The 144179-nt window shown below is 46.9% G+C and overlaps 2 protein-coding genes across 8 annotated transcripts; one reads left to right on the forward strand and one right to left on the reverse strand.

Annotated features, from left to right (window-relative positions):
- Window positions 1–17686: 17686 nt before the first annotated feature.
- Window positions 17687–95182, reverse strand: COL6A3 (collagen type VI alpha 3 chain). Of its 7 annotated transcripts, XM_047721466.1 has the most exons (44): window positions 94938–95182; window positions 81793–81913; window positions 79686–80303; window positions 74067–74669; window positions 69740–70324; window positions 67426–68025; window positions 65332–65904; window positions 63151–63759; window positions 60898–61503; window positions 58715–59329; window positions 57220–57819; window positions 56234–56571; window positions 54978–55056; window positions 54425–54570; window positions 52918–53010; window positions 52396–52449; window positions 51556–51627; window positions 50818–50844; window positions 50665–50709; window positions 50498–50551; window positions 49868–49930; window positions 49180–49245; window positions 48739–48792; window positions 46474–46509; window positions 45821–45883; window positions 44789–44851; window positions 43432–43494; window positions 42486–42548; window positions 40958–41008; window positions 40728–40763; window positions 40218–40280; window positions 39496–39558; window positions 38297–38329; window positions 38177–38213; window positions 38062–38073; window positions 37472–37965; window positions 35872–35968; window positions 34278–34976; window positions 32809–32914; window positions 30360–30757; window positions 29063–29326; window positions 27920–28015; window positions 19285–19449; window positions 17687–18495 (listed from the first exon to the last, which is right to left on the reverse strand). In XM_047721466.1, exons 2-44 carry the CDS (start codon window positions 81881–81883, stop codon window positions 18455–18457), a joined length of 9534 nt encoding a protein of 3177 aa, XP_047577422.1. In that variant the 5' UTR covers window positions 81884–81913; window positions 94938–95182; the 3' UTR covers window positions 17687–18454. The 7 variants fall into 7 exon arrangements, with proteins under 7 accessions (XP_047577422.1, XP_047577423.1, XP_047577424.1 ...); XM_047721467.1 differs by lacking the exon at window positions 67426–68025 and having other exon boundaries at window positions 94938–95179; XM_047721468.1 differs by lacking the exon at window positions 79686–80303 and having other exon boundaries at window positions 94938–95178.
- Window positions 95183–117481: 22299 nt separating this feature from the next.
- Window positions 117482–117751, forward strand: LOC125095168 (40S ribosomal protein S28). Its single transcript, XM_047721217.1, has one exon. The coding sequence runs from the start codon at window positions 117511–117513 to the stop codon at window positions 117718–117720; it is 210 nt and encodes a 69-aa protein (XP_047577173.1). The 5' UTR covers window positions 117482–117510; the 3' UTR covers window positions 117721–117751.
- Window positions 117752–144179: the final 26428 nt, after the last annotated feature.

Consider the following 144179-nt stretch of genomic DNA (forward strand, 5'->3'; position numbering starts at 1 on the left):
AAATCAAGGAAACACATCGACAATAATACCATAATAGTAGGGGATTTTAACACTCCCCTCACTGAAATGGACAGATCATCCAAGCAAAAGATCAACAAGGAAATCAAGGCCTTAAATGAAACACTGGACCAGATGGACATCTCAGATATATTCAGAACATTTCATCCCAAAGCAACAGAATACACTTTCTTCTCTAGTGCACATGGAACATTCTCCAGAATAGATCACATTCTTGGTCCTAAATCAAGTCTCAACCGGTATCAAAAGATTGGGATCATTCCCTGCATATTTTCAGACCACAATGCTCTAAAGCTAGAACTCAATCACAAGAGGAAATTTGGAAAGAACCCAAATACATGGAGACTAAACAGCATCCTTCTAAAGAATGAATGGGTCAACCAGGAAATTAAAGAAGAATTGAAAAAATTTATGGAAACAAATGATAATGAAAACACAACGGATCAGAATCTGTGGGACACAGCAAAGGCAGTCCTGAGAGGAAAATATATAGCGGTACAAGCCTTTCTCAAGAAACAAGAAAGGTCTCAGGTACACAACCTAACCCTACACCTAAAGGAGCTGGAGAAAGAACAAGAAAGAAACCCTAAACCCAGCAGGAGAAGAGAAATCATAAAGATCAGAGCAGAAATCAATGAAATAGAAACCAAAAAAACAATAGAACAAATCAACGAAACTAGGAGCTGGTTCTTTGAAAGAATTAATAAGATTGATAAACCCCTGGCCAGACTTATCAAAAAGAAAAGAGAACGGACCCAAATAAATAAAATCATGAATGAAAGAGGAGAGATCACAACGAACACCAAAGAAATGCAGACAATTATAAGAACATACTATGAGCAACTCTACGCCAACAAATTTGACAATCTGGAAGAAATGGATGCATTCCTAGAGACATATAAACTACCACAACTGAACCAGGAAGAAATAGAAAGCCTGAACAGACCCATAACCAGTAAGGAGATTGAAACAGTCATCAAAAATCTCCAAACAAACAAAAGCCCAGGGCCAGACGGCTTCCCGGGGGAATTCTACCAAACATTTAAAGAAGAACTAATTCCTATTCTCCTGAAACTGTTCCAAAAAAGAGAAATAGAAGGAAAACTTCCAAACTCATTTTATGAGGCCAGCATCACCTTAATCCCAAAACCAGACAAGGATCCCAACAAAAAAGAGAACTACAGACCAATATCCTTGATGAACACAGATGCAAAAATTCTCGCCAAAATACTAGCCAATAGGATTCAACAGTACATTAAAAGGATTATTCACCACAACCAAGTGGGATTTATTCCAGGGCTGCAAAGTTGGTTCAACATCCGCAAATCAATCAATGTGATACAACACATTAATAAAAGAAAGAACAAGAACCATATGATACTCTCCATAGATGCTGAAAAAGCATTTGACAAAGTACAGCATCCCTTCCTGATCAAAACTCTTCAAAGTGTAGGGATAGAGGGTACATACCTCAATATTATCAAAGCCATCTATGAAAAACCCACCACAAATATCATTCTCAAGGGAGAAAAACTGAAAGCTTTTCCGCTAAGGTCAGGAACACCGCAGGGATGCCCGTTATCACCACTGCTATTCAACATAGTACTAGAAGTCCTAGCCTCAGCAATCAGACAACAAAAGGAAATTAAAGGCATCCAAATCGGCAAAGAAGAAGTCAAACTATCACTCTTTGCAGATGATATGATACTATATGTGGAAAACCCAAAAGACTCCACTCCAAAACTGCTAGAACTTGTACAGGAATTCAGTAAAGTGTCAGGATATAAAATCAATGCACAGAAATCAGTTGCACTTCTCTACACCAACAACAAGACAGAAGAAAGAGTAATTAAGGAGTCCATCCCATTTACAATTGCACCCAAAACTATAAGATACCTAGGAATAAACCTAACCAAAGAGAATAAGAATCTATACTCAGAAACTATAAAGTACTCATGAAAGAAATTGAGGAAGACACAAAGAAATGGAAAAATGTTCCATGCTCCTGGATTGGAAGAATAAATATTGTGAAAATGTCTATGCTACCTAAAGCAATCTACACATTTAATGCAATCCCTATCAAAGTACCATCCATTTTTTTCAAAGAAATGGAACAAATAATCCTAAAATTTATATGGAACCAGAAAAGACCTCGAATAGCCAAAGGAATATTGAAAAAGAAAACCAAAGTTGGTGGCATCACAATTCCGGACTTCAAGCTCTATTCCAAAGCTGTCATCATCAAGACAGCATGGTACTGGCACAAAAACAGACACATAGATCAATGGAACAGAATAGAGAGCCCAGAAATGGACCCTCAACTCTATGGTCAACTCATCTTCGACAAAGCAGGCAAGAATGTCCAATGGAAAAAAGACAGCCTCTTCAATAAATGGTGTTGGGAAAATTGGACAGCCACATGCAGAAAAATGAAATTGGATCATTTCCTTACACCACACACGAAAATAGACTCAAAATGGATGTAGGATCTCAATGTGAGAAAGGAATCCATCAAAATCCTCGAGGAGAACACAGGCAGCAACCTCTTCGACCTCAGCCGCAGCAACATCTTCCTAGGAACATCACCAAAGGCAAGGGAAGCAAGGGCAAAAATGAACTATTGGGATTTTATCAAGATCAAAAGCTTTTGCACAGCAAAGGAAACAGTGAACAAAACCAAAAGACAACTGACAGAATGGGAGAAGATATTTGCAAATGACATATCAGATAAAGGGCTAGTGTCCAAAATCTATAAAGAACTTAGCAAACTCAACACCCAAAGAACAAATAATCCAATCAAGAAATGGGCAGAGGACATGAACAGACATTTCTGCAAAGAAGACATCCAGATGGCCAACAGACACATGAAAAAGTGCTCCATATCACTCGGCATCAGGGAAATACAAATCAAAACCACCATGAGATATCACCTCACACCAGTCAGAATGGCTAAAATTAACAAGTCAGGAAATGACAGATGCTGGCGAGGATGCGGAGAAAGGGGAACCCTCCTACACTGTTGGTGGGAATGCAAGCTGGTGCAACCCCTCTGGAAAACAGCATGGAGGTTCCTCAAAATGTTGAAAATAGAACTACCCTATGACCCTGCAATTGCACTGCTGGGTATTTACCCTAAAGATACAAACGTAGTGATCCGAAGGGGCACGTGCACCCGAATGTTTATAGCAGCAATGTCTACAATAGCCAAACTATGGAAAGAACCTAGATGTCCATCTACAGACGAATGGATAAAGAAGATGTGGTATATATACACAATGGAATACTATGCAGCCATCAAAAGAAATGAAATCTTGCCATTTGCGACGACGTGGATGGAACTAGAGGGTATCATGCTTAGCGAAATAAGTCAATCGGAGAAAGACAACTATCATATGATCTCCCTGATATGAGGGAGAGGAGATGCAACATGGGGGCTTGAGGGGGTAGGAGAAGATTAAATGAAACAAGATGGGATTGGGAGGGAGACAAACCATAAGTGACTCTTAATCTCACAAAACAAACTGAGGGTTGATGGGAGGAGGGGGTTGGGAGAGGGGGGTGGGGTTATGGATATTGGGAAGGGTATGTACTATGGTGAGTAGTGTAGTAGTAGTAGTAGTAGTATGCTGTGAAGTGTGTAAACCTGGCGATTCGCAGACCTGTACCCCTGGGGATAAAAATATATGTTTATAAACCTGTAAAAAAAAAAAAAAGAAAAGAAAAGAAAAAAGAAAGGATGAATACCCATGTTTTGTAGCAACATGGACGGGACTGGAAGAGATTATGCTGAGTGTAATAAGTCAAGCAGAGAGAGTCAATTATCATATGGTTTCACTTATTTGTGGAGCATAACAAATAGCATGGAGGACAAGGGGAGATGGAGAGGAGAAGGGAGTTGAGGGAAATTGGAAGGGGAGGTGAACCATGAGAGACTATGGACTCTGAAAAACGATCTGAGAATTTTGAAGGGGTGGGGGGTGGGAGGTTGGGGGCACCAGGTGGTGGGTAATGTAGAGGGCACGGATTGCATGGAGCACTGGGTGTGGTGCAAAAATAATGAATACTGTTATGCTGAAAAAATTAAAAATTAAAAAAAAAGAAATGTGCAATTAGTGAAAGTCATTCAATAAGTGAAGAAAGATTTAAAACAAAATAAGTAAGCCCAAAGAAAAATAGCACAGCGAGCAAGATGGCCTCTCAGACTGCATTGAATCCAAAAGCCAGTTTGCATCCACTTAGCAGCTGTGTGACCCAGGGTGATTACAAAATCTGAGATTTGTCACCCTGTCTACAAAATGGAGAGCTTGCACCTTTGTGGGGAGAATGTGATGTGCTGGGTGCCAGGCACGGAGCACAGTCTCTGGCCTGAAAAATCCTTTACATCTATACTGTTAGACTTTTTACAATGGTTTAGAATGAATTCTGTTGGTTTAAATTGTTAACCTCTGATGATTTTAAAATGAAAATAATGCCACATTCTCATATATTGAAAGGGCAAAGATTTAATAAAATCAACATCTTTCCTATCAGACAGATGGAATATTTCAAAGCCCATTAGTAGGAGTAGAAATCGGTGTCACTTTTCGTGTGGGCAGTTTGGTGATGCGCACCAGGACACAAGAATGAGAACAGACCTGACCATATATTCCCTTTCTTATTTATTCTGCAGGAACAAAAAGCTGTGTTAAGATCTATGCATGAGGTTACTTACCACCGCATTATTTTTAATAGTGAAAAAGTCGAAACAATGTGGGTATTTGAAAAACGAGCTGCTGTAATCATGGGTCGTGCACAGGCATGAAAGATCACAAGTGTATGAAAATTATACTGCAGAACCATGATCTGTAACAGGAAACAACATGGCGATCTGTTCAGCATGCAGCAATTAATGTTTTTTCCCCTTGACATTCTGTCCTCATTCACCCTTCACTTGCAAAAGCATCTCCCCCGTCTCCTGCTTCCCATCTCCCATTCCCTGTGAACCCCAGCGAAGGTTCTACCCCGGGGTCTTTTCTTACCTGCCCAGCTCCCTAGCTCCTGCCTGGTTCCTTTTGCTCTCTGCATGTCCCTCTGAACAAGAGCATTGGGATTCCAGGCTTCAACGGTACAGAGATTCTCCTCAATCTGTCATCCGACTGACTGCCCTCCTCGGCTACACTTGTGGAGCTAACTGCTTACTTATTAACATACACACCAGAAGACCCTCAAAATCAGGATTGCTCACTTTCCTGACCGGTCCCTAACTCATCGCATGTTCCCTGTCTCAAGGAATGGCTTTACCTCGAACCGCATTCTGCAACGTCTGGAAACTGCCAGGGGCTCACCCCCATCCTTGCCAGCCCCATCGAGCCAGCCACTAGTCCTCTTGCTCTGACCCTGCGTCTCCTCCACCCCTCCCTGGTGCACAGCCCTATGAGGGTCTTTGTCCTCTCTAACTAGACCACTAACAGCCTCCTTTCCTGCCTCCCTGAAGCCAAGCAGTTTGTGAGGACAGCAAATGGGGAGTAGACTGTCCTGCTACAATGAAATGTAATCGTGCCACTTGCGCACTCAAATTTTTAATTGATGTCCTTCTGAAGCCTGCAAGCAGTGCCCGGAGCCCAGGTGCACACGGAGCAGAATCACCTCGTCCTTCATGGCCACATGGAGCTGCCAGCCCCACTGTCACGTCTCCTTGGTGCCCCCTGGGATGACTCAGAGGCTCTTCTCTCTTCTCTAGTTTCCCCTGCATTGGAACAAATACCACCTGTGTTCACTCATTGGTGCAGCTGCCTCTGAAATGCTATTTAAGAGAAAGTCGGAGATTTTCTATCTTCTTGTCCCACTGACTTTCCCCGGGGCCTGGCTCTCAGGGGCTCGGGGTCTTGGGCATGCCTCTATTCCAGCTCCGCCCAGAGCACAGCCGACCTGTATGCACCTCTGCCTCCTTGACTTGATGGGACAGATAAAGTCTTGTTGTACCCAGCACTGTCAATGCATGCCGAGTCCAGCAAGCAACCCTCACAGAGGACACCCACTGAGAGCCAACACGCACTGAACTAGGGAATTAAAACTCACATGGACCCCACCAGCATACTCTCACATGACTGTCCCTAGATCTGCTTAGATTCTATAAATACCAGATGTGAGGGTGACCAAAGTAAGCCAAACCCCAAGGCCAGGTCGAGAAAGGAGATCTGGTCTGTGGTTTCATTTCCAGAAACTTCTTCCTCTGAGAACTCAGTTTATGAAAAGGGCTTCAGTATTTGGCTCACGCTGCACATGGCCTTCCCCTTCCTCGTGGCCCTGAACGCCCACACATCTAGGACACACTCTATTTATTCTTTATGAAGGCAGCGTGGCCGAACCCTCAGAGAACTTTAGCAACTGCCTGAGTCGGGCACAGGGCGAAGACCTCCCGGCTTTACCCTGTGTTCCGTCCTTCCGTTGGGGTCACATGAGGGGACCTGGAGGTCAAGGGGACTCCATTTCCAGGCCAAAGCTGCAAAGTTTTGCACAATCCATATAAAACAGACCAGATGCAGCGAATATTGAATTTTAACTCAGTGTCTCCAAACCCGAGATTGCAAACTGGTGGCCCAAGGCCCAGCCTCGCCTGGAGGACATTTCTCTGTCAGCAGTGAGCGCAAGTCATCAAACCTGAGTGCCTGTAGACAGACATATCCCCACACCGGCCTCCGGTCCTGGCAGTCTCTCCTCTGGCCTTACTTGTCTGCGAACCTGCCGAGGCGGAGGGCTGCAACCATCTGTGACCACACTGAAAGCAAGCGAGTGAGCTCCAGACCCTGGGGCTGAGCCCAGGGGTGGTCTCTGAGATGGGTCACCGTGGCTGCTGGCTGCAAATTCATTTCTTCAGCCTGTTCTTCTCTGTCCACCTGGAAACTCTTTCATGAGAAAGGTGGGGTCCTCAGGCAGGGCCCAGGTGCCAAGAAGGTGTCACTGTCTGCACAGTCAGGGTGGTTACAAGACACGGGGGTCTGAGGAGCTCCGTGCTAGTGCAGCTCCTCCCTGAAAATCAAAAATTACTTTGGGGTCGGATTGAGAAGCGACTCCTACTTCTGTATTTTCATGCCGATGGATGGGGGCTGGGGCGGGTAGTGAAGCTATTTTTAGCTCCTCCCTGCCACGCTGGCAGACGCTCTCCTGCTGATGGCAGGCAATGGGTTCCATGTGTGCAATCGGGAATGCGGCGCCTGAAATGCTTCCAGAGGCTGACTGTGTTTCCTTAAAAGGCCTGAGAAAGCCACATCGTATGGCTAAGGGGACAGGAGCCCAGACTCCGCATGGAAGATCCATTTACATCCTAGGGAGCTCTCTGGGGACAATCAGCAAACCAATGAGGACCTGCACACAAGCGTCCTTTAAGGGAAAATAGGTTTTATCTTGAAACTCAAACCCAGACGAGGTTTGGAGCCCGTAGATGTGTTACATTCTGATGGTCGGTGGAAAGACCATCCCTGTGTGATTCATCTGTGGCAGAGACTTCAGAGACACTCACATAAATCCCCTTCAGACGTTTACTTTACGAATCAAAGCTGTTTGGCCTGTTGGTTAGAGCTTGATGCTAAACAGACCTGGTCCTCAGCTCACGCCTTTCCCAGGGCAATCCACAGAAGGAAACAGTTTTCTGAATATATTCTAAGAAGAATAGAATAGAATAGAACAGAATAGAATAGAATAGCATTAGGATATTTCTAACTTTGGGCCTTGATGCTGACTAGTGTATAATATGCCTAAGTTTTTGTTTCTGGAAGTGGTTAATATTTGGTTTTGATATCCTGAGGTTGTGTCTTATCCTGAGTAGCTCTCATTCCCTTGATGAGATAGGAAATTCAACAAACTCTTTATTGCATATAAATAAAGCCAAGCCCTCTATTATCCCACTAACTACAGAAAAATGAAGATCAAAAAATGTCTGAAGTCCTTTGCACTAAACTAATACCCAACCATTATACTGTTTTCCAAAACCTTGTCATAGGTCCCAAGCATTAAGTCTGGCCCAGAAGTCAGTGAAGGCAACCAGGAAGTTGGGTGGGCGGGAGAGATTAGGCGCAAGCTGGGGCCCTGGCACAGACCACCGACATCCATATCAAGGCATGCTGCCAAAGTGCACCTCGCTGAGGGGGCTGGGTTAACAGTCGTGGGTTTTCCGGGACCCAGGTGAGGGAACCACGATCAACTAAATGTTAGGAAGTCCCGTTAACGCCAGTGCTTCCCTTCAACCAAAGCCACAAAGCTTTGTCTTTGCTGTTCTGTGTTCTGTTTGGAAATTTTTGAAAGAATTCATGAGAAAAGAGTAAATCTTATGCCGCTGGATGAACTACATAGTGTCTTAAATGGCATGTACCATCGCGTGCCATGGACACACACACAAATCCACCCAGTGATGGGTATGCTCATGGATCCAATTGACCCACATCCTCCTTACCAGAGTCCCACTGACCCTCAGGGTCCCAGGCCTGAAGGGAGTGGGGGGCTTCTTGGCCCCCCAGTCATCCTGCCAGTGACTGGCTTGGGAAAGGGGAGTACCCTGGGGGCATCTGCTGGGGGCTGTGGGGAGACACTGCCTCACTCCTGAGAGAGCCACAGAAAGACCGGAACTGCTTTTCCCTTAAATGGTGCCATGACTCAATAAGAGCATCTTGGTAGCAGCCTGGAGCATAGAGCCCCACCCGAAGATAGCAGACCATGATGAAACGACAGTATTCTCCAGCCACCTGACTGACCGCTTCCACAGCCCAGGCTTCAGATTTCCTGTGCAGCTGAGGTAAAAAAAAAATGTCCCTAAGATCCAAGCCAGTGGGTGAGAACCTCTACAGCACACGTCAGCATCCACACAGGTCTTCTCTAGACCTCCATGGCCTGGTCTCAGCAGGATTCAACACAGTTGAGCGCTCCGTGTCCTTGAAATAGTTTGCTTTCGTGCTTCCCATGACCCCTTTCCCTCCTGGGTGCCTTCCTCTTGCTCCAGATGCTCCTCATCAGCCTCCTGGGCTGGGTCTGTTCCATCTGTTCAGCCCCAGCTGTCCATGCGCCAAGAGGCCTCTCCTGACCCCACTCCCTTCCTCACCTACACTCGCAGACCAGGCCGTCTCTCTGGACTCACGGCTTAAAAGACGTTCTGTTCCCAAGCCAGGCCCTGCCTGGACTTTAGCTACCTCTCTGCTACCACCTCCAGAAAGGTCAAGGGGCATCCCAAATTAAATGCACCTGGCAGAGTTGTTGATGACCCCACTTTTGAAAATAAGCCAATGGCACACCATCTCAGTGAAAGGCATCAAAGACTATCTGGCTTCTCTTCTTACCATGTGTTTAAGTCTTCACCATGTCTTATGGGCCCTACCCCCCAAGTAAGTCCAAACCTGTCCTCCCTTCTCCATGTCCATGACCAACCTGACTCAAGTCTCCATTTTCTCTAACCAGGGCTTCAGTTCCTATAACTGCTTCCTCCCATGTGGGTTGTGGCCTCACCAGCCACCCTCGTGCTTCTCCAAAGCACCAGACTCCATGTACCAGACTCAGAAGAGCCTTTGACCCACCTCTTCTCTCAACCTAAAATCCTCTCCCAGGTCCTCCCAAGGCTGGCTCCCTCCTGCCCTTTTGGGTTTAAGCTCATAAACCAACTCCTAGAAAGGCTTGCCCTCACCACACACCCCCCAAAGACCAACACTGACCCTCTCTGTCCCCGCTGAAGCCTCCTTGTGTATTGCATGGCCTGACATCCACTGTCCATCCCCCTCGCCACGTGAGCTCAGTGAGGGAGAGTATGTGTTCCTCATCTGTATCTGGATGCCTCCTGTAGCACTGGCACATGACAGGTGCTCAGCAAATGCTTGTTGAGTAAGCAACAGATGATGGCATGTGAGCCAGTCCAGGCTCTGGGCTGCCACGGCCAGAAAGTCACTCTGCTTAACACAGAGAGAAAATTACTTTATTAGAAGGATATTGAGTGGCTAACAGCAACAATGGGAGGACTAGAAAATCATTTCCAAAAACAGACAGGAACCAGGTTGCTGAGCAGTGGTAGTCACAGCCAAAATTCACACCACCAGCCCTACGACTCTCTTTAGAACCCCCAGACCGCTGGACACTGAGTAGTCCTTTACCAAAACAGTTTGCCACCCCACCTGGTGGAGGGCTGGGCATACAAGGACTTCTGGGAAGAACTCAGAGGATCAGCTCCATCATTGCTCCCACAAGAGTAATCAGGAGTGGAGTGTCTCCTGCCGTTCTTTCTGACAGCCCTCTCTCATCAACTCAATTTTATGTCTCCACTTAAGCTCCTGTGGGTTCATGTCCAAATGGGCTGGTGGCCAGGGCCATCTACACCATCCTCCTGAGCCCACCCGTGAATTCCCCCGCAGTCACGGTAGACGGTTCCAGGTGTGCTGATGGCTCTCCACCTCAGGAGCCACGTCTCCCTATTTCTGAGCCTGAGGACTTTCTCAAAAATGCCAGACACCTCACACCCCCAAGGCAGCCCCAACCAAAAAACATGAGAGTCAAGAGAAAAGCCTCCATCCTCCTCTTCCTCATCACATACTCCCCAGTGAGGTGAACCCTGGTAGTCCACAGCCACCCTAAGAGTTGTCTGCTCAAAACTAACATACTTCTCTTGACTATTCTGGGTTTTTCTTCTCAATTCCGTCACCTGTGCTTTCTACATACTTTTCCAAACCAGCTACCTGCATCCCAGCAGTTAGGGTCCACTCTCAGATGCACCCAAACTAGGCCTGGTTCACAAGTGACCAGGAGCTCCCTGAGCCAGAATGCACCTATCAAACACAACTGCTCTAATATGAGTCTTTAAAAATTGAAGTATCCTTGGGGCACCTGGGTGGCTCAGGGGGTTAAAGCCTCTGCTTCGGCTCAGGTCATGGTCCCAGTGTCCTGGGATCGAGCCCCACATTGGGCTCTCTGCTCTGCAGGGAGCCTGCTTCCACCTCTCTCTCTATCTATCTGCCTCTCTGCCTACTTGTGATCTCTGTCTGTCAAATAAATAAATAAAATCTTTTTAAAAAAATTGAAGTATCCTTTCTCGAGTAGACCGACTCCAGCATTTTTTTTTTTTTTTGTAGCGTGCTAACCATGTCTGTTTCTAACATCTCCTGGAAAAGTAACACCAATCCTGGGACTTCAGCATTCCTCTTGAATTCAAACATGCTTGGCGAGATCCCTCTGCAGATGCCCAAGCCCCTTCCACGAGATGACATTTTACAACAGTGGCCTGAAGGTTTTCACAGACACCTCTGACTTAAGGCAGAAAAATAATATCTACTTTCCAGGTCAAGTGTTACTTGGAAGGTGTCCCCATTATGCACAGAGGCCGTTTCCCAGTCCCCACCACCAAATGTCTCTGGGCTCCAACAACTGGACTTTAAAATGCTTCTCCTTTGGTTTTTCTCTCTGTGGCCATTTTATGCTGACCATGCAGGTTCCAGAATCAGGAACAAGGTGGAAAGACATCCCTGCACTGGGTCCACGCTGGGCCTCCAAACCTCCAAAGGACTGTCCAACTCTAGAGTTATGATTCCAAAGAAACAGGAAGACCCCCCTGGGAATCCATCTGATGGTGCCTAGAATAGTCCACCACTTGCACTTCAGCCCAGAAGAAGGTGGGAGGCACAGTTGACATCAAAGCTCAGCCCAGCATACTGAGGTTGGAGAAGGAGCAGGCCCCTGGGCAACAGTCCCTAGCTTCTCTGGAAGCCGCACCCCAGTGGGTGGGCCCAGAGAACCTGGCTCCTGAGCACCAACCAGGTCCAGCTGGAAATCTGACAACATGGAGAATTTGACCAGGAAATCCGATCCATTCCCTAAAAATGAATCACCATGGGGGAAGAAACTTAAAATTTACCTTCTGGATTTATGATATTGGCTTCCTACAAAAAGTCTTCCGCTTATTGTGATTGATTGGTTGGTTGATTGATTGATTTTTAGTTCTATAGAAAGTTGTGGGTGAAGATACAGATACAGTGAAAAGAAGCACCATATGTACCCCAATGATCATAGCAGCAATGGCCACAATCACCAAACTGTGGAAAGAGCCAAGATGCCCTTCAACAGACAAATGGATAAAGAAGATATGGTCCATATATACAATGGAATATTACTCAGCCATCAGAAAGGATGAATACCCAACTTTCACATCAACATAGACAAGACTGAAGGAGATTATGCTAAGTGAAATAAGTCAAGCAGAGAAAGACAATTATCATATGGCTTCACTTACTTGTGGAGCATAAGGAATACCTTGGAGGACATTGGGAGAAGGAAAGGAAAAGTGAATTGGGGGAAATCAGAGGGGGAGATGAAGCATGAGAGACTGTGGACTCTGAGAAACAAACTGAGGGTTTTGGAGAGAGGGGGGTGGGAGGTTAGGTGATCCCGATGAAGGGTATTAAGGAAGGCATGTATTGCATGGAGCACTGGGTATGGTGCATAAACAATGAATCTTGGAACACTGAAAAAATAAAATATAATTTAAACAAAAAAGAAAAAAATGTTTGGGTGAGGAGGGAGTGGAAGGCACTTAATCACAAATCCAGCAAAGATGACGAAGAATGGACTGAAATTTGCTAATAGTTGGGTCCAACCAGATGTCCCTGTGACCTGGCCACAGAGGCTCAAGCAGGCCATCCTCTACTCAGGCCCTGAACTTGAGCCAAACGTCGAACTTCTCTGACTCCTTCCCTGAGCAGAGCAGCTCTGGATACCAAGAAAGAAATGAGAATGGTTGTAATAAAAGGAAAAAGGAAGAATGGAGAGAGACTCTCTGTCCATGGAGAGAAACACTAGGTCTTGGGTAGGATGCTGGGTAGAATGTGCTTTGTGCCAGAGAAGATGGAACCCAGTTGAAACCCAGCTCCCAGGGGAACAGTCCAAAGCCCCTGGGGAATGACAGTGAGGGTCCCTCAAGAACCCACACGTCCTTGGGAAGTCTGGAGCGCTTCTGGGTCGATGACTTGCTCAGATACAGCCTCCATTAGATTGTTACCAGGATGAACTAAACCACTCCGACCCACTGTTTTGTCATCTGGGTAGATGCCAGTTAGGCCAGTGACCGCTACCTAGCAGCACTGCCTGGGGTAGGTGTGTGAAGCACCTAATACTTCATCTGATCACACAACCGCTACTGGATAGATGTGAATTCGGTTTAAGTTCACACTAGCTGCAAGGACACGCCACACCCTCAGGGCATCACCCCGAGAGAGGTCTAGGTCTTGCTCACAAAATCCAAAACAAGTGTGCAAGCCACATCCACAAGGGCGGGCTGGAAGTTCTTTGAGGCTACCCCAGAAAGGATGGCATGGACATTCAGGCCAGGGGCGCACCAGGATTCAGGGAAGAACACAGGGTCTGCGGTATGGTCTGGCAATGGACGGGTCTTGAAAAGAAGTCTACAGCTGTCAGGGGGTCTGGGTTCCTGCTACTCAGACCACACTTTGCTGAACGCAAAGTCGGGACAGATGATCTAAAGCAGGGATTTTAGTTCCTCTGTGTGTATACATGTGAAAAACGAAACATGACAATTCTATCAATTCTTGCATATTTTAGATCAAAATGTACCCAGAGCCCACACTTCATCTCCTCTACTGTTTCTTGGTCTTGGCCACTGTCATTCGCCTCTCATTGTCACCTGAGTTTATGCCACAGTGTCGTCACTGGTACCCCCATCTCACTGCTCTGATGTCCATGCCAAGCAGCCAGGGGACCCTTTAAAATTCATGGCAGGTCCCTTGAGCACACTGAGCAATGGCTCTCATGTGTCCAAGTGAAAGCCAGCAGGCTTGTGGGGCCCCCAGTACACCCCCAGCCCTCCGCTCATTCTCTGGGCTCTCTTCCCACCCTTGAGGTGCACTCTGTGCTTTAGGGTCCTCTCTGCCCAGAACCTTCCTCAGTTAGCCACCTGGCCACCAACCTCATCATCCCCAAGTGTTTTTTCCACAGTGGAGTCCCCCGCCAGACCCCTATGGTCACCCTGCTGGGATTTGGTGGCCGCCCCTGCCTCCATCCAGGCCAGCTCCCAGAGCAGCCTGGCACTGGCTTCTTGTCACGTTTCCCACTCTTGTCCCTCTCCCACCTTGAGACTGTGAGCTCCTCGGGGACACATACAATGTGCTCAGTATTGACCAAATGAATGAACATAAAACCAAGGATCTCTGTTGAACAAAACAGAATTACATAGAAATGGGATCTTTGTGTTACAGTTGGAAATCTGGGGTTCTGGGGTAGCTAAGCCCATTGTGGCTTCTCAACTTTTTTGTAATTAACGGGATAAAAAGCAACTTAAACATTAAGGTCTAAAAAAAAAAAATTAGGGTCTAGGTATAGGGGAAGGCACTGCAGCTGGCCAGGAGATTTTTGTTGTATTTGCTTTTAATATATTTTCTCTTTCTTAAAAAGAAAATGTTTGTGTGTGTGTCTGTACATATATGCAATTATCATATTAAATATGCAGATTTGTATCCTTTTTAATATTCTGTGATAAACCACAACCGATTAATGGCATGGGTCATTTATCAACATTATGACGTATTTACTGACTACTTATCTTTTTTTGTTGTGGACAAGGTAAGCTGAATTTAAGCATCCCCTTCTTGTTGGCCATTTTCATGATCTCAAATTGATTTTTGTCATCACATATAAAGCCACACGGAATACTTTTGAACAAGAATCTTTGTGCCTCCCTGACTGTATACTTGGTGAAGTCGTGGAAACTCGCATGCATGGCCAGATGGGATCACAGAAATGCTGCCCATCGTGAGTGGGGGGAGGATAATATGGGGGCATTCATTTGTCAAAACTCATCAAACACCACACATAAATGGATGCATTTTTTGTTGCATGCAAACCTGAGGTTTTTTTAAATGTGATGGGGTGAATAGGTGTCCTGTGAACAAGGCCAGAAGCATGACACCCACCATTCCCCAGCTTTTGGGCTTTTGTTTTCCCATCCCAAGTGCCCACACCAAGGAGAGGGCCAGAACTGCTGTGGACATGGAGGATTACAAGAGACTGGGTGAGGTAGGAGGAGGGGGAGACTTGAGGCAACTGCTGGGGGTGAGGACCTCTGGAGCAGAGGCAGCTTGTCCAAGGGCATTTGTATGAAATAAACCGCAGAATATGCAAGAAACTTCTCTCCAGACCCCTCAAAGTGTCTTCAGTGAAATGTCCATTTGTCACTAAGGAACTTCACAGGCCCTGGGGTGCCTTGGGTGTGAGTCTTCCTTCTAGATGCCCCCTGAGGAGAAGGGTGAAGTGCAATGTTTAGCCCAGCACACTCTTATTGCATTCCTACTAGAGGCTGATGTTGCCTGCCTGGCAGATCCTACCTTCTCAGAGTGGATCTTCAAGGGCCCAGCTCAGAGCACACTGCCCTGAGGACTCTACGGTCACTACTCAGGCAGAAGAGGACCATGGCACCTGTTATGGTGGCCTTTAGAGGGCAAAGCAGTGCTTGCTTCTTTTACCTCCCATGGGGAAAGGAAGGGACTCACTTCCTAGGGTGGCAGAAGGGGCAGGAAGTGTGGCAGGAAGGGGCAGGAAACTAGGACCTCCAGTTTCCCCCCAAGAACGAATATGTTTCTCCAGAGAGCCAGCCTGGGGACCTGCTGCAGAGATATCCCAAGGCAAGGCAAGGCAGCAGCAGAGAGCCAGCCTGGCCCAGGAAGCCCAGAGGGTGCTGCACACAGAACTCCACAGGCCCGGAGGATGAGGAGGAATGGGGAAGAGAAAAAGCCATGGACATCTCCACTCCAACTCCACTCAACACCATGAGTCTAGCTGGGGTTCACAGCAAAAGACTATCTGGTATTTAAGTTTTAAAATGAAGGGGACCCAGCCGTAAAACCCATTAGCGATGGTTCATATGACCAAAAGTGACTAGAAAGTGATAGGATTCAGCTGAAAGCCCTTGCAGGTGCTAGCTGCATAGTGACCAAGTGGGGAGCAGGTTATCAGAAATTATAACACAATCTTATGAGCTCAATGGTGGTGTACCTCCACACCCCCCCCCAAAAAAAGGATAAGTCAAAAGTCCTAATCCCCCAGTACATCAGGATATTTGGAAATAAGGTCATCACAGATAGATAAGGTGAGGTCACACTGCAGTAGTCCCCTAATCCCATATGACTAATGTCATTATGAGGAGAGAGCTGTATGTAGACAGGGTCAGAATCAGGGGGATGCAGGTACAAACCAAGGGGTCACCAGAAAGCAAAGAAGCGAGAAAGGATTTCCTACAGATTTCAGGGGTAGCATGGCCTGGCCAACTCCTCAATTTTGGATGTCCAACCTCCAGAACTATGAGAAGATAAAGCTCTGGAAAGGGGGTCTTTCCTTTGGAGCTAGGGAACTTTGGAGCAGCCGTCCCTGAGAAAGTCCCAGAATGCACATTTCCCACCCAGGTTGACTATCCATCCATTTAAAGAGAATTCATGACCATCTCTGAGCTCTTTTCAAGTCCCCTAGGTTGGCCTTAATCCGAAAAAGGGATCCTTAAAGATGAGAAGGGGTCAGCATGATTTAGAGAAGGGTTGGCTTGGCATGTCATTCACCCAGAAGAAGGGTAGAGAGAGGAACCCTATGGGGCTTCTGTGCAGGATGTGAGCAAAGGTGCCCTGCTGGTGAGAGTGTCTTAGGAGTTCCCGAAGATTTTTAGTTCCCCTGAAGCTGCCCTGATGTTCAGCCAGCCTCTCTCAGTCCCAAAGAAGGCAAGGAAACTCACATCCCTAATGTCCTCTGAAGTCCCGAGTCCTCCCTCAAATTTCTGCAAATTCCCAGCAGAGGTTTCCTCTGTCCACCCCATCCTTCTACTTCTCTGTCTTTTCCCCAACTTGATAGGGGCACAGAGCTCAGTGCGTCTACCAGTTTCTAGGCAGATGGGGCCACACTGAGTACATTTTGAGGATTTAGGAAGTTCAACTAAAGATCTGGGTGGAAGTCACAGGGAGTGGATCACAGGGAGCTCTGCATACCCTCTGACCTCCTCTTCTTCCTCTCTGTAGATTAACAGACAGATTCCTCCCCCATCTGACATAAAGCAGTTCCACCCACATCCAAGTTCCCCACAGCTTTGACTGGAGCATTGGTCAGAGCACATGTGATTTATCAAACTAATTCAGTTTCTTTCCTAAGTGGGCTTCAGGTTCTACCTAAATACATATTTATTTGTTTCTTGTGTTACTTCTGAAGACAGGAGAAAAAGGTCTTTAAGGAAAAACAAAACAAAACAAAAAGACTTTATGCTTTGTCTTTGAGACTCCAGAAGAAGGTTAGGGTGTCCTGGCCAACTGTGCCCCATCTCTCAGCCCCTCTGGGGTGGGAACCAACCCAACCCTTGGAAACAGTCACTTTAAAGAGGATGCGGGTAAGGAGGTCAAGACTCTGGGTCCAACCAGAAGGCAGAGCACAGGATAAAAGCCTCCTGGATCTGAAGATCATGAAGATTCCAGAAAGGGTCCTAAGCAGGGAAGGCACCACAGGGCCACTGAGAGCTGCCATGCTGGTGGGCTGAGCCATGGTCTCCCTGCACCCCATGATAGAGCAGCCTTGTCCCTCCCCTAGAAACAAAAGGGTGGTGGTGGGCTGGGCCGCACTCCTCCAGCCTGGGGTCCTCATGACAGCAGGTGCTATGGAAATACAACAGCCAGTAACACCAAACCCATGACACTTTCAATATACTTTATTAAAAAGTTTCTTTGTATAAATTTCCTAAAATTTTTAAAATTAAAATTAAACACCCTCCCCCACCCTGCACCAAAAAAAAAAAAAAAAATCACAACATTAGAGGAATGCCAAAAATATTCTCTATTATGACTTTCTTTTCATTCTTTAATGAAGGCATTGGTCCCACAACAGTGCACAAAGATTTAGGGATTTTGCTTCCTTCTAAAACTAGGTCATTTGTTAGAGGCTTTAGAAAAGGAAAATTAGCTTGAAATCTAATCTAGGAAATTAGGGAAGTTAAAAAAAAAAAAGTTGGACTCTTGTTTCTTCGCCATACAAGGCTTTCCATCTAAAGTCATGCTTACTGGAGAGGGAAGAAATGAACCAAGCAGAAGTATACAGATAGCGGTGAAATGTGGAGTTCCATCCTAGACCTTACATGTGCCCGAAACAGGCAGAGTGTGAAACTCCAGGGGGAGTCGGAGTTTATAGAAATGTTCACATGAACACCGGCCATGGGTAACTATTACACGACGTTCAAAGTATACGATATAACTGCCCGGAGACAGAGAGCGTTGGGTCCACAGACACATTTAGCACCATATTGATGGGTCATGCGGCAGAATGGCTCCTCCCAAGTTCGAGTGTAAATCAAAGCAGGAAATGGAACAGTGCGAGGATGTCTATACCCAGAGCTTCTACAGAGACGAGTTGCAACGGCTGACTCCTTCTTCTTCAAGAGGTATGTGCTACTAGTCGGCCACGCTTAGGTCCCCATGGCAGCAATGACTCCGGGGTTGACGAGCGCTGAGTGTTGATGGATGGGGCAGATGGGGGAGGGCGAGAAAGAAATGCAGGGGAAAAGCCACGTTAGTGACCAAAAAGGACACGGTGTTTCTCACGAAAATTGTCCTACGGCCTCTGGTTTTCCTCCCTCATCTCGCTTTTTTTTTTTTTTTTAATATTTATTTATTTATTTGACAGATAGAGATCACAAGTAGGCAGAGAAGCAGGCATAGAGAGAGGAGGAAGCAGGCTCCCCGCTGAGCAGAGAGCCCGATGCGGGGCTCGATCCCAGGACCCTGGGATCATGACCTGAGCCGAAGGCAGAGGCTTTAACCCACTGAGCTACCCAGGCGCCCCCTCATCTCGCTTTTTTGCTGAATGTCTTTCACAGCTCACCTGGCCCTCCATGGCCCAGCTTCAGGGCCTTGTGTGCAGTGTGAGCGAGTTTGCTGCCTTGCCCGGCCCCAGGGCCTTTGTGTACCCTGTGCTCTTCCCGTTCTGGCTCTGGCCAGGCTCTCGTAACAGCAGTCAAGTTGGCCAACACCATGGTGACAGTGGGTGGCCCCAGTGTAAACAGCAGTGTTTAGAGGAAGCATAATTATTTAAAGATGAAGAGGGAGGAATAGTCAGAAAATGAATTTCCTGTGTTTTATTTGAATTATCTTCCTTATCTAAAGATACCATCCACTTCCTCTGTCACAGCTCTCATAATCATTGTCATTCAAATAACTTCACAAGGTGAAAAATTGGCCTGGATCTCTTCTCAGACTTACAAAAGCCACAGACACAAAAGGATCATGGGTCACTTACCAGGAGCGCAAACCGTTTCACATTCTTTCTGTGAATTAAATCTGTTTTCGTTGCCACTGCAGCCTCCGTACCAGAATCTCATGCAGCTTTTGGTCTCCACATCATAGTACCATTTTAACATGAATTTCCTGCAAGTTCCTTCTTCTTTGGGCAACTTACATATGTCTTTAATAACAGGATGAGAAAAGAGTTTTCATTAGGACACACAAGGGACAAGCCGCAGCCAGTGCATGGGGCTGAAGGTCTCGACACAAGGTTGTCAGAGCAAAGAGGAGAGTTTTGAGGAGGAAGACCCTTTTAGCTTCGCCAGGCCCTGCCTCCACCCTTGGCTGTGGGATGCATGTGATTCTCAATAAAGGCAATAATACAATGACCTTGATGGAAAGACCTCGCTAACTTCCCTCCGATCCCAAATTCAAGCCATCATTATCAGATACTTTCAGAAGAAATGAACTGTGTTTTCTCTTTCCAGTCATGGGGCCATTTGTTTTCCAGTTCCTTCGCTATTAAAGCCCCATGGAAGGAACTACATTTTAATAAAAACTATGTCGTTTTCTACTCCTCGGCAAAGTAGCAACTACACTCTGTCAGAATATAATTCAAAAATAAAGCCATACATTTCATGACAAGACAAGCAGATGGGGAATAAAAGTTAAAGTTGAAAAGAAAAATCCTTTTTGAATCTGTGCGTTTGTGTTTGCGCACGCACACGTGTGTGTGTGTGTGTGTGTGTAGCTGAGAGCCTTTGAGAGTAGCCAAATTAAACAAGTAAAAGAAGTGTTACCACTGATCTAAAACCCATCATGGCAAAAATGTCACAGAGCAAAGCTATTTTGAAGACACAGAAGCATTCTTTTTCCAGTTAAGGAAGTTTATGTTTTAAATGCATACTTCTGAAACATCGAGCTGCAAAGTAGAAGCTACACTCTCTCCATGATGCCTGGAAAGAAAAGTTTACAGCCCTTCCACAGTAAAACGTCTATTTACAGAGTTTTCTGGCAAACTCCAGAGCATGCTGGGAAAGAGAGGCATTACTGTCAACCATTATCCAAAAGTTTGAAAACCGTAAACCTTCCTTCAACAGAAGTCCCTGGAGTGGATGATGCTGCACGTTTATGGGAGTAGCCAACGTGCCAGAGTCACCAGCCCCCCCCCCCCCATCCCTCAGGGCTGACATCTCCATGGGCCTCTGTCCCCACCCCTGTGGGTTGCCCTCAGCTGCCCTCAAATCTGAGGGCCTGCAGATATGATTGCACCAAGAAGTAAAAGATAAACCAAGGTCTTGGTCTAGAGAATCAAAGCTTGGGTCAACCATCATGGACCAAACTCAGAGGTACCCAGGACTGAGGCTCAGCATTGGCTTAAAACACCCCCTGATCACCTGGGGAGGCCATGATGCAGACACAAAGACTGGGAGTTCCACAGTATCTCCTAATTGTATACCCTCTCAGAGGCCCAGAAAACCAGAAGGTAGTTGGAAGAACCAATGAGTCCAGAATGAAATGATGACAATTTAGGAAAACAACATTTTTTCACTTGAAAAAAGTTTTCAGCCAACTGAAGGAAAATGCCTTGTTTTCCAGAAATGTCATGCAGGGGACAGAGAAAGACAAAATTATTCTACCACCAAAGCTTACCCCTTGTTTGCCAGTGGATTCCCCTATTCGTGGGAAGCTCAGACCAAATGATAACCCTTCCCCTCCCTTCTCTCCCCCCTAGCATCCCCTGCATGGTTCATGTTCATTCCATCTTTGTTCCAAATGCTCTCAGTCCTGGCCACCTGTGTTCGGCTATTCTGTTCCCACTCTTCCGCACACTCCTGAAAGGGATACGAATTTTCCCAGACCCAAGGACACACAGCTTGAGGCCACCCAATGAAAGGACACTCTGCTCCCTGACTAGTTGCTTTCTGGCTTCCTGGGATTTGTGCCCTTAATGTCCAGCCCCAAACTCTTGCCCTTGTATCCCACACCCCTGGTGCCAGTGATGGTCGCTGCTAAGACCCCATAGGGTTTACCAGCATGGCACAGGATGCTGGCACTGTGGACATGCAGAAATCTGGTAGAGCAAGAGAAATGTATTCATGAGGGCCCCACACTGTAAAGAGACTGAAACATGGGATTCTTCATTTTTAAGCATGAAAATGGGATGTTTGATCCTTAAGAAGCCTTGTACTTTTAAATTACAATCATCTTGGTTTCCGGGACACGCCATGCAGACTGCACTCACCAATGCTGTGTCTATGCTAAAACAACCATTTAAAAGACACAAAAATAAAAATGTCTTGTGTCAGGGGAGATGGAGAGGAGAAGGGAGTTGAGGGAAATTGGAAGGGGAGGTGAACCATGAGAGACTATGGACTCTGAAAAACGATCTGAGAATTTTGAAGGGGTGGGGGGTGGGAGGTTGGGGGCACCAGGTGGTGGGTATTGTAGAGGGCACGGATTGCATAGAGCACTGGGTGTGGTGCAAAAATAATGAATATTGTTATGCTGAAAAAATAAAAATTAAAAAAAAAAAATGTCTTGTGTCCAAAGACATGTGGTTTGAAGGACTTCATCGAGCTTCTCCCCAGAACAAGTCTTTGGACACAACAGTTGCTCACAAGCTCTCTCCAAAATGAGCACAGCCTGGAGGGAGCCTGGGGTCCTCTCCAATGTGAGAGTGTGGTCTGGCTGCCCGTGTGCTAATTTTCTCTTCCATATATCGAGAACTCAAGAGGAGCCGAAAGGACAATAGGGAGTGACAATGGTCAATAACCATTCCTGATTCACTTTTGCCCAGAATAATGTAAATAGACTTCATCTTAAAAGACAGACTTGAGGAGCTGCCTGATGCCGATCACCATCTGGTGAAACGGTGACTGGTCATGGGCATCCAAACACAAGGAGAAACAGAGACCAGCACAATGTCTAGAAAACCCTGCCAGGGAATCCCAGCTGTTCACAAAAGCTTCAGGAGCCATCCTAGGAATCCTCGAACAGAACCATGGGGTGCAAGGCACCCTCAGAAATGCAGTCTATTTTTGTCACAAAGACATGTGCGCATTCAGGCGTGTGTGAGCATGCCCAAGCATCGTATTCGTGGAAATCAGGAAAGATATTGATCGGGTCATTAACAGTGGTCATAAGCATTGCAACGAATGTTTTCTTGTGTTTTCCCATATGTTGTGGATTCTCAACAATGACTACCTATAATATTACACTTTGAAAAAGAAACTGCATTCCATTGAAAAATATTGCCCCTTTTTTTTTTATATAGTTTTGAGATTTCTTCCTTGAGCAAAATTGGTGTGTGGAATGGAGGGGTGGGTGTTTATGCTGCAATTGTAAATATGTGTAAATATGCTCCTCATTGATGTAATGGTTTCAAACATAAGGAGGTTTAATAGACCCAGCATAGTTGATGTGGAATCAGGTGCTTCCAGCCAAAGAAGCAGGTATGATTTGCCTGAATGAGTGAATGCCTGAGTCTACATCTGAGCATAAGCTGGGTCAAAGGGTACAGAGGAAACTTTGTATTTTAACCTTATTTTGAACGTGACTGTGGTTAAGGTTTGGGGGGGTCCTTTGCTTTTTTACATCTTGACCAATGGATTTTTATTTTTTAGCATTTTTATATTTCACAATAAAAAATGGCAAATACCCTGTGATCCTCCTCATAACCCAAATATTGTCGTTGATACAGACACATCTTCACACAACAGCAAACCAACATCCTTGGAAAGGCTATTTCTCTTCTACCAAGCAGAGAAAATATTTATAGCTATTTAGCCGACCTCAATCTGTGAGGTTAAGTTCATTCTATAAATGAGCATTAACATAAAGTCATCTATTTTCCTCATTACGCCATTTTGTGCCAGCCAATATGACAGACTGGAACACAGTCAGCCAAATGCTGTATTTCTTCCAATCTAAGATATCTTAATTTCAATGTGCACTATTATTTTATAGCCCCCTAAGTAGGACAAAACACTGTCAAAAGCATGCCATCTCATCAACTGTGAGTCACACTTCAATTTCAGAAGTCTTACTAGGGGAAAATATTGAATTTTAGAATCAATAAAATAAGTAAAACATTGAAGAACTTCCTTCAGAGCTATGTGATTGACTCACTAACACCTGACCAAAGTGGTTATTTCTACAGATTGTTAATTTCTAGAATAAGTAAAAAAGAATGTTATACATTTGGGGAGTTATCTGGGCTCTCTTTTGCATTGAAACTTCTCCAATACATATGGGGCAAGCCAATAACTTAGAATTCTCTATGTAATATTGGAAAAAGTTAATTTTCTGAGAAAGAAGAACTGTGTGTTGTTTAGAAACCTTGGAGTCTTTCTGTTAGCAGTGATATCCATAGAAAATATCTATCCAAGTCCTCTTTAGCCAAAAACAAGGATGAAGGAAATGTGCCCAAAACCTAAAGCCAAAATTAGCAGCTCTGTAGCAGTCCCAAAGCTAACCACAACAAAAAGGGGCACAGGCATGCCTACTGGTTTTAAAGGCTGTGAGAATTGCTGAAAGGTTGGTTTAGTCGTTGCTAACTGCCCTTACAGGCAGCAAATCCATCACAGAAAAGTGGATGTGATTCTTTTAGATCCTGAGAAAAGCATAATGTGGGATGGGATTTTTTGGAATGTGGGGATTTGTTTTGCTTGGCTGAAAAAAATGCAAGTACTAACCATTTAAAATGGAATTGTGTAATATTGCAAAGCCTAAAATCCTGAGTGGTGAGTAATGATGCCATAGGTCTGTCACTGTCATCAACCTTCCCCTCAAAGTCCAGACCTTCCTGGTACACAAATACTCAATGCTGAAGAGGGCCAGACCTTATCTGGGGAACAAAGGATGCCCTCACTAGCTCTTCCCAGTATGTGTCTACATCAAACAAAGGAGTGCCTAATAAAAGAATATCTGTTAAGCATAATTTCTAAATTGTCCAACATTTACCTATACCAACAAAAAGTCAAGATGTAAAACTGCTCACTCTTCTTCCTCTCCATCAGATGACATGGACAGAGGACTTTACATTTAATAGGTATTCACCCACAAATCCCTACACAGATTCAAACACTGGTCACCATGTGTTCTAAATCCAAAGTGCTAGGCTATAACAAACTACAGTTCCTTAAGGTAGAATCAAACCCCAGAGAATTTTTATTCATGGAGGTTTAAAAAAGAAAAAAGACAAGGAAAAGTATCTAACATTTAATCCTGGGACATGGACACATCTCTGTAACTACAAGCCATGCTTCTAATTAACCAGTTCAATTAAACTACACTCACGTCAACAGATAAAAATTAGCTTTTAAATTTAATTTTGCCTGCATTATCAAGAAAATACATCTTTGGAGAAATACTGCATGGTATGGTAATTGATCTTTGGATGCAAAATATGCAAGCCACTACTGGGCATGAATACAGTATATATATATATATATATATATATATATATATATGGACATATAATGTATTATCTGCCATCAGGCTTACATATTTCACAGCCCTCACGATAGCACATACCCTCCCCAATGTTCATAACCCAGCCACCCTATCCTAACGTCCCACCCCCCGTTAGTATATTTTTAAAAAGTTAACTTTATAAAATGATTCATTATCACTCTTTTTCTACCTGCAAAAAATATGAATGTCATAGAAATGTTTTTCTCCCTGGGGAAAATTCCCAAGAGGACTTCATTATAGCAGGGAAGTGGGGGAGGGAGAGGAGGCTGGGAAAGAGGGGAAGCTTTCACCTCCTGATTCTGACTCCCAATTCCATTGTGAGATGTAAACATTTCACAATAAATATCAAATTGGTTTCCTTCTAAAAGAGCTCCCAAAAATGCCGTGCACGTGCACACCTACATGTATTCATTGAGCAAATGTGTATGAAGGGCCTTCTCCAGCCAAGTGCTATTTTCTTACTATGGGGCGAGGGGTGGTGACTGAGGGCCTTGTTCTTGAGCATGGCATGCAGTAGGCAACTGATGAATCACTGAAACTAATGATGTACTTACTATATGTTGGCTAACCGAATTTAAATTTTCAAAAAGCAAGTTATATCTTCACACTAACTTGAATCCCTAGCTGGGAAACACACAGCTATGCATGTGCCCACACAGGGAAGGGTTAAAAAACCTGTAAGTTCTGGGCTTGAGGTTACATAGTAACCAGCATGAAAGAGAAAGGTTAGGATCATCTGTATCTAACTACTTGTAACCATGAAAGACTCACACGTCCCCCTGACAAAAAACCTTTTCCCTGCCACATGGTGAGAGGAGACCTAAGTAGTAAAAAGGTCTGGATTAAAAGGACTTTCTTAAGTCTGAACCTATGACTCAGTCTTAAACAACAAACATAACAGCCCAGCCAGATTCTTGTTTAAAGATTACATTGTTTATATTAACTAAATACCATTTACATATTTGTGTTCCTCCTGGACCACACATAAGAAATCCAGAAACATGCCCAAAGCTCACCATGGAACTTACTCTCAGTCATTTTCCTTCAATGAAGCACTGGATTTGCAGGAATTTTGTATTTCCTACACTCTGGGAGGGGTAGCATTCCCAGTGAGTGGGGAAGCAAGAGCACAGTGACTTTGAAGTTATGATTTCTGTCCTGACCATATCTTGGGGGAAATCCTAGTGAGTTCTTTGCAGCTTCTGTCTGAGTTCAAGCGCCATGGTAGGAACCCAGTCACCATGCAGGGGACTCAGGCAGGGAGCGGGAGTGGTTTAGGAGCTGCAGGTGTCCCAGTGCAGGGGACAAAGGCTCATTCAGTCTTCTGATTCAGGACTCAGAAGACTGCTTCTGTGTAGAGACTTGGGTATCTTCTCCATCCCTAACCCTACTTCCCATTGTGTTAGTTTGAATTGAAAATTAGAACATTAAAAGTGTACAAAATCTTTTTCAACAGCCCCTAACAAGTTCAAGTTTAAATTACCCAGTCTACCTTGAATTCCTGAATCGTTCCCATAAATTTAGATCGAGAGAAGAGAATGTCTTGCTCTTCTGTCAATCCTTCCAACAGGAAGGCTGCAGGAGTTTGAAAAACACACGGCTGTCTCTACCACAGACCGATTCCTAAATTTGTGTCCAAAAGCGAGTTATTTTAAGTACTTTTCAGTTATATAAGTTATTCATTGGCTTAGAGTAATTACACGTCTATGTGTATAATAGTTCCACAATTCCTGCTGTGACTTGGTTTCTCTCTAATAACTCTTGATGCCACATGTCAGTCTGGATGCAGCTGAACTAAGGATGATGGACAGACAGATGTATACAGATGTAGAGACAGAATATAGATACACATACAGATACAGATAATAAATACAGCTGTAAACACAGACATGGCTATAAGGGAAGCCTCTTGATGGAATAGAATATTCTAGCAACAGAGAAGATTCTCTTCAGAAACAACTAAAAGAATCAAGAGGTCTCTCTCCGCAAGTGCCCCAAAGAGATGGATGTGTGGAGTCAGAAATCATCATTTTGTGTAAACACAAATGAGACAGGACACAGTCTCCACAGAAAGGGTAAGATAAAGAAACAGACATCATTTTAAAAACTTATAGAGGAAAGACGAACAGGAGGAATCCTGAAGAAAGGCCCAGAAAGTAGTGTGCTGGGGCTTCTGGCAAGGCAGTGCATACAGAGAAGGCACAGGGCTTTTAAATCCAGCCCCAAAGCAGCAAGCCTCAGTAAATGCCTTTGGTCAGAGTCAATTACAGAAAGAAACACTGTAAAGAGGAATGCCTTCCTCCTCGGGACAGTGGCCAGTACATTAATGAACAAGGACTTGTCCCCAGTGAGTGGAAGTCTTTGGCTTTGAGGCCCATAAAACAATACAGTATGCAAATGCCCATGAAATTTTGACTTTGGGTATTACTGCCAACATCTTTTGCAGGACACCCATAAACAGAGCGTATTAACTGTATCAATAATCAGTCTCTCATGGGTGAACACTCCAAGCTCACATTCCACTGAATGAGGGCTGAGGTCACACAGAGTCACAAGGTCCCACTGCCCACGACAAAAGCATGTAAACAGCTCTCTGTTCCAGAAACAGGTACAACCCACCACTGATTGAAATATGCACACACTCAGGCTCAGGCACACAGACACGGGGATGATAGACTAAGGCAGGTTGTGTACTTAGGGAATTAGGATAAGAATGTGCACCCCAGGGGTCACTTCCAAACCCACTTATTTCACGTGTCCTAATCTGTTTTGTGTTCTTTTAAGCAGTTGTTATTAGATAAAGTCACTGAGGGGGCAAGTTGCTATGTTTCCAGCATCATAAGCCATAAATCAGCTCCAACCCCAATAGGAGTAACAGGGGAATCTGATCAAGAGACACATGAATTCTTGGCTCCAGCCCCAAAGCAATTCCCATCTAGTTTTCTTGAAGAGACTGGTGACAGGAAAGGAAAGTGACCATTTACAACTTGGACTATGCAGAATAAGACCACATTGGGCCACAGAGAGCCCACTGGGAACTTTCCCACAGAAGTCAGGCTTGCCTGAGAATTAGAACCCCAGCAGACAACCTAGAATCCAGGTTTCAAAGGTTTGAGAAGGTCTGGAAGGAGGCTCTCAGTGCTATTAATGGACTTATTACTCTCACAACTCACCCGTCTCACCACCAGCCACCGGTTCCGTGCTCACCATGAGATTGATGGTTGAACTAGAAGCCGACCTTGCTTGTAGAGAGGGAAGCTGAACTTTCTCTAGAAAAGAAAAAACGTGCAACCAGTAGGAAACCCAGAAGCTAAAGGGCTTAGGAATTCTCAGGGACCGAGGCAAGCAGCCTTTCCAGGTGAAGAGCTCACACAAGGGCAACACCCACCAAGTCTCTACAGACACTACGGATGTCTGTCGTCAGCAAGTTCCACTCATCTCAACAAGCAAATGGAGGAAAGCTCTGAAAATTTCCCACATAACCGCTTCTGCTTCCATCCATGAAAAAAGAGACCTGGGGTTGAAGGGTCTTTGCAGTCCTATCTTCATGGATTACATGGTAACTGCTGGGAATTCCCTTTCCTCAGGCAGAGTTCCTTGATCTTAGTGACACTGACCCCAGGGAAAGGAATGTGGACCCCTCTGCATCCCAGGAGCAGCATGGGTCAAGAAGAAGGGGGTTGGGGGAATCTGGGAGAACTCTGAAAGGTCAGGGGTGTGAAAAATAACAGAGACTAGAATGCATGCAAGAGTAGGTCTCAGGTCTCGGTGCCACAAAGGAGCCAGGGGGACAACGGGACACGGAGGGCAGAGCCACGGAGGGCAGACCCCAGCATGGTGAACTAGGGAGGGGTGCGCTGAGCCCCATTGCACAGTGGCCATAGACATCCCATGGCCTTGGGATGTAAGATTGCATGGACTCGGTGACTCTGAGGAGCCAGAGTCTCGGTGGTACTCCGTGCTCATTGAACATGGAGACATACTTCAGAAACACGGTCATGGAGGGGGGTCGAGACCCCAGCCAGGACCCGTGAACCTACTTCTTTCTCTCAGAGTAGGGGCTGCCCTTGGGCCAGATGGATCCTGCTTCCTCCATGAAGTATCCCAGGACCCCAAGGGCAGGGCAACAGTTCCCACGGAACCCCGCCTTCCGTTGTGTTAATTTCTGAACCTGGGCATCCCCCAAACACACCCAGGAATTTGCTCTAACCTTGTTATTTCAGATTCAGTGAATCGAAATCATCCCCTTATGTCCCATTTGAGGTTGCACATGGAAATATCAGGGACCGACTGTTCGGGGCTGACCGTGTACTCACTTGTGCTGAAGCTTCCTTGGTAGGTGGCTCTGACCTGCGACTTCAAGTAGCAGACCACGGCCACATGATACGTGTGGCCAGCAAGCAGGCCCCCAATGGCACGCTCCGTCACCGACAGGTTCTGCCGCAGCACCAGGGACTGGTCATGGGCCGAGGTGACAGTGAGGTCATAAAAGTAAGGGCTGGGGAGCTCGGGCCTCTCCCAGCGGAGTCTGGCGCTGTTCTCGGTGATGTCAGATACCTGGACCTCTCGGGATGCCTTCACTGGAAGACAGGTGAAGCACAGTGCAGAGATAAAGCTTAAAGCCCCACATGACTGTGACATACAGGCGACAGACAGCAATGGAAAGAGATGAATCGGCAGGCAACGGAACAGAAATTTAGGTGAGCAGGGCACCAATTTCTTGTTCGAGCTCCCCAGGAACATAAGTGTTGGAAGCTACCAACATCCATGAAAAGTGGAATGCATCCTCTCATTATTTCTCAGCAAGGTAAAGATCTATTCCTTTTCTATTGAGAATCGCTCCTGTTCAGGAAAGACTTTGAAAAGACACGGGCAAGCATTCAAGACAGAATGAGTCCCATCATTTAAAATGCACGAAGTCATGGAACTTTAGGACATGACCAGAAATTCTTTTAAAGGAATCCCTGCTTCCTGTCTGATCATCGAAGGAAGACAATTTCCACCTTTTCACAAACATATACATTCTGCCTTCACCTTTCCGTATGGTATGTGGCTCTCTAGTATATTCCCGCATCCGGAGAAAGAACAAAATAACTAACTCTGGGTCTCTGGAAGCCCACCCATCCTCATATCTAACTCCATCTGGAAGGTGTTTCCCCCATGGACAGCATTAGCACATATTCAGTCTCGGGAGGGAAGGCTCTGAGCTGCCAGTCAGCTCAACAGAGCACCCCACAATTCCCACAGCGTGCTGCATGGGATTTGTCCAGTAGGAATGTGCTTCTGCCCCACCCGGAGGTAGGGTTCAGGGCTTGGCCTGGGCAGGGGGAAAAGAGGCAGCAGAAGGTGGGAAACTCATCCCACCTGCTCTTTGTGTGGAGCTCAGGAGCCTCAGAGAGGAAGAGGAAAACTGCTTTCTAACAGGAAAAAAAAAAGCAATGTTTTGATAATTGTGCGCTCTGACCAGCGCCTTCTCAAGTACATGATCTAGAGGTACAAATCCTGGATCAATGACTGCATTTCACTTGATTTATAAACAGGCTTCAGGGGGCATGCTGTGAACACAGGAATTGAGGATGCCCCTCGCTGGCAGCCCTGAGCATGCTTTCTTACCTGCAGGCTTAGCAGGGACTGGTTTGGTGGCTGCCTGTTTGGCTGCCTGGGGCTTGGGGGTCTCGGGCTTGGTGGCCACTGGTCTGGCTACAGTGGGGGGCCTTACAGCAGCTGGCTTTGGGGCCACTGACTTCGCGGCTGCCAGCTTTGCGGCCACTGCAGGTTTGACTGTGGCTGTCTTGGTGGCTTCGGGTTTGGTGGCCACAGGCCTCGAGGCCACGGGTCTCACAGCAGCTGGTTTGGGCGGGGCTGGCTTTGCTGCAGCCGGCTTCGAGGCCGGCAGGTTTACCACGGTCACTGGCTTGGTCGTGGTGGTCACTGGTTCTGTGGTGGTCACTGGCTTTGTGGTGGTCACTAGTTTGGATGTAGGACTTGAAGTTACATTATTCGGGATATTTCTGTTAAAACAAATTAAATATCATTTCAAACCATACATAGTTTTGCCTGCTCTCTAAAATTTACAAAAACATAATTCCCACGAGTTACATGAACTTTGCTGCTTTATCAAAACGCATGCAGTAGTTTTTATGTTTTACAGATAATATCGCATACATTAAATACCTTCCTTTTAGAATCTGTGCCACGGAAACGATATTGAAATGCATATAAAGTAATAGAATCATTAAAAATGAAGGCTGTATTGTACTACAAATATATCTGACATCTTGCTTTTAATTTATGAGCTATAATAAATATGATGTTATTATCATTAACAATAATAATTTTTAAAATTGACCAACTGAAGCATATATACCAAAAATTAAATGAAACCAGTTAATAACTACTCTCATTCTAAGAAACTATCCACACAACAAAATGCTGCGTTGAGCTCCAAGTGATTAAGTCAGCATGTGCTTCCCTTCCCAGGGCTTACTGTGTGTATTTGTTTACATTATTTTGCAGGTGTTGTGGTATTTTTCACAATTTTTTGATCTATTACAAATCCCTGAAAAGCACAGCCACATTATCAGATGCAACAGCCCAGACCCAGGTGTCATTCATTCATTGTCCAGAGACAGACTCTCACTTATTCGTTGTCGGCCACTGCTCTAAGGCCCAAGCAGCCTATGTCCAAGGTGATGTCCTAAAGCTTCAAACACTAGGTTATAGTGTTCATCCTATTTTCCCGAAGATAAGGTGGAAGACAGTTCAGGGAGTGTTTGAGAGAAATCACAAAGATAACTAAGACAAGGAAAAGAGCTTCTGGACCTGGACAAGCAGGACACAGCTCACAGAACCCTCAGTAGCGATGGTCAGTCTGCTCAGCTGAGCATGGAGCCTGCCTTCAAGGACAAGGGTAAGAGCTGGAAGATTTCAGGTGTGAGAGATGGAGGTGGGCTCTCTGTCCCCACTCTGGAGGTCAAGCCAGGAATAAGCCCCACACTAGTTTGTCAAGGATGTCAAGTCCACATCCCCCGGGTGCTACGGTCGGAAAGCTCTCCTACCTAGCAAGCATGACAGTCTGTGGCACTCCCTTGAGGGGGACAAACTGCTGGCACATTGCCTGGGCTCAATTCCAGCCACCATGTCCCCGTCACCTCACCCTATGTCACATGGCCACACAGCCCACCTCTCCGCGCTGGAGTTGGTAACACAGATGGAGCTGGGCCAGCATCCCTGTGGGTACAAGTTCCCCAGCCCCCACCCTCCCGTTGGCTTTCTCAGTAGAACACATACATTGCCTCCTAGGGTTACCACCATCACCTGTGTTATTGTAACACTAATCATTTTAAGATTTGGAGCCCATTTTTTGGTTAATGTAGTTCAATCCTTCTGTAGGATTGATACCAGGTGTAGTGGGCTATTTCACCACATGGCCCCAATTTCCCACCCCTTCTGCCCCCATGCCCTTCACAATGGGCTATGACAAGGCCTCCCACTGAGTCAAGCCCCCAACTCTTGAATCTAGCCTGGCTGGCCGTGGACGTGTATTGACCAATGGAATACAGCAGAAGTACCAGTGTGTTGGCTCCAGCCCAGGGCTCAAGAGGCCTCATGCCATCTGACTTCTTTCATGGAAACTTGCCCATCCACCTGGAAGCAAACCTCCAACCTAGCCTCCTGGAGAAGAAGAGGCCACATAAAGCAGAGGGGAGCCAACCAGCTGAGACCGTCTAGACCCCCATCCACAGCATACAGGCTGCTGACCACAGACACAGAAGTGAGCCCAGCCGAGGCCAGAGGACTATCCAGCTGAGACCAAGAAAAACTGCTAACCCACAGAACTACAGATTAAATAAATAGTTGCTTTCAGCCATTAAGTTTTGGGGAGTTTGGTCTGCAACCAAAGCAAATGGTTACAACAGGTTGGAAAGAATGTTCCATATGACCTTTAGGAAGTCACATTTCCTGGATTTCATTGTCTTTACCCATAAGGTTAGGCATTGTCTGGGGGACCTCTGCATTCTCTCTACACTGTACTTTTCAAGACAATTATTATGATACTTACAATTGTTTGTGACCAAACTTCACAGGGTTCTTAATTGACAGTTGGTCCCCTTGGAACCAATCACACTCTTTCCTGATATCTGGGGACAAGTAAAAAGCATTTTCACCTGGAAAGAAACAGAAAAAATTTTTTTTAAGATTTTATTTATTTATCTGACAGAGAGCCTGACATGGGGTTCAATCCCAGGACCCTGGGCAGGGATCATGACCTGAGCCAAAGGCAGACGCTTAATGAACTGAGCCACCCAGGAGCCCCAGGGGGGGGAAAAAATTAAGTGCACATGAGTCCCATGCAAATTAAAATTAATCTGCTAATGAGTTAAATGGATCACACAGCAGGTAGTCCATAAATATTTGTTAAATTAATTCATTCCTCCAGACAAGTTGCATCTAGTAAATTTAAACATTAAGCACCATGGTCCTTGACCCATAAAACATCTCAAGCCAAAATCTTCTATTTGGCAATATTTGGATGATTGGATTGAAGAAAATATTTACCCAATGTCAGGAGGAGACAGGAATAGAAGAAAAAATCAAACAGAGTTGAACAAGTTCCAAGCCCTTGGTTTTCTCAATTTTGTGTTTAATAAAATTGTTTTTAATCTTCAAAAGGTAGTGACGGTGGCCCCGGGGTGAACTTGCTGCCTCACTTTCGCTTCACGTTTTTTCTCTAATGCTTTTGAGGGACAGGCCTTCACAAATGTGAATACAGTTTTCAAGGACCTCACCTTTCCCGTGAATAATAAACTCTCTGTACATACATGTTCGTCCCTAACTTCCAGAGCTCCCTTAGAGGTTAGATACTCTCCCGTGCTGCCTTGGGGCTGGCTATGTACTGTGCCGGGCCCTGGAGCACAGGGGAATCAATGCATCTCCTCAAGGACCGTCCAGTCTACCGGGAACACAGGCCACAAAGGAATAACCAGCAGGCTATGGAGTAGGTAAGTAGATAGGGCGCAGGTTAAAGATGACAAAGCCTTGGGAGTGGGCAGCATTCATGGTGAGTAGGGGCAGCTAGGGTTTTGCTTTGAAACTGAATGTGGGTTTGTCACTAAAGCGGGGAGGAGATTCACATCAGCAAAGGTCCACGGTTTCCAAGTGTGGGGGTTGTGGCTAAGCCCAGATCAACACAAGGCCTTTGAGGAGCTTCCCCACTTATGATGTCATGCACAATGTGCACTTGACCCGTGTTCACTCTCAGGAACACAGGGTCTATGGCTGAGAGATGCCAGTCCAATTTGGCTGAAAAAGTGAGTGAACGAGGACAGAATTTCCATGTGTTCACAGCCAACCTGGCTTCTAAAGGGTGTCTATGACATGGCAGGTGTCAATACATATGTGCTGGATGAATGGACAAGTCAACGTCAGTACACCAGACATCTTCTCCATAGCCCCATGTCCCAGAGAGCCCAAGGCTACGAGCTGGCAGAAAACCCTGGACCAGCCCACACTGTCTGATGTAGGACTTACTGCTGACAAAGGATGGTAACAACCTCCCAAAGCGCATCAGAGGCTCTTCGTTGAGTTCAGTCGACTTATCCAGTAGTTTGAAGAAGACGTCATTTGGCTCGCTGGCAAAGCCATATACCTCCTTGATGTTCACCTTCCTGCCAATGCTGAGAATCACGAAGAAGTAACCCTTGCATTTGGCCTGCAAGATGACTCTCTGGGCCTCTTCCAGCTGCTCCTTCTCCACCTCTCCCGTCAGCATCAGAACCATGATCTTCAGGTCCCGTGGGTTGGGGGCGCTTTCAAAGACGTTCTCTATGGTATATTCAATGGCACTGCCCAGGTCCCTGGTCCCCTGCAGCTGTGTCATTCTGCTGTGGAGAAAGTCCACCAGTTTCTCCTTGGAGCTGTAGTCAGTCAGGGAGAATTCCACCTTCACGGGCAGCACGCTGGCGTTCCCCACAGACTCGTAGGGTGCATGCTGCACAACGGCTACCCTGGTGAAGTGCTGGGAGGCCTTGGGGTCTGGGCTGAGGTCCAGCTGTCTGACCAGGTACCCTATGTACTTCCTCATTTCATTGAACTGGAACAGAGTGGTGGACTCAGAGCTATCTAGGATGAACGCCATGTCAATGTCTGCATCGCTGCCAGCCGCTCGCCTGTCCCTGAAGGAAGGCCTCCAGCTGCCAAATCCACAGGATGGGTCAATGTTGCAGATGTCTAGAAAGAAGCATGGAAACCCATTTATTCTGTGACTCCCACAGCAAGATATTGTACGTCAGTGTGCTGAGAGTCGGGGGTAATTAAAATCGTCACATAATATAGAAGCCCATTTATAGCTTGATGCCGTTTTGTGGCCAGATTTCAGTTCTCATCATCTAACCCTAAATGAAACAAATCAGGAAGCTAAAGTCCTTGTTAGTACACTATGGGATTGACATTAAAAGAAGAGGAAGAGGAAGAGGAGGAGGAGAAGAGGAAGAAGGAGGAGGAGAGGAAGAAGGATACGGAGGAAGAGAAGGAGGAGAAGTAGAAGAAGAGGAGAAGGAAGAGAAAGGAGAAAAAGGAGAAGCAGAAGGAGGAGGAGGAGGTGGAGGGGAAGGAGGAGGAAGAAGAAGAGGAGGAGGAGGAGTGGGAGGAGGGGGAAGACATAGGGAAAGGATGGGGAGGAGAAGGACAGAGGAGGAAGAAGAAGGAAAAAAGAAAAGAAGAGAAGAGGAGAGGAAAGGAGAGAGGAGGAGACAGAAGAAGGAGAAGAGAGGAGAGGAGAGGAGAGCGAAAGGAAAGGAAAGGAAACTATTTCTTTGCCACTCTTTGAAGAAATGTGTTCCAGAAAGTCACAAAGATCAACAATTGAAATCTGAACTCTAAGGTCAAACTGTAAACAAAGCTTTTTCCTTTATTTCCCATAAAATCAATCATTCCCTAGAGAAGCTCTGTTTGAGGGGATCCACTCTAAATATGGAAGCTACCTATATAGGAATTTCACTGGTAAACATGCGGTTCTGTAAATCTTCATTTAACACAACCCCTTTCCATAAATGGCAACTATTCATTCAAGTGTCGCTCTATGGATAGCATGCTTTGTAACAGATTTCCTAGAGAAGCCCCTTACCCAGGCAAACATGACACGTGAGGACATTCTTCAGGAAGTCCGTGAGATCTCTCCTAGCGGGGAGGACGAGTGCATGTCCCACCGCTGTGTTATTGATCTGGTTGAAACAAAAGGAAATGGCTGGTAGGAGTGTCCATGGTAAGGAACTACTTGAAATGGAGCTCAGGAAGAGAGTCACCTCAGAAAAATAAACCCCCCAACAGATTCAGTATCCTCTCAGGGGTTTTCTTGGTACCCTTGATACCTTATCAGTATCCTCTTGGGGGTTTTCTTAGGGAGGAGCTACTGAGCTTAATAGGAAAACACAGGTTTTCTTCTGTACAGATGAGCTACAGTTCAAATCCCACTGCTGTCCTTTCTGTCAGTTTCCTCAGCTGCAAAATGGGGATAATGGTAAATTCCTTCTAGGGGATAGTGGGAACATGGGTAATATGGCTATTTGCAGCAGCAGTTCCAGCCACTGACAAAGGGTAGCTCCATCCTCTCCGGCTCTCCCAGGTCCAGAAAAGGATATAACGGCAAAGCAAGTAATAAAGTCACTTCTAGAAGACTCAGGAAGCCCTGCTCATCATCGTGGTGCCTAGCACAACATCACTAAGTAGTTATTTAGTAAATAATTGAATTAAATTAATGAATGATTAATTGACTTTTCTAACTTGCTGAAACAGTGCGGTCAAGAGCCATGTGGTTCTGGGTCCCTTAGCCCCTGTGAGGGAAAGTGTACATAAATGAGCACTCTTACAAGGGAAGACAGCTGGCAACCACAGCTGGCTTCCCAAGCTCAGTGCTCTGGGCTCAAGACGGCCTGTGGTTTGGCAGAAGAAGCCCCAAGAGATGGCACCAACATCCAGACTGTCTTTCACTGACATAGGCAGTGGTAGGACCATAGAAACCCCAGTTTGGGAGGAAAGATGCTAGAGACCATCCCGCCACACCCCACCTTTCACTGGCAAGAAATCTAAGACCCAGGCAGGTTAAATGATGTAACCATGTTATTTGTGGTGACCTGAAGCTAGAAAGTGTGTGGGGGGCCGGGGGGCGTTAACGGAACTAGGGCTCTTTCCGATCATGCCCACCCCCGACTTATCTTGAGCAATGCTGCCAGAATTGGCACTGAATAAATATTAATTGATTCATTCACCAATTACTATAGCAATTATTTCTATTGTTATAATAATTAAACAAGCTAATGACAAGGGAGCACTTTGTAGCTTCACAGTGAAGGCTAAGCCTTGGCCACCATCCAGGTTGAGGAAAGGTTTAAAGAGGGGCATAGATAGGGGTGCTAGAGTCGTTGATGTTGAAGGGAGATCACACTAGAAAATTGTAGGCCTCAGGGTCAGCCCTGGGAGATGCTCCTCCAGCATATGAGGAGGGACACAATGGGAATAAATCACAGGCATCTGGATGTTGCCCTACAGCCAGCCCCATTGGCTGTCCTGGAAATCTCACTCAGGTAGTTGCCAATCACAACAACCTCATCCAGGAGCTTTGGAAAATTCCGCATGAACTACTCAAGGAGGCACAGATGGGTCTGAGAACCTTCTCGGGGCCCAAGAAGAACAGAGGAAGGTGCCAAGGACACCCACAGGGCACAGACCTGTAATGCATTGATGAGCTGCCGGTCCTCCTGGCTCGTGAGGAACAAGGGCGTGATCCCTGCATCTGAAAGCTTCAGCACGGCCTCCCTGAGCTGTGGGGATGCCTTTGTGGGCTTATTGCTGAAGAAAACAGCCACCTTCCTCATCAGGAATCCATTCCTCACGCGCTTAAATGTGTTCCTGGCCACGAAGGACATGGCTGTTTCCAGACTCTGTTGCTTGGATGTCAGAGCCACCTGAAGGTTCTTGATCTTGTCCAGGAGGACCGATTTCTTCTTGGAGTCAGCAAACCGGATCTCCGTGGTCACCTCGTTGTTGTAGGTGACCACAGCCACACGTGCCCCCCGCGGGCAGTTGCTCTCAGCAATGGTCAAGTCACCCACAATCTTCAGAAGCACATCCCTCATCCGGCTAAATGTGTCTTGGGTGACACCCTCTGAGGTGTCTAAAGCAAAGGCCAGCTCCGTCGGGAAGACAGGACATTCCAGGGGCCCTGCAGGGAGTGGGGATTTTCAAAGACAAATCTGACTTACTGGAAAAGGGGCGCTTCTTTCTGCAGGAGGAAGTCAAACGGCTGAAATCAACTTACCATAGCAGCAAGCTATGAAAGAGAGAAAGAGAGCAATGAAACATGTTTACTGTGTCAGAATTTCAAATGTAAAATGCAGAAGCGTGTCATGGACAACAGAGAATCATGTACTTACGGCATTTATCTTTGATGCTCTGGACAAGGGCACATTGCTGTAAAAGGAAAGGAAAGAAGTGTGAGGGGGTGGACAAAAGGCTTACAATGCAATGACTGGAGCTGTATGCATGCAACTTACATCCATGGAGTCCCCTCTGTTGCCTTTGGGACCCTGTGAAACAAGGAAGGAAAGGATGAGAAGCCAGGCAGATGGGCGGGACCACCAGTGCAAAGGAACCACCCTCCAATCTCAGAAATACAACAGAGGAAGCAAAGGTAGACCTTAGCTGACCTTGAACCTTTCCAGGCTCTCCCTATAAATTTGATTTTACTGCTCAAGGAATAAAAGAGAGACAACTTTGAGGGCAAAAGTAGTTCTACATTTTGGAAACCTGGAAGCTGATGACAAATCAAAGGGATCACACACTTAGGCTTGAGTCTCAACACAGAAGGGACAGTGAGGAGTCACTTAGCTAACCCTCAGCTCCAGGCGGATTCCACCCCAGTCAAAGGAGCTCCGAGGATAGATCCACAGTGACGCTCAGCCTCTCGTCCCAATATGTGGCTGTCCTGATGTCAAGCAGTCCTCTTGTGAGCCAGTCAGGTGTCTTCCCACAAGACAAGTGACTAGCTTACTTTTTCCCATTAAATGGTTCACGTTTAAAAGGCGGTAATCACCTGACTTGGCCTTCACCCAAGTTCAACCTGTCTTAGTCCCTCAACATTTCTTGTAGGAGTGATTATCCATCATTCCTTGAACCTCATCAAATTTCATGTCGGGAGACAACACAGGGAGAGCTTCAAATAAGGAAACAAAGACATTCATAGTGAAGAGACATAGTGGAAAGGCTGCAGGTCACCCTCCAGTCCCCAGGTGGCTGGGCACTCGAGGTTTTTAAACCACAAATCTGAAGCTCTCCCGGGGATTTTATAAACCAAAGGAAGAAGTCTGCAAACCAACATCTGACATAAATTATACTAATTCTGCAAGATGTAACCCAAGAGGTATAAAACTTGTACTTTTTTTTTTTATGTCCTGTACACAAACCTCAAACAAACCTACACCAGGAAATTATGAAGGCAAATTACAATATACCCTAGAGCACAAGGTTCCACAAGAAACTTCTTTTTAAAGTTTCTTGTAACTCTAAAATTCAAAAGCTCCTTTCTCTATTGTGGTATCAAAAGAAAAGTGGTTTGTTTAAAAAAAAAAAATGCAGTAATGACAAAAATGCAGCAACCCGCTCTGTGAGGAGATGAGACAGTGGAAAGTTTATAAAGAGGTATGTGGAGAGCATCCCATTCCAGTGGCTTGATCAGAATTGGGTGGATACTCACAGATGGTCCTGGATAGCCAGGGTCTCCCTTCTGCCCAACTGCCCCTGGAGGTCCTGAATTTCCCTAGAAAGGGCAGAACAAACACTGCTCAGCTGTGGCAGAAGATTCCCAACTCCTGCGGTTGGCAGAGGCGGTGAAGGTGATCTAACCCTACATTCCCTTTCACCACGAGAACTCTCTCACTGTAAGATGCCTCCCCCAGAACCAAGAATGAGGATGTACAAGAAACCAAAAAATGACAATTAATCAGGTCACTGTTCAGTGGAGACAATCAATCCAATGTTTTAAAACCCTACCTTCAATCTTAAAGGGTGTAGTTTGACTCTTCACTGAGCAAATGAACAGGATAATATGATGGTTTTCACTAAAAATAACAGTTTCCCACATCTAGACCGCAGTTTGTTAAGTCAGGACACCGTGCAATCTTAAGAGGATGAGTAAACATCCATTGAAGAGAGTCATTCAGCACTAAAAGTAGCTTAAGGAAGAGGACTGTCATGATGGGGAGAGAGGGAGTGTGCAGTCTAGTGATCCCTGAGATGTGTTAGAGGAAGGGGTTCTTGGGAGGACAGTGCAGACAATCATGGAGGGTCCAGAGGACACTGGTCTAGGGCTTAGGATTCCTTTTCTTCTACCCTTTACTACCACTAGCCCCACTGCAAGTGAATCTTCACCTCACATGTTCTCATTCCCCACCTGCATCCAGGTGCAGACAGACTCACCCTTCGGCCTCTAATGCCTTTGGGTCCCACCGCTCCGCCTGTCCCCGGCTCACCAGGGGCACCCTGGGAAGAGAGCCAGAAAGAGATGCATTAATATCTGAAATGGAGAGTCTAGCTGAGGGCCTTGGGCATCTAGACCACACTTTCCAGGGAAGCCAAGTGGCTCACTCTGATTTACATTCTACTGGGTTCCTAGTACACCTGTGTCCTTCGCAGAGTCGGCCTTAGCTTATTGAACCGTAAGGACAATATCATACAGATCCCAGCATTTTAAGTTTGCAAAGTACATTACTGCAATGTCATTTCATTTAACCCTCACTGTCACCTCCATGTAACAGGGGAGGGAGTACCTCAGAGAGGTGGGGCCTTCCACGGGTCACAGGTTAATAAGCGGCTGACCCAGCACTGGCACCACGATATTCTGATTTTCAACCCATGATCGTACCAGACTCAGCTCCAAACAACGGCGATGTCCCATCACTAGGCAAGTATTTATTTTGCAAGTATTACCTTTGAACCTGGGTATCCAGGGAATCCTCTTTCTCCCTGTAAGAGATAAATAAATAACTCAATATTTGGTCCCAATTTAAAGGCATCTAAAATAAATTATTCTTGAGCAGGAAAAATATATCCCTGGAGTCATCAAGAGAAAAAATTCACGATATTACAATAAAATTTTGGTAAATAATTCTTCAAAAATACAAGCTGTCAGAAGTTCAAGAAATCTAGCAGATACGCACTTTTTTGCCTCTGCGTCCTTCATTGCCAACCCCGTCTCTGCCATCATCACCCTGGGGGTGGAAAGAGAGCATTACTGTGGGCCGCCACACTGGGCAAGGCACAACCACCTCTGTCTAGAGCCCTGAGCACAGTGTCCTTGGTTTCCTGAAGTGTTCCCAGATCAGGGAAGTGTTCCTGCTCCCACTCCATCCTCCAAGTGCAACAAGATGGAGTCTGTACTACAGTAAGCTTAATGGACTCCTTTGGCAAAATGGTGCTGGTGTGGCACAACTGTAAAGAACAATGGACAGCCACTGTGAAAGACAGCACTTGGGTGAAGAATCAAAGACCCACTGAACTGAGACTCAGAAAGCCATCCTGACTCTCTGCATCTAGGAATCTTTGATTCTCCTTCACAGCAAAAACATGGGACTCAGTCTTTCATACCTTCCCAAGTCTCCTGTGCTCAAACCTGTCCCCTCCTCTGTAGCCCCCTCCTCCTTCCAGTCGTGCCACTAGACTGCCTTCCTTCCAAACACCCCCCCTCCTATGCTCTCAGATCTGCCCTGTCAACACCCCCATGGAAGACTTTCAGAACTGGACTCCATCAACTATTTCAAAAGAATCAGAAGATTGCATGTAAACTATACATTCATATCCCTAAAACATATGTCAAGCATGGCTCCCTAGTTCATTTATAGTTTTAAGCAAACATCAACAGGTGAAGAGCCATTGCCCAAAAATGTATGGACACAGAATCAAGAAGAGATTTCCTTCAACGGTCTGAATAGATTTTAAAGTTTGGTTCCCCACCCCACCCCCGCTCCTGAAACTAATAATAACAGAAATGGATCTTTTAAACTTCAGTTTCTTGTAGAGAAATTGCATACATGCAAAAAATATTTTAAAGTTTGGGATTATAAATCAGATAAACTGGTCCATTTACAATGTTTAGGTATACCACCTCATTTTTAAAAAATTCTCCATGCTCTGTAGACATCTTTTCCCTGTAAAGGAAATGTATACTACAAAATTATTGTTACTGAGCAGATAGATTATCGTTATAGATTATTTTTAAATGATACTTCTAAATGAGTTATCAAAGTAATAACCTCTATTCCTAGATGTCTCATTCAAAGGAAATGGTTTCTATCTGGATCAAGACCAGATCAGATCCAACTCCATTTTAGCCAAAGGACATTTATTTCTTTGCAGGAAAGCTCTACCCAGTCATGGTCACAAACCATTTGCAGAACCGAAAATGAAGGTGGTTCAAGCTCCATTGTGTCCCCACATTCTTAGGGGAAAAAATTGTCTTCACCCACTCTTCCTGATGAAATGTAACTTACTTGGAAATTGATTTGCTGTTTATAAGAAGGTTTCACTGTGTTCAATCAGATCCCCAAGGATACAAGAAGCAATGATCAAGTTTCCTCTATTCAGAACCAACCCAATTTGCGAGGATGAAGCCTAGCCCAGAGCAAGGTCCCCACCTCCTCGCCTCCCACCTTTCAGCGAAGGGTGAGACACAGCACGTCATGACCTTACCGTCTCCCCTCGGGGGCCCCGGCTCCCGACGCCTCCCTTTGGTCCTGGCTCTCCAGGCTCACCCTACACACAAGAAATAAAGCTGAGACAGCTGTGGGTCCAAGGCTAACTTAAAATGTGATTCCAAGCCCTTGCGCTCTACACAATGCCGCAAGCTGCTAACTTCTAGATTCTGATAAAAATTATTTTTTAAATTGTAGTGTTAGTGTGCAGATTCGCAGAAAAGAATCCAGGAGAGTCTGTGTTTGCTCCTTGCGTTAACCCAGCACAGGGACATGCTGGCGGGGAAATGAGAAGGAGAAACAGGGGAAGAAGCCAGGAAAGTCAGTGGGCGTTGAATTCCGGGGGACACCCAGCAACACCAGCAAGAGACCCAGAGATGACTGTGCATTCCCGTGAGCACATTTTCTTGACTGAGAAAATGCTGCCTTTTCAGACTGGTTCTGATAAACTGTTCTTTCTCTTCAGGCTTATGGAAAGTCTGTTCTCAGACAGCCTGCGTAGAACAAGCTGCCATTATCCAAAACAGTCGGGGATGTGGGGCTCCTGGATTAGCTAAATATGGCCAGTGCTCTCCATGTGTGCACAGCCAGTGTTTAAAGAATGTGTGTTCAACGCAGCTCTGATGCAGTACTAAGCGCCTCCAGTCTGTCTATGGCGAGGAGCCACGTGCTGCCGCATGAAGAGATCAGAGAACCCCCAGCTGCTGGCAGGTCCTGGCCCCAAAACAGCCAGTCTGCTGAGTACAGCCTGCGTGTTTCCTTGAGCAGGGACAGGACAGGGATTCCCCCCTGACCAAGCCGGCTAGCGATGGGGGAAGCTGGGTGCATGCGAGGCAGCGGGGGGTTGGGAGCACAAGGACAGATGAGACAGAGGCTGCAGGGGAGGAGGCTGTCTGGCTGGGGCTTGACCTCAGGAAATGAGCTCTACGTTTGTCAAGACAAACCTTCCTTCCCAGGGGACCGGTCCTGCCACGTTCTCCAGGAGCACCCGCGGTCCCTCCACTTCCCTAGAGCACAGGAAAAGGAGTCCGTCAATGAAATATTTATGAAATGTTCACCTCCCCCACCAAGCCAAAAGGCCTGAGCCCTGCACCCCATCCAGCCGCACTGAGTGCCAACCATGGTGCTAGAGACCTGAATGCAAGCCCGCATGGACAGGACTTGTGCAAATCTAAACCATCAGGGTGACCATGTGACACAAGTGTCCGCAAAAGGACCCATGCTGCTGTAACCACATACCCCAAGTCCCTGACTAGAGGGCCAGCACCCAGATTTCACCTGCCTTTGTTTCCCTTTGCACACCTCCACGCCAACACCTGTGTATACAGGTGTGGGGTCCTGTGGACGTGTATCCATTGAGGGAGCAAATAGATAATGAGGAAACATGGTTCTAAAAATGGAGTGTGGCCTCCAGAGCCCAGAAATGACCAAAACAGACACACCAACAACAGAGGGGAGCAGCTACTTGTCACTGGTGACCCCTTGAAGAGCTTCACCATGCCCCCATTCCACCTTAAACTCATGACTAATCAGAACTTAGATAATGGGACCGAAACCACAGAAGCTCAGAAAATAGATACATCTCAGATCACAGACGGGGGAAGGACTGTCTCCGCAAACAATGGCTCGCACGAAGTTCCTGCTTCGCTGTCCCAACCTTTGTTCACTCATGTTGCAACAGGTCAAGTCTCTGCCAGTTTTTGGTAGCTCTGACTTTCCATAACAAATGCCAGGGTACCCATCAGGCAGGAGGGATGCCGGAGTGTGTGTGCTAGGAACCCGGGCCCCACTCAGCTCTGACACGTGCCACATACCGTCACCAACCACCGAGACGGAAGCTCATGCCTGTGGCCGTTCAAGTTTAAGGAACAGCTTCTGTGTTGAACCTGAGGCTGGGAGATGCCTTACACAAAATACCAAACCACAAGGCAATCTCTAGGGGCCACCTATGACACAATTTGGCATGGGCTGAGAATTTGGACAGATTTAGTTAGATCTTGTGTTCTATCCTCAGACTTGGGGGATGCAGGACGGCCTCCCTCTGCTTACAACCCAGCTGGTCCAGGCTTGGAAGCAGCAGTACTGGGATTTAGAAGACCCTGGAGCAACAAGGAAAAGGGTCTCTTCTTCCCTCGGGGAAACTGGCCAGTCACTGTGAAGACTGAGGGTGACCCAGGGTCTGGGTGGCCGGGGAGGAGGCGACGGGAAGTCTGTCTACAGTAATACAGTCCCCGGGACCTCAGCCTGTGCATCCCTGTGCTCTGCTTAGCTAAAGACAGGGCTGGGATCCAGCCAACTTACCCGAGGCCCAGAAATGCCCTGTTCACCAATCAGGCCTGGAGGACCTGTGGGACCAGGTGGACCCTGAAAAGTAAAAAGCCAACTTAAGTGCTGCATGGAGGCGGCGTTCCGTGAGGAAGCTCAGGACCCAGAGGCCAGAGCCTTGCTTCTGCTGGCCCAAAACCCTGCTAGTGACCACTCTTTAGTCTCGGCGAATAGCAACCCCAACCCAGGACACAAATGGGGAAGTGAGTTTAAAAAACAAATGCAGGGGGCGCCCAGGTGGCTCAGTCAGTTAAGCATTGGACTCTTGATTTCAGCTCAGGTCATGTTCTCACGGTTGTGAGATCAAGCCCCATGTTGGGCTCCACACTCACTGCAGAGTCTGCTTGAGCTTCTCTCCTTCTCCCTCTTCCCCCAATTCTCCCTGCCCTCCCCCCCTCCCTTTAAAATAAGTAAATTACATCTTTTTAAAAATGCCAAGGAACAGGAGTTCAAACAAAGGCTTATATGCAGATGTGCATAGCTGCACTATTCACAATTTCCAAAAGGTGGAAAGAGCCCAGGTGTCCACCAGCTGACACCTGCATAAACCAGTTGTAGTCTGTCCACACTGCAATATATGCCTCAGCCATGAAGAGGAAGGGAGCAGAGACACCTGCTACTACACGGATGGACATCAAAAATATGATGCCCAGGGAAGGAAGCCAGACACGTCACAGAGAATGTGATTCCATTCCCGTGAAATTTCCAGGAGAGAGAAATCCACAGAGACAGAAGGGAAATGAGAGGTTTCCAGCAGCTGGGGGAGGGGAGATGGGAGTGACTGCTTGACAGGGAGGGGACTCCTCTGGGGACAGTGAACATGTTTGCAAACTATATAAAGCTGATGCTTGTACAACACTGAATGGACTACCCACCACCGATTGTTCACTTTACAAAGATTAATTTGCATTCAATTTTGTAGAGCTGTCACCTCATTTAAATATAAAAACAAATACCAGAGCATCTGGGAAAGCCTCACAGGCCCGCAGCCTTGCCGGGGGTACTGACCTGTGCACCTCGGGTCCCCTGCTCTCCCACCGAGCCTGGCTGGCCGGGGCCGCCCTTGTTGCCCTTGGAAACAAAAGAAGATGGAGGGGAGAGGTCAGAGTGGTTTATGCCAATGTCAGCTGTGTGCTCCACTGTCACATCTGGACAGGGGGGCAGGCGAACAGCCCCATGCAGGGGGCAGGGGCCACTGGCACCGTGCCTCCAGGATGAGACACGACACCTTGCAGCCCATGTCACTCTGCACTCTTATGATAGTTTCCCACTATTTTCAATGTCTCCTCAGGACGGCTTTGTGAAAATTTGGAGTCCTGCCTTGCACAGGTGAACAGACAGACACAGCAAGATGCTAAAACAGGCCAAGGCCCAGAAAAGCAGGCACGTTAAGGCTGAGGGACTCCCGGACACAGTGTCCTCCATCTCTTGCCTCTATCTCTGCCCCTCGTCCCCACGGCCACTCAGTTTCACAGGCCGTTTAGAAGAGGCTCAAGTTAAGGAGTTGGCGGAGAAAGTGGGGGCAGCTATCTGAGCTCTGTGCCTTGGTGGCCAAGGGACAATGTTTTTGGCCCCCTGGCTGGATTGCCTCCCTGCCCTTTGAAAGCACACGGTGAGTCCTGACATGACGGCAGAAAAGAGGCGCCAAGTGAGAGACCTACCTTAGCTCCCGCGGGTCCCCTTCGGCCAAAGCCACCCTGTGGAGAAGTCATAGAAACTGAAAAGGAGCCTGGGGATAGAGCCCGGGGCTCTCTGTGATGGGAGCCCCCGAGCACCAGATGCCAAAACTAGCCAGCCCAGGGAAATGCACAAGACACGCCCTCCCTCCTGCCCTCATCTCCACTCTCCACCCTCGCTTCCATGCAGCCCTGTTAACCACCCAAATGCAAGCTTTCACAGTTAACTTCAGACCTGCCAAGCAAAATAATGACTCGTTCTGGCTGCACGATCCCAGCCAGCTTCAAACAAGGATGTGAAATGGTAATGTCAACCTGTCCGCTTTATGATCATTTTCCTAACAGTGGGGAGAAGTAATGAAATATGTTCATTCTAATGTCAGAGAGTCCCAAACTTTCCAAATGCTCCTGGCCAAATATAACACACACTCCATTAAGGAAAGCATCGGGAGTGCACATATGTGGAACCTAAAAGCCCAACTGTATTTAGTCTGGGCTCATGACTTGGCAACATCGTTCTCAATGTTCCAGGAGTGACCCTTAGTTCAAATACATGTGGGCCTGCTGTGCTAAGTAATCCTTCAATCCCGATTTTGTGATGCTTCCTCTCTCGTGCAAAGGTTTAGGATGGGAATGCATGAAGGTCCTGGGCGTATCTCTGTGAGGTTAAGGGCTGGTATTCTGGATTCTGCAACACACCAGCTCTCATTCTCTGCTCCCAGTGGACCAGCCCAGAGATTTTCTGGGGTGATTGTTCTGCCATTAGTCACTGTGGTGGCAGCTCCTTTAATGGAAGACTTTGGCCTTCTTCCACGGGCGACACATGGACCAGTAGAAGAGGAGAGAGGCCAGACCACTCCTTGAACATAACAGTCTGGCTGGCCTCTCCCAAAAAGGGACATCCTGGAGCAAGGCCAGAGGCCACCAGTGCTTAATGACGCAGAGCTCATGCCAGAGGCAGCCACCAGACGCCAGATGTGGTGGTGTGAGGGGCAAGGTGGCCCAGAGAGAGGGACCATTTCACCTCGGCATGAACCTGGCACAGTGAGGTCATAACAGAATAGAAGGAGGAGGCCAGCAGCCAGGCCTCACCCAGCCTCAAGGAAAGAACGGAGGCTACAAGAGCCCTCGACCACATCAAATTCAAACCCAAGTTTCTACCTTGCACCTAGAAATCAAACAAATCGTATGCATGCCTCCATCTTAAGTCCTTTCATGAAAACAAGCCTTGGCTCTGCTCACCCATGGAGCTGAGAGCCTGTCATGACCATCGAGAGTGTCCTCAATTCCTATGTCATTACTCGGCTCCTCAGAATTACCCAGCTCTAATCCTCAGAACTTTCAAGGTGGCCTTTTCAATTCTGTTTTATTCTGAATTTTAAAAGCATAATTGAAAAAATGATGCCCGAAGCCTATCATCTGATCACAGGTGAAAGTCATTCCTTCCAAAACCCTCAGCTCAGGTCACATCTCTGACGGTCCCCCCACCATCGTCCCCCCAGGGCGTGGCTGGCGGAGGTGACGTTCTTGCCGAGCCTCCCGTGGCTGTCTGCGCCAGCCAGGGAGCACCTGAAGACTTACTAACTTCCAGACCACCCTCCCCGTGCAGGGACTCTCTCCCCCTTCCAGAACCCCAAGCTCTAGGTTCCCAGGAAGCCACCTGAAGATTGTATACCCAGCTTCTGCTTTACCAACTCTTCAACAAGACTCAAAGAGCCGGCACGCCACCAGCTGTCTTACAACAGACGTTTATGAAATGTCTTGAAAAGACAGCTGCAAGATACCATTCACGAGCAAACAGAACCGGGGTGTATCTCTTGAATTCCATCCTCACAAGCAAACAATCATTCAACCAGCCTATATACAACCCATCAGCCTTGCTTCCCCTCACTCCCTCACTCCCCTGTACTCAGGCTTCTGTTTGGATTTTAAAAATATTTAACAGGGTAAAACCTAGCCAAATATTTGAAAGCAGCAAAGATACTCCTTCTAAAAGCATCTGTTGGATGTGGTTTTTCTCATGGGAAGGAGGCAGAACCAGGAGGTGGGGGAAGAGACAGAGCACAGAGCAAATTGTAAGAATGAAAAATTTTATAAGCAGCAAGCTTTGGGTGACAACAGTTCCAGAAATCCCCTTAAAGTCCCTAAATGTAAAGTTGCTGAGTAGCTATGCCCCAGATCATCTCAGCAACTCTGGGGGCACTTGCTAAATCTCCCTACAGAGTCCCCCAAGGCCCAAGAGGCACTCACGTCCTTCCCGGTTTCTCCAGGCCTTCCAGATACCCCATCTCTCCCTGGGAGACCCTGAAGTGGGGAAAAAAATTGGCATAAGATTCTCATCTACGAAGGAGACTGTCCAGCTCTGGCGCATTGCACCAGACACCACAGGAAAAGGGGCACACAACCAGGGGGTGATGCCTGGTGGAACCCCTTAGACAGGGGTCATGACCATCTCCACAAGCCTCTGTCTTGACAAACACCTTCCATGAATATCTAAGGGGCACAAATTCTGCAGAAAAGAAACCCCTCTTGGTGGCAGTTGCTTCTGCTCCCTATTGGGGAGATGCCCGTCACCCACACACAGGTCCGCTCCCAACCTCGTATGCCCCACAGCCCTGGAGACCACTTTCATGGCCGCTGTAGCTGGGGAAGCCCTCAGCAAAGGGGGTCTGGGAATGCAGAGTGCCGTACCATGGGACCAATGTCTCCAGTTTCTCCTTTGGGTCCTCTCTGCTGACTGTCCCGTCCTGAGTCACCCTGTCAACAACATGGGTCAGGGACATGAGCCGCATAGGCAAGAAAAGAATGTTTGATTTCAGTTTAGGGAAACAGAAGGAATAAAAGGGTTTGCAGTTTTTCTGGTTCTGTGGCTCTCTGAGACCCATGCCAGGCCAGCCTCCCATCCTTCGGGCCAGAACGAGGCAATAGTGACTCCGGGCCCCTGCCCTCCCCAGTGAGGAAGGACCACTGCCCACCATCCGAAACCAAGAGTGGTTGGTGACCCTGTTGTCAGGCTGTCCTGGTGGGGTGGGTGGGCTCTGTGGGACATGGTCAAGGAGTGGTGGCTCAGGGTCTGACATTTTTGCCACCCTTAATACCTTTCTAACCACCCAATCCTGCTGGATTAAAGTGCCTGAGACCAGCTGTCAAAAAACTTCTGAGGTCTTCCTTTGTATGTTAAGCCTTGCAAACACTTACCTTTGTAGGTAGAAAGCAAACATATCTCCAAAATTGTAAGAAAAGGACAAACCACATATGTTATCAACATATCTGAAGACAATTTCAAAATTCTGGTTTAAAATTCTTCCTTTCAACCCCTTCCCCATGACCCTCTTCTCCAGACATGGGTCTCAACCTGTGGATGAGGGAGTTCCCTTACCGGGTCACCTCGAATTCCAATGTCCCCTCTCTCTCCTTTGTCCCCTTTAGGTCCTTTGTCACCCTAAATAAAAAGCACAAGTAGAGACAAAAATCAGAGTTTCTAATTTGTATCTCACCCTTAAACTCATGTTCTTTGGTTCATAAATCTTCAACAGAACAACATTTCCCATTTGCTCATTTACATGAAGGTAAAATGACTTCCAGGTATTTCTGATCTGTTCAGGTAATCCAAATATTAATGGGACCTATTCTGTACTAGACACTAGGGAGTTTTTTAAACAGAACTCACTCGGTCCCTGCACTATGGAACATAATCTTCAAACGAACAAACAAAAAAATCTGATGTATCTGTAACAGCTGACAGAGGACAGAGGAGATACCAAGGATGCTCCCCTCGAGGACATCAGGAAAGGCTGCCTGGAGGAAGCAGTCTCTCTCCCTCTCTCTCTCTCTTGCCACATATATATATATTACATATATATATATATATATATGTATATGTATATATTACATATATATAAATTTTACATATACATATGTAAAATTTAATGTAATTTAATGTAAAATTTTTTAAAAAGTAAAATGTTTTAGTTTTTCTTTAGTGGCAACACTATGGAAATATACTGACCCTTCTACCAGGATTCCCTTTCTCTCCAGAAGAACCAGGCAATCCTTTGTCTCCCTGTCAAAGATAATGAGAAAACGTCACTCCCAGCACAATTTCCAGGACCAAGGTATGAGTGGCCAGGATGTTTAGGACTGGACGCAGTGTGGACTGAGTGTGAAATCGCTTACATCTTCACCGTCGAGACCATCTAGCCCGATTTCTCCTAATTCACCCTACGAGGGAGCAAGACACAGAGTGAGTATAGAAAGCCATCTGGCAAAAGAAAAATGACAAATACTAGGACAGCTTTAAATTTAAAAAACAAAAACAAGCGTAGGTACCTTCTCTCCTGGGAATCCACGAGAGCCCTGGAAGGTAGGGGAAGGGGGAAACATTAGGTCCTTCCTGGAGGCCAAAGAGAAGAGTCTAGAACAGGCTGGGGGCCCCATCCCACCTGAACACCCCAAACCCAAAATTCAGTGTTGCGGACTCATCTGTCTCCCCCACGCCTCGACTCTCCATCACATGGGGGATCCTAAGGCTAATTTGCTGGGACCTTGGGTCCCTGGGCAGGAGGGGACTAGGCTCCAAGGCCTTTTGTGACTTTGCGGCCCTGTGGCCCCTTCCCTCCAGCAGCTGCTTTCAAACTTCAGCCAACGGAGGAGAAAGAGCATCCAAGCATTTCACATAAGGAACCTTCCAGCGTGTGCCATTCACCCTGCCCCAACACTTCCCTGGCTTCTCTCGGGGTCTGGGGCTGGAGACACTGGCCACTGGCCCTCCCTCCACGCTGGCCCATGCATTCTCTGTCCTTGTGACTGCCTCTTGACGTGCCTGTGGGAAACTATTCCACCATCCTCAGGCCCCCTTCCCACAGCAGCCATGGCTGCTGAGCCCACCAGACTTTGGACCCACCCTCCAATGAGAGGCCACTGAAACCCCTGCAGGTCTTCCTCCCCAAGGAGGCATTTGGGGAAACTGTCTCACTTTCACACATGCTGCTGAGTGCCCTCTGCCTGTCGGGGCCCTGGGGCTGTGGTCTCTCCACACACACACACTCAAGGGTCAGCACACTGTACCTTTATTCCTCTCTGCCCGGGGCAGCCCTGGAAACCTTGTGTGCCATTCACACCAGGAGGACCGCGCTCACCCTGCCAGGACAGACAAAGGCAGTTATAGTTTGGAGCTCCTTGTCACAAACTTCCACTGAGTTTGCTCTGCCAGGAAAGGCGTGTCCTAGAAGGTAGATTTCACTGGGCAGGGATGCTGCTCGACCCCAGTGAAGCCTCCAACACCCCTGTACCCCCAGCCTTGGGTGGTTCCTGCCCCTGGAGGGAGCAGGGCCTGGGAGGGTTTTAAGCTCAGAGGGTACCTCCCAGGAGGACCAAGGGTGGGCAGGGCTCTGGGTACTGGGTGCTGGAAGAATCCTTGGCCTGAGAACTCCTCTGTACCATCTTTTGTTCCAAGCATTCCGAAGGGTGCTGGGGTCAACCCTGCACCTAGCACTTCCAGCTGGAACCCTGTGATTTCACATGCTCCCCATGGGGCCCTTTATCCCCATCCCAGGGTTGGCCTTCCTTCTAGGGTCTCAAAGCCTCTCAGACCTCCTCAGTCCCAGGCACTGCTTCCTGAACCCCCAATGGAGCCCTTCGGTGGTCCCCAGTCTCAGAGGCCGTCAAGTGTGTCCCTCTGAAACAGAACCAGGACACCCATAACTCATGCCCATATCGTGCATGTCCTGGTCATCACACTGTGCTCCACAGTGTAGCGATCTGAGGACAGCTGTTGAGGACGTCAGAAACTGTTTTCCCAGTAGGAAAGTCACTGGAAATAGAGATTATGAAGCCCAGAACCCAACCCCACCATGTGGGGAGCAAGGAGGGAATAAAAACTTCAAGAACAAATTATTTTGTACTTACGGGGCCGCCCTCGTCACCGGGATAACCTCGATAGCCATCTTCCCCGGGAATACCCTAGAACAGAGAAAATCAGTTCCTCAGTTAAAGCCCATAGTTCTCTTTGTTCCACCTTCAAATGTCTCCATGACCCCCTTCCTTCAATAGAGCAGTGGCACCAATTAGCATGGCTTTAGCCGTCCGCTTGAACTTGGGCTTCCGCTCATTATTCCAGCGTAATTAATCAGGATCTTTCAGGCTGATCTAGCAAGAAATTCTGTTTGTTTCCTGTAACTTAGACACATTTGCTCAGAATCCTGCTGATCATCCACAGGGAGGCTGTCCGTGATGCCCACCAACCAGGGATGCCCACCAATTTTAACAGTATTTTGTAAAATGAAGAACAATGTATAAAAGAGCAGATGCCCTCACCCCGAGGAAAGAGAGAAGGCTGTGGGCATCCAGTGCCCCTCGGCCCTCCTGCTGTACCCTTGGGACTCCGCTGAGATCTAGCCCCAGGTGTACGGGAGGGCAAAGTTGCCTTACCTTTGGCCCGATGCTGCCAATGGGCCCGCGGTCTCCCCTTTGTCCGGAGCATTTGCAGGGAACTCCGCAGCAAGCTTTCTCAGCAATGTTGTCCTACCAAAAGGAAAAGAAAGTTCAAGTCTCAACAAAGCCTAGGAAAAAAAAACAAAGAGCATAAATATGCTGTGAACGTCAAAATCTTCGTGCGTGGCTTTCTCAGTGAGAGATGAAGTTCTGCCCGTGTGGCGTTCCCTCTGAGACTGGCTTAGCATCAGGAGGGCAGTGGGAAGTCACAAATGGGAGCATGAAGAGCAACCAAGGTCAAAGAGATCTTATTCACGGTGTCACCTCAGGCTGGGCCTTATTTCTAGAAGTTTCCAATATGCAGCTTCCAATTTCAAACGTTAAACATAACTCACGTATTCTCAAATGCGAAGAGCAAGACGTAAGACACAAATTGCATATGGCACAGACAGAAGGATCTCCAGGATAGAGATCCATACACGCTTCCTCACAACCATGGTTAGAGCATAGATAATGCTGTCCACCCAGAGGAAGCCTTGGGAACAGCCCCCATGTGGGGGCAGACCCCAGTGATCTGCCTCTTAACCACCAGGACCACCACTCTGGGTCACCAGTGGGGCCACCCTCAGCAGACACCCTCGACGTTCCCTTCTGATCCTAGCCCCTGACCTTGCGGGAAAGCGCAGGCCCAAGAAACATTTCTGACTTTTCAATTTATGGTGGTCAAATGCTTTTCTTGCCCTGGGCTTCTTAGAAATTTCACGTTCTTCCATGTCCCAGATACACCAGCTAACACAACTCCTTCCACCCAATAACAAAATAAAATCCTAAAGCCAGCTCTGGGAAGAAGGGACAGTCAGTTTGTCCCACGACCCACTCTTGCCAGCAGCAAACAATCCCTAAATTGACCACTCAGCCCCACATCCCCCAAAGGTCTGCCCCACTCCCAACCCAGGAGCTAGCACTTCCAGCTGAGAGAGGCCGAACCTGCACACTGGGAAGCCTCAGGGGGGCACCTTCATCTCCTCCAGAAGAAACTAGGAGAGAAAGCAACGGAGAGGCACCTCTGCCCAGAAATGGTCTTTCTTTTCCTGCATAGCCTTGTTTTCATATGCAAGCTTTCTGATGCCGATGACACTCTTCCTTATTTGGGGACAGTCACTCTGATGTTTCACCTTCATGGCAAGCTTATGAAGAGCAAGATGCTCATGAGGGGGAGCAGAGGAAATGGCCAGGTGACACCAGCAGCAGCATGCCTAGAGACCCACCATCCCATGGGCTGTTCTCCCAGCTCTTGGATACCTCAGTTTCAGGACTTGCGCTGGAGGTGGCAACAAGGCAAGTCCCTCCCAAATGAATTAAATGAATTGAATTATTGAATTACCTACCCAAAGGGCCCCTTTGCCATTCATTGGGCAAAAGAAAAAAAAATACCTTCGTTTTCTGAAGATGACAAAGAATTTGGTATCTAGACCGCTTTGTGGGGAGAGGCATAGAAACTCACAAGCTGCTCTGCCAGTTCATAATCAAGGTCCAGCAAGTTGAGCCTCAGTGGCCGGCTGTACAGAAAGCCTCGCCCAAACTCCAGCTGCATCAGCTGCTCCAAGTTGGCTACACGTTCAAGGCCCACCAGGATCAGAGCGTGGACCCCTGCAACGAGAGACATTCAGGACAGGTTAGCCAGCATTCTGAGCCACAATCTCTCCGCCCTCCTGACTTTCTATTTTTAAGGAAAATTCAGTGTAAAATGTGGCCTTTACCTGAACTGTATGGCATCAAACTAGTTAGCTACTCTGAAGAATTCACATCCAGGAACTTCGGACACCTCTCAGGCAATTGTTTCAGTTCTATTAACTAAGCTGATCAGGAGAAATGCCGGAGGTGACATCACAGAACATGTTCATACATTCTAGCCTTCTGTGCTATGGGGGGGATCTCTGACAGCCCCAGGCAGCTGACAGAGGTTCAGGCTGTGGGGAGGAGCCCCAGGGGTGCCGCAGAGGACTCCTGCTTCTCACCCCGGCCAACTTCTCATGGTTAGAAAGTTCACAACCCACCTTCTTGTCGGAGTTCCTCAGATGCCTTTTGTAAATCAGCCAGACTTCCATCCACTCCATCCGTAAAATGAATGACCACCTACAAATAAAGAACAGGTCAAACCCCAGCCACAATTAGAAGGAAAGAGTACAGACTCTCAGAGGGGAGATTGGACCATTCAAAGCCTCCACCTTACGGTTGAGGACACTGGGGCCAACGTTTAGAAGCCATCATCTCCCGTGCATAGCTCTTTAATACTCTGCACTAAATGAGGGATAAAATAAATAAGGCGATTGTGGTGTTCGATTAACTAAAAAAAAAAAAACCACACACATAATAAAAGTAAAGAGTTTATCTCATTTTCCTATTTATGTTATATAGTTTCTAGAAATTGTGTGTGTGTGTGTGTGTGTGTGTGTGTGTGTGTGTATTTATGTTTGTTATGGGTTGATCTAGGCCCCTCCAAATATCTTATGTTGAAGACTTAACCTTCGGTACTCCAGAATATGACTGTATTTGGTGATTAGGCTGTTAAAGGGTCATTAAATTCAGTGAGGTCATTGGGATGGGCTTTCATCCATGGGCTTGTCTCCTTCTAAGAAGAGGAGACTGGGACACAGACGCACAGAGGGAAGGCCATATGGAGACAGAAGGAGAAGGTGGCCTTCTGGAGACCAAGGAGAGAAGCCTCTCAGGACCAACCCAGCAGACACTCTGATCTCAGACTTGCAGCATCTCTGGGACTGTGAGAATAAATTTCCGTTGTTTCAGCTATCCAGTTTGTGGTAATCTGCTATGGCATCTGAGCAGACTAGTAGAGTGTGTGTGTGTGTGTGTGTGTGTGTGTGTGTGTGTGTGTGCATGTGTGTGTTTTCACACTATATCTGTATAGGTATATATATGCATGTATCTACACATCCCATGGAGAGAAAGAGAGAGAAACAGAGGATGATGTCCTTGATGGGTAGGACTATAATTAAACATGAATTATTCATAACTTCAACTCAGTCCAACTTAATTACTGGTTTCCAGGAATTATTTTTTAGAGCACAAGTAAAACTACTGAAATGAGGAAGATACAACATTTCAGACTTTATGATCAGTTGGCGATAAAACATGTTTATGTTCAGTGCTGTCAACCACATCAAACATGAAGAATGTTTATAGATGAAGAACACTTTGGGGAAAGGGGCATCTGGACATTGAGGTGCTCCCCCTGACCACTAGAAGTCCAGAAACTGCGCAGGAAGCTGAAAGAAGGGGAGCCCGTGCTCACCTTTACATTGTCTGGTGAGGACTGTCTGAACTTGTTCTGATAGACCTTCAACGTGTCCGCAGTGAGGACATAGGGGTGCTGCCCACGCATGTTCCGGAACTTCTCAAATAGCTCCGGCTGGTACTCGGCGAAGTCAAAGGCCTCCACGGGACCTGAAGGCGTGTTGGCCACCACTGACACGCGCACATTGGGCATCTGGCCGCCGCTGCAGCTGATTCTTTGCATCTGGCTGATTCTATTCAAGATGGCATCCACCTTGGACTCAAGGCCCTTCTGGGTCACAAATACATTCTGATCCCTTGATCCGTCAAACCCCAGAATCACATCCAAGTTACAGGCTGCAAAAGGGAAATACGCAAGGAGATCTAAGTCAGGTGGCCGAGATGAATCAGACATACAGGTACAGCTCCAGAATCAGCACCAGGCGTCACGCTCAAGGGCAAAACCAGATCCTCTACGTATGAGCTTGGAGAAGCAATCCAGTCTGCCTCTCTCTTGGGGAACACTGGTGCTGACTCTTGGGAACTGAGAGTGTAGGCCATTTTAATGGGTTTGCTTTTCTGGGATGTTAATCCATTTTGGCCTGCTCTCTAGTCAGTGTTTACATGCATCCCCTATTTGTGCTTTAAGTTAAATGCACTTGAGAACTCAAATACTCTGATCTCAAATAGCTGATCTAATAAAACCTATAAACAGAAACAAGGATCAATCAGTCTGAATTATTTGGGGGATCCAGGAACAGAGGGAAAAAGTAAATCTTGGAAGAACAACAAAATACAGACTTCCACCCTTACCTGAAAAGTAACATATCCTTCTCAATAACAAGGACAGGTGGTTGCCAAGGACCCAACCCACCCAGATATAGGAAAAATGCCTGAAGCAGCCAAAGGCTCAAGGAAGCCATGGGTTAGCACCACGTACCTAAATAACAAGTCCTAAACATCCGCATGACAGGATAAAAATGTGCACGTAAAGCAGATCATTACCTTTGGAAATATCAGTCACACCCGGACATAAGGTTTCATGCATTGCATCATGCAGAGTTTCCAGAACTTGCTCGCTCAATTCAGACAGCTCCTGGACATTCCCCACTCGGAACCCGGTAGCACTGTTTGACGCTATTTTCCCAATCTCCTCTGAGTCGATGTTCTTCACCCCCACAGCAAACACTTTGACACCTTTCTGGGTGAGTGCCAGGCTGGCCTCCTGGGCATCCTCCACGGACTTTCCACCCGTGATCACAAAGGCAATCTGAGGGACCCTCTGATCCAGGCGGCTGCCTGCCTCCGGCACGAAGTGATTCACGCGCAGGTGCTCAATGCCCACCTTGGTGTTTGCATGTCTCCCCCCTTTGTAGACCACTTTGTTGATGGCATCAATAATCTGCTCCTTGGTGGAAAAGTCCTTCAGGAAGAACTCATCAGTGGGGTCAGAGTTGTACTGGACCAGCCCAACTTGAATGGAATCACCCCCCTCATACAAAGTGTCCACAATTTCAGACACAAAACGGAGCACTTCCTGGAAACTGTCCCTCCTGAAATTGATGGAGCCATCCAACAGGAACACAATGTCTGCTTTCTTTTTCTCTAAAAATGATTAAAATGGAAATGAGGAGAAATCCAGTTTCCATGTCCACACCAAATACACAATGTGTAAAGTAATTGGAATAAGACATTCCCGTAACATATTCACAGTGAACAACTTTGCTTTATTGCTTGACTCTATAGTTCCTAAATTCACACCCACCATGATGCTAAAAACAAGAAGACAAATGATAAATCATCTGAACGAAAAGATAGGAGACAGAAGGACTCGGGGAAACTGAGAACGGATCCTGATTATCCCATGCAAAATGGTATCACGTCACAGATTCAGCGGTCCATAAACTCAGATGTTTTAGTAAATGCCACTAACCCCTTTCCTTCTGGCCAAAAATGAACAATGATGTCTGACAGGAGTCGATGGAGATGAGCTAGAGGCTGATCCAAAAAAGGGCTGGGAGAAGCAGGTTGGAAAATGGGAAGCAGACCCCATTCACCTTTGGAGAATTGCTTACCCACATGCTAAGAGCTTCATGGAAGCCTGCCAAAACTCAATGGCATCTGGGGGTAATTTCCTAATTACAATCAAGCTATCAAGACTGGAGTAAAAGAGGGGCATGGATTAGCTAACCTCCAAGGTTTCATCCTATTCTGAGAGCCAATGAATCTATGGCTAATCCTCAATGCTCCTTCGCAGAACCTTTCCATGGCACTGGGAGTAACCTCAGAGAAGCCTCTCAGAGGAATCCTTAACCATGTTCCTTAGGCTATGTTTCCTTCTACAGTTTCAACTGAATCATTTGTCCAATATTTAGTTTCTAATTTTATGTGCAGCAACAACCCTAACAGATGAAAATTATTAAAATAAATGCTGATGATATTTTTCAATTAAAAGATAACTGATGATGTGCTCTGTAGTTACAGGTCCCACGGGTCATACCTGGCCGTGAGGGAGAAGGTACGTCCACTCCTGGAGGTGCAGGCGTGACCCCAGAGGGTCCAAAGGCATGCATGACCCTGTCTTCTATGCTGGGGAGCTCTTTGAACTCTCGCACCGTGAAGATCAGCCTAGGGTCGTTGGTGATGGTCTGTAGCTCTGTTCTGTCGATATTTCGGTCTCCTACTCCTAAACTCACAATCCCTGAGGACCTAATCACCTGTGAAAATCTGGAAATATCATCCTGGGATTTTCCACCCAAAAAGAGAACCAGGTGTTGGGGCACCCCATCTTCTATCCGGCTCCCAGCAGACTTAACAAAGAGGTTTCTTGCCACAAATTCCAGAGCTTTGCCAGTGTTCAGTGGGGACCCCCCTTTGAACCTCAGGCGACGTATGGCATCAAGCACAGCGGCCTGGGATTTATGGGTCTTCAGGAAGAATTCTGGGAAGACTTCATTGCTGAATTGTACAACCCCGATCCTCACTTTATTCGGGCCAATGTTGAGTCTGCGAACGATCTTGATAACAAAGTCCCGAATATGTGCAACATCATCAGGCTTGATACTGTCAGAACTATCGATTAGGAAGACAATGTCCGCAGCATCACTCTCCGTAGCTGTGGACAGAAAGAAAAGAAGAGGAAAACTCGGTACACGACTGGTTGTTTCTCTGGTTTTGTTTCCGCTTGAGTTTCTGAACTTTGCCTTCCATTGTACATTATTAATTAACTTTATAATTATAAGCTGAGGTACATGTGCTTATCTCTTGAGCTTTTTAAAATTAATCACTAAAATTTGGGCCTTTTCCACCAAAACAGTTTCTGGTTTTTGAATTATTCAAGGTTCTCCAAAACTTTCTACATTTACTTTATTTTGATTTTGGCTTTGCAGTCTGGGTTACAACTCATTTTTAAAAAGTGTAAACAGCATTTAGAAACAGGATTATCAGATTCTACAGAATTATGAGCTTTTACTACAGAAGGGATCAAGATCACCCAGAGCAACATCTTTGGTGTACAAGGAGAGAGAGACAACTGAGATCAAAGGGCCTGTCTGTCCAAGGCCACCACTCACATAGGGACACCTGGAGAATGCCAACTCTCTCCCAGTGTGCCACAAGAGCTCCCCATGTGATTGACTCATGGGATTTCCTCCTGCCTAGCATTTACACAATTTTTTTGTCTTCATTGTTATTGTCCCTATTTTCTTTATATGAATCAATCCATTTTTTTAAAGATTTTTTTTAATTTATTTGACAGATCACAAGTAGGCAGAGAGGCAGGCAGAGAGAGACAGGAGGAGGAGGCAGGCTCCCTGCTGAGCAGAGAGCCTGATGTGGGACTCGATCCCAGGACCCTGAGATCATGACCTGAGCCGAAGGCAGAGGCTTTAGCCACTGAGCCACCCAGGCGCCCCTGAATCAATCCATTTTTAACTACAAAACTAATCAACAAGTCCTGGGAAAAATGAACCATGTTTTCCTCTTAGTTAGAATTCTAGGTCCTTCTTGGTTGTCATTTTATTGAGCTGCTCATACATTGCCACTCAACAAATTCAGCCTCTTTGCCTCATAAATCCCTCGGCTACTTATAATGGAAACACAGCACAGCAAAAGCTGAGCAAGTCATGGAATTGAGCCATTAATATTAAGAAAGAGAAAAGCTGGACCAGCACACACATCCAGGCCTTGGGTTCTCCTGTAGAATACAAAAGATTTCACAGGACATCAACACCAGAATCATACATGCATACACAGTGACAAAAAGAAGACAAAAATAACCAAACACCTGCCATCCTGGCTAATAGGAATGACTGCTGCTTCTTTTCCAATTACAGCTTTAGCCATAGGATGTAGAAAGATACCTAATCACAGAATTACTTTCACTGCTTGACAATAGCTTATCCAGGCCAAATTGCCATTTCCTTCAGCCTTCCACAGAACTGCCTACCATGAACTCAAATCCTATCCTAAGTCCATTCTAATGCCCTCTTACTGAGATGCTCCGTGGTTCCCCACCATGTGCATCTTCCCTCCTTTCAACAAGTGATAGATGTAACTAGTTCAATGTCAGGTGTCCCTTTATTTTATTTTAACTTATCATGAGTTCCACGGACCTCTGAACTTGTTATATTTTTATATCAAAAAAAAAATACTCAGAGAACAACAACAAATAGCCCATCTTACCTGGAGAAGAATAGCGAGTGCTGGTCAGGATCCTCTGTATCTGTTCTGAAGTTAGGGTTGTGATGGGGGTCAGCAGTTTCTGCTCTAGGCTGGGCAGTTCCCGGAATGTGCTCACTGAGAACACGTATTCAGGCTTCAGGGAGATCTTCACCAACTCTTCCTGGTCTGCATTCCTTGCCACGGTAAATGGTGCCACACCAGACTGCTTGAGCTCGGCTGCAGAATCGTCTACCTCATCATCAGATTTCCCAGATGAAATGAGGACCAGGAACTGAGGGACACCCTCTTCAATCCGGCTTCCCAGGGGCCTCTTGAAGATATTCTTTGACACGTACTCCAGGGCACTCCCAATGTTGATTTGCCTCCCACCTTTGGGCCTCAGCCGCCTCACTGCATTCTGTACTTCATCCTTACTGGAATGGGCGTTCAGCAGGAATTCCACCCTGGGGTCCTCGCTGAACTGGATGACTGCCACCCGAGTCGTGTCAAAGCCCACGTCCAGGTAGTCAACCAGCCTCTCAATGAGGGTGCGGATATACTGAAATTCAGGACCAGCACTTTGGGACCCATCAATGAGAAAGACCACATCCTTCTTGCTTCCAACACCTGCGAATCACATGTTATCAGGGGCTTCACTTTTGCAGGCACCAAATTCTTAGTGTTAATGAAACACCTCCCAGTTTGTCATGGAATCACCACCCAACAGGCAAGGTATCTTCATTCTGACTATTCTAGTTAAAATACAGATCAGGGTGAGTTCAGAGGGGATTTGTAAAGATTTAGATAACTCTTTTAAAAGGAGATTGAGGCACTGCTGGAGGGGGAAGCAGGCATCAAGAGACAGTCTTTAAGAAAGAAGAAAAAGTGAAGTGTTTTTATCCAGAAAGAAATCGTCCTTCTCATCCTTGGTGGAGAAGCAATGAGGCAGGAGAGAGAATGGTGGATGGTGCCCTTGAGTAGATGAGAGGGGCAATGCCCAGGAGGCAGAGACAGCTCACCTGGGAACAGATGGGGCTGAGATATAGACAGCAGTTCTGAAAAGAGGCTAAGTGTAGAAGTAGGAGGATGGGAAGAAGGCAAAGGTAGAAAATAGTCATTTTGAAGAGTGGGAGAGCAAATATGCTGTAGAAATATATGCTCGTATTTAAAGTAAAGAAGTCACATGTACACTATGACAAGATTTCCAAAGTGCATTCTTGAGAACCCTGGTACCCAGAGTGCACCATATTAGAAGGACCCTGCAGTCACATACATTTTGGAAATGTGGTTCTCTTACTGAATTGGAGAAATGCAATACACATCAACTGTCTCCCAGATTTATTTTACCACAAACCCTTTAGAACATTCCACAGAAGCCTGTGAGGCATACTGTACTCTGTTCCGGACACCAGCAAAGAAAAGCCCTTCTCAACTGCACCATGTCGGTCGTCCTTCATTCACCCAAAAGGCACCATATCCAGCATCTAACTGTTGTCTCCCTTGCTTCTACTTTTCCCTTCCTTTTGTTCCCCTCTGCCTTTCCTCCCCCCCCCCCCCCAGAGGGGACTCTGTAGAAGGTAAGTCACTTCTGCCTCCTCAGTACTGAGACCCTCTCTACCAAGTGCCCAGTGCAGGCAGGTCCTTGGTGGGGACTGTGAGGGGAAATATATCTCAGCCCTCTTCATTCTCAGTGGCCAGGCTCACACTGATTTCTAGCTTATTATAACCAGGCCTACAAAAGCAGAATAGGAAAGATGAAATAGAAAGGACTGCAGCTATAAGAGCAAGGCGCACTCCTGCCAATTAAGACATTTACTTCTCAACACCAGCCACATTTAAGAACAGTCATCACACTTCGGTTCTGGAAATACCAATATTTCAGAGACTGTGCCCCAGCTTGAAGGACCCTGTGGTCATGTCCCCTCCCTGATCACAGAAGGCTGCCAGGGACAGCTCAGAACTGATATTGAGCTGGTGTCATCAATGAGATGGCCCCTTCCCTCCCGATATTATGCAGAAGCCTCTACATAGACTTAGGGGTCAGCACTCTTCGAAACTTTAATTTGACTCAAAACATGAATTGTAGCAGGTCCCCAACCCCCCTCTCACTTCTGGCCACCGAGAGCAAAGGCATATGGCCCCTATTTCTTCATGAAAAGTCAGTTTTCACCCAATATGGCAGACAAAAAAACAGAGGACACTTCAAAACCCATAGTCCAAACAAGTAGCCCCAGCGGTTTCTAGGAATAATGACCCAAGGAATACCCTCCTTACCTGGGCTCGTTGGGGGGAGCAGAACTGGCTGCAGCCTCCTTAGTTCTTCCCGGTTGAGCTGGATGACTCTCTCGGAGATCACGGGCTGGATGGTCCCCAGCTGCCGGAAGGTAGGAATGGCCACGGCAAAGTCGGGGATGAAGGAGATGGTCTGCATCTCGGTGATGTCAGCATTCCCGATGCCGATGCCAATGGGCACTGCCCCTCCCCTCTTCAGGACGACCGAGGGACCCCTCACGTCATCCCCAGACCTGTCTGCCGTGAGGACAATCAGGAGCTGGGGGACACCTTCTGCTATCCTGCTTCCGGCCGAGCTAATCAGGATATTCCTCAGGACGAAGTCCAGGGCAGCCCCAGTGTTGGGGGTCGGCCCTCCCAGTAGGTTCAGCCTGCGTACGGCGCTGACCACACTCTGCTGATCCATGTAGGAATTTAGGTAGAACTCGGGTCTGGTCCGGTCACTGTACTGTACCACGGCCACACGAACCCGGTCTGGGCCCACATCCAGGCTCTCCACCACTCTCTGGACAAATTCTTTCAACAGAGGGAAGCCGCTCCTGACGCCCTCAGAGCCATCAATCAGAAATACCACATCCTTTTCACCTGAAACTGGGAGGGAGACAGCCTCAATGACACAAGGGACCAAAAGGGACCATCTGCTATGGGTCATGATTGGGTTGAATAATGGCCCCACACAGCTATCCAATTCAGAATCCTCAGACCTTATGGAGAGGGCTTTGCAGGTACGATTACATGAAGTGTTTGGGGATGAGGAAATTATCCTGGATTATTCAAGTAGACTCAGTATAATCAATCATGTGTCCTTCTAAGAGGGAGATAAGGTGATGAGTGTTTAAGGAGAAGCTCTAGGGGATGAAGCAGAAGCCAGAGAAGACAGAAGAGGCTCTGCTTCTGCTTTGCAGATGCAGGTAGGGGCCCCAAGCCAAGAAGTGTGGGTCGCACAAGGCCAGGGAATGCACAAGCCATGAGAACCTCCACAAGGAATGCAATCTGGTTGACACCTTGCTTTTAGCCCAGTAAAACTGATTTTGGATTGCTCACCTCTAAAACTGGAAGACAATGAATCCATTTTCTTTTAAGCCACTAAGTTTATGGTAATTTGTTACTGCAGAAATCAAAAATGAATACAGCAATATAGAGAGATGATAGATAGGTAGGTAGGTAGATGATAGCCCTTTATTTTAGAACTTCCTGATGCTTGAGCAGCATTGTCAATTTTCAAAGGTATACTCAGGAAACAGTGCTGGTGGAGAGACAGGATGGCAGAACCCGCGTAACCATAAGCACATTACATAGATGGGAGCTCTCAAATGATTTGCTGCAAGTCACAGTGGATCAATGGGGAGAAATGGAGACCAGATGTCAGGCTTATAGTTCAAAACCAGCAGTGTATGTCTGAAGAGTCAATGCAAAAGTACTAAATTATCAGTTTTCAATAAAAAGATTTATACTTGAAATTACTCTTTTCACTGCATTTTTTTTCTTTAAAGATTTTATTCATTTATTTGACAGAGAGATATCACAAGTAGGCAGAGAGGCAGGCAGAGAGAGAGGGGGAAGCAGGCTCCCTGCTGAGCAGAGAGCCCGATTCGGGGCTCGATCCCAGGACCCTGGGATCATGACCTGAGCCGAAGGCAGAGACTTTAACCCACTGAGCCACCCAGGCACCCCTACTCTTTTCACTGCATTTTTATCAACAAATGGAAAGCAGTTAAACACAAAGTCATGGTAACACAGATCAGCAGTTGGAAATTCCAGTGCTGCGTTTACAGTGGAAATTTACCCGCCGCTCATCACATCTTATATTCTTGATGAATGAGTTGTAGATGAATTACAGCACAGTGAGACCCACTAAGTCCCACCCAGTAAGACATCGGAGGACTACGAAGCTGTAGACTATTTTAGCTATAACGCATCCATGGTATGTGGCTTCTATTAGGCATAGTGTAAAAACAGTGTTTGTAAAAGGATTCTTAACTCTTAATATGTCTAAATCTTTATCATCTAATTATGAAATATCTATCTAATGTCACCCTGATTCTCCTGATTTGCCCTGAGAGCAGTTAGACAATAAAGTGGGAGAAGAAAGAGCCAGCAGCCTACTGTCCTCATGCATTGCAGAACTGGGTTGTGGAAGCAAGCAGAATGTCTGTGACGTACCTGGTGCTGGTGCCCCATTGTGCACCGATTTTAAGAGGCTGACAATCTGAGGTTGAAGCTCTCCGATCTTGGGAAGTGACTCAGCGGCCAGAATGAAGACGGGAGAAGGCACCATCAGCTCCAGCTCAGCAGGATCTGCGTTCTTGGCCTGCAGTACAAAAGTCACCACCCCACTCTGCTTCAGGTTGAGTGCAGGAGTGTCCAGACGATCTGATGACCTTCCTGCAACCAGCAGCACCAGGAACTGAAGCACTCCATCCTCGATCCGGCTTCCTGCAGACTTCACAAAAATGTACCTCTGTGCGTAGTCCAGTGCGTAGCCCAGATTGAGGGCTTTGCCGGTCTTGATCTTCATTCTCTTGACAAGACTCAGGATTTCAGGTTTATTCTGGTGCTCATCAAAACGGGACTCCACCCTGACGTCATCACTGTACTGAGCCACTGCAATCCGGGTCCCCTCCGGTTTCACATCAAGCTCATCAATAACCTTGTAGAGAAAGTCACGGACGGCAGGGAACTGGCCCGAGAGATTGGCTGAGCCATCGAAGAGGAATAGAATGTCTCGCTTGCTTTCTACAACAGAATAGGTTGGGACACAGTGAGGGAGGAGAACATAACCAGCACCGACATGACTTCAGCCCAGCACCACTAGCATTTGGTCATGGGAGGTCACACAATCGTCTGATGATCACTATACCAGCAAGGAAGGAGAAAACCCACTGTCAAAACCTGAAGCATGGGATGCCTGGGTGGCTCAGTAGGTTAAGCCTCTGCCTTTGGCTCAGGTCATGATCTTGGAGTCCTGGGATGGAGCCCCACATTGGGCTCTCATCTCAGCAGGGAGCCTGCTTCCCCCTCTCTCTCTGCCTTCTGCTACCTTCTGCTCTGCCTCCTTGTGATCTCTCTCTCTCTCTATCTCTCTCTCTGTCAAATAAATAAATAATTAAAAATCTTAAAAAAAAAAAAAACCTGAAGCACAGCTGTAGTTAAAACGTCCCATTTCAAAGCAGTGCCTGTTTGCAAAGGACTTGAACTTGATGGTTCTACTCAATCCAGTATCATGCTTCTTCAACAAAGCAAGACAACGGGAGCCCCAGAGGGTCCTATTCTTGCATCAGGAGGTCATCACTCCAGCAGAAGAGTGTTTTCCAACTGTTATAAATTAAACTACTTAAAATGTGGTCCTGGTCATCCTTTTGCTTAAAAATTGACCCGTCTCTAGCAACAAAGGCTGACATGGGTTAGCTACCCAAGGAGAACTGAGTTGACACCTATCTGCTCCAACTGGATTATCTTTTCCTAACTTTGAGGTTATGGACTAGGACCCCAAAGAGTGCCCATCATTACTCTGGGTCACCCTGTCCATCAGTGCATCCCAATCTGTGGTACTTAGCCAACAGAAAACAGGGAGGACAGCCCATAGGGGTCTATAACATGTCACGTGAGCATTATTTTCAGCTCAAAGAATTCTCAGAGGTATTTTTATTAGGTTTCAGTTGTCTCAGTCTTGCTCCCCATCTGTGTGATCTCAGCAAGCTGGTAGAGCCAATGTGTTGGAATCTCACCCCTGTACTAATTTGCAGTGACAGCAATAGTCCAGACTTCCTTTGGAAATCATTCTGTCATCACATCAAGATGCGGCCCTTGTTGGGCTTCTCAAAAAAAGTAATTTTCTACCTTTGGCAGATTTTGAATATTTTTTAAAGATCATATAAATAAAACAATTGCCATTTTTAAATGACCCTGATGCATTCTCCCATATGAAAGGGACGCCATCCCTCTCCCTCTCACTTCTATCTGGATCTGTGCTCCAGAAAATTCTCAGGCACTGGGACAAAAAAAGGGGGGTGGTGGTAAGACGGGAGGAATGGCAGCTGGATGTCCTAGACTTTCTTTTGTGAACAAACACCCTTTAGAAAGAGGATCTAAACTTGCTGGCACGGTATCTCAAGCCCCCATCCAAAACACTTGGACCACAGATGCCCAGTCTTCGTTCTATAGCTCCGCAGGCTCTCGAGCTCAGGCTGGGCCACCTGTCCTCCCCTGGGGGTAGGTGTTGAGGGAAGGGAGCCCCGCGCAGTCGGGGAGCTTTACCTGGCTGGGCGAGCGGCACCTCCTCCACCCCTCCACTAACATAAGTGGTCAGGGGCTGAATCAGCTGCTGAGGCAAAGCTGGCAGGGAGCTGAAATCATCCATGAGATACACCAGGCTTGGGTTAAAAGCCATCTGCTCAAGTTCTGCCTTATTTGCCCGGCCAGCCCCCACACAGAAGGTGAGGACCCCTGAACGCGCTAAAGCATTGGCAGCGGGCAAGTAGGTGTCCTCGGACTGCCCGGCCGTAAGCAGGAGCAAGAGCTGCGGCACGTGTTCACGGATCCTGCTGCCGCCAGCTTCGGTGAAGTGGTGCGCGTGCACGTAGCTCAGGGCCGAGCCCGTGTTCAGGCCCGACCCCCCCTTGAGCTGCAGCTGCCTCACATGGGCCAGCAAATCTGACTTGGCCTGGTATGTGTTTAGGGAGAACTCCGTTACTGGAGTGTCACTAAATTGCACTAAACCGACACGAATATTGTCGCCTCCGACATCAAGGCTGTTAACTATGTTCATGACAAAGTCCCGCACATAAGGGAAATTGGCCTTTCCGACGTTGAGCGATCCATCCAAAAGAAAGATGATATCCCTTTTGTTTACGTGAACTGCAGTGAAGCACAGAAAACAGAGTGAGACATACACAACCACCAGGGGCACTCCATGTGTGCCCACACCATGGGCACACATGCCAACATTTAGAACACACAGACAGTCGGTGAGGCAAAGCGTGTCCGGCTGGTCAAATATGGCAGAAGGCGGCATATTTTCCTCTCATGGTGGCTGGGGTGTGTGAGGCGTATCAGTAGCCAAGTTGACGACACCAAGTTGGCTCATGGAGAGAGAGAGCGCCAAAGGGAGAGTTTGCAACCAACAAAAATGATCAGAATCCTTGAAGCAGAACCTTTCTTCCCTGGAAGGGAAGTGACCAGCATGCCCTGCATTTCCACCTCACTCGGGTTTAGGACTGTGGTCGCAGCCAGGCTTACATGGGGGACACCAGGTCCCCCAGGGTTCCCCTCTACACATTTGCAGATAGGTTAGAAGTGTTAGCCCAAGTCACCTGAGAAGACGAGTTCCTGAAGGCTAGGGAAAAAAATAAAACTGTGCTGTTCTCCTCCTGAAGTATTCTTAGGATGACCCCTTTGTCATTCTTTCTTGGTTCCCTTCTGTTGGGAGTCACGGCATTGCCTGGCAATAATCCCACGGGGTGCCCTTGGGAATTCCTCCAGAGGGAGAGAATAGGATCACGGAAACATGTTAGGATGCAAAAAGACTATTTGGCATGCTTGGTTGAAGATAGGCAAATGAAGATTCAAAAGAACAGTTCCCAAATTACAGAATTTGTAGCAGCACGCTTAGGAATACATGCCTTTAAAAAACAAAAAAAACCTCTTCCATCTCTTCCCTGGTGTCTCACTAAAATTTCAACCTGACGACTAATTTTTTCCTGTGTGTATCAAACGGCTTTGGCTTTGAGAGTGTGGACTGGAAGCCTGAAGGAAGGAAGAGAGAGAGAGACTTCCAGAAGAGCAAAGAGCCTGAGGAGAAAGCAAGCATCATGCAATATATGGGTCATGCATCTGACAGTCTTCCAGTGGTGAAGTTGTGAGGCGGAAAAGCTTGCTCCTGTGATACTCATCTTCGTTAAGGACGGCGAACTGCACCCAACCGGTGTGTGAGCTCACAGACTATTACCGTGTCTTTGAAAATAACTTTTCACTGATAATCCTATTAAATGAAAGATTTTAGAAACCACTAGGCTTTTATCTCCATGCCCATTCATGGACTGAAGGGAAATCCCTCAGAGAAAGGAGAGAGGGTTAACCTTGTGCCCTGTTGGGGGCTGGGCCACTGAGTGGAGAATGTGAGCTCAGGAAAGCAAGAGCCTAACCACATCTTGATGGTGGCAGAAGCAGGCTGGACAGGAGTCACCAGTTGAGATAGATCCTGGGATCTGACAAGAGGTAACAACTAGAAGTGACCTCCTAAGCCAGAAGCTAGAAGGACAGTTGGCCCCTGGCCCTACAGTTTCCATCATATGATTTCTGTTTGATGACACATCAAGTCATACAATTCTAATATGATGATATTTTAGGACCTACAATTGTATCCTACGGCATTCAAGTCACACAATCCCCAACTCACGGTAAAAAAAAAAGCCTGAAATAAATCTTGGTTATGGCTCTTGTTTCCATCATTTAAGACCTGTCTCTCAGCTGAGCACAAATCAAACTTGGTTCCTTGGTTGGTTGGTTGGTTTCTCAAAGGCTCTGCCTGCAGACCCACCCTGCCGTGAGTCTGACTTCCTCCCCACCATACCTTCAGAGGTTCCGGAGAGGGTCCTGAGAGGCGCCAGCAAGCCAGGCAACACGCCCTGCAAAGGGGCAGCTCGGAACTCAGCAGGGATGAACACCAGGGAGGAATCAAAAGCAATCTCTTCCAGCTCAGCCTGGTCCGCCGCCTTGTTCCCAATGGCAAAGGACATGATGCTGCTTCTCTTCAGCTCCTGGGCAGGCTGGCTGATTTCATCTAGGGACTTACCGCCTGTAATCAGCACCAGAAGCTTAGGGACCCCCTCGGCGGCCCGGTAGCCAGCCGAACTAGTGAACAGGTTGTTGCGAACAAAGTCCAGAGCGGAGCCCGTGTACAGGACCGAGCCTTCCATGGGTTTCAATCTCCGCACGGCGGTAATGACTTCCCTTTTATTGGGGTAGCTATTGAAATAAAACTCTGGCCTCACAGTGTCGGCATACTGAGCCACTGCCACTTGGATAAGATCCTGTCCGATTTCCAGCCTCTGGATGACTTTGGCAATGAAGTCGCGGATTGCATTGAAGTTGGCCAGTCCCAGTGCGGATGAGCCATCCACCAGGAAAACTATGTCTCTCTTGTTGACTTCAATGACTGTAGGTAGCAACATTATAAGGTGAGTAGAATGGCCTTACCTATCACATTCAACTATGACTCTCTAGACAGCTAACTAGACTCGGAGGGCACTCCCGTTTGCTCTGGCCAGTGTGAAGTCAGTGGGAGCCCCAGGAGAATCTGTCAGAACACACACATTGCTGTCAGCTGCATCCTCCCTCTGGGGTGGCAGGTTGGCCTAATCCCCCACCCCCACCCACTCCTAGAACTTTTTACAAAATCGTTGCACAAAAACAAATTAAGTTTTAGTCACCACCTGCTTAGCACATCGTCAGTAAAAAAAGCCAGGAAGCTCTTTTCTGCCAAAAGTCTGAAGTTAGATTTGAGAGCCCAGAATGAAGCCGCAGCTTAATAGAGTAAAGGAGCATCAGTGCCTACTGAAGGGGTCCTTTGTTTCACCGCCGTGACATCACGATCATCTACCATCAAGCTGACAGAGAGTAAACATCCCCATTCCCTTCCATTCTATTCTCCATGCCTGAGTTTTTCAGGCAAAGGAAAGAAAACCAAGTACTTGACATCATAAAACTTATGGAAAAGAAATCGATGTCAAAGTCAGCAAGTGGCACAGAAGGGTGTCCATGTGAGAGACCTGTGTTGGTAAGGGGCTGAGTTTCGTGTTAGGACTGTGAAAAACTGCAGAGCAAAAGCATCTGGGTGAGGTCACTGCCTCTCAGCTATAAACTTGGGTCTGCCTGCCACAGGGACACACAGCAGCCAGGCTGAGCCACAGGAACAAAGAATCAGGTCAGGCACTACACCCAATCCAGACACCTGCTGGGGCTTCCAAGACTTAGAAGGATGTGGGTTATATGTCTTGATATTTGACTCTATTATTATCTGTCCAAACTCTCCTCTTTCAGGGAGAACACGTAAATGCACACATGGACACAAAACACCCAGGGACAAGCATGCAGGGACCATTGCGTTGGCCGTGGCTTGTGGGGTAGATGATGAGTTCCAAGTCCTTAAATGCTTCACAGAGACGTGCAGACATGTGGAATTCTCACTCTGTGTGTGTGTGTGTGTGTGTGTGTGTGTGTGTGTGTGAGAGAGAAAGACCATGAGTGTGGCACAGCCCTGCCTCCTCCTCCCCACTGCACACACACAGAAGACAGACGTAAGTACCTGTATACAGAGTCTTAACCACACGTGTGCATTCCATGAACACACGGGGAGTGAGCCTGCTCAGATGCACGCACTCACACACACATTCCTCTCCCACCTCTGATGTAGAAGTTGACCCTAAGACCATAAATGCAGAGGTTCCTGCATTCCCTGTATATACATACATGTATGTATATAACACATAGCGTAGATGAATAGAAGGACAGGTCAGCTGTAATCCCAGATCACCAGGCTGACTCCCTCCGCTGGCTGAGTGGCAAGTCCCCTCCTCCTCCAGTAAGTGACATCTCCTTCCTGACTTGTGATGACAACCCGAACACAGCTGTCTTCTGCTGGGACTGGGTTTGAAATACCCTTGCTGGGAGCTGAACCTAAGGTCCTGCTAATCAGCAGGCTTCTGCCTGCACCTCCTACAATGACTGCCACCAGCCCACCTCAGGATGCCACATATTCCCCCAGACCTCAGGAGCCCAGGACTGGGTTGGCTCCCCTGGTAGTGCCCCAATGCTGTCGGCAAACGTCCAGACCCCTCCTGTCACTTCTCCGGGCTGTCTTGTCTCCACCCGACTCTGCCCATCCTCAGCGACTCAGGACCCTAGCCCGCAGTAAGGCCTGTCCTCCCACGCCACCCCCCACCCCTCACCCTGCAACTGTAATTCAGGCCCCACCTGCCCTTACTGTTTCTGGAGATTGTCACCCACCCCCCCTCGGCCTGGCCTCTGCCTGTTGCTCACGCATGTTCTACCTGCCTCCGCCATGCCAGGCCCCAGATCTGCTCACCCTGCTCCACAGCCCACCTGCGAGGTAATCTACACCAGATCACAATGACCAGTGCTCTCCTGGAAGCCTTCCTCTCCCAACCTCTGGAAGGACCACTTTCATTCTCTGCTCTCGGCTCCAATGTGGCCCACACCCATGCCCCATCTCACCACGCAGATCCCTGAGAAAACAGAGCCACTGGAGGGTGATCCCTAAGCTCCAACCTTCAGTGGATTAAGTGAGCTCCAGCCCCACTACCTTACAACAGTTCTGGAAAGTGGGCATGCTCCTTGGTGTTGCAGGGACATGCACCCAGAGCATTGTCCCTCTGCTGTCCCCTTTCTATCCTGCAGCTTCTCTAACCCACAATCCCTGGCCATCCCATCTGAAGCTCTCTCCCCCTGTTCTTCCCCCTCACAGACCCAGGCTGCCTTCATCTTCCTTCTCACACTTGGAATACTATCCTGTAACGGGGCAGTGGCCACATCTCTCTTGTCCACCACCACTGTGTTTCTGGTGCCCAGCTCACACCAGAGAGCCAAGGATCTTTATTGAATATTCACAAAGTAGTCACAAAGATGCTGTCTGTGAGTGAGGGGCTAACCCCCTAGCTTAGGAGAACTGAAAAGAGAGCAGTGTGCTGCTTGTGAAGAAGAAAAACATGAAGCTTGTCCTGGAACAGAAATGTCTTCATCCATAGCTCCCAGACCATAAATTCAATAAACAAATATAAAACTCAATAAACCTCCCAGGGAGGTTCTGCAGCCTGTCCAGGATCACACAGCTGGTTACCATAAAACCCGGGACTAAAGGCGAGTTCTCCCAGCTAGAGCTGTGGTGTTTCCTCAATGTGGACAAGACCTATGGAAACCATCTGTTTGTTTCCAAAAGTGTGCAAATCCAGAGAAACCTCCAATCAGAGGGATGTCTAGAAACATTAAGGGGATTTTCAGGATGGAATTGGGCATTAACTCTGGTTTTCCCTACCCAGCAGTTTAGCAGAATACCACAGGTGATCTCTGGCAGACAGATGAGATCACCAGTTAAGGGGACTTGGTACCAGAGGGTCTGCCTGAAACTTCTCTGCCACAGCCTCAAGCACAGCTGGACTCTTTACATTTGAAAACACATTCTCACCTCCCACATTTGTTGCATGTATATGTGTTAGGTAATGGGATTGGTTTCATGTTCAGAAATGTTTCCAGCTGGGCTCTTATGCCAAAGGCCCCCCATTTGAGGGTATGTCATGATTTTGCCACTCCAAAGAACCAGTCAGAAATTGGACAAGCCCAGGTGAACAGCGTCTCCTGAATATCCCGCCAAGGGATCTGTGTTGTTGCTTACCTTCAGAAGAGAGGTCCTTAATACCCACCACAGAGAGGACCCTGTGGATCAGCCCACACCTACCTATGAGCACACCTCTTAACATGCCAGCTTCAAGGCAATGCCATTGTCCAAGACCAGTTTTCTCAGAATTGTCATGAGCCCCTGAGATCCATTTTTCAGATGACTGGATTGTAAGTAAACAGTACAATGATGCTCGACAGCCTCAGAGTAACAGTTCTCTAGAATTCACCTTCAAAGCACACTTCCTCGACAATGCATATGTCAACATGAGCTTCCCGCTCACCCCCAGATCTCGTGGTTTTTTTCCCACACTGCAGCAATCACAGACATCACATCCAAGAGCCAGCACACGGCAGAAGGACTCTGCTGTGGGTACTTACAGGTTCTCCTGAGGTGAATCATTCTGTAGGAGCCTGCCTTGCTTCTACAAAAACCAACACACAAAACCCCCCATTCCCCCCATGGATGGAGAGAAGAGCATACGTACCTTCTGTGACAATGGTTGGCGGTTGTAAGACAATGTGCCTTTGGGCCACGCCAACAATGTACGGCAGTAATTGCTCCTGGAGGTCCCCAAAGCTACGGAATTCCGGGACAGTAAACACCAAGTTGTCATTGGTAGCTATGTGCTGAAGCTCGGCCCTGGAGGCGGCCTGGGCTCCGAGGCCAAACGAGAACACGCTAGCCTGCTTCAGCGCTACCACCCCGTCGCGGATCTCGTCACTAGAAGGCCCAGCACTTATGAGGACCAGCACCTGGGGAACCCCTTCCTCCACTCGGCTGCCCCCTGCCCGGGTGAAGTGGTTCTCCACCACGAAATCAAGGGCAAGGCCGACATTGGCCAGCTCCCCGCCAGTGAATGCAAGGGCTTTCACTGCGTCCAGAACCTGGGCCTTGGTGGAGTAGGTGTCCAAGGAGAACACGGTTCTGGGCTCATCGCTATACTGGACCACCCCCACTCGGATCTGCTGAGCTCCGACTGAGAGTCTCTCAAGGAGATTTACAAGGAAGTCGCGAATGACTGCAAAATGGACACTTCCGGTGTTGTTTGATCCGTCAATAAGGAAAATAATGTCAGCAGAGTCTTGTGCTTTAAAAGAGAGAAATGCAAAAATGTGAAAGCGTTAGAACAAGTGACCACATGCATCGTTCAGTGTTCTGACATGTTTCTTTGGAAACCAATAAGAAACACGAAATATGGACACACAAAACACATGTTGATTAAGGAATGTGAAATTCTGTTTCAGTTCTGCATTCTGAATGGATAAGAGGCAACTTCTTAAGAACCATGGTGTAAAAATGGACATTTATACCAAATTTGCATTTGCACCAACTCTTCAGTTACACTTCAAAACATCGTATTCATTTGTCTGAGAAATAATGGGTATGTATTCTAGAAACTTCTACAGAATTTGGAGGGAGATGTTGTTGCATGGAATTGTGCATTACCATACCCACAGGAGAAGATAAGGGAGTGCGTGCTGTTAACAGAAGTCCAAACATGATTTCTAAGTTTTGGACATTTCTCTTATAATCCCCAAGTGATCTTAGGAATTTTCTTTGTCCGAATCCACAGCTAGGAAACAGAATCTCAGATTCAGGGTTCGGTGACTTAGCGTCCCAGCGTGTTAGACAATTCTTTGAGCAACAGTTTCTTCTCTTTTCTATAAAAACCAAAATGGCGCAGGTACGCGACTCTATAAATTTGAAAGGAAGAACTCAAGCTACTCTTAGAGTTCTCATCTTAAAAACACTCTTAGAGATGTTTGGTTTGATCTTTTCTTTTTTTAATAACCTATTCTATTTAAATTCAATTAGTTAACATCTAGTATATCATTAGTTTCAGATGTAGAGTCCAGTAAATTGTCAGTTGTACGTAACACCCAGTGCTCATTGTATCAAGGTCTTTTCCTTTTTCATATGACATTTAGTTGCATGAAATTCACATGTGGGTCTGGGATTAGGCTAGATGTCTTGCTCTTGTGTTTTTGCTATTGCCTCTATATTCAATCACATAATGCAGAACAATGTTAAGCAGAGTGATATGAAACCAGTCATGACATAATTATCCAACCTTATTTTTATGACATCCTACACTGACTGCCTAGTGAGACCATGAGCCTCTAATAAACCCTGAATCAGAATTAGCTCTGGGGTTATACAGATGGACATAAAAACGGAGACCTAGGCCTCTTTTCTCCCCATAATGGCAAGTTACACACTCCTATCCCATTAGGAAGAATGGGGATTTCACAAGACCAATCAATAATTTGGAGACCTGAGCAGAATATTTCAAACGTTTGGCTAGAACATTTATATCAGACTGATTTAAAATTAGTGGAAAAGCCAAATTAGTCTGGTGAATGTTTTTTAATAAGTGCATGTCAGGAACAGGAAAGGATTCTTTGGGAGCATATGTGATATTTATATTCTGAGATTTTAGGAGGCTGTATTTAGGATATAATCATAACACTATGACGAGTCATTCTGGCTTTTTTAACAACAGTGAATATTTTATGTTTAAAATGAAAGTTTCCTTGGGCCAGCAAAATTGCTTTCATTTTCACTATAGAAATAGGATACAAATCCAATCTCATAAAATGAAAGAATTTTGCTATAGAGCAATTATGTTCTTCCCCAAATTCCCTCACAGTGTATGCCAAACCAGGGATTGCTAGAATTGAAACAGCTTGGTCTTCCCTCCTTTCCACAAAATCCTTGACATTTTTGCAGATGAATTCCTTGCATAGGGGAAGATATTAACTTGTAACTATGAGCTCTAATGAGAGGAATAATTTACTACAGTATTTTTGACACAGTAATTTTAATTTGCTTCTCATATTTTTAATAAACATCACACCCAAGTATTAAACGAGAGTGGGACTTTGGTAAGAATGCCAAAGCATTTGCTACTCTTTAGCCAAAAGTTAAGATTCCTGAGGGATCTCTGGGAGGATGCAGGGCCTCAGAAATGGCCCACAGCATCACTAGAGCCAGATGCTCTGTCAATCACACCACCATATTCCTCAACATTTCCCAGGCGTGAATCAACGCCCCAGAAAGATGATGGAAGATTGGCCACTGACTCCACATGCCAGGTCATTTAAAAGAAGGATTAGCAGTGAGCCTAGGGTCAAGAAGAGAAAAACAACACCTAAAACACAAAATGGCACATTCTTTATTTGTTTACTACTTTTTAGTTAATTTATCACATTATTATTTTGTGGTTGCAGTTTCCAGGAGTACATAAAGAAGAGAAGCCCTGTGGGAGAATCCTTGAACTTTTCTCTTCCTAAAGGCTGAATGGCAACAGGTCATAGAAACATGTTGGATAATTTGTCATCACTGAAAAAACAACATTGTCCTCTGATGCACACAATGATGGAATGAACAAGGGCATGCTGTGTTATCCAGGAGAACCAAAGCCTCAGACGAGCACAAGAGCCATACCAATGACCAACACCAACTCTTAAGGATAACCAGGTATAATAAACTTAAAACAGGAAGTTGCCTGGTTCTCTGCTTTAACAGCTCGTGTGTCACACCATCTCCGGCATTTTCTACAGAGACGTTTCACAATGTCCATGGAAACATCAAGCTCCTTTAACACTGTTGGAAACACTCTTTCCCTGAGCACATTTGTGTGGGCTCAGTGCCTTCCTGAGCTCGTGGGATGCTTCCTCTTTTTAAGTATAGTAAAAAAGATCACATACAGATTTCCTATGTAAATCTGAAAAATTGTAGATGGACTTTGTGAGTGCTTTAAAACGATATCTTGCAAAGAAAAGAAGGCTGACACTGAAATCCTCGCTGAATACAGACCACTTATCGGTTTCACTTCAGTGCAGACCTTTTGTATCTTAGTGAAATGCCTTTACAAAAGAATAACAAAGAGATTTTTTTAAAACGCAACCTTCAGAGACTGATGACTTGAGCAGAGTTCATTTAGAACAGTGGGGACCATTAACATTTCGTACACGTACAGGTGATGGGAAGAAATGGCCCTAACTTACTAGCAATCTCTATACTGCCCTCTGGCAACCTTAAAAACCATAAGCAGAGAATGATTATTATTTTACTTTTGGCTGTGGAACATGCAGTGGGCTGTGATACTAGAGGAATTGCAGAGTGAAGTTAATCAGAAAAGACAACATAAACGGATTAATATTCCACCCTGGAGCTGCTAGTGGCTTGGACACTAGAAGACAGAGATGCTTTCTAGGCATAAAAACAAAGGTTTTATCATCCGTGTGGAAACAGACTCTATGGACAGGCTCCTTGTTCATTGATAGAATGGTTAAAGGTAAAGGTAAACTCATTCCCTCTTTTTCCTGAGTCAGCCAAGCCAGCACTCAAGAAAAGATGTCCCATTTCTCTACTGATCACTTCACTGTTTGGACAAGGATTAGTTCTTATTCCACCATTCAGAAATGTGATTGTTGGTGAATTACTGACACTGAGAATATTGTAGAGACTGGGATAGGTCATCACAAAAACCCACGTGTCATATCCTTGTGGCCCAGAGTGTTTGGTCTGGGATGCTCTGGGGGGTCCCAGCTCCTTCTCCTATAATCTGGCAGGATCGACACGTCTGTCATGAGAGGCATGTCGCACGTAGGAGAGGACACTTTCCAGGGTTAAACATAAATGATGGAAGCCGTCACTCGCTCCTCTGTCAGAGGTAGACCTGCTGGCAGGGGTGTCAGCCTTCCCAACCCTGTCACAACTGAGATCATGGGAACTCTGGGGAAGACCACTCTCTGAAACAACTTGGGGTTAGTTAGTTCTGGAACCCTTCTCTCCTCCAAGCTCTGCCTGAGATGACCAGTTCCTTCTCCTGACATCTAGTCAACTTCTTCCCCAGCCTTTGCTTTCTGAATCTGTATTCCCCCATTATCCTCACCACAATCCAGAAAGCTCTACCTTTCTCCAGACTCCTCATGCCCCTCATGCCCCTTTCCACCAGCCCCTCCCATGTGGCCTTTTAGATTGCCCAATTTATGCCTGAGAATCTCAACTCTTTCTTCTCCCTGCTCCACCCCGGGTGTGGAATTAACAAGAGACAGACTCTCCGCCAGTCACCCAGCCTCCTGCCTCATCTCTGAGTCCCTGGGCGGCAACCACTTTGGAAATTTAGGAGAAGCTATGGCCATGGATCTTGCTCCCGTGGTCACTTCATGGGTGTGGTGTGGAGCCTGCCCAGGCCACCCCCCACTCACTCCTCCTTCAAAGAGTCATCCACTTCCTCCTCCTCCTCAGGGCACCCAAGTGATCTCCGACCTTCCTCAGGGATTCCCTCCCATCACACTCAGCCTTATGTCCACACCACACACCCTGGGCTCATCTCCAGAGACTGTAACATCTCTGTGGCTAACCCTCCTGAATGGCAGCCTCCCAGGTCCCCCAAGGCCCTCTTCCCACTGCACCTTACACTCATGAGGGCCACATGGGCCTGTGAGCATCACTGGACACTACCTACCCTCACAATCAGCCCTCAATCTCCCTCCATCCACAGTGGTAGCGTTCCCCCGGGTTACACACCTGGTTGCCTCTCTAGGGCTCCTCCCCATCCTGGTCCACGCCACTGTCCCCATTTTCCCTCCATCTTCCCCAAAGCAGGACCCCTGTGTGGGCCATTGCAGGAGCTGACTCACTACCATCCCGGATTTCCCTCCCAAGAAGGTCCCCTTGCCTCTCTTTCACTCTCTCTCTGCAAGCTCTGCCATAGCCATCCAGCAGGGAGTCCTCTTTCCAGAAAACAGGCTCTCTGTTCAGGTAACAGGTGCGAGGGATCTTTGTTAAACTCCTGACCCACCACGTGGAAGCTGCTTTTGCTAGGAATGGTTGAAGGACCTCCTGTGGGATCATAATGGCAGATGGGGGTTTTATTGAGTTCATATTAAACTGTTTGAGGTAGGTGAGAGCTCTATTTCAGAAGGACACTATAGAGCATGGTTAAACCTTTGTTTTTAGACCCGTGAAGAGCTATCTCTTCCCACTCCCACCCACCCACCACTAGCCACAGTGTTGCTCGAATGCCAGCGGTTGCCAAGCTTATCTCCAAAGAACAGCAAGGCGGGCAGCAGCTTGGCCATGTTGCCATTACCTGTGATGTCTTTAAGGGTCTCTGTGCCTCCAGCCCCTTCTGGAGCCACGGATGACTGCACACAGGACACTAAGTTTCCTACTATGTCATGAAGTGAGGTAAAATTCTCTAGGTTGAAAACATGCAGATTGAGCGGTTCGCTTGCTATTTCTTTTAACGCTCCTTCATCTGCTTCCTCAACTCCAATCGCAAACACGTTAACATCAGCAGACTTAAGTTCCACTGAGGGCAGAGTAAGGCCGTCGTCCGAGTGTCCATCAGTTAACACTACGATAACCTGAGGGACTCCATCACGGGCCCGGCTTCCAGCAGCCTCAGTAAGGTGATTCTGCATTATGTATTCTAATCCTTTTCCAGTCTCATTGCTTCCCCCAATATAGGACATGTTGGAAATGTGGGAGAGGACTTCTTGCTTAGTACGGTACGTATTTAACAGGAACTCAGTGTGTGGGTTGCCGTTGAACTGGACCAGAGCAAAACGGAAATCACTGTCTCCCACAGCTAAAGATTCTATAACATCATACAGAAACTCTCGAACAAGTCGGAAATGTTCCTTTCCAGTGCTCCAAGAGGAATCCACTAGAAATATTATATCGGCAGCAGCACCATTTTTGACATCTTTAAAAAAAGACATTTGTTTAGATTTTTCTCCTGTTCAGCACAAAGCCTTCCTTCCTACTCTGTCTGCCCTTGAACTGGGCGCTCTCTGAGGGAGCTCGCTGACTTACCTGGGTGCGGGGACTTGACAGCAGCTGGTGGCCCCTCACTAGCCCATGTTCCATATCCAATGAACCCTATATGGGAACCAGTGGCAGGCTCCAGAAAATGGCAGCAGGGGGGAGCATTCCCTGGAGTGTCTTTAACTCAGGCATGATTCTTTGTGACAGCTTGAGCCCCAAGACCCACCTGATGAGACCAGAAGGCTATCTCATCAGAGATCACCCACCAGCATTTTATGAGTTCATCCTTCAGTTTGGGCTCTGAGACTGGGCCTCGAGAAGAAGGAACCGTGAAAACGCCCACCACTTTACATCAACTAGCCTCCAATGCTTTGAGTAATTTGTGAGAAGAAGAAATGTAATAAAGAGGTCTTCCTTCAGTGAAGACTTGTGTCACTGTAGAAAAAAGCAGCATCTCGTTTTTCTGTCTTTTTAACATGAAGAAAGGTACTCTAACCAGTGACTATGTATTTCTCAGGGCCAGAAAAGCCTTTGAGATGTGAGACGTTATCTATCTTTTTCAAAGATGAATCCAGTCCTCTCTGAAAAATAGAAGCGGGAGGCTCAGGGTGTCAGGCTATGGGGGGCCAAAGAGTGCCCTTCTGTGCTGTGGGCAAGGCTGGCCACACACAGCCAGCTCCTGGACTCTACTTACCTCAAGCTGCCCTGATGCCCCAAGGAATGTCCCCCTTTCCTTGAGGCGGTACTCAGCTCTCTGCCCTCTAAGGACCACAGAACCTTGTGGGAGGATCCCTGCCCAACTCCCAACTTTCCAGGTAAAGAAGAGGAAGACCCAAGCCTATCCCCCCATCCCTACAAGCTAATATTGCATGAAGCATTTCTCAATTTTCTAAAACTCTGCAAGCAACTTCTTAAGAGAGTTAACTCAGATCTATTTTTTAAAATGGTTTTGAGAAACTGACTTTTTCAAGATAGGGTGATTCTAGATCAAAAATGTCTTTATGTGCCCAGAGTGATAGAGAGGGGGTGATCTGTGTGTTCTGTTTTTAAGAAAAATGTTTATTTTCAATCATTGTCTTGCTCTAGTTTTATGTGCTATGAGATCAAACCAGTGCCAGAAAGGTGGAAAAGCTCTATATTTGGTAAAATATTTGTGAAACAAACTTTCTGCTCACAACCAGTGTAAAGACAAACCACCTGTGAACCAACTTCAGGATATCCAACCTAAGTTTTCATAAAAATAAGCCATCTCTCCCTGATACAGAGCATCTGGAAAGGTCTGTAGCCTGAATGAACACCTGATAACAAAGGGTTTCACCATCCCTTCAAACCATGTCTAGGTTCTATCTCAAGCTCGTGAGGTCTCAGATCTATAATCAGAGAACATATTCCTTTGAATAAAAGTAAGAAATGTTTCTGGATCTTACCTGCTTGCTGCTGTTGGGCACGGGTAAGAGAAAAGCCTGAGAGAAAGAGACAAAACATGGCCACCACGGGCAAATGTCGATGTTTCCTCATTTTGAACGTGCCTAAGCACCAAGTGGGAACCTGAACGAGAAAATAGGGCAAAGCGAAGTGATCAGTTTCAACACTCAGGTTACAAACTAGGATTTATCCGTTTTATGAAATGTAGCTTTGACTAAACAATACATGAGAATCTTTGAATCTAATGATTATATCCCTTTGACCATAGCTTAAAAAAAAGGTGGGGCGGGGGCAATTAAACTTTGTTTCCTCTCAGACTGAGTTGGGCATCAAGTCACCAAACAAATGGCAGAAGGAATCAAGAGTAAAGGTATTTGTGGGCACAAAGAATGGTAGGTCTGTGACACCCAGCTTAATTGTGTAGATTAGGCTTGAAAGAATCCCCCAGGAAATCTTTAGTTTATGGAGAAAATGGGCTTTGCCCACATTGGAGTATGTGCCAACACAACCATGGCCTCTGGACCTACTTCAAATCTTGCCCTTACTCTCTATTTAGCACTCTCTTCCCAACAAAAACCTGCTGTATGCCAACCAGCAATCTCCGAGTGGAATGTATCCAGGGACATTGAACCAACAAGCCTGTGAAGCCAAACCTGAGGACTGACCATGTTGCTACATAGTGTCCCATAAGCACACACCACTTGGTGGCTGCACACATGACTTTCAACCAGCCAAGCTCATGTTCAGATGGGCTCGGTAGCCTGTGTCACCAAACCTTTGTCCTACAAACAACACCCTCTCCTCACCCCAAATCAGAAAGCACCCCTGCCCTATCAAAATTCCAATGACATTTTTTTGTAGAAATAGGGGGAAAAAAATCCTAAAGTCATACAGGTGTTCAAAAGACCCAAAAGAGCTACAACGATCTTGAGAAAGAAAAATAGAACTGGAGGTGTCACATTTCCTGATTCCAAAACATATTACAAAGCTACAGTCTTTAAAACAGAATGGTGCTAGAATAAAGACAGACATATAGACCAATGGAAAGAGACAGAGATCCTGGAAATAACCCTCACCTCATGTCTATTGTCAAACAATCTTTCAGAAGAGTGCCAAGTCTAAACAATAAGAAAAGGACAGTTTTCAACAAATAGTGCAGGTAAAACTGAATATCCACATGCAAAAGAACAAAATTAGATGCTTATCTTATGATATTTACAAAAACTAGCTCGAAACAGATTAAAGATCTAAACATAAGACTTGAAACTCTAAAATTCCTAGAAGAAAATATTGAAGTCTTCATAACATTGGATTTGGCAATGTTTTCTTGGATATGACACCAAAAGCAAATGGGAGTTGATCAAACAAAAACTCTGCGCAGCAAAGGAAACTATCAACAGAGTGAAATCAACCTACAGAAAAAGAGAAAATATTCACAAACCCCATATCTGACAAAGGTTTCAAATCCGGAATATATAAAGAACTCCCACAACTCAACAACAGCAGCAACAGCAAATAATCTGACTTGAAAATGGGAAAAGTGCTTGAATAGACATTTCTCCAAAGAAGATACACCAATGACCATTAAGCACATGAAAAGATACTCAATATCACTCATCATCAGAGAAATGCAAATCAAAACAATGAGATATCACGTCACACCCATTAGAATGAATATCAAAACAATAGTAAACAATAATAATTGATGAGGATGTTTGAAAATTGGAACCTTGGTGTCCTACTGGTGGGAATATAAAACAATCCAGCCACTATAGAAAATGATATGGAGGGTCCTCAAAAAATTAAAAATAGAATTACCATATAACCCAGCAATGCCACTTCTGGGCATACATCCAAAATAACTGAAATAGGATTGCAAAGAAATAGCTGCACATGGAAATTTGTTGCAGCATTTGCCACAACAGCCAAGAAGTAGACACAACATAAATGTCCACCGATGGATGAACAGATAAAGATAAATGTGGGACATGCATATGGTGAAGTATTACTCAGCCTTAAAAAATAAGGGAATCCTATCATATGAGACATTGTGAGACGAAGCTTGTGGACACCATGAGAAGTGAAATGAGCCAGTTACAGAAAGACACATACTGCAAGATTCCACTTAGAGGTGGTATCTGAAGTCGTCCAACCGTTAGAAACATAAAATAGAATGGTGGTTGCCAAAGGGTGGGGAAGGCGGGAGATGCTCAACGAGTAAAGAGTTCCAGTTTTGCAAGATGAGAAAATTCTAGAGATTCATTGCACAACAAGGAACATATAGTTAACATTACTGGACTGTTCACTTAAAAATGGTTAGGATGGAGGGCACCTGGGTGGCTCAGTGGGTTAAGCATCTGACTCTTGATTTTGGCTTGAATCGTGATCTCAGGGTCATGAGATTGGGCCCCACTTCAGGATCCACTGGAAAGTCTGGGATTCTTTCTCCCTCACCTTCCCCACCTCTCTCTCTCTCTCTCTCAAAAATAAATTTTAAAAATCCTTACAAAAATATGGCTAAGATGGTAAATTTATGCTATGTGTGTTTTACCACAATTTTTAAGAAAGGACAGGAAAAATCACCTGTTTTCAAAAGTAAGGGTAAGAATGTGCCCCTTAAATATAGCCATTGATTTAACAGGTATAATATAAACTTTTTTTGAGGTATGATCATGGCTAAGAGCTAAAATGGGAACAAAATCCAAGTAAACATTTTCTTAAAGCATGCTTCCTTGCCCCTATAATGAATCAGCATAATGTTTGTTTTCTCCCATAAATAATACTTGGAAAGGAAGAAGAAAATATGTATCAGGCAGCAAAATTTAAGGTTTGGGGAACAAGACTTGAGTCGTTTGAAAGTAAAAAAGAATCTGATATAACAGTGAGACCTGGTGCAAAAATTATTTCTGCCCTCAGTACGGTCTGAACTCTTAAATCAGCTCCAGGAAAGGCCTAAGCTTTTGCACCTGTTGACCTCTCCAGCTTGACCTTCCTCTTGCCCTAGGAGATGGCCCAATGATTCTGCTCACAGTTGTCCACCATACAATGCAGGAACTCCATCTTCCCCACATTGTGAATGAAGCCAGTATTAAGGATGATCTACTATTGTCAGTGTTGTCATATAGAGAAACACAAGTCATGATAGCAGAGGAAAGTCTATTTAGTGAGGTGGCCTTGGCAGGAGACCAGTGTCCAGTTGGACTACTCAACAAGACAGCATTGAGGGCCAAGGAGAAATAAGAGGCAGCCCTCAGAAGGCTGCCACCTAAGGACACAGGTGCAGTGAGCACAAAGAAAACCTAAGCTGAGGCCCACAGTTTTGCCCATCAGGCCCAGAGGGAGAAGCTGGAGTTCAAATATCTGGCCCAGCTCTGAGGAACAACAAGACGCAGAGTGTGGGCTCTCAGTCAGCTGGCCAAAAGTTGGTGGACTAGATGGAGAAAGGCAAAACCATAAAAAAGAGAGTGGATTCCAAGATCCACTGCAAATTTAGATTTCCAAGGAAAGCCAACAAAAAGATAAATCAACCCTATGACTCCACTTCTGAGAGCTTAAAAAGAGAACCACCTGTTGATACAATTTTCTCTTGGAAACATATCAACACTGTGAAGAAAAATTTGTTCTCGTGATGATCAGGAGGCCAGTCTTCAAGAGGACATCCTTTCTTTCTTACTGTAAGGTGACAGCGAGTGGTCACAATGGCAGCATTTCAAAGGCACAACCCAAACATCTTGGCTTGAAATGGTGAACACGCATTAGACATGGATCAATACAGTAGAGAAGGGCAGCCCCCAGTGCTTGGCTCTTGGTGCCATGGTGTCCCCAAGTCCTAAATGAGTCCTGGCTAGTGTTCAGGGCACTTCCCACAGGCACCACTTGCCTGATTGGTCTACTTTCTCCACTGAAGATGACCTTCCAAACCAGCCCCAGGATTGCCTCCTCCACCACCTAGGAATTCCTCAAGCCAATGTTCTACCCTGGAAATTTTCCAGATTTTTCCATCCAGCCATAACTCCCTTTCCCCACATTCTGCTAGACCTATCTCTGAACTTTTCTTCTGGGGGAAAAAAAAGTAAATGCAAGGTCTTTAATTTATATGTTTGTGTTCTCAGTTGAGGATATACACATTTTTTAAAGGGGGTAAAGGGAAGAGGGAGAGAAAGAACCTCAAGCAGGCTCCACACCCAGCATGGAGCCCAACACAGGACCCAATCTCACGATCTGGAGATCATGGCCTGAGTCAGTATCAAGAGTCTTAACTGCCACCCAGGCGCCTGGGGATGTACACATTAAAACAATGTAAAAGTACATTGTACGTGTGCTGTTGTTGATTCTTTCTATTAAAATTAAACATTGGATTTTTCTATCATCAATAAGCATCCTACTAGAAAATAGTTTTATGAGAAAATTGTATGTCCATATTATTTAAAGACTTTTTTTTAATTTTATTTATTTATTTGTTAGAGAGAGAGAGAGAGCAAGCACAGGCAGACAGAGAGGCAGGCAGAGGCAGAGGGAGAAGCAGGCTCCCTGCTGAGCAAGGAGCCTGATGTGGGACTCGATCCCAGAACACTGGGATCATGCCCTGAGCTGAAGGCAGCCGCCCAACCAACTGAGCCACCCAGGCGTCCCGTATGTCCATATTATTTAAATGCTACTGGATTCTTCCCAAAACTCTAGGCAGCCCTTTCTAAAACAACCTGTAATACTGTAATTGGTCAAAACATTTTTTTAATATGGATCCATAAATTTCAAAGGACCTGTCAACTTCCCACAAATGTGTACACAACTGTATCTGAGTATACAGGGTTTTCTGGGGATAGAATCCATGTCCGCGTGTGATTCTAGAAGCATCTATTCTACCTCCCCACTAAAGTTTAAGCACCATAGCACCACCGCTTCAGTGAAAAATTTTAATGTGAATCTTTCAGGGAGTCTAGCTCAACCGTTCTAAACATTTGATCCACACACAAGATGCAAGGTTCTAAGTAGTGGTTTTGCTTAAGAATGAGAGCAGGAGACTATCACAGGGCCTCAGCAGAAATCACTGGACCGCATAATCCATATGGAAAAAAGCAGGATGGGAGATAAGATCTGCTCACTCCCTGCTGGGTGTGGGACAGGAGGACCCCAGGCCCCTGCAAGCAGCCTTCACAAACGGGTACACTGTGTTCAACAGTTTACTAATGGCTTTGTAACCCTCCCTGCAACTCACATATCTGACTTCTTACAGTCCTCGGGTCCTCTCATACGTTAAACGCTGAGTAGGCTCTCTACTGAGAAATTCCAAAATAATTTTCTCATCTTTGATAAAGCGCAAAAAAATCTAAACTGTAATGAGGTGAAATCTCTAACATCTTCCTGAGACATTACTTACTCCAACTCTTCTCTAAGGAAAATGAACCTTAAATTGGTTGAAAATGACATATAAAAACTTTTATTTCCAAGATACTCATCTTTAGAAGAGTAACCCCATAAATGAAGTACACAAAATAATGAAATGAGTGTACAGTGCACAGGAATTATCTTTTCTAAAATCTACCCAGATATTAAGGAAAAAAGGAAGGGAAGGGAGGAGAAGACTGGAAGACAACAGAGGGGAGCAGAGGGGAGGGGAGGGGAGAGAGGACAGATGTGGAAAACTCCTCCTGTTTTGGAGACGTTGCTTGTGTTATCCAAGCCACACTCATGACTGATGAACTCACGTGGTTTGGCCCAAGTTGAATCCCCAGGTGGGAAAACTGCCTTTGGTCCCACACATTTTCTTGCCATCATGCTTGGGAGCCAGTCATGTGGCTCAAGTGTTCCTAGCCCAGCTGCTGGATATTTGTTAATGTGTCTGTTTGCAATTAAGTCTATTCTATTTATCATGTCATGGAGTCCCAATTTTTAAAACTGAAGTTTTTAAAAGATGTCAAACATCATCTTCCCAAATGCAGTGGGCTTGCTCATTTTAGCAAGGGAAAAGGACGCAGCCACTCCCTCATCACCCTCCCCCACCCCAGGAAATAGAGACAAGAGAGCACGAGTAGTATTTATGGCACTTCTGTCTCACCCATGGGATTTCATGCCCTCCACCCCACAACCCAATGACTTCTTCCATCCACCCCCCCCCTCATTTTATAGCTGGAAACTGAAACCAGGGGAGGCAAGACCACATGGATAAAACAAGATAGAACCAGAATCCTAACCAGAATCCTAACCAAAGTCTGTGTTTGCAAAGCCCATGGGAAAATCCCCTGAAAACCCTGAGAGATGGTGCCAGGTCTGGCCCAGATCCCAAGGAAACTCCCTATCTCTTCTGGGGGAAAAATAGACTTCTCTGGGGACAGATTCTGTGTCAGGAGGATCCATTTGCCTGCTGCTCTTGTTTTAAACATGAAAGAAAAGTCAGAATTGGCCGCTTGAGACCCTTGGGTTGGGTATGGTGAGGTTCTTCTTTGTGTCATAGGTTCTGGGTCCAGAAGTCAGTGGATTCGATCATAGAACTTCATTAAAGTTGCATTCTTATCTTTCCATTTGGCATTAGTAATTCCTTTCATCACTCTGCCTTGTTCTGAGAAGGTTCCGAGCTGCATTTTTCCTTTTTGTATCTGTCCAGTTGAAATTTACAGACATCTCTCATTTCAAAGATGGCTTTCTATGGACCTCCAATTTGCCATCCTACTGGGTCATATTCCAAAGACTTCCCCCAAGCTATTCTGCAATTCCATGAAATTAGTTTTCATAACGTCTACTCAAAAGCTTTTTCGTTTTCCGTGTCTGGAAATCTTTTTTAAGAAAGAGACACACACAGGCACACAAGGAAATAATTTTGAAACAAAAGCTTAAATATATCCAGAGGCCCCATTTTGAGGGCATTTATTCACTCTTCTGTGAGCACTGCTTTTTAAAATCAGTCTGGCCCTCCTACAAGTTCTAGGATTTCTGTTAACTCCTGATGTCCCATTTAAAGTGGGACAGAAATCCTTGATGACCAGGAAGGCATGTGGCCTCTCTGCTGTGAGACCAGAAGTCACACTTCAGGAAACCCCAGGGGCTCAAGCTGGCAGCCCAAGCTGCCTTCTCAGGCCTCCTTCTCTCACTCCCCTTGCCTTCTGGCAGGAATCCTGGGAAAGGGGTCCTCGTTCTTGCCCACCAGGAAGGAAGAGAATAAAGAATTTATTAGGTCCTCCATTATAGAAGGAAGAGGGTGGAATTTAATATATCCCTGCCATTTGAAAGAGTTTTGGGGGAATCCTCAAAAGCAAATGCTTTGGAACATCTCAGAGAAAACCCTTCTAAATCTAAAGGTAGTCTTTCAACTGTTTATTTTACAACTTGAAGCTCATCTTTCCATTCTATGAAAATGCACAAAGGAAGAAGATATCAACCACACATACATATGTCTGAGACATTATCTGTTTGACCCAAGCTCTGAACGTGTTTCCTGCGATAGCGAAATTTTAACTCTTCTGATGATGTGTGTTGGCTTGGCCTCACTGCCACCCACAGTGTCCTTGTAAACACTCAGTAGCCAAGTCTAGACCTTTCATTGTTGGCTCCTCCTGGTAAAGTCAAGTAAAATGATACCCATTCAGCAGCTCCTGTATTTAAACAGGGCAAAACAGAAAGGGAGGGATGGGATGACCCCACACACACACACACACGCAGCCTCCCCACTGAATGAGGCCACGGGCAAGCATAGGCTAAGCACCGTCAGTGTTAGCTCCTTCCCCCTGTAAAGGCCACTTGAAGAGCCTCCAGGTGAGCTGCCAGATACGTGGAAACTTATTTAAAAGACATATTCCTAAGGTCCAAGATAATAACCACGAAGCAGAAAGTTCCACATCAGTGGTAGCTGGAAAAGCTCGACACCACCACGCATGTGTAGAAAACATTCTGCCCTCTTAAAGACCAGGCAGCCAGACACGGCATTTTCCCCATTTCTCCTGCTAATGATAAGCATTCAGCAGAGACTAGATGGGATTTGATGTTAAAGCAGAGAGAGAGTGCCTTCGAAAACACTTCAGAAGAAATTACACACATGTCCAGCCCATGCCAGTGCCGTGTCCCGAGAGACTGCTGCTTGGGCCGGCACTGGCCTCTGGCCACCTCTCTGCCTTCCCTGGCCACAAACTTTGGGGGCTCCTGGCTTCTCCAAAACCATGCTGTTCCACTGTAGAATTACCCAAAGTGGTTAAAACGTGCTCACACTGCAAGGAAAAATTAAACATCTTTGTTTTCTGCTCTGATTCATGATCAAATCTGAAAGAGAAAATTATTTAAAATGGACTTTTTTTTTAATTTAAGTCAAAACCTCTAATATAATATTATCAACACCAGATTTAGTGTAATAGCCTGGAAAAATTCTACTTCCTTACCTCTCTATCAGTAATGATCAGTTAATCTCCCTAGGCTCTTACGTGTAAGGTTCTGCTATGATTTCCTTCCCTCTGTTTCCCTGGGTCTGACCAGGGATGGGTGTCCTGCTGCCCCCACAAGAAACAGAGAGCCCCCCACCAGGGGCACATCGGGCAATCTGTTAGCCTCGGCCAAGCTGGCCCTAGCTCTGGGTGCTGGCTCAGGAGTGCTGAATCAACTGATGAAGATTCCAGAAGAGAAAAACCAGTTTCCTGGAATGGCTTCCCTTGAGACCTGAGTCATCTACAGCTGCTGTTCAATTTTTAATTTTCCAATTAAACTGACCCATGAGTTCTTCCTTCCAGTGGCCAATGTTCAATGCCCTGGGTCCATGAAGTAAATGTATAGTGCACACCAGGGAAATCTTACAGAACTAGTTCCCACCATGATTTCCACTGACCATTCCTAACTCATGAATATTTCTCTGTATCTCATGAGACTTAGAATTCAGGAAGGAGGACAGCAGGATCATGTTCTGCTAGATGCAGCCAGACTCCTACAAAAGACTAGCAATTTGCCTTTGGGAAAGGGTTTGGCAGAACTTTTCCTGTTTGTCTTATTTTTTCTCCTCTTTCCAGATTTTTTTAAACAATTACCTCTCTGCTAAGTAAACTTATAATATACTACTCCATAGAAGACTGGTCAATAGGAAGGAATGCCTTTGTTCATATGATATCCTAAAATATTCTCTAACGACTTCTGCTCCCTTGATATTCCCGGTCTTGGGGTATCTGCTTACGAGCTCAATTTAATATGGGCAGGAGCACCCAGAAATGCTGACTTTGCTTTGCTAACACTGTGATCTCAGACTAGTCATTCACTTCTCTGTGCTCCATTCTTTCATCTGAAATGTCAAGGGTGTGGAGAAAGCATCCACCCAGGTAGTAATTTTTTGATATTTAAAATAGCCGAATGGAAATCACATATTTGCCAAACAGAGGGCGAGGTCTATGTCTCAGTCATTCCTGTACCCTCCCTCAATCTCTAAGCTCCCCAGCCCATGGAGCAGAGCACGGCTCATTGAGCTTGAATGAATGAGAACACATGAACCAAGTAGAAGGTTAGGTAGATTCTCTCTGAGCTGGCATCCCATCCTTCAGGACCCCAATGGTGGGGAGCTCAGGCTAACAATCTGAGCTAACGATAAGTCTAATTTAAAATGGGATGTTTGTAATGATAGTCTGTGTGAATTTTTTTTAAGATTTTATTTATTTATTTGACAGAGATCACAAGTAGACAGAGAGGCAGGCAGAGAGAGAGGGAGAAGCAGGCTTCCCGCAGAGCACGGAGCCCGATGCGGGGCTCGATCCCAGGACCCGGAGATCACGACCTGAGCCAAAGGCAGAGGCTCAACCCACTGAGCCACCCAGGCACCCCATGAATTTTTTAAAAGACGTTCAAGTAAGTTGCCTCTCCGGAGCAAGTAGCAGAGGTCTGGTAATGAAAAGTTTGGGAATTACTGGATCAGTTCCCCTTCACATTATTCCTGCCAGTTTTAAAGTTCAAAAGTCCTACATGGAGACAGCATGGCCTCAATATGCAAATTGGCTTTGGTTCTGAAACAACCTACTGTTGATTTACACTTTTCTTAGGGGATGGGAGCAAAATGTTTCTTTTATAAGTTCTTACTTGACTGACGCCCTTATAATAAAATTATTTGAGCGTGCAGAATGCCTCGTTTCAAGGCACAATTTCACTTCAGTACCTGAGCACAGAAAAAAATAAAATAAAATTCTAAATGTATATCCACTTCAGGTATTACAGTCACATTTAAAAAGATGTGTGTTTAAACAGGCTAAAGTTACCCCTGAGCCCTGCTGAGAAGGCTATCAACCTACTCCCTACAAACACAGAAACCACACCCTGAAGCACTCCCACCACTTGAAGACTTTTCCGGAGCTCGGAAGGCTGCACACACCGCCCTCTAGAGGACAGAAAACCAGCCTGCGTTTTCAGGGTAAGCTACACGAGGTCAATGTTCTAACTCAAAATTTCATCTCTCTCCTGGAATAGACTTATGAGACCAGAAGGTGTTCGAAATTAAGCTTTCAAAAATCAAGATAATGTGGACAGCCACTCTTTGTGAATCAGGATGCTGTGTGTGATGAGCAGGGAGCAGGCATCCCCCTTATTTAGAGGGAGAAGGCAGCATCTTTTCCTTAAAACAGAGAATAACCTTCCAGAATTTTTATGTTGGAAAGACAGACACCGTATCTGGAAATGTGAGGGTGAAGAGAAGCGTCCTTGTCTAGTTCAAGGCTGTCTGAATTAGCGGAACTTTTTAAAGCTTCCCTGCGTTAAAATTTGAATTACTTTGGGCTTCCATTTCCTCAGCTTAGAGCAGCTAACGAGATTTCTTTAAATGTCAGGTCCCTCCTGACACTGTCAGCTGTTGGTGCCACAGTGGAGTGGTTCTCCCTGCCTGCTTTCCATGGCGAAGATACCACGAGAGCCCAGGGGTGGCATGGAAAGGCCGCCTGGTACAATTTGTCCCACTGAGAAGGGGAAGCCGCCTGTGATTCCTCCTCCAAGAGATAACAGTTCCTCTCGGGTTCCTCCAAACTGAATAGTGACAAAAACGAATTGTCAAAGAAAACTGTCTGAGGCCATTAGCATGCCTGCAAGACAGTCTCGTGGCACAGACTCTGTGGCTTGCTGGCAACTTTTAAACCCTAAATGTGGAATTTCACATAAAAGTGGGTGGCAACGCGGGCTCCTGGTCGGAACTATGCTTTATCTGGTTGAGCAAGCTGCCCGGGCAGGAAGCTCCTGAGGCAGGAACTCTCTACCAACTTCCAGGAGGGATAGAGGACTGATTTCAAGCTGGTTTACAGCAGTGGGCCCTGCAGCCCTCTGCCCCAAAACTACAAATCCATCATTGATTATCAATTGAGGGTTTCTTCCTACTTCATCATCGGTGATGTGTTAGGTTCTAAGCTATGAAAATGACAAAAGGTACTCATGTGGCCAGAATAAAGGGAAGTGCGGAAACAAAGACATTTCTATTCAGAAAGATCTTATATCAAAAATGCCCTTAAGACCCCTCATTTGGACATTGGCCATATATCCCATCAGAAGAGCCACGAGCATGGTGGGATGGAGCTGGCAGAGCTGGAGTCAAGAGCTAACCTTCTAGAGGCTTCCCTGGCCACCTCCCAGGAAGGTCGGGTGGCCACACCCTCCAATTCCCCCATAGGAAAAATGCAGGATGGCCACACTTTCCACCTTGCTGTGGTATCCTCTCCCAGGCCCTGTTCTCCACCCAATGTCTTCTTCTTGGTTTTCTCCCTGCCAGACTAGGGAAAGAGAAAAATAAGTCTCACAGTAATGGCAACCCCTGCCTCAACAAAGATGGTTAAGACCACATGACCATTGCTATACGTTGAGCTCCTACAAAAGTCCCTCACCTCTCCATCCCTGTGCCTTCACACTCAGCAACAAGTCCACATTAAGAACAAAGTAAAGTACAGGTCCCACCCTTCTGGTCCTCCACCCCAGAGGCGGCCTAGATGTCAATTAAAGTCGTTTCTGTTCAGTGTCTTGAACTGTTGGGAATGGGTACCCTGGGAGGTGGGGGGAATCCCAGGTCGAGGACCAGTATCAGTCCACATGGGCTCTGAGTGCCTTTGCAGACCTCAGATCCTACAGGGATAGCTGTGCACCAGGCAAGGAGCTGGCTGGCATGGGCCAGCACCCCTGCACTCCCTCTGGGTGCAGGACACACCCCTGTGCTCAGAGCAGCTTGTTCTTGGAGCACAGACCAGCCTCTTAGTGTGCTCCTGGGCCAAGCTGTGAAATGCTGATGTGGGTTTTATTCCCCCCCCTCACCCCCGGATTCCCTTGGTTCCTCCCAGCGACCCTACCCCTGCTTCAATCCTGGTCCACTTTCTAACACTTGAAACAGGTCCCCAAGACTGGCTGACCACTGTCAGGGAACACCATCCATCCTGGGTGTCCCAGCTCAGGAACAGGACTTGGGCCGTCCGACTTGGCACCCGCACCACATCTGGGCAAGCCGGACAGGCCCCACGGCCCCAGGAGCCCTGCCTTATCCACTGGGCATGTGGCCTGAACACCAAATGCCTTCTCCTCCTCTGGCCTAGGCAGCAGTTTTATGCAAACCCCCCACCCCCCACCCCAGGACAGAGACTCCAACAGTGACCTCAGGTTCCTGAAAAGAGGAAACCCTTGGTACCAGCCGAGGAACTCTTGACTTGGCCCTGAGCCAGGGCACCAGAGTTGCCCCCAGCCCCCAAGGGTAACAGATGTGCTCCACCAGCCCCTGTCCACATGGAGCCTGGGGCAGAAGGCCCACCTGATATGCCCACCTGGGAAGATTCAGACAGAATCTTCCCCAAAAAGCCGCTCAACGGGTAGTTGCGAATCCTCGCGAAGACACTTCTGCTAACAAAGCAAATTCTTCCCCTCCCCCAAGTTCCAGAAGGAGGAGAGACTGTCAAACAGACTGCAGCCCAGAAACACTGCAGGATGGGTGGAGGAAACCCACAACGCCACACGACTACAGCCCACGGGCGGGCCGTGGCCTTCACCAAGCTGCAGAAACCCCGGGGCCCCAAAGTGGGAAAGAAAGCTCAGCTGAATCTTCCAGGGACCAGAACCATGTCCAGAACACCAACTCCAACAGAGTGACCATGAGACCCCCCCCCCAGTAACGCTCAGCCAGGTCTGAAACCGTTCCTTCTTGCCCATGACCCCGGGAAAGCAGAGGGGACTGCACGCTTACCCTGAGCAAATCTGAAGAAATGTATGTCCCTGGGCTTCTCTATTCACTTAGGTTCGCATGGTTTTCCCGCTGATGGTGTCTGCTTTCCTTTCTACAAGAGCGGGGCTCGGGCGGAGGAGGAAACCCCTTGCGGTCCTTGCAGGAGGCTGGAGCGCAGGAGAACTGAGAGTCCTTTGGTGGAAGACTGAGCTCCAAACCCTGGACCTGATCCAAGGATACAGTCAGGGCTTCCTCCAGCTCCTCCTCCTCCTTCTCCTCCTCCTCCTCCCCACCCCTCCTCCCGACCCCTCCTCTCCCTCTCCCCGCTGTGGGCCTGACCCAACTGTAAATGAAAACCAGACTCTCTGTGCTCTGTTGCTTCTGGCCCCCGCTGCAGGCTGATGTCACCCTCCGAAGGCTGTCTTCACCCTCCAAGCCTTTTGCTGGACTCCTGCAAACCCCAACCCTTGAAAAGAAATCCACCTCTTCCACTCGTCACCTTTTGGGCTGGGCCCCTGGTGGCAAAGAGAATGAATTTTGGAATTTTTTTTACGCGGGTATCCATGGTTTTCCTGCTGTGTTTTCCAACACCATCTGCAGGGAAAACAGGAAATGCAATCCCCCCACCACCACCCTCACCACACCCTCCCATTTCTCCTTGAAGTTTCTGAATCAAGACTTCTCTTAATAACCTCCCTTTCAAGGATAAAAACAATTAACATCTTCTTGGCCTTGTGCTGAGCAGAGCTCTGTTCACCAGTGAAAGGACAAGAATGTGAAGCTACTTCTTTTTTAAAAGCTCTGTACATAATGATTTTGCCTGGGAGACTCATGGTCCCATTCTAGGACAGGGACAAGGGGAACGAGGACGATTTCCTTGCTCAGAGTTTCAAGAAAATTCCTGAGAAACAAATTGCCACGCTTTGCACATTTTACAACCCTTTAATATACGTTATCCATTATCTCTTTTCTCCCAAATATCACCACCCCCACGGCTTTAAATACATATCTCTCTCTCTCCCTCTCTCTCTCTCTCTCTCTCTCTCTCTTTTGGTTAGGTGAGATTATGGCCTCATTTTGCAGGTGAGAAAAACCAGGGTTCATAGCTGGGCTCGGTCAAAAGCCTGGCCTTGGACACCCCAGACCCCTGCTCTCCGTCCTGTGACTCTCGTGAGATTCAGGGGAAGTATGAAGAGACCTTCTTATAGATACTTCTGACTTTGAGATCTTTTCACAGCCAAGTGTGGAGAGTAAAGACATCCTGTGCTCCTTTCCACAGATTATCCCCTTCAAGTTTAGGGAAGGTGGGGAGACAGCAGGAGGAGACCACACCTGCTCCTAGACAGAGCAGGCAGCTGGTTACACAGGAGCCACAGGCAAAGGCAGCAACAAATAGGTACACCCAGAAGCCTGATCCTGGCTCTGTGGCTTCCAACACCTGGGGCTGACCCACCGAGAGCCACAGGTGTGAATACAAGCTCTCCTCTTCAACTCCTGCCTAGGGTCACCCCCTAGGTGGCATAACACAGTGTGTTTGCCACCCTCCATGGGACCAGGCTGTCAGGACCCTCAGTACAAACCTTGTTGGGTCAAAAGATCCCCTCTCAACCCGTCTGTGGAGCCCTCCTGATGATGGGCAGGAGCCTGTCCTGTGCTGTCCTGTCCATGATCCAAGACCCCCACTTCCATAAAAAGAAAAGACCCTTGTGACCTCAGGACGGTTGCCACCTTGGGGCCTGCCCTCTCCCGCCTTGAGAGTGTAGTGTCCTTAACAAACCGCTTTGTGCTTGCCACTCTCCTCCCAGCTGCCTTTATCCCAGCGCAGTCCATGTGGGGGAATCAGAGGAGGACACTTCCACTCACACACATCGCAGACTCTCCCACCGCTAACGCTCCCCTCCCACAGCGCAGGGCCTCACCCCTTCTCCGTGCCCTTGGGGTCAGCCCCAGGAATGTCACAGAGGCTGAGGGACAGGGAGGGAGGCCTGGACTGCGCTGTTTCCCTGTAGATGAAGAAACAATGAGCAGAGGCTCTGAGCAGAAACCCCATTGTCCAGGCAGCATCTGGGAAGACCACAACCCACATAGGGTCCCCGCTGCCTGGGGCAGGTGCGGACTTGAGCCCTGTGCAGCTGGGACACTTGCTGGACTTGGCTGGTTGGCGGCTGCAAGTTCAGCACCGGGGAAAGCCGTGTGTCCAGGGCTTGTCTCCTGCTGCCAACAGGCAACTCTGGTGACAACTTCCTATTCCAAGCAGTCCAGCCCACAGAGGCTACTGGACAAGCATGTGCTGGGTGTCCCTTGAGGTGGATCCTTTCTACAATCAAGAATATGACTAGTTCCTTTCAAAATACCTAAGAATACACCTTCCTTGGCCTTAGGAATGAGTGTCTTTTTTTTTTTAAGATTTTATTTATTTATTTGACAGAGAGAAATCACAAGTAGGCAGAGAGGCAGGCAGAGAGAGAGGAGGAAGCAGGCTCCCTGCTGAGCAGAAAGCCCGATGTGGGGCTCAAACCCAGGACCTGGGATCATGACCTGAGCCAAAGGCAGCGGCTTAACCCACTGAGCCACCCAGGCGCCCCGAGTGTCTTTTTTTAACTGAAGTGTGGTTGACGCACATGTTCCATTAATTTCAGATGTGCAACACGGTGACTGGACAAGAGTATACATCACCTGTGCTCACCATATGGGGAGCTGCCATCCTTCACATACAACCCTATTACAATACCATTGACTATATTCCCTTTGGTGTATCTTTTATTCCTGTGACTTACTCGTCCCATAATTACCATTATTTAAAAGGCAAAGGTGATTCATCAACTAGAACAAGATTTAAAGACGTAAAAAATCCCTGTTCAATCAGGAACCATACTCTAGAATATTTGTCTGTACCTAGCATTGTAACTAGGTTATCTCCAACACTGCTTGTGACTGAAGAAACTTCTAGAAGCTGGTGGCAGAAAGTTCCAGCATTCTCCCCCAGAATCACTAGAGAGAGCATTTTGTCTCCTGTGATTTCCTCACTTAATCACCAGACTTTGAGATTCTCCCTGAAATGTCCAAGTTCCTCTCTGACACCTGGTCCCAGGAGGAAACCACCTCAGATACCAGCAGTGACCTAAACACCCCAGGATCCTGAGTCCTGAGGGATCTCAGAAGCCACAGAGTCTCTCAGTTCAGCTTCCCCAGAAACGTTGTGTTGAACTAGTCCTGGCACCTCGTTCCAGATCTTCCTGCCCAAGTTAGAGAGGCACAAATCCCATTTCCCAGGCTGGCTAGTGTTTAGGGCTCTGGGTGGGTTCCCCTTCTTCAGTGTGCTGCTGTAACATCAGAAAAGAGCCTCTGGAGGTTTCTCTGCTGGTCTTCCTTCTGCTGGCTAGCTGATTATCAGGCGCTAGGCACCCTCTCCCAGACTCCTTCATGGGCTGGGGGGCCCCTGCCCCAGCCAGCCAGTGTGGGTGTCAGCAGCTAACGGCTCACACCTGCACCCATGTTGGAGGCTTATCCTGGGCTGCTAGCTGCTGTCTCTTCTGGAGAGATGTTGCAATATGTGTAGCAGGCAGAATTCTAAGGGAAACTCCAGCTTCCGGCGTGCCAAGGAGTCATGGGGGCAGGGGCAGTGGGACTGGGCATCCCAGCGCCCCAGCGCAGGCCTGGAAGTTGAGGGGAAGTTGTGAAGAGAGTGACAGCAGCCTGAGTCCACATCCCAGCACCCAGGCTGTAGCTAAGGAATGTGTCCTTGTCCCTCCTCACCCCCTCTACATTCCCTACCCCCGGGTATGAGGGCATGGGCTCTCCAGTGCAGCCCCTGGCTCCCCACCTTCCAGAATGGGCCAGAGGAGAGGCTAGGAAGTCCTGGGAGCGGTTCCCGGAGGCCCAGCTCCAAGCCCAACCCACTGCCCCCATCTCCTAAATCCCCACCATGGATCCCTTTGTGCTCACAAGAACTAGAGCTGTTTCTCTTTCCTGTACCAACCCCTGACCAGCACAGACCTATTACATCAGTTCTGAACTTTCTTTCAGGTCTAACAGCTGTGTTTATATATATCAGATGACAGACTAAAAGGAGTAATGCGAGGCCCAAAGGGGATTGTAGAGGCCTGTTGCTCTTCATTTATGTCCCGCTGAGTCACACACGGGACTCCTCTACCTGGCTGCCTCTCAGGCTTCGAGCATCTTCTCAAAAGACTGTCTCTGTTGCTGTTCCTTTTGTACCTCTCCCTTGGCATTTCTTCTGATAAATTCCATCTGCCATTTGCAGTCTCCACCAAACCAGCAAACACATAAAATCAACCCACACAGATACAGACTCATAATGAATTAGCCATCTATCCATGCTATGATATAATGTGGAAGAATATACTTACGTAGAATTTTAATTCATTTTTTAAATGCAGAATGGCTTCTCCTCAAATACCATTCTCATGCAACATAAGTCCATGATGATGGAAAAGATAATGTAAATAACACAACAGACCTACCCCTGACGTCGTTCATGGAATCTCAGTTGAGAGGGAGACCCATTTAGTTTGTGAGAATCTTAAGGGAGGTTATGGGTGGACACTTTGGACATGGAATGATTCACAACCAGCTGGAGAAGACCAGAGCTAACCTATTTCCATTTTATATAATCCTCCCCAGAAAGGTTCCCTACCACCGCCCCCATCCCCATCGCCATAGTAACCACAGGATAGCACTAAAAGAGCTAAGGGAACCCAGAAGCCCATCATTGTGACCTTTATCCCCAGTTGAGATGAGCCCACGATTCCCTGGCAAGTCCAAAGGTGCCTCACAGCCTTCCACACTTGAAAAGGCCTTTTTTGGGTCACAGCTCACACCCCCCACTCCACAGACCCAAGGATATTGTTCGAGACTGAGAAAGGATCTTCCCAACAAGCATCAATAGATTCGGCAAATAACATGCAGACGTGAAGACTATAGCATTATAGGAAAAGAAGAATCCCGCTTCTGCATAATTGGCCCCAATCTTAAAATCACACTATTCCCCAGATAAAAGGATAATGCATTGTCATCAGCTGCACATTAATCTCCACAAAGACATAAACTAGGGAGGCAAATAGTGACACCTTCCTTGGGTGAGAGTGGAGGAGGGTGAAGTCTAAGGTCACGGCACATGAGCTGTATCTCATTTCCCAGCCAGTGTGGTAAGCATTCCTGAATTTGCACAGATAGTCCTGCTCATCGCATCCCACGCTTGCCGATGCTTAGAAGGCACGGAGAAAGGAAAGACAAGGCAAGTTAACAGGCATTTCTGTCCGTAAGATAAAAATCAAATTCTTAGAAGAAATGGAGCATGGATGGAGGGGAGAGTCTCAAGGCTTTCTGCCTGCTTGGGAGTCTGCCCCCTGCAGAGCCCATCACCAGCATAAGCGGTTACATGCACAGATTTGCCTGAGAGGCTGGAGAGCACCACCTTGGACAGGGACCATGTGAGATTCCAGAGGCAACCTAATGTAAAATCCTCCAGAGACACAACTCTACTATTTCAAAAGAAGAAGGATTGTAAGCCCAACCAAAGAGGAGGATTTGAGGTTTCCACTGACCCCACAGCCAGAGGACGGCTGGCATTCCTCCTTCCACCCCAGTGCCAGTTTCAAGCCTCCTCGAGTAGCATCGTGGAAAGAGGGAATGAGGCCCCAGAGCCTTCTCTGCCACTAATGAACCACAGGTCTCCAGCAATTCAGCTCAGCCTTCTGTGGCTCAGTTTCCCTGTCTGCAGAATGAGTGAGTCACAGCTGTGCCTGACAATGTCAGGACAGGTCCAGCACTGAGCCCCTACAACCAGATTTGCCTCGGCCTGATTTCCAGACTTTGGCTTCTTTTCCTGCCCCAGGCTATAAACACCTGACTCTCCAGATTCAGCTCCTCCCAACCCCAAGCTCAGGGGCAAGGATGGGAAATAAGCATATGCAGTGGGCTAGCTACCCCCTCCCACTCTTCCCAGGCACCTGGCACTCACATATTGATGCAACCCCTCCCCTGCTCCATCCCCTGCTCAGTACCCTGGTGCAATAATGCCATTGTAGCAAGTCTTGAAAGTCTAAAGCTATATCCAAGATTTATAAAGAACTCCTCAAACTCAACACACAAAAAACAGATAATCACATCAAAAAATGGGCAGAAGACATGAACAGACACTTCTCCAATGAAGACATACAAATGGCTAACAGACACATGAAAAAATGTTCATCATCACTAGCCATCAGGGAGATTCAAATCAAAACCACATTGAGAAACCACCTTACACCAATTAGAATGACCAAAATTAACAAGACGGTAAACAACAAATGTTGGAGAGGATGTGGGGGAAGGGTTACACTGTTGGTGCAGCCACTTTGGAAAACAATGTGGAGATTCCTTAAGAAATTAAAAATTGCAACTGCAATTGCACTATTGGATATTTACCCCAAAGATACAGATGTAGTGAAAAGAAGGGCCATCTGTACCCCAAATGTTCATAGCAGCAATCGCCACAGTCGCCAAACTGTGGAAGGAACCAAGATGCCCTCAACGGATGAATGGATAAAGAAGATATCGTCCATATATATACAATGGTGTATCATGCCTCCATCGGAAAGGATGAATACCCAACTTTTGTATCAACATGGATGGGACTGGAGGGGATTATGCTGAGTGAAATAAGTCAAGCAGAGAGTCAATTATGATACGGTTTTGCTTATTTGTGGAGCATAAGGAATAACACAGAGGACATGGGGAGATGGAGAGGAGAAGGGAGTTGGGGGAAATTGGAGTGAGAGACGAACCATGAGAAACTGTACACTCTGAGGAACTAACTGAGGGTTTTGGAGGGAAGTGGGTTGGGGGTGGGGTGAGCCTGGTGGTGGGTATTATGGAGGGCATGTATTGCATGGAGCACTGGGTATGGTGCATAAACAATGAATTCTGGAACACTGAAGAAATTTTTTAAAAAAAGAGAGAGAGAGAAAGTCTAAAGCTAAATGACAGTTCACCTCCAATCACTAACATATTCCAGGCTAGGACACTATGAAGGAAAATACTGTGTTCATTACCGTGTGCTTGATGTCCTCTCACCATGTGCTTCAAGAGAGCTGTCCTTTTCCTGCAGAACCTTCCAGCACCATCTCCATGGGTTAATCCAGGGAAGAGCCTATGACCCAAGGGATCCAAACTAAGCTCTTCTCCAGGGTTTCCTGCTGTGCCTAGAGCCGGCCAATCTCAGGCCGTCTCTGGTACGAAGCCAGGAACTGCCATATTTGCAGCCATTTGGAGAAAGCCAACCAGAGAGAACAAAACAGAGAGAAGAGAAAGGGAGAGAGAGGACCACAGCCTCCCAGCTCCAGATGTCTAAACCCAAGTCTGCCCCAGACTTTGTCCCACTCTATCCATCTCAACTTTCCCTTTGATTATGTGAGCCAAAAAATTATTCATTTTTTACACTAATTTGAGTCAGGTTTCCAACCCATGTAACCAAGGGAGTCTTGCCTGATGCATGAATAAAAGCTGTTCATGGAGCAACTTCCTAATGTGGGTCCTGGGTTAGCAGGTCAATCAGGCCATAGCATAATAACCACAGGAATTTTGTGATTTCTTCTGCTACAGTCAAAATGGACCCCATCCTGACTTTCCGTGATTTTTCTTAAAATCATTTTTCTAATCAGGAAGGGAAGTCTTTGTCACTGAGTGGCACATGGACCCAAAAGCTTAAAATAGAAATTAGATGTTCACAAAAGCATTCACCCTGAGAGGCATGAGGGAGGGCTTTGAATCCTAAAGTAAGCCTTTGACCTTCAGTGCCGGGGAAATACCTTGTAACAATATACGTTCTTTCGAAGGAATGCCTTACAGGAGGAGTTTTATATTTATCCTGAACAAGTAACTTTGGGGGAACAAGTTAGCCCCCTCTGTCTGGGGGAATAAGAAGATCACACTGAGCAGAGGTAACACGCCAGCATTGAGCTGGTTCTAGGAAAATTTGTGTAAAATTGCCCAGTTAAAAATATAGCATTCTTCCCAGAATTTTGTGAGCTATAAACCATGCTCAGCCGATTAATTTTAAGGATGTCAAACCCAAATGTGAGACAAGCCAAGAAACTTTGCAGATGATTGGAATTCAAAAATCTTAGCAAGGAGATGTTTGGTTTTATAATTATCAGACTACACCAAGGTTCCATTTTTGACTCATTTTTTTAAACTTTGAAGTATAAATTTCCATTTATAAAGGATGGGTGGACTGGTTCTTTTCTTTTCTTTTCTCTTCTTTTCTTTTTTTAGCAATCTTAAGTGACGGATTGATTTTTCTCTTGGGCATTAAGTCAACTGTCTACTCATTTCAGCTTCAGTGTCTTCTGAGTTCCTTCATTTATTCCACACACATGTGCTGAAGGGCTCTTGTGTGAAAACATTGTGCCAGGAAGTGGGGGTGATGCCCAGATGTTGATGTCTCCATCAGACATGGAGACTTCCTTCCAGAACATTTTTATACCCCAGGTGAGACCGAGGCCAAAGGAGGAGGTCGGGGCAATTCATGGAGCAGATGCTTGGGGACCACAAGAAGGGGTCCTCATTCCCACAGGAGAATGGAGGGACTTGATCGCTGGACCTTTGATATGGGCAGCAGGTGGCTCAGGAACAGGAGGTTCCAGTTATTTTTCAAGAATGAGCTGAGGTTGAAAACATAAGTGTTAGTTGGGAGTCTGGGTAGGAAGGACTCGGGCGCAAGATCCCTGCCCCATACAGATCACCCCTTCTTCCCCCCAGGGGAACCAGGAGGCTCCTTTCAAGAAGAAGGAAACCAAAGAAGGTCTAGACGCTGGGGACACGGGGTGCAGAGTAGGGCAAGGGGAGATGCTACATGGACCACGGAAGGGGTGAGGGCCACAGAGGACCATCTTACAATCCTGAGGAAAACGTGTCCCTTCCTAGCCCCTTGCCCCTCTGCCTCCCCAGCAGCAACAGTCAGTGACCTGTACCCTCTGGAACTATGTCCTGCAGCTCCTGTCACGAAGAGCCACACCAGAGGTTTGGTGTCTCTCAGTGATAGAGGCTGGGAGTCCAAAACAGACATGTCAGCATGGCCACACACCCTTTCAAGCCTCCAGGAGAGGATTCTGCCTTTCTTCTTCCAGCTCCAGAAACAGCAGCTTCTCCTTGGCTTGTGATGACATGGCCACAGGCTCTGTCTCTGTTGCCATGCTATCTCTCCCTGGACAGGTCTGCCACCTAAGAGCACCTATCATATTGGATCAGGGGTCCACCCTCCTCCAGTGTGCCCTCCCCCTAACCAATCACTTCTGCAACACCCCATCTTCCAAAGATCACATTCTGAGGTACTAGGGGCTAGGAATTGAGCATGTCCTTTTTGGGAAATACACTTCAATCCATAACACTGTCCCGGCAGAAAGCAGAATGTTACTCCATAGAGAAACTCACTGAGCCAAAAGAAAACATATTCAGAGGCTAATCTACAGAGTCCCACAGGAAAATAGGCAGGTCTTCACACCACTGTGAAGCTCCTATTCCGACAAGCTCTGGTTGTGAACACAGAGCTTCCAACTGGATTTTCATGGACCATTCTTAAATATTCATCACCAATCAAGCCCTCTAGGGAAACTCATAAATAAGAAACAGACACTTAAACAACCAACAGAAATTAATTAGTTAGTTCATTGATTAAGGAACTTAGAGGCAACAGAGACAATGCAGGAAGCAGAGAGAATTTTCCAGGGGATAATAATGAACATTTGTAGAAAGCAAAAAAAAAAAAAAAAAAAAAAAAAAATATATATATATATATATATATATATATATATATATGTATATATATATATATATATCAACATATATATATTGCATTCAGGAAACAAGAAAAGGATGTTATTTCTTAAATGAGAATATTTATTGAGTAAGAAATCTTTTCAAAGTTAAAAACACCATAAGAAATCTCACTTGCATGTGGAATCCAAAAAAAGCTGAACTCACCAAAGCAGAGAATGGTGGTAACCAGAGCCTGAAGGGATGGGGGACCTCGAGAGAAGATGGTCAAAGGGCACAGACACAGTTTTAAGATAAGTTCCAGGACCTGATGTGCTGCATGATGATGATAGTTAATAACCCTGTATAGTATATTTGAAATTAGCTAGAAAGTTGGTCTTAAGTATTGTCACCACACACACACACATACACACACACACACACACACACACACTGATAAGTATGTATGGTGATGGATATGCTAATTAGCCCAATTGTGATCATTTCAAATGTATATGTATATCAAAACATTATTTTATACCCCATAAATATGTACAATTTTTATTGGCAAAAATATTTGGAGAAAAAATGTCATAGCAAAATTAAAAAAAATCAATATTTTGGCAGATTAACTAAAGGAAATCCCTCAGAGAGTATGATCAAAACTCCAAGAGAGAGAAAATAAGAAATAGAGGAAAGACAAGAAAATTATAGGCCCATCCAGGAGGTCCAACATCTGAGAAACAGAATCACAGAATGAAAGAACAGAAAACAATAGGGAGGAAATTATAAGAAAAATTATATTTTAAAAAATACCATAATTGGGAGGAGCAGTCAAGATGGCGTAGAAGTAGCAGGCTGAGACTACTTCAGGTATCGGGAGATCAGCTAGATAGCTTATCTAAAGATTGCAAACACCAGGGCACCTGGGTGGCTCAGTGGGTTAAAGCCTCTGCCTTCGGCTCAGGTCATGATCCCAGGGTCCTGGGATAGAGCCCTGCATCAGGCTCTCTGCTCAGCGGGGAGCCTGCTTCCTGCTCTCTCTCTCTGCCTGCCTCTCCACCTACTGTGATCACTGTCTGTCAAATAAATAAATAAAATCTTAAAAAAAAAAAAAAAAAGATTGCAAACACCTACAAATCCAACGGGAGATCAAAGAGAAGAAGAACAGCAACTCTAGAAACAGAAAATCAACCACTATCTGAAAGGTAGGACTGGCAGAGAAGTGAATCCAAAGCGACGGAGAAATAGACCCCGGGGGGAGGGGCTGGCTCCCGGCAAACGGCGGAGCAATGGAGCACAAAATCAGGACTTTTAAAAGTCTGTTCCGCTGAGGGACATCGCTCCAGAGGCTTAGCCGGGGTGAAGCCCATGCAGGGTCATCGTGGCCTCAGGTCCCGCAGGGTCACAGAAGTATCGGGGGTGTCTGAGTGTCGCAGAGCTTACAGGTATTAGAACGGGGAAGCCAGCTACAGAGACAGAGCCGAGGAGTGAGCTCTAAGCTCGGGGTTACCTTGAACCAGTGGCAGGCTTGGTCAGCTCGGAGGGCGGCCGGAGGCCAGGGTGGCGGGAATAATTGGGCGCTGTTCTCTGAGGGCACACTGAGGAGTGGGGCCCCAGGCTCTCGGCTCCTCCGGGCCGGAGACCAGGAGGCTGCCATCTTCATTCCCGCCCTCCGGAACTCTACGGAAAGCGCTCAGGGAACAAAAGTTCCCGAAAGCAAACCTGAGCGGATTACTCAGCCCGGCCCCGGGTAAGGGCGGTGCAACTCCGCCTGGGGCAAAGACACTTGAGAATCACTACAACAGACCCCTCCCCCAGAAGATCAACCAGAAACTGAGCCAGGACCAAGTTCACCTACCAAGGAGTGCAGTTTCAATACCAAGGAGAGCATTGGAATTCCAGAGGAGGAGAAAGCAAAGCACGGAACTCATGGCTTTCTCCCCATGATTCTTTAGCCTTGCAGTTAATTTAATTTTTTTCTTTTTCTAGTTTTTTTCTCTTCTTCTAAATTTTTTTAACTTTTACCCTTTTCTTTTTTAACGTTTTTAACTAGTTTATCTAATATATATATTTTTTTTTCCTTTTTATATTTTTTCTTTATTGGTTTGCTTTTTTTAATTGTTTCTTTTTTTTTTTTTTCTTTCTGAACCTCTTTTTATCCCCTTTCTCCCCCCCTCACGATTTGGGATCTCTTCTGATTTGGCTAAAGCATATTTTCCTGGGGTTGTTGCCACGCTTTTAGTATTTTACTTGCTCCTTCATATACTCTTATCTGGACAAAATGACAAGGCAGAAAAATTCACCACAAAAAAAAAAAAAAAAAAAAGAACAAGAGGCAGTACCAAAGGCTAGGGACCTAATCAATACAGACATTGGTAATATGTCAGCTCTAGAGTTCAGAATGACGATTCTCAAGGTTCTAGTCGGCTCGAAAAAGGCATGGAAGATATTAGAGAAACCCTCTCATGGATATAAAAGCCCTTTCTGGAGAAATAAAAGAACTAAAATCTAACCAAGTTGAAATCAAAAAAGCTATTAATGAGGTGCAATCAAAAGTGGAGGCTCTCACTGCTAGGATAAATGAGGCAGAAGAAAGAATTAGTGATATAGAAGACCAAATGACAGAGAATAAAGAAGCTGAGCAAAAGAGGGACAAACAGCTACTGGACCACGAGGGGAGAATTCGAGAGATAAGTGACACCATAAGACGAAACAACATTAGAATAATTGGGATTCCAGAAGAAGAGGAAACAGAGAGGGGAGCAGAAGGTATATTGGAAAGAATTATTGGAGAGAATTTCCCCAATATGGCAAAGGGAACAAGCATCAAAATTCAGGAGGTTCAGAGAACCCCCCTCAAAATCAATAAGAATAGGTACACACCCCATCACCTAATAGTAAAATTTACAAGTCTTAGTGACAAAGAGAAGATCCTGAAAGCAGCCCGGGAAAAAAAGTCTGTAATGTACAATGGTAAAAATATTAGGTTGGCAGCAGACTTATCCACAGAGACCTGGCAGGCCAGAAAGAGCTGGCATGATATATTCAGAGTACTAAATGAGAAAAACATGCAGCCAAGAATACTATATCCAGCTAGGCTATCATTGAAAATAGAAGGAGAGATTAAAAGCTTCCAGGACAAACAAAAACTGAAAGAATTTGCAAATACCAAACCAGCTCTACAGGAAATATTGAAAGGGGTCCTCTAAGCAAAGAGAGACCCTAAAAGTAGTAGATCAGAAAGAAACAGAGACAATATACATTAACAGTCACCTTACAGGCAATACAATGGCACTAAATTCATATCTCTCAATACTTACCCTGAATGTTAATGGGCTAAATGCCCCCATCAAAAGACACAGGGTATCAGAATGGATAAAAAAACAAAACCCCTCTATATGTTGCCTACAAGAAACTCATCTTAAACCTGAAGAAAACTCCAGATTTAAAGTGAGGGGGTGGAAAAGAATTTACCATGCTAATGGACATCAGAAGAAAGCAGGAGTGGCAATCCTTCTATCAGATCAATTAGATTTTAAGCCAAAGACTATAATAAGAGATGAGGAAGGACACTATTTCATAATCAAAGGAACTGTCCAACAAGAAGATCTAACAATTTTAAATATCTATGCCCCTAACGTGGGAGCAGCCAACTATATGAACCAATTAATAACAAAATCAAAGAAACACATCGACAATAATACCATAATAGTAGGGGACTTTAACACTCCCCTCAGTGAAATGGACAGATCATCCAAGCAAAAGATCAACAAGGAAATCAAGGCCTTAAATGACACACTGGACCAGATGGACATCACAGATATATTCAGAACATTTCATCCCAAAGCTACAGAATACACATTCTTCTCCAGTGCACATGGAAAATTCTCCAGAATAGATCACATCCTGGGTCATAAATCAGGTCTCAACCGGTATCAAAAGATTGGGATCATTCCCTGCATATTTTCAGACTGCAATGCTCTGAAGCTAGAACTCAATCACAAGAGGAAATTTGGAAAGAACCCAAATACATGGAGACTAAACAGCATCCTTCTAAAGCATGAATGGGTCAACCAGGAAATTAAAGAAGAATTGAAAAAATTCATGGAAACAAGTGATAATGAAAACACAACGATTCAGGATCTGTGGGACACAACAAAGGTAGTCCTGAGAGGAAAATATATAGAAGTACAAGCCTTTCTCAAGAAACAAGAAAGGTCTCAGGTACACAACCTAACCCTACACCTAAAGGAGCTGGAGAAAGAACAAGAAAGAAACCCTAAACCCAGCAGGAGAAGAGAAATCATAAAGATCAGAGCAGAAATCAATGAAATAGAAACCGAAAAAACAATAGAACAAATCAATGAAACTAGGAGCTGGTTCTTTGAAAGAATTAATTAGATCGATAAACCCCTGGCCAGACTTATCAAAAAGAAAAGAAAAGGACCCAAATAAATAAAATAATAAATGAAAGAGGAGAGATCACAACTAACACCAAAGAAATACAATTATAAGAACATACTATGAGCTACTCTATGCCAACAAATTTGACAATCTGGAAGAAATGGATGCATTCCTAGAGACATATAAACTACCACAACTGAACCAGGAAGAAATAGAAAGCCTGAACAGACCCATAACCACTAAGGAGATTGAAACAGTCATCAAAAATCTCCAAACAAACAAAAGCCCAGGGCCAGACGGCTTCCCCGGGGGAATTCTACCAAACATTTAAAGAAGAACTAATTCCTATTCTCCTGAAACTGTTCCAAAAAATAGAAATGGAAGGAAAACTTCCAAACTCATTTTATGAGGCCAGCATCACCTTGATCCCAAAACCAGACAAGGATCCCATCAAAAAAGAGAACTACAGACCAATATCCTTGATGAACACAGATGCAAAAATTCTTGCCAAAATACTAGCCAATAGGATTCAACAGTACATTAAAAGGATTATTCACCACGACCAAGTGGGATTTATTCCAGGGCTGCAAGGTTGGTTCAACATCCGCAAATCAATCAATGTGATACAACACATTAATAAAAGAAAGAACAAGAACCATATGATACTCTCCATAGATGCTGAAAAAGCATTTGACAAAGTACAGCATCCCTTCCTGATCAAAACTCTTCAAAGTGTAGGGATAGAGGGCACATACCTCAATATTATCAAAGCCATTTATGAAAAACCCACTGCAAATATCATTCTCAATGGAGAAAAACTGAAAGCTTTTCCGCTAAGGTCAGGAACACGGCAGGGATGTCTGTTATCACCACTGCTATTCAACATAGTACTAGAAGTCCTAGCCTCAGCAATCAGAAAACAAAAGGAAATTAAAGGCATCCAAATTGGCAAAGAAGAAGTCAAACTATCACTCTTCGCAGATGATATGATACTATATGTGGAAAACCCAAAAGACTCCACTCCAAAACTGCTAGAACTTGTACAGGAATTCAGTAAAGTGTCAGGATATAAAATCAATGCACAGAAATCAGTTGCATGTCTCTACACCAACAAGACAGAAGAAAGAGAAATTAAGGAGTCCATCCCATTTACAATTGCACCCAAAACTATAAGATACCTAGGAATAAACCTAACCAAAGAGACTAAGAATCTATACACAGAAAACTATAAAGTACTCATGAAAGAAATAGAGGAAGACACAAAGAAATGGAAAAATGTTCCATGCTCCTGGATTGGAAGAATAAATACTGTGAAAATGTCTATGCTACCTAACACAATCTACACATTCAATGCAATTCCTATCAAAGTACCATCCATTTTTTTCAAAGAAATGGAACAAATAATCCTAAAATTTATATGGAACCAGAAAAGACCTCGAATAGCCAAAGGAATATTGAAAAAGAAAGCCAAAGTTGGTGGCATCACAATTCCGGACTTCAAACTCTATTACAAAGCTGTCATCATCAAGACAGCATGGTACTGGCACAAAAACAGACACATAGATCAATGGAACAGAATAGAGAGCCCAGAAATAGACCCTCAACTCTATGGTCAACTCATCTTCGACAAAGCAGGAAAGAGTGTCCAATGGAAAAAAGACAGCCTCTTCAATAAATGTGTTGGGAAAATTGGACAGCCACATGCAGAAAAATGAAATTGGATCATTTCCTTATACCACACACGAAAATAGACTCAAAATGGATGAAGGACCTCAATGTGAGAAAGGAATCCATCAAAATCCTTGAGGAGAACACAGGCAGCAACCTCTTCGACCTCAGCCACAGCAACATCTTCCTAGGAACATCACCAAAGGCAAGGGAAGCAAGGGCAAAAATGAACTATTGGGATTTTATCAAGATCAAAAGCTTTTGCACAGCAAAGGAAACAGTGAACAAAACCAAAAGACAACTGACAGAATGGGAGAAGATATTTGCAAATGACATATCAGATAAAGGGCTAGTGTCCAAAATCTATAAAGAACTTAGCAAACTCAACACCCAAAGAACAAATAATCCAATCAAGAAATGGGCAGAGGACATGAACAGACATTTCTGCAAAGAGGACATCCAGATGGCCAACAGACACATGAAAAAGTGCTCCATATCACTTGGCATCAGGGAAATACAAATCAAAACCACAATAAGGTATCACCTCACACCAGTCAGAATGGCTAAAATTAACAAGTCAAGAAATAACAGATGCTGGCGAGGATGCGGAGAAAGGGGAACCCTCCTACACTGTGGGTGGGAATGCAAGCTGGTGCAACCACTCTGGAAAACAGAATGGAGGTTCCTCAAAATGTTGAAAATAGAACTACCCTATGACCCAGCAATTGCACTGCTGGTTATTTACCCTAAATATACAAACGTAGTGATCCGAAGAGGCACGTGCACCTGAATGTTTATAGCAGCAATGTCTACAATAGCCAAACTATGGAAAGAACCTAGATGTCCATCAACAGACGAATGGATAAAGAAGATGTGGTATATATACACAATGGAATACTATGCAGCCATCAAATAAATGAAATCTTGCCATTTGCGACGACGTGGATGGAATTAGAGGGTATCATGCTTAGTGAAATAAGTCAATCGGAGAAAGACAACTATCATATGATCTCCCTGATATGAGGGAGAGGAGATGCAACATGGGGGGTTAAGGAGGTAGGAGAAGAGTAAATGAAACAAGATGGGATTGGGAGGGAGACAAACCATAAGTGACTTTTAATCTCACAAAACAAACTGAGGGTTGATGGGGGGAGGGGGTTTGGGAGAGGGGGGGTGGGGTTATGGACATTGGGGAGGGTATGTGCTATGGTGAGTGCTGTGAAGTGTGTAAACCTGGCGATTCACAGACCTGTACCCCTGGGGTTAAAAATATATGTTTATAAAAAATAAAATTTTTTTAAAAATCCCATAATCGGAGGATGGAAGTTTCCAGCTAGAACACTGAAATGGTGAATGAAGAAGGACTCTTGCCAAGGCACATCACCATGACATTTCACAAACACAGACAATAAAGAGAAAAGATCCTAAAACCTTACCAAGAGGTAAAGTGCAAAATGAAAAATGGGTCTTTTATCCAAAGCATTAGGGATCAAAAGACCTGTCAGACATCCTCGGGAGAAATGCTGGAAACAAGGCAATGATGGGGCAATGCCTTCAAACATCTGCGAGAAGTAAATATTTCCACCCTAGGATTGATTCTAGGGTGGAAATATTCTAGGAAATCCTAGAAACCTGAACAACTACTAATTGAACACAAAGATAGAATAAAGACACCATTAGGCCAGATCTCAAATAATTATTTCCTGGTACCTTTTCTCAGGAGTCTGCTAAAGGATGTGCTCCATCATGTGGAGACAGAAAACGAAAAAGAGAAAAGCATGAGCTCTGGGAGGCGGGGATCTAACAGAAGACGCAGGAAAAGGGCATTTACAGGTAGATGATGAAGGACTAATGGTGGGCTGGGAGCAGAACAATAGGGTGGAGATTCTAAAAGGGAAGTGCCAGGAATGTAGAAAACAGAGATTAGTGTGGTGTTTGTTGATAATTGAAAGAAGCTTGGGGAGGAAACCTGGGTCAGCCCCTAGATAAACAAACCAAGAAGACGCCAGTAGTAACTCTCATAATTATGTCAGTAGAACTGTTGAGCTAAAACATGTGATAAATTATCAACAGGGAAAGGGGAATGGTGCAGGTAAGAGAGCTAAGCACTCTTGTCCACAGAAAGAGGTCAGATATTTGTACTGAAAATGCTGAGAACAAAACAGACATTTCAGATAGATACATGGATGAACATAGAACAAGAAAGAACAAAAAGAGTGAAAATTGTTTTCCAAATTTTCTGACCATAATGAAAGGCTAAAAAAGTGTGAGGGGGTCCCTAACAGCAGCATCAAGTTGACATGTCCCAAAGCACCATTTTTCGATTTGGAGAAATGGATCATTTGCCTTAAAAACTTCCAGGCATGTAAACATGGTTGTTTCATTTTCATCAATAGAAGAAGAAGGAGGAGGAGGAGGAGAACCATTGAAACCCTTTCCTGAAATCCACAATGCCCTGCAAGATGGCAGAAGCCCATAATAGTGGGTAACAACCTGAACATAACCAAGGGTTGTTTTACTGTGCCCCGATGTCTCAGCTTCAAGGACTCTGTGGTGGAGCACACTGTGTGCCAGACAGCGATGGTGTTTGCAAACCCTGCCCCACACGGGCATGGACTGAGACGGCTCAGCTGTGCTGTGTCATTATGCCTTCCAGAAGTGTTTTAATCACTCTTCAAAGACAAAGGACTTATTTAGAGAAGAGTTCCACTTCTAAACATTGCTAAAAATATCTGGTCTTCATTAATGCCAAATGAACTGCCATTTCTGTGTTCCAAGAAATTTTTCCCACTTGGAAAAGAAGGTCAAAAGACCATGTTGAGAGCTGAGCCCCAAATGTAACTTGTTTTGTCAGTGAAATTTAATGCAGTTTTTGTGTTTCAAATTATTTGAGACATGTAGAACATGTAGAACAACGACTACAGGATGTGACATGTGATCATCTCAACTGTGTCTATAGTGGTCATTATTTAACTCTTTCAACAAACTCTTAGTAAGAAGGACACACTGCATTTGTGTAGGGATTCCAGCTAATGACCCACCCATTCCACCATGCCAAGGCGATCTGAAATTTCCAGTATTCTCTGCTTTTGCCTTGTTTACAAGAAAAGAGGAAAACATGCTGGGTGTGGTAGAATGTATTGTTGTCTCCCCCCCCCCCCCCCACCGCTCCATGCCCAATATTCATTCTGTTCCCCAGGAGAAGAGTATACATTCCCTCCAATTGCCTTTAATTTGTAGCATCTACTTCTATGCAGGTTATAATTCCCACCCCACTGTCAGGCATGACAAACTAGGCATGACTGGTTAGGGTAGACCAGAAATGCATCACAGACTTCCACAACATTAACATTCTCTTCTGCGGCAAAACCAGTATGTCCAAAATAGGAGCTCTTCACCAGGTTAGGCTTCTCCAGACAGCAGGATGTGTAGCATAGAGCCCCTACAGCCAACCCACAGCTGCCTTTATGCAACATGATGAAGAAATAAGCATTCAATGTTGAAAGCCACTGAGATTTGGAATGGTTTGTTACCATAACACAGCTGACTAATAGACTCGATTAGCCAGGATTGCACCTGCTACCTACTGCAAAGATGGTGGAAGATCATTCCCCAAGATAACCTGCCCATGCCCTCTCTTCTCCTTAAACAAGTCCAGCTTTGTCTTCCTCCAGATCAAATGCTACCCTTCACATTTTATCTGTACCCCAGGTTCTGGATGAGCTCTTTGAAAGTTTCCGTTTGAAAAAACTCATTTACTGAAAAATGATTCTCCTTGGTATCTCAGATGATATAACCAGCCACTCCAGGTCATAGTAACTTTCCACAAAATCCAAATAGCCCAATACAGCTCAGCTCCTCTTGATTTAATCTGCCATTAAAAAAAAATACATATGGTGACCAAGAAAAGTTATAATGAACCAATTTTCTGGAGTTGCTAAGAAATCTGAATAAGTTTAAAGTAGAAATAGAATGAAGTAAATAAAAAGCATAAGCATCCTTGTGGAAGGGGAGGAAAGCAGAGACATGAAACCTTCAGAGGCAAGAGGCCAGGGTCACATCTCACTGGCCTACACTCCCCCCAACACAACCCATGAATATTTGGGATGAGTTTTAAGAGCTCTCAAGGGTGGGCAGGTCAAGGGACCCTTCTGTCACACCCTACCACTCCTCAGACATGGACACTGCACATCTCCAAGGCAGTTAGAACATTGTGGTTGCAAACCAACCCATAGCTCATCAATTTTCAGTGCCAGTCCCCACACTTGAGCTTCCAGATCCTAGAGAGGTTATGCCAACCAGACCTTCCCACATGCCCTACCACTTGGTTCTAGAGACATCTGCACTTTGGCTATTAAAGCTTCTGCCACTCAAAGGCACTGTGGTCCTTCCTGGCCATTCTAGGGGTTTGGTTTGGTGTGTCCCTTTGACTTGAGCCCCTTCCTCAATCTTCGCAAAGCAACTGTCCCTCTCAGTGCCAGAAGCTTCTCCTGGGCCCTCAGCATGGCTGGGAGTCTCCTGTAAAGACAGTCTTGCCTTTTCGGCTCTGCTCTGTTAATGGGGGAGATGAGGAAGGCTGCATTTCAGCTATTAGTCCTGGTTTGATGGTTAGTTTACCCAATGGTGCCAATTCCTCATCTGCCATCAGGGGCCTCCCTGAATTTTCATCCTGTTCTCAGCTCCCCGAGTCTCTGTGGGGAGGCCTGGTCTCTGGAATGTGGAGCCCAAGGTCAGGAGGCCTCATCTGCCTTATGCCCTGATACTCTACAGGGACATCTGCCACCCCTACCAAGTGACAATGACCACCATCAAATGGAGGCCTAATGCCAAGGGCATCACATGCTTGCCTCATCTAACTTCAGAACAACTTCATGAGGTCTCCCTGGCACCACTGGCATCTATGGATGAGGAAATCAAGGTGTGGAGCAGTGAAGACATTTGCCCAAGCTCACCCATCTAATAAATGGCAGGGTAGAGATTGTAATCCAGACAGTTGAGCCCTGAACATCCTCCCAAGGCAGAGATGAAGAAAGACATCTGGGTCCAGAGTTCAGCCCTATAGGTGCCTGGAATGGAGATGGGTTAATGGGGCCACCACCACAGCCCCTCGTTTGGCTTTCCTCCTCCATTCATAATTTCTCAACATTCCTCACTTCTCCCTCCTCTTGAAATACCATCGTGTCTGCCCAGATTGCTTCTGTAAGAGACCTGGAAGAAAATCCAATTTCTCAGCTCCTAGCACATGAACAAACACCTTGCCAACTAAAACCATTTCTCTTCAGAGTTTAATTGGATGTTGTCAGTTGGCAAAGGAGGCAAAGATTAACTCTCAGCTTGCCCTTCAGTCCAATAAATGCCTCTCGTCTACCATGAGTTTGTTCCAACTCCTGGTGCAATGGAAGAAGAGAAACTCACATCATGTCAGAATGTGTCAATCCATAGAATTAGAGAATTTGAGAATTGAAGGCCCCCTGAGAGAGTATCTAATACAAACTCTTCACAGTTACAGATGAGGAAACCAAGGCAGGAAAAGACCATGACTCATCAGGCACAGGGAAAGCTAGCAGCAGAGCCAGCTCTGGAACTCAGCCTCCTGGTTCCCCAACCCTGCGACTCACAGGGTATGTCCTGACAACCTTCTCATTTTTCCATGGTTCTCCCTGGGGGCTGCTCCATTCTCTCACCCTTAACCACAGTCTTCCTGAAAAGAACATCAAGTTTTTCTCTACTCTGTCTATTCTAGTCTCAAAATGTAGGCAGCTTCTCACTATTTCAGTCTTTGTTGGAAGATACACTGTAATGAGATTTTTCTTCCACATACCAAATCAACCTTGGTTTTTCCCTCATGTCACCCACACCCCAAAGTGGCTCTGAGTCACATGTCTGCAAGCTCCATGGAGAAAGAAAGAAGTCTCCTTTGCTCTTCCTTGCTAACTTGCCAGCCTTCGTTTCATATCCAAGATTAGAACATTTGAAGTTCCAACACAGACTTTAAGAAACTTTCTTGGTGTCACAAGTCTCCAAGATAATGAATATATATGTTATCCAAGTTTAATATACAATAATTAAAGTCAGAGTAAGCGCAGAGTTAGGGGCAAAATTCTCTCTCCTATTAGCCCCAAAACAAGTATGAATTTGTCCCAAACTTGGTAAGAACTTTTAAGAAAGACTGCTGAACTGCTCCATTGGACTCTGGGGGTTGTCAGTGTCTTTAATCCACCCAACCAAAGCAAGTTTGGCCCTATGGCCCCATTGGAGTCCATCATCTCCTGCCCTTACTGCCCATTCCTCTGTCTCCATAGACACAGGGGTTTCTTAACACGTTCCCAGCACCATCCTGGGCTTATCTCTTGGGCATAAAAAAGCCAGGATACCAGAAACCTGGATCTTCATAAAGAAAGGAAAAGCATCAGAGAGAGAATTCATGAAGGGAAAATAAAATCCGCTATTGTTCTTACTCTTAATGAATGTAGTAGATAGTTGTTCAAAATAATAATAGCAACAAGGTATCAGATGCTTATAGCATGTGGATATGAAATAAATGGCAGCAAAGTTGTAAGGTGCTGTAGGAAGGAATTGAGAGTTTATGAAACAGTACAGTATTATTTGAAATTGGGCCCAGATTACTTGCAATTTTGTAGGACAACCCCTAGAACAGCCACCAAGGATTTTTGAAGATTTAAAGTTGATTTCTTGAGGAAAGGGAAAATTGAGTTAAAATGCTCAATTAAGCTCTCCGCCCGACCGCCGCCGCGCCGCCATCATGGACACGAGCCGTGTGCAGCCCATCAAGTTGGCCAGGGTCACCAAAGTTCTGGGCAGGACCGGCTCGCAGGGACAGTGCACACAGGTGCGCGTGGAGTTCATGGACGACACGAGCCGCTCCATCATCCGCAACGTGAAAGGCCCCGTGCGCGAGGGCGACGTGCTCACCCTATTGGAGTCAGAGCGAGAAGCTCGGAGGTTACGCTGAACTTGGAGTTGGGTCCTGGATATCTGGGTCGGCCGCTTGCTCACAGGGATGATCTGCATATGTTAATAAATCATTTGTCTGGCTCTGAAAAAAAAAAAAAATGCTCAATTAAAACCAGAGAAGGCGGGACACCTGGGTGGCTCAGTTGGTTAAGCCGCTGCCTTCGGCTCAGGTCATGATCCCAGGGTCCTGGGATCGAGTCCCGCATCGGGCTCCTTGCTCAGTGGGGAGCCTGCTTCTCTCTCTGCCTCTGTCTGCTGCTCTGCCTGCTTATGTTCTCCCTCTCTCTCTCTCTCTCTCTGACAAATAAATAAATAAAATCTTAAAAAAAAAACAGAGAAGGCATAAAAGTGGGTGGAAGAGAACAAAGAACAAGTGCAATAAATAGAAAACATTTACAAACATCATAGATATTAAAATACATCTATATCAATAATTACTTAAAATAAGAATAGTCTATATGTGCCAAGTAAAGATAGAAATTGTCAAAGTGAATTTAAAAATAACCCAACTGGGGCACCTGGGTGGAACAGTTGGTTAAGCTTCAGACTCTTGGTTTGGGCTCAGGTCATATCTCAGGGTCATGGGATCCAGCCCTACGTCAGGCTCAGCACTGAGTGCAGAGACTGCTTATCCTTCTCCCTCCCTCTCTGCCCCTCCCTCCTCTCATGTGCATGTGTGTGTCTCTCTCTCTTTCTCTCTAAAATAAACAAAATCTAAAAAAAAAAAAAAACCTCCATGTTTTCTGTAAGAATCCCAATTTAAATATTAAGACTCAGATAATTGACAGTAAAAAACTAGAGGAAGATATACTGTGCTAACATTTATCTAAAGAAAGTCGGAGTAACTATCTTAATTTCAGACAAAGCAGACTTTGGGACAAAGAAAGTTGTTGGAGATAAAGAGAAGCATTACATAAGGAAGGAGTCATTTCTCCAAAAAGAGATAACAATTCTTAACATGCACCTAACAACAGTGCATCAAAATACATCAGGCAAAAACTGATAGAAATGCAAGGAGAAAAACCAAATCCCCTATTATAATAGACTAAAAGTCTATTATAAGACTAAAAGACTAAAGTTCCTTTCTCAGTATTGATAAATCAATTAAACAAATAATAATGTACATAAGATGTACATAACAGTGTCTGACTTCAGCTCAGGTCATGATCCTAGTGTCCTGGTATCGAGCACCACATTGGGCTCCCTGATCAGTGAGAAGCCTGCTGCTTCTTTTCTCACTCCCCCTGCTTGTGTTCCTGCTCTCGCTCTCGCTCTCTCTCTCTGTCAAATAAATAAATAAAATCTTAAAAAAAAAAAAAGATGTACGTAACCAGATAATCAGTAAAGATATAGATGAACATTCTATCAATTACCTCAATCTTATTGATATTTTAAAAATACTCCATCAGGGGTGCCTGGGTGGCTCAGTGGGTTAAGCCTCTGCCTTCAACTCAGGTCATGATCCCAGCGTTCTGGGATCGAGCCCCGCATCAGGCTCTCTGCTCAGCGGGGAACCTGCTTCCTCCTTTCTCTCTGCCCGCCTCTCCACCTACTTGTGATCTCTCTCTCTGTCAAATAAATAAATAAAACCTTAAAAAAAAAACTCCATCAAACAACAGAATAAATATTTTTCTCAAACTCATATGGAATATTCACAAAGATAGACCACACTTTGGGTCATAAACATACCTTAGCACATTTAAAATAATAGAGATCATACCACATATAGAATTTTTTTAGACTTTATTTTTAAGTTGTCTCTCTGTCCAGCATGGGGCTTGAACTCATGACCCCAAGATCAAGAGCAATAGTAATCAAATGGTATGGACCTTGCCTAAGAGAGGCATATAGATCGATAGAATAGAATGGGGTACAGAAATAAAGCCATACATTTACATCCAATTGATTTTCAACAAAGGTACCAAAACTATTCCAAGGGGAAAGTGTCATCTTTTCAATCATTCCTAACATATCCAGTGATAGGAAACTGGATATTCATACCCAAAAGAATTAAATTTGACCCCTACCTCACATTGTAACATATCGCATACAAAAATTAACTCAAAATGAATCAAAAACCTAAATGTAAGAGTTAAAACTGTAAAACTCTTGGGGAAAAAAACAGGGTAAATCTCCACTACCTGGATTAGGCATTTGTTTCTCAGATATGACTCTAAAATAAAAACAGCAGTGACAAAATAAATTGAATTTCATAAAATTTAAAAGTTCTTGTGCTTTGAGGGGCACCTTGACTGGCTCAGTCAGGGGAGCACATGGTTCTTGATCTTGGGGTCATGAGTTCAAGCCCTATGCTGGACAGAGATGACTTCAAAATAAAGTCTAAAAAAAAAATTACTGTGCTTTGAAAGACACCTTCAAGTGGGAAAACATTCCACAGAATGGGAGAAAATATTTGCAAATCATATATCTGATTAGGGATTTGCCTCTAGAACATACAATGACTTCCTATGATTCAATAATACCAAGAAAACCCAATTTTTTTTTAATGGGCAAAGCATCTGAATAGGCATTTTTCCAAAGACCATACACAGATGGTAAGTGAGTGCATGAAAAGAACCAGCATCACCGGCCATCAGGAAAATGCAAATTAAGGCCACAGCGAAAGGCCACTTCACAACTGTCAGGATGGTTAGACAATCCCCAGTGAGAATGTGGAGAAGGTGAAAAGCTCACACGCTCACTGCTGGCAGGAATGTGAAAACACCACTTTGCTGAGCGCTTGGGAAGACAGTCTGGCAGCGCCTCCAGAGGTTAAACCTCAAGTCACCCTATGAGCCAGCAATTCCACTCCTAGTTTTATATCCAAGAGAAATGAAAACACACATCCAAACAAAAATCTGCACAAAATGTTCATAGTAACGTTATTCATAATATCTGCAAAGTAAAAACAATCCAACTGATGAGTAGGTAATGAAATGCAGTCTATCCTTATAATGGAATAGTATTCAACATTAAAAATGAAAGAAGGCTTGGTACTTGCTACCACGTGGATGAACCTTGGACACAAGACACTAAGTGACAGAAGCCGATCACAAAAGGCCAGGTATTGTACGATTGTATGACTCCATTTATATGTATCGTCTGAAGAGGCGAATCTATAGTAACAGAAAGATTAGTGGTTGCTTAGAGCTGCGGTGGGGCGGCAGGACGGTGTGGGCAGAAGGAGGGGAACAGAATGAATGGGATGGGATGGGACAGGATAGAGTGGGGTGGATTGGAATATTACAGATCCTGTATCAACCCAACAGTCAAAGGGCACAGCAAGAACAAGAGGACAGAACGAGAAGATGTGGATCGCAGTAGACACAGCTCTCCACTCACCGGCCATGGGGCTCTGGGCCAGTTACTCCACCTGAGCTCCATTCTCTAGGATAAAATGAGAATAATTCACCCATCTTTCAGGTCTCCCAAGGTTGTCACGGAGTATAGTTGAGAGGAGGTAGTGAAAGTGTTCCAAAGTCTATAGGATGGTCTAGCAGGGGTGACAGGTGAAGAGCCTTGGTGCCTTGTATCCCCTCTTCCTGTTCCTCTGCCTAGAAGTGTTCTCTAACTCTCCCTTCTTCTCTGCCCACATCACCTCTAACTATCACCTCTTCTGTACAGCGACCCCGCCCTCCGTGGGTTTGTGCTCGACATTCCACGTTGTCGCCTCTGAGTACTGGACGTGGGACCCAGCACACTGCTGACAGACAAGACTGGGAGGGGAGGATGAGCACCTGGAGAAGCAGTGCCAGGCACCCTTTACAGGGGGCATGGATGGAGGTGTGATATAGCAGGGAGGAAGGTGAGTAGCCCCAGGACTCGGAGACATGGGCAGGTGGGTGGGGACGCTCCCGGAAGATGACATGGCAGTGAGTAAGGGTGGAAGCAAGCAGGAAAGCCAGCTCATCTCCCACCCGCCCACCGCAGCCACAGACCAGGAGGGGCTGAGCACTGAGCTGGGGTTGCTGAGCCATCCTGGGAAGAGCAGACAGACTGCCAGGCAGCCATTCATAGCAACTGGCACAGGCACGCCCGCTTCGCTGCCACCTCAGCCCCCCTCCTCCCTCCAGGGGCTCAGTAACAGGACACTCACAGAGGAAGCCATTAGCAAGGGCGGCCCCTGATTCACAGTTTACAAGCAACGGTGAAGTCCTTTTTCCACTGGTTGCAACAGCCTAGGTGCTGTAAACAGTAACTGTGACCATGCCAGTGGGTCCCCACCGCACCCTCCCCTCGTCTGACCTCTCCAGCCCTGAGCAGAATCCTGGCCACACTGCCGCTGCTTCATGTTGTAGAAGCACAGGGCGACGCTCAGACGGACCCTGAAGATGCAAGTCGAGCCTGCCGGTCAAACTGCGGGGCAGCAGGTGGGCTGCAAGTCTGTGTCCTGGACAGATGAAAAAGGGGCAGAAATGGAAGGTTTGGTGTCCCAGCAGGGCTCCCAGCAGCAGCATGGCAAGGAAACTGGTGGCAACAGAATGGGGGCATTGTTGTTTCATTCATTCATTCATTCATTCATTGTACAAGCCAGCCATCCCTGAGGGCTTTTATGACATGCCAGGAGCCAGAGAACCAAAACACAGATGCATGTGTGTGGTTCTCAGCACACAGGAAGGCTTACATATCCTCAGTACACCCTTCTCCCCTTCTAATTCCCAAGGGAAGGATCCCGTCCAGGGAGCTGCAGAGAGAAGCTATTCGTGGCTACCACAGTCAAGGTGTTAGACCCCAGGAAAAATTCCAGAAACATTCCCACCTCACGAATCTCCTCAGACCTATAGGGACAGGGTACATTTCTGCATGGTGCTTAGGGATAAGGGCTCTGACAGCCACAGCCCTGGGCTCCCCACCCAGCCCCTAGGATCCTAGGGGGGCCCATCACCTACAAGTTGCAGGTGCAGCAGATAAAGGCTGTCCCCTCAGCATTCTCTGCAGGCTTGTCCTTCGTTCATGGGACCCACCCCCTCACAAATGCTGGGAAGTGATGTCCTCCTCCAGGGGGGGACCCAAAGCCAGAGACTGATGGAGGCAGAAGTGCAGAAACCCCGAGGGCAGATACCCCGTGCTCCAGAGAACATCACTGGAGTCAGACTTAAAGAGCTGGGAGCCAAGATGTCTGCGTCCAATCCCTGCTGTACTGACTCAACCTGGGCCGGGTCCTTAACCTCTGTGGCCTCAGCTTCCTCCTTTGTAAAGTAGGGATAATGGAAGTGCTTGTCCGGACACTTATTGCACAGACAAAGTGTGTGTGTTCACAGGGAGGTTGGAGCCAGGCTCTGCAGAAAGCACCTGGCTGTCCATTGCTCCCTCTGAGACATGCTGGTGGCCTTTTCGGGGCCATGTGTCAGACACTCGCTACCCTCCGTTCCATTCCCTCTAGACCATCATGCTCAAACCATCCATGGGCTGAGTTTCCACATCAGGCATATTCATTAGGTATTTGCTTTGACAGCACTGAGGCTAGAAGTTAATTTCCAGGGAGAAAGCATGAAGAACTGCTTCTAAGTATATAAATATGCATGGTAGGAGTGCCTGGGTGGCTCAGCCAGTTAGGTATCCAACTCTAGATTTCGGTTCAGGTCATGATCTCAGGGGCCTGGGATCAACCCCTGAGTCAGGCCCCATGCTCAGTGGGGAGTCTGCTTGAGATCCTCCTTCTCCTTTTCTCTGCCCCTCCCTCCACCAGGAGGAGAGCAGAGGGGTGGGCCCTTGATGGCTCAGGGGGTGCAGAGAGCTGTAAGCATTTCTGTGCAGCCAGAATGTGAGGGGAGGTGGTGCTCTCACAGACCTGCCAGCTCTCCCTCCCTCCTGTCCCCCTACATTATGCCATGAGCTAATCATGAACCCCCACAATGGGACCAGGCCTCAAGAGGCATCTCCAACAGGCCTCTAGAACTTAACAATGACCCCCAAGACCTCGGCGTGTCTCCTGGAAGCTTCCTTCCCTGCCATTCTTCATCCCATGATGACCCTCAGGGGCTGTCTTTGCTGGGTGAGAAGGAGCGGGACAAAAGTGGGGGCTCCTTCCCCCCAGGATCCCTGGACTCCCGTCCCCAGGTGGGTTGTGTCCCATGGGCACAGTGCACAGTGCCCATGTCCTTCCTCCAGGACCCGCAGAAGGAGTGATGGGATTTGGCCTCCTCCTCCAGGCCTCACAGTTGCTGAGATCATTTACAACAGGGAACCTTGAGGAAGCGGGTACATGCAGGTCCATCAGAAGGATACAGCATTCATTCTGCTATAATTAATTCAGCATTAATTCAGTGTTTAGTAGGTATTTGCTATTTGTCAGCATTGGCTAGGAGCTGATGTCACAACCCAGCAAACAGACATAGCCCCGCCCTGGCAGAACTTAGAATACAATAAAACACAGGAAAAGACCCAAAAAAAGAATCTATAATTGGGGCTTTTTGGTTTTTTGTGATATAGCTGCTTTTTAAGTTGGTAATGTCTAAGATCGTTGGAATTGGTCTGTGTAACATCAAGACTCCAGCACGTAGTGGTGTTGTTGAAATAGAAGCACTGCAGCAGCCTTAGGGGAGACAGATGTGTGGAATGGGCACTGAACAAGGTCCATGACAGAGTCTTTTTTTTTTTTTAATAAATCTATAGTTTTATTAAGACAAAAACTGACAATGTGGTATGAAGTTTACATTTAAACAAAGTTTCCACGGAAACCTAACACATGCCTAAAAAGATTTTACAATGGAGTTCTAGAATGCAGGTCTAGACGATGTCACGAACTGATGGATCTCATGATTCAAGACAGCATTTTGGGTATTAGTTAATTCTCAGGATTAAAAAAATGTTTTGTTTTGTGTTTTAAAGTGAACCACTGCCCTAGTATGAAAGTTTAATCTTCTCCTGAGACCAGGGCTTTTGAAATCATTCCGCTCTTGGAAGTGATTCAGTGAACTTGTGCTGTCCATGACAGAGTCTTAACATCATGTTATGATAACCTGAGTTATGGCAAGGTGCAATGACACATGTGGGCTCTGTGGTTTTTTTTTTTTAAGATATTGTTTATTTGAGAGAGAGAGAGAGAGCACAAGCAGAGACAGAGAAGCAGGCTCCCTGCTAAGCAGGGATGCCCCAATGCGGGGTTCGATTCCAGGACCCTGGGATCATGACCTGAGCTGAAGGCAGATTCTTAACTGACTGAGGCCCCCCAGATGCCTTAACATGTATAGTTTTAAAAATCACTTTCATCTCCCAGCTGGATAAGAGGAATTTACAATGCCACGATAAGCGATCCCCTCCCCTGGTTCTTCAGGCCTCCAAGAGCACAGGACGGCAGAGGCTCCCCAGGGGGTAAGCCACCTGTGGCTGTCATCACTGCCGGGCAGAGAGCGCCTCCTGGGACCCCAGCCCTCTGGCCTGTGAAGAGCCTTCTTCACCCTGCTTCCAGCATCTTTGGGAGCAGCTACAAAAAGGTATTGTGAAGACCATGTTCTACAGACGGACACATCGAGAACCATGTCTCAAAAGCCACATGGTCAATTTTTTCTATGATTAATTTTCAAAAAAATGTTTACTTCTCTTGATCTCGATCTTGTAACCCACTCTCCCAGTGGATCTCTCCTTTTCTCTTATTCCAATTACCTTTTGTAAAGGGTTATGTGGGGAGCCTGGGTGGCTAAGTCAGTTAAGCATCTGGCTCTTGGTTTCAGCTCAGGTCATGGTCTCAGGGTCGAGGGATCTATCCTCACATTGGGCTCTAGGCTCAGCAGGGAGTCTGCTTGAGATTCTCTCCCCCTGCCCTCTCCCCAATCCCACTCTTCCTCTCACTCTCTTTAAAAAAAAAAAAAATTAAAATTAAATTAGAAAAAAAAACAAAATAAAGGGTTATGTGTATGTGTGGTAAGGATTCTCAATCCCTTTCAGAAAACTCAGTATATAAATTCTAAAATATTATATGTATCATATATAATATACAAGTAATATGACATATTATATATTATAAATATAATACAAATAAATGTATAAATATATAACAGTATTATACATATTTATTATATTAGGTTATATTATATATATTTTTTAAAGATTTCGTTTATTTACTCAAGAGAGTAAGAGAGGGCACAAGCAGAAGGAGCAGCAGAGGGAGAGGGACAAGCAGGGGGCCTGACACAGAGCTGGATCCCAGGACTGTAGGATCATGACGAGAGCCGAAGGCAGACTCTCAACTGACTGAGCCACCCAGGTGCCCCTACATTATTACTAAATTAACCAATTTATCATTCAATTAAATATAGTATATAGGGGGACGCCTGGGTGGCTCAGTCTTCGGTCAGCTCAGGTCATGATCCTAGCGTCCTGGGATTGAGTACCGAATAGGGTTCCTTGCTCAGCAGGGAGCCTGCTTCTCCCTCTCGCTCTGCCTCTGCCTGCCACTCCCCCTGCTTGTGTGCTCTCTCTCTCTAGCAAATAAACAAATGAAATCGTTTTTTTTAAATAATAAATAAATAAATAAAAATAGTATGTAAGTTCTCAAAACAAGTTACAAACAATCTTCCCTGGGACGGTTCCTCTCCAGAAGTTCTGATGGAGGTATTGTAGCTTTCTGGAACCCTGAAGGATTTCAGGCCAAGGCCCAGCTGCTCGGGGCTGGCCATGTCCTTCTTTCCCCATGGGTTCAGTCTGGCATTTTACAAGGGTTCAGGAGGTCAGCTTCTGCTCTTCTCACCCTTAAAGGGGTCTATACATTGGAGTCCAGGCTCCCAGACTAGACCATACCAGTTATACCTGTCAGACAGACGGACCCAGAGACACACCCAGAGACACACCTGTCTGAGTGTCTTTGTAGGTATGCATGGATATGCCTCCCAGAGACAAGTTTGGGGTTTCTAGAGGCTGGCTTCCCTCTCTCAGACTCCACCCTTCTTGGGAGCCCTCCCCAACCCCCAGGTTCTCCAGTTCAGTGTAGTTAAAGAGAACCCCTCTGCTACCCCGCAGAGATGTCAGCCCACAGCGGCCAGAACTCCCGGCATTTCAAGAGGAGCTGCAAACCACACTTTTTGTGGGATGGCGCATTTTCAAACGTGGGAGAAAACATTCCTTGGAACAGAGCACGTCCTGCAGACCTCCGGCCTTCCCGTCTGCTTTGTAGACAACCCAGCCCACACAATAGCACATAACGGTGTTGCTGGCTCCTCCCCAGCAGAGGAGGGGCAGGCCCCCAGCTTTCAGCTCCCTTCCAGCCACTCCCCTCCCACCCCCCAAAAGCCTGACTTAAACGTTCTAACCTCTTCTTGGTATAATTTATTAGAGCATTAGCTGAATTATAAATGTGTCTATTCAAACAGGGGCCTGGTCAGTGAAATTTTAACCAACTACCAGATTTCCAACTGTTTTCCATTGACCCACATATTAAAATAGTAGAAGCCGTTGGTCTCATGAGGTTTCTGGACAACCCTGGATCCAGAGGGAATGACGCCCCAGTTGTGGAATTTCTCTAGGCAACAGGCCCCAAACAGAAAATGTCAGCACTTCTGAGGAATAAGGCAGTGTTTCTGGGACATTCTCTCCCACTTCTTTTCTTTATCCAGTTTCTGTTCTTTTACTTTTACCACTCCTTTTAAGGGTTCATGTGTGTTTTTATTACTATAAGGAATACTTACCTCCCTAAAATGACCCTTTCTGACTCACCATACATTGCCCAAAATTTTCATACTGGCCCCTTCTCTGGTATAAGGCTCTACTCTGTTGAAAGGCCCACCTGGGGAGGGCAATGAACTTGTGGTTCATTGAGGGGGTCTGGGTTTTAAGGAGTGCAACAAGAGGGTGTCAAGGCATTGCTCGATGGCTAGACAACTAGTCAACCCAGAGGAAGACCAGTTCAGGGGGGAGCAAGGCCAATGGGTCTTTGAGGCTGGAGAAGGACCTGGGCACCAGCATCATCCACAGGAAGCCGTCATCCACCCAGGAGAACCAGTCTGCCATTGGACCCCTTCTGTGCTGCACAGAATATAAATATCTGCTAAATGAATAAAAATTGAGAGAGACCCCTCATTCATCCCGTTTATTACCCCTCTGCTCAGTGTTCCAGAGCAGAACGGCTCCCTGGAGATCCAAGAGGCAGCCCATCCCCTGGTCTTTTCCTGCAAGTCTCCACAGAGAACTCACTCTACAGGGATTCAGGGAGGGGACTTGTGGGGGCTTGTGGGGACTTGTGGGGACTTGTGGGGACTCTAGGGAGTGTTTTGGGCAGAATTGTGTTCCCCCGAGTGATATGTCCTACCCTATCCTATCCTATCATGGCTTCTGAGACACAGTCCCTATCCTAAACCCCCGAAACTCAGAACATGACTTTATTTGGAAAAAGGTCTTTGTAGACATAATTAAGGATTGTGAGATGAGAACATCTTGGCTTACCTGGTGGGCCCAAGGCAATGAACACACCCTTATAAAGGAACAAAGAGAGAAGACACAGGAAGAGGAGAACGCAGACGTAGAGGAGAGACCGATGTGGCCACAAACTGCGGGACACCCAGGACTAGATCCCCAGAATCTACAAGAGGGAAGGAAGGGGCACAGCTCTGCTGACACCTTCATTTCAGACTTCTGGCCTCCAGAACTATGAAAAAGTAAATTTCTGTTGTTTTAGACCACCAAGCTTGTGGAGATATTTTAGAGCAGCCCCAGGAAAGGGGGAGAAGGAGCTGCCCTTAGAAGGGGGTTCACAGGCCCCTTGCCCAGTGAGGATATGAGGTCACTTGGGGTGTGGACAGTCAGCTGGGACTGACAGCAGGAGTCCCTAACAGACAAGCAGCTGGCTTCCAGGTCACCTGACACGGGACCTTCCATCGGCATCTGGGGGACCCAAATGGACACACATGCCTGACACAGAGGTCAAAAGACCATGGAAAATCAACACACGTCGGGAAAAGGGGAAACAAGAAAGAGAGCAGAATAAGCCCTGAGAGTCTACATGAAATCTCAGAAAACAAGATAAAATAATGGATTCTTGAAACAAGCCTACACTCAAGAACATTTTTTTTAAAAAACAGGGTAATAACCATCCCTCAATAGTTAAAAATATGAGGATGACAACCAAAACTCAAGAGTGATAGAAAAAAAGTGGAGGGGGTGCCTGGGTGGCTCAGTCGGTGAAGCACCTGCCTTCCAATCTGGTCAGGATCCCAGGGTCCTGGGATCGAGCCCTGCATCCCAGCTCCCCGCTCAACGGGGAGCCAGCTTCTCCTTCTCCCTCTGGCCCTCCTCCCTGCTAGGGCACTCACATTCTCTCTCCTTCAAATAAATAAGTAAAATCTTTAAAAAAAGAAGAAAGAAACAAAATTGAGGAAATTGCCAAGAAGGCCAAACAAAAATTAAAGGAATTTTCAACAAAGGCACAAAGATGAGAACACAAAAGGGTCAAGCAACCCCACAAGTCATGAAACGGAGAAGGGAAATGATGAAGAAGTAGCAAAGGGAGACGTCAGAATTGAGGGACTCAAGTCAACAGACTGAGGGGCCTGCCGCAGCCACCGACCCCTGGGGTGACTCCCGAACCCCGTTTTGCAAATGGATGCTGCCTGCCCATCTTCCGTCTGCCCCTTCCTGCACCCCACTCCCGCTGTGCATGAGGCATCAGCACTCATATTTTACGATGACACTGAATCATAACATTTACATGCTTTCCCGTTGAGTTGATTATCCTGAAATTGAATCTAAAAGTTAAGCGTGTGCGCCTGCACTCCGTAAACGGTTTCCACCCACACTTCTTCCCCTAGAAGGCCCGCAGTCCCAGTGAATGGACACTCACTCTCCAGATGCAGGTCCTTTCCATACACCACCCATTACTCCCCCACATCTCCAAGATGCCCATTCCCTCCTCCGCACTGGCCTCCCTCCCCAAGGCCTCCCGCCGGTGCCTGAGGACCACTGGTTGCCACCATCTGGGGCCAGTGGGGTGCCCGGCTCTCCCAAGGAGACAGGCCAGCTTCCTTCTCCAACCTGTCCTCCTTCAGGAGTGTGTCCTCCAGGGGCTTCCCGGGGAGAGGTGCGCAGGTAAGCTCCCTAAGGCCTGACACCGGGCCAGACAGGACCTGTGTACCCAGCAGTCAGCTCCCCTCCCTCTCCGTGGGAACCTTCTGGAAGGCACCGACTGGGAAACCTGCCCGGGTGAGTCTGTCCTCAGTAGCAGTCTCCAAAGCCGCTGCTACTCACACGGGGGAGCTCCTACATGGATCCTGGGGCACTTCTCTCATTGCCTCTAGTTTTTTTTTTTTTTTTTTTTGGTCTTCTGAACCATTTTCCAGAGGATTCCTCTACTTCTAAGCCTTGTACTGAGGTCCCTCCTCTACTCTTGACCCCACAGTACACCCTTGCTATGACTGTTCTGTTCTCCTAACCTTGTGTTCATGTGTCATGGATGCATCATGTCTTCTTTAATTCACTGGAGAGGCTAACGAAGCGGGGGATGGGTTTGAGTTTTTTATATCTTTTTCCTTTTTCTTTTGATCTTGCTGGGTTGGTTTTTTTTTTTTTCTTTTTTTGTGTCGATCGGATCATCTGCAAAGCAGACGTGAAGAGCAGAGTTAGTGAATGCCACAAAGGTTGGCCACAAAGACTGTGACCGTTAAAATCCTAGCATGCGAGCATTTCCAGCTGGCTTCCAGATCCCAGGCTGAGCTTGTAAAATTCCGGCATCTTCCTCTCCCTCAGCAGGTCCTATCACACCCCACACAGGGCCGGAGGGGCCAGCTGGACAAGGGGCACCCTCCCGGTGGTGGCAGGTGATGTGAGAGTCTGGCCCACCTGCTCGCAGCTCACTCCCATCCCCCGGTCCTGCCCAGGCTCCATCCCAGAAGTACCATTTCTGTAGTGGAACGGACTTCCCACAGGCACACCCAGCTTTGTGAGACAGTGGGCGATAAACAGTGATGGGAGACGGACCAACAGCTCTCTTCAAGGTCACATTCTGACCACCTTCAAAGGCAGTAGGGATGGTGCCAACCTACCCAGCTTCCAGAAAGTGATATTGTTTTCCATTCACTCCCTTGGCCGAAGAGGGGTAACTTTCCAGGGTTTCCGCTTGGTCTTTCCATCATGGTTGCTCTTACTCTGCGTTCCAAGGGCCCAGCTCAGGATCGGTACCACTGACAAATGTATCAACCAAGGCCGTATTGAATGTGACACAGCAATAACCGGCCATCTCTGCTGTCCTCATACGTCTTGTTGCCTCCTCGCTGACCCCACTTGTCAGGGCATCCCCTTCCCTGGGACACTCTTTCAAGTCAACCACCATTAAAGCTGTTGACATGAGGGCCAGGGTCTTGAGCTAGGCACTACCCTTGCCCACATACCCCTTGGGATGGCATCCCCCTTGCCAACCAGCCCCTACATCTAATTCTCAGGTCCCCTGCAAAGCAGAAGTAAAGACAGATGTGCAAGAGATGTATTGGGCATCACACAAGTGAAAAATAAAAGGGGAAGGGGATGGGAAGGGAGAAGAGCCTTCAGACGGTGATGCACGACTGGTCCTTGTGGAAGGAGAGGGAAAGGGGTCCCAGGAGGGGAAGCCCAAGAGGGCCATGCAGTCCCAATATAGTTGGGCCGGGCCATCAGGATCACTGGTATGAGGGTCATCCTGAGAGGGGTCCCACACGGGCTGGAAAGGGTGACCCTCATCCCCCTGTTGTTGCCTGTCATGGCCTCTGCTTGTAGGCTGGGCAGCACTGACTTTAGCTGGGGCGTTTCTGGAAGGAGATCAGAGGGGCACCCCCCCATGGCTGTCGAGTCTCTCTGAATGCTCTTTTCTTCTGCATTTTTTGTATGTGACTGCTCTGCTTTGCTCTTGTCTTTCTGGCTGCCGGCTCTCGCCTTCAGTGTCTGGCTATCCCCAGCTGTGTGTTCATTCATGGGCACAGGGCCATGATGCTGCCTGGGGAAGGAGCTGGCTGCCCATGGGCCTCTCACTGGGGGATGTGGGGCCAACAATAACTCGGGACCTCAGGAACAGGGTCCAGGGGAGGCAGCAGTAAAAGTCAAACTGGTAGGGGTTGCCTCTGGGGTACCCAGCAGAGGCCACACCAACACCAACGTCGGTCCTCCCAAAACAACTCATTAAATCCTTGAGCGCAGAATCCTTGGTCCATGGGTGCAGGGGCATGGGGAGGTGGGTCACTTGGTTATTTGTAGGGGAAGCAGAGGGGTCTGGGAGGGGAGTAATGCTTAAATGGCAGATATTCTGGGGATGAGGGGACGGGGGGTGCATCTCTACTTAGCTCCTGTCTCAGATCCACACCCTCCCGACGGGGGGGGGCACCCTGAATCCTGGGCATGTCCAGGCTCTGAGGGGCCAGCATGACTTCTTCGGGGCTGCCCATCGGCGAGAGTTCCCATTAGGCTCCTCCATCACTTCTCCAAAGGTCTTGAAATCTCACCTCTTGAGAAGGATTCCCCTTCCATTCTCTTACTTTTTGTGAGTTTATAAGATCATCTCAAATCCTATTTTAGAAATAAACAAGCCATAAAATTCATATTTCTCGAACAGCAACGGTGAAGCTTAAAGCTCTTTCTCTCTGGCTGCTTCCCCCACCACCCCGACCCTGCTCTTGTTTTCACCCGGAGCACTTGCCCCACAGCTGGTCATCCTCCTTCTGACTCTGAAACAGGATTGGGGGACGTTAGCAGAAGTAGCAGAGATGTCCACCGCTGGGTGTCTCAGGATTGCTCGGGAGAAAGTGGTCATAACTCCCAAAAATGCCCCTAAACCGTCTTCAGCCTGGCTCCCCCTGCAGGTCCATGCTGGGGGGGGTTCCTGTCCCACAGCCTCTCCATGCAACCCCTCCTCTGCCCGGGCCCCCATCTCCGGGCTTTCCTCCGCCCCGCCACACGCCCCACTGCTCACCAGATCATTCACTAACAAAGTGTAGACTAAAGCCAGCTTTGTCCCTCTTGTCCCAGGGACACAGCTTGGCCAGGGTGCCCCAGGGATGCCGTACCTGTCATCACTTTGATCCCTGCAGGGCTCCAGCCAGAGATGGCCAGTGAGGCCCAAAATGACCGGTGTCCCCAAGGGAGGGGTGTCCCTGCAGAAAAGGGGACAATGTCCAGTAAAGGGCTCAATATCCATCCCAAGGCAGGGCCTGGGAGAACAGACCAAAGGGCTGGGGACAATTGTTGCCATCTCTGTCACACACATCCCTCCACCTTGGGCCCCACACTCCAGGCAGAGGTAAGAGCCACACATATAAAGTTAAATGCGTTAGGCCTTTTACGGCAGCAGTGAAAGAGGCTGCATCCTGATATGCATCTAAATCCCCAGATTTGCATGTAATTATATGCACAGTTATACAGCATACAATTCTTTCCATCACACAAAATGTGGCTTAAGTGAACATTTGATCAGCGCCATCCGTTCCATAATGAACACATTCAAGATGAAAGTGATTCACAGAACCCTTCTGGCTTGTGTCAGGACCAGCAATTCCTGGAGCCCCAGAGAGGCGAGGAATTCTCAGCCCCAAGAGACACAGACCCTGGGGCACCTGGGTGGCTCAGTGGGTTAAAGCCTCTGCCTTCGGCTCAGGTCATGATCCCAGGGTCATGGGATCGAGCCCCGCATTGGGCTCTCTGCTCAGCAGAGAGCCTGCTTCCTCCTCTCTCTCTGCCTGCCTCTCTGCCTACTTGTGATCTCTGTCAAATAAATAAATAAAATCTTTAAAAAAAAAAAAAGAGAGAGAGACACAGACCCCTGTAAGAGGCGACTGGGTGCCCCCAAGATGACGTGCGTCTGCCCAGGGGCCCCCGGGGAGGGGAGTCAGTGACATGAACAGCTGCAGCTGGACTGCAGAAAGGAGAGCTGTGGGTAACCCATTGGGGACTCTCTCCTGGGACTTGCTGGCACAGCGATGAAGGAGAGATCTACTGAACAGACAGGGGTGTGAGAGCCCCATGACCTGGCTGGGCCCTCGGCATGGTGAGAACTAGGCCGGGTGACCCCTGGGCCTCCCTGGTTGCCCAGCAGCTCCCTGCGCCCCAGGCCTCTTGCTGATTCTGACCCTGCCTCGCACCTGGACTGTTGCCACCCCTACCCTGGCATTGCAAAATGGCAGGGCGGGGGGGTCTCCCACAGCCAAGGGCTTGGAGGCTGGGGAAGCCTGATGTTTCCGTGCGGTAACCAACAGCTGGGAAATGCTCAGGGGCAGGATGGGTGGATCCTAAATGGGGCTCCCCAGCACCTGCCCTCGCCAGGGCCTCAGCGATGATGATGGACTGACCCCCACGTGGATTACAGTTCTTTGGGAAAAATGCATTTTTTCCACATATTGAGCAACACCCAGTCCTGATTCTCCAACTAAGATTTCCACAGATGGTTACTTTGGTTAGTACAGTGTTCCAAAGGCAGCTGAAGTGGAGCAAAGGTATTCGGGGGCACGGGTAGGGAGCCTGATGGCTCCACAGAGAAAACACCTGGCTGGGAGATGAGCTTGGCCAGGACAGTGTTCTCTGCTGTGGGAGAGCAGGGGGAGAGGAAGAAAGAGAGAAGAAGACAGAAGGAAGGAGAGAGGGAGGGAGGGAAAAAGGAAGGAAGGAAGGAAGGAAGGAAGGAAGGAAGGAAGGAAGGAAGGGGAGAGAGAGAGAGGGAGGAGGATAGGGAGGGAGAGAGGGAGGGAGGGAGGAAAGAAGGAAGAAGGGAGGGAGGGAAGGGAGGGAGGATGGAGGATGGAGGAAGGGAGAAGGGAGGAGGAAGGAAGGAGTGGGAGGGGAAAGAAGGAAGGGAGGGAGGAAGGGAGGAAGGAGAAAGGAGGGAGGGAGGGAGAAAGGGAGGAAGGAAGGAGAAGGGAGGAAGGGAGGGAGGAAGGAAGGAAGAAAGGGCTTCAGACTCCAGCACAGCACCAAGAAAGTTTCAGCCAGGTTGGCAGCAAGTACTTGTGACAAAGTGTCCCATTGGAGGGGTTCCCACAGCTGGTGGAAACTGGTCTGCATCAGTCAGTGCCCGGAGGGGAGCAGCCATGGAGGTGGGATCTTACTGAGAGAGAACCTCCATGGGGGAGAGACTTCTACTCACTGTTCACACCACCTGAGAGCATCACCATCCGAAAGTGATCTTCTTGATGCAATTTGCTTCCTTGTCCCTCCGAGTTCCCCTCCACCAGAGCACCAGCTCCCCAAGGCTAGGGACTTCACCTGTTCCATCAACCCCTGTCCCCTGACCCAAGGCCAGACACCTAGTAGGTACTCAAATATCTGTGGGGGAAAAGGATGCGTGGAGGGAGATCTTGGCTTGACAAATTATTGGATTGTAACAGAGATTTTTGAAAACATGAAATTTCCACTCCCCAAATTGGAATAATAAATATTCAGATTTTTTTTTCCTTGATCATCATCACCCAAAAATCACTTGTTTGTATTAAAAGGTAAAATTGCCCTACGTACTCCAGAGGAGTGTAGCCATCATGACCCACAGTGCTGGGGATGCTTCCCGGTGTTCTTTTCAGCAGACGGTTTGTCATAGGCAAGGCTACATGTGGTATTATTTTCATACCTCTATTAGGCTTCCCAAAGGAAAACATTCCTTAATCCGGGGGGTGCAGAGGAAGAGACTTGACTTCCAGCCCTGCAGCCTGATTTCCGGCTAACAACACGGAAGTCCAGTAGCTGGAAGCTGATCGATATCCACACATTCATTTCCTCTGGTATCAAGCAGGCTAGAACCCGAGCGTACAGCTGTTTTACCTTGTAATGTCATGTAAACAGAGCCCTCTGCACACTAGGGCAAAAGATAAGCATCTGGAACAGAACAATTAGAAAAACTTGAAACCACCATAATCAGAAACAGCCTCAAAAAGCGCTTAATTTTATGAGAGGGTTATGTTACGGGTTTTGCGAAGAAGCCTTATTTCTTAACTTGGGGGGAACAATCCAAAGGCGTGCACTACTAGCTCTAACGAAGTCCGAAGGCTTTTTCAGGACACTTCAGTGTGCTAATTATTCCAGAGGGGATGCGGAGTCCTTGACATGCAAAGGGCATGGGACGGTGGGGAGACATCTAGAGCACCCAGCAAGGAGATCAACGTTAGGCTTGGGAAGGAATGACTTCGATCACTTGTATGGCACTTTTTTTTTTTTTTAAGATTTTAGGTAATCTTTATACCCACTGTGGGACTTAGATCAAGAGTCATGGGGTCTACTGACTAAGCCAGCCGCAGGGGACCCCTACTTGTATGGCTTTTGATTTCCAAGTGGGAGGCAGAGCAGACCCAGCCTGACACGCCTGGACCTGAGCGGCCCTCAACAGGTGTCTCTGTCACTCTGTCCTTTTCTCTCTGGCTTCAGTCAACCCTGGAGATGCCTCCCAGATGTTCCACAGTGACCGTGTCCCAGTATCCTTGGCAGCGACCCTGGGTGATGGACAGTGACGAGCGACAAAGGGGCTGCTCGGAGACGCACCTGCTAATACACCTGAGCTTCTTCCCTGGTGAGAAACATCCACATTTTCCCAGGCCAGTGGAGCTGTGTGCCATTTGTCTTTCCTGCTGACTGCCTCCAACAACATTTTAGCCACAATGGCCTGTTGTCCCCATGGCGTCCCTATTGGGAAATGGAAGTCAGGACAGTCAAGAGAGAGGCCTGGAATCAGCAACTTCTAGGCAGTGCTGAATTTGAGCCCACGCCTGGAGGTTCCACAGGACTTGACTTCAATCCACACATCTCCCTTTAGTCTAGAGTTGCTTTGGAACTGGTGGTGCTGGGACATTCATTGTTTACGTGTCCATCGATGAGCCTTGAGTTGTTCTGGGCCGGAAGGACACAGAGGTGAACAAATCACAGATGACCCCAGCCCCCACCAGCATCCCAGTGGGAAGACAGACAGTAAGCAGACACAAAGACCCCAGTCCCATGGAGCTTTGGCTGGTACAGTCCCAGGAGGGTGTCCGTCCCCTCCTACATCCCAGTTCTCAGGGGGCAACTTTCTCCTCCCCCAGAGGTCACCAGCTGTCTAACTGGGTGTCTGAGCCTCTCTGTCCCCTGGCCATGTGCCCAGGAAGGTGATGAAGCTAATAGGAAGGGACAGCGACAGGGAGGCCAGGCCAGGTCCAGCCCCAGATAGGGCGAGGAGGAGGAAGAGGCGACCCAGCCCTAACCCTGCTTCTAGAAGTTGCCACATTCCTGTGATCCTTCTTGTCCCTGATCTGAGCAGATTTCCACCAGCTAGAAGAGAACACCCAGAAGACAAGGAAAATAAGACTCCCCTTCAGAATGCCAAGATGGGGAAATTTATCTTAGTGTTCAAAAAAAAATTTTTTTTTGGAATAACATGATATGTCTGAGGCCTGTCTTTGAGGGGGAAGTTGTATTTATCCAACTGTTCCTTGTTATCTCCCTTCCCACCATGACAGGGTGAGGGCTGGTCTGATCTCATGGACTCTCAGAGTTCTGGGTGGGAGGGCCAGACAGGGTCAAGGTCTTGACCTTCCCTGGGAGGGCTCCCCCACCCAAGCCTGTCTCTCTCTCCCTCTCCCCACTATCGTCCCCCCTCCTCCAGGAGAGTGCTTGCATTCGGTCCCGTCGTCATATTTCGACCTCAGCCAAGCCTCGTGTCCTGCCCTGACACACATGATCTGGAACAAGGACCCCGCGTGTGTCTCACTCCAGTTTCCCAACATCCGCATCCAGCTCTCAAAGGCTAGCACGTCTGTCAAAGATTTAAAAACCATTTTCGGGAAACCTGTGTGTTTCCTGTTTGGCCCCAGCCGTGCTAAAACCTCCCATTGGGAGCTGGGTATCAGGCTGGAGATGCTTATGTTTGAGAAGACAGCCCGGAAGGAAAGGCGTCCCGAGTTCCCAGTGTCAAGACAAGGCTGAGCCCAAGGCTTCCATCAAGGCTTCCTCCACCGCTGCCCCTTCTTCCATGAATGACCCCAAACTCCCCTGGCCTGGAGGAGTCCTCCTCAGGGCCCTCCAGCTGAGCACACAGCCCTGCCTCATTCTGGAGGGGCCGTGTCCTATCCCATGCATGGCCTGAGTTGATGGCTCGTTCCTCACCTGTGTGGAGGAGCTTGTCCATGTCAGATCAAGCTCCGCAATGCCCTCGAGACAGGGGAAGATGGGCCAAGACCCCAACCCTCAGGCACCCTCCTCTCTAGAGAGGGAGCCAGATCAACATGACATTAGCCGGGGCACAGGGAAGCCAGCTCCTGTGAGGGCAGAAAGGACTCAAGGAGCTGACTGGAGTCATGATGTGGAAAGTTCCAGAAGCTGAGGTCGAGACGGGGAGCTGGGTGTCAGGGGCCCTTGAAGGCCTGCCCATTACTCTGAGTGAGAGAAGCCTCCAGGGAAGGGGGTGGTGTCACTGTGTCTGTGGGGGAGGGGGATGGAAACCAGCCAGAGTGAGGACACAGGGAGGCGACACAGGCCCGGACCAGGTCCATGAGGGGTCACGCTACACCCTGTCCTAATGCTACGAAGGGACAGTGACCATCTGAGCCCTGGTCCCTGGTGGATAAAGTCTATCTTTTCAAATCCCAGAGTGAACATGCTCAGGGAACTTTCATACCACTCTCAGAGTCAGTACCTTTCTGCTAAAAACAAGTCTTCAAGCAGGTGTCGTGGTGTCGGGGAAGAGCACACCCCTGGCCACCAAGCCGGCCCAAGGAGCTGTGGGCTCCTCCATCATCACAGGCAAGGGCCTGGCCAGCCAGCAGCAGAGCCTGGTTCCTCCCCTCCAAGGAGAGGGACAAGACTGATGTCAGAGGAAAAGGGAACTGCCCTGCAGAGGGCCTGGGCCCCTCCCCTTCCTAGGCCAGGCTGTGTCCACTCCACCATGCATGGTTAGGGCAGTTGGAGACCGAGGTCCCAGAGCACAAGCCGCCAGGCAGGCAGCCCCCGCCTGCCACATCCGCACTGCTCCGGGGGCCAGCAGAAATGACTCCCATCTGTCCCTGGGTGGGGGCCTCCAGCTCTCTAGGGGACCTGCTGTCCACGGCGACAGCCTGGATCCCCTCGGCATCCAGCTCGCGCTGTGCTGGGGTTCCTGGATGTCCCTGGGTGCGTAGGGTGAGTCAATCAGGCCAAGACCCTGGGCCAGGTGTGCACCCCTGGTGGCCGGGGAGGGGAGGATGTGGTTGTGGCTACCACACCAGACAGCGCCAATAGATGATTCCATGGCTGCAGAAAGTCCTCCTGGGCAGGGCAGTGCCCAGCACGAGGGTCCTGAGCCAACACTGACACTCTACACGGGAGCGCCTGCTGTATTCTCAGAGCACCCTCATCCGGCCTGTCCCTCATGAACATTCTCTCCCTCTCGGCAGCCTGTCCTTCCGTCTTCTTAATGGGGACTTTCACGGAGCATCCACTTTCATTCTGATGAGGTCCAATTCGTCCATTTTTTTTCCTTTTACAGGACGTGCTGTCTGATGCCAAATCTCAGAACCCTTGGCCCAACCGTAGGTCCCCAAAATTGTCTCCTGTTTTCTATACGCGTCTCGTGGTTTCATGTGTCACATTTCAGTGCCACTGAAGTTAAATTCAGAGGGAGCCACTTGGAGTTAAATTCCGTATACGGTACTCAGATGGGTCAAGGATTATTTTCTGTCCACAGACACCTGATTGCTTCAGCGCCATTCGTTGGAAAGACAGCCTCCTCCGTCGGCTTGGTTCTGCACCGTCGTCAGAAACGAGCCGGGCTGTCTGTGTTCACACCCCTGCTTAGCTCACAGAGCTGCTGGGGATCACCTGCGGAGCATGTGGAGGGCAAGGCTCAGACGGCGACTGGAAGGACATGCTGATTAGCGTGATCGCGGATCAAAGACCACGTGCCTCCTAGGCCTCATCTTAGCCCTCAGCAGCCCGAGAGCTATTTCTTCTTCTGGTCCCGCCACACCACCGCTAGGACCCATGGCAACTCTGCAAGGACACACACACCCCATAACGCCACCACAAGGGCTCAGCCAAAACTCTGGCCTGATAAGCGTGTCCCAACAGCCTCACCCCTTCACCACATGGGACCCACGGCTAGTCTGAGGATGAAAGCCCCTGGGGAGGGTAAGGAAGGGCTATCCCTGACTTTCTTGTATTGGGGGACCAGGCTCAGGGACCCCACTCAGCTGTCAGGCTATAGGGATCCTGACCCCTCTCATAGGAGCCCTCATCACTGGGCGTCCAAAGCCTCCCTCCCAGCATCTGTCCCTGGAGCAGCCGCATCTCTCTCACTCTAACTCAGGACCCCTCCCACTACAGCTGAGACCCATTTCCTGTTCAGTCCCCCCACACAAATCAACAACAGCTGGGAAACATCTCTGCTGAGGCTGACCACACCCATCCCTTCTGGGCTCATTGACGGCTGGCTAAATGGGGGGCAAGTTCTCTCCCCCGCCCCCCACAACCCCTGCAGCCCTGGCTCCCTTGCTGCTCCGCTGAGCCTTTTCAAACCACCTCATCTTGGGGCCACAAAGGAAAACCAGCTTTGCGCAGAGAGGGAGGTGGCCCTGCAGGAGAGTCAGCTCGGTAACCTACCTAGAGAGCGCCCACCACGTGTCAGCGGGTTCTCTGTGCCCTGCAACAGAGATGTCAGCAACCTCATGCAACCTTCCACCGGCAAGGAAATTTGGCCCCAACAGCGGCCAGGCCACCGTACAAAGCCTCTGACAGCAGCCCACGGGAGCTTAGGTAAGGACTTGGAGAGGTAGGAACCCACGTGCCATGGGGACAAGAAGAGAAGAGGGAAGGTCATGTTGGCTGGAGGGCCGGGAGGTCCTAGCAAGGGGCTAAATAAAGCCTGAGACTGTGGGGGGATTGTGTTCTCTAATGATCGAAGGAGGGAGGCACGCAGACTAGGAGAAAAGAAAGGGTGAGGCGGGGAGCTGGGGAGCAGCACAGGTGGGCACATCCTCCAGGCAGGGACTCATTTGTGGGGTTTTAGGAGCCAGCCCAACTTTTCAACCTTCTGTTGGGGACCCTGCTTGTGGCATGAGGGTGAGACTTCCCAGGCTAAATCTGTCCCAGTGCCCTGAAGCGCTGTTGCTCTCAAAGATGCCACCAAGCAGACTAAGGTCACTAAGAAAATCTTGTGATAAACACGACAGCAACAGGTCACAGAACAGACAGCAGATTTGACCTGCCCGCTCAGGCAGAAGGACCAGGCAATAGAGGACATTCAGCCAGCCCCCCAAGCCCAGACGTCTGATGTCTGGACTGCTCATTCTCTGTCTTCCCCAACCAAGACATTTGAAGAGGGAATGGATGAGAATTCTGGATTTTACTAAGAAGCTGTGAAAGTGCTCCTCAGAGAAGCCACATACAAAGTCACCAGGCACGGTTGGGGGGGGGTGTCCCTGCAGACACCTTGCAAAGTCTCCCCCACTGTACCTGGGGTGAATCTAACTAACACAAGACCCTTCCCCATCCTGACACCAAATGCTGGTTGGTCTGGACTGCTCTGAGGTCTTCAGTGGCAGCAAATACACCAAAGCCAAGTCAACATCACTTCCCAATCACAGAAACCTGCATTCCAATGAACTCAAGCAAAGACACCCTCCCCACCCCCTAAGCGGAAAAGTTCAAGAATAACACTGGTCTTGGTGACAACTGGATCCAGGACTCAAAAAAGGTCATCAGGGCCCTTCCCAGCTCCTCCCAGCCACCCACCCGCCGGGGATAGAAACCACCTGCATTAGGAACAGAGGTCCTCTGTCTCCCAGGGCTGCATATCAACCCCAGGGAAGACTTGGATTGGCCCTCTTCAGGTCATACACTACAGCCAGGAGGAAGGGACAGTCCACTGGTCCAGCTGGATGGAAAGATGGGTATCAGAAAGGGCAGTTCCCAGAGTTCCATGGAGGATAGGACCCTATGGAAAGAAGGCAGCCATCAAAAGCCATCTCCACACAGAGGATCACAGTGATCTCTGACATTGACAAGCATTCCCACAGACATTACTTCATCCAATTCCCTGTCCCCCCCCCCGCCCCGGGGTACAGGCAGATCCGATGGAGGCCTCACCATGGCTCTGCTCCACAACACCATCAGACTGCTCCCCAGCAGACACTGTGCCCACCCACAGCCCTGACTTCCCACCAGGGCCCCTGCTCCCAACCTCAGGGTTCTCTCTCTGGACACAAGAGCATACACAGCCCCCTGCCGGTGCCAGGGGTCCCTGAGCAACCCTCAACCCATGACCTGCCAAAGCAGCAGAAAGAAGTCCTCACCTCCTCACCTCTGGAGAGGGATAATTCTGCATGGTCCCTAGGAGGCCCAGCGGCCCACAGGGAGAACCAGGGCGATCACACACCTCTCCCCCAGCCCCGCTGCCCTGCCTCCCAGGCCACCCCCCAAATAAATGACTTGCAGCCAAATTCTCAACTCAAGTTCTGTCTGATGGAAACTCCAATTAGACGCTCTATACATATTGATAAGCTATTGTCGATAAAGCAGATACAAGAAAATTCTATAAAATAACTAAATTATATAGCAATGCCCTCCAACCCAGAAGGCAGACATTGCTAATCAATGGAGGCCCCTTTAGAAGGCTTTCCAAGCCCAGTAAGAGAGAGCATCATGATCTCTTAGTCATGTCTGGCACTGATAGAGTAAGTAGGGGCACAGCAGGTATCTTGCTATTTGCCATCCCTGCTCCAGCCAATTGGCTTGCAGAGCCCATAAAGTCACTCAATAAATGTCACTGTCATCTTGTCACCAGTTCCCAAAATGACTGATTTTCCTCCTCCCTCCCCCAACATTGCCAGCCTTGCTAACAGTCATATGTGCGTAAGTATCTGCTGGAAAAAGCCTAGGGCTCAGCCTGTCTTGCCATTCGACAAAGGAACAGAGATGCTGAGAGCAGAAAGCAGTTAGCACCCACCTGGGTGAGTGGTTCGGCTGAAAATAGGCATGACTCAGCCTTGGCCGGGAGGGCCAAGCCACAGTTCCAGCAAGCCCTTCCCCACCCTAAATGCCACCAAAGGAGTCCAGGGAGCAGAACCGTGCATCCTGGAGGTATGGCTCTATGTGTATAGGTCATACAGTCACACAGCCACCCAGACCCCACTCCCCCAAGAGTCACGTGGCTCGAGGAAGGCCTTAGGGCTCATGTTACACAGAGCACAGCCAGAACCATCTGGCCAGGCCTGGAGCCCACTCAGAGTCCCTGTGTAAACATAGCCCGTCACTTAGAAAAACAGAATTACATTTTCCATAATGAAGAAATAAATCTCAAGGGGATATTTGCAAGAATGTATACTCTCTGCTAAGGGACAGTGTGTTTTTTGCCAATTAGCTAGAACAGGGTCTTTGCACAACATAACAAAACAAAAAAGAATGAGAAAGGGGAAGTCCAGTTAGGTCTGTGTTCAAAATAAACAATCTTTACCATTACAGACAGTCCCTGGTTTATATACAGGCCAAGTTCCAGGACTGTGTTTTCAAGTCAGTCATTTGGGGTTTGACATGTGCTTTCCCATAGAAACTATGTCCATTGGTCCTAAAGCTAGCCCACAGCCATCCCTTCCTCTGAAAGTGATGGAAGTGCATTACCACCCTCTCATCTCCACTTCCCTGCAGCATCACCTCTGCCTTGCCTCCACGAGAAGATAAACTCTGATGTCCAGAACAGGTCAGGCAGGACCAGACTGGGGAAGGACCAGTGGGGTGTGGGTGGGGGCAGGGAGATCTGGTGGCCTTTGGTTCTGATGTGAATGCTAGCACCCCTCCTTCAGTCCCAGTCCCCATCACCTCACCTCTGAACAGTTCCCACCTTACATTACTGCTGCTTGGACAGTGAGGTAGCCCCAAGGAGGCAGAGCACAAGTTACAGGATTTGGCCCTAAACAAGAGCCTGGGGGAGAAGGTGCACTGTTACCTTCATGTGCAAAAGAGAACTTGATTATGAAATCTGAGCATTTCAGGGTTTGAGGGAATTCACTAAGTGTTTCCAACAAAGGGCAGAACTATATCTGTTTTACCCTAAAATAATCCCCAGGCCTGACCCATGGTAAGATCAAACAAAGTTTGGGTGGATGGATGGATGGATGGATGGATGGATGGATGGATAGATGGACAAATGGATGGATGGTGGATGGATGAATGGATGGATGGACAGATGGACCAATGGATGAATGGACAAATGGACAGATGGATGGGTAGATGGATAGATGGATGGAATGATAGAATGGTGGATGGATGGATTGATGGATGGATGAATAGGTAGGTGGATAAGTGGATAGGTAGGTGGATGGATGAGTAGATGTGTGGATAGCTGGACAGATGACAGACAGAGGGATGGACCAATAAATGAATGTATGAAGATCAAAAACATTCTTTCTTTTCCTCACCATTGCCTCTGCTTTGAGTCCAGGGCCCTCCTCTCAGGGATTCATAGAGCTTCCTCATACCTTCTATCGGAGGGGGTGGGGTGGAGACACATGTAGACAAGACAGCTGTCTAGAAAGCAGGAAGCTCTCATCAAACATTCAATCTGTCAACACCTTGATATTGGACTTTCCAGCC

This window comes from Lutra lutra, chromosome 3 (genome assembly GCF_902655055.1).
Source record: "Lutra lutra chromosome 3, mLutLut1.2, whole genome shotgun sequence".
In the NCBI taxonomy this organism is placed as follows: Eukaryota; Metazoa; Chordata; class Mammalia; order Carnivora; family Mustelidae; genus Lutra; species Lutra lutra.

Coding starts and splice junctions, on each gene's coding strand:
- LOC125095168 (XM_047721217.1), top strand. CDS start 117,511: ATGGACACGAGCCGTGTGCAGCCCATCAAGTTGGCCAGGGTCACCAAA.
- COL6A3 (XM_047721466.1), bottom strand. CDS start 81,883: ATGAGGAAACATCGACATTTGCCCGTGGTGGCCATGTTTTGTCTCTTT. Junction 55,057..56,233: donor CCTCACCAGACAATGTAAAG/GTGAGCACGGGC, acceptor CTTTATTTGTAG/GTGGTCATTCATTTTACGGA. Junction 19,450..27,919: donor GGTGGCTGGTGGTGAGACGG/GTGAGTTGTGAG, acceptor CTGTTATTAAAG/ACATATGTAAGTTGCCCAAA.